Here is a 103163-nt window from a genome sequence, read left to right as displayed (position 1 = left end):
CCAGGCACTGAATGCCACTGGGCCAGCTGGCCCAGACCAAACATTCAAGCTCTGATGCTCAGAGCCCCCACCATCTGCAACCCAAGCATCTCTTTCCCACACAGGCCAGCCTTACCTCATGTAGCAGCCTGCTGCGGAGGCGAAACCAAGGGTGAGGAGGGTGAGGTTGGAGAGATAGGTTAGAAAATGGGGTTGGGCATCATTCTGAGCAAACTATCGCAAGGACAGAAAACCAAACACCGTATGTTCTCACTCATAGGTGGGAATTGAACAATGAGAATACTTGGACATGAGGTGGGGAACATCACACACCAGGGCCTGTCGTGAGGTGAGGGGAGGGGAGAGGGATAGCATTAGGAGAAATACCTAATGTAAATGATGAGTTAATGGGTGCAGCACACCAACATGGCACATGTATACATATGTAACAAACCTGCACGTTGTGCACATGTACCCTAGAACTTAAAGTATAATAATAATTTTAAAAAAAAGAAAATGGGGTTGGGGGGCAAGAGGTATGACTAAGTAAGGGGGTGACATGTTTAAATTTCCACGTTTGAGTGCCCAACACCTGGAACAGTGCCTGACACACAATAAATGTGAATGGCTCTGGTAGCTTCATGAAAAGGGGGCTGGAAACTGATGGCCCTGATGGCAGGAAGCTCAGTCAGGAGCATCCGATCACGTAAGAGTTGGGTGGGGGCTTGCTCTGGGGCTGAGGATGAGGTAGGAGTGAAAAGAGAAAGAAATGGAAGTGACTGTGGATGTGATAAGAGAGGCTGTTTAGGCCAGGCGGGTGGTTCACGCTTATAACCCCAGCACTTAGGGTGGCCGAGGCGGGTGGATCACATGAGGTCAGGAGTTCGAGACCAGCCTAGCCAACATGGTGAAACCCCATCTCTACTAATAATACAAAAATCAGCCGGGTGTGGTGGCAGGCGCTTGTAATCCCAACTACTCGGGAGGCTGAGGCAGGAGAATTGCTTGAACCTGGGAGGCAGAGGTTGCAGCAAACCAAGATCATGCCACTGCAGTCCAGCCTGGGCGATGGTGAATAAAAAAAGCTGATTAGAGCTGAGACCCTGGGCTCTGACTCATGCTAATTAAAACAGTACTAAGGCAGACATAGAAAGCCAGCTTGTTAATTTACTGTGAGAAATATACCTGTCATGAGGATGGGAAATACATGCATCAGCATAGGCGTTCCCATCAGCATACAAACATGATCTGGTCTCTCTCACTCTTAAAATTCTTCCTTGACCTATATCATTTCTCTTCATACTCCACCTCATTTCTTTGCTTTCCTTCATAGCCAAACTTCTAGAAAGAGTTGCCCCCAAAATGCTGTTTCTACTCCCTCAATCTATTCACGCCCACCCTATTCCAATCTGACTTTCATCTCTACTATTCCATGAGATCTTCTCATGTCAAAGTCACTGATGATTTTCCTGTTGCCAAATCCAAGAGGCTTACCTAGTTCTTCATCTAGAGGAAATGGAGACTCAGCAGGTTAAACAGAGTTTCACTTCTTGCAATTTGGTCCAGCCCCCTCATGAGGACAACTGGAAAATAAGAAACAAATCTGCTTATAGGCATAGAAGAGATAATAAATTGGTGTTTGGGACTACTTTTTACCTGGAGGGAATTTGTCCATGCTCGAATGAATGACCAGAGGAAGATGGCTTTTTTAAACAGGAGGACAGTTATTGAAGTTTAGGGCTAGCCAAAATAAGAAGCCCTGGGCTGGGCATGGTGGCTTACCCCTGTAATCCCAGCACTTTGGGAGGCTGAGGCGGGTGGATCACAAGGTCAGGAGATTGAGACCATCCTGGCTAACACGGTGAAACCCCGTCTCTACTAAAAATACAAAAAATTAGCCGGGCGTGGTGTGGGTGCCTGTAGTCCCAGCTACTCGGGAGGCTGAGGCAGGAGAATGGCATGAACCCAGGAGGCAGAGCTTGCAGTAAGCCAAGATCACGCCACTGCACTCCAGCCTGGGCTACAAAGTGAGACTCCATCTCAAAAAAATAAAAAACAAAAATTAGCCGGTGTCGTAGCAGGCACCTGTAATCCCAGCTACTCAGGAGGCTGAGGCAGGAGAATCACTTGAACCTGGGAGGTGGAGGTTGCAGTGAGCCGAGATTGCACTGTTGCACTCCAGGCTGGGCTATAAGAGCAAAACTCCGTCTCAAAAAAAAAAAAAAAAAAAAAGGGCTCCTGGTTCCTGGTTCCAAGATGGCCGAATAGGAACAGCTCCAGTCTACAGCTCCCAGCGTTAGTGACGCAGAAGATGGTGATTTCTGCATTTCCAAATGAGGTACCAGGTTCATCTCACTGGGGCTTGTTGGACAGTGGGTGCAGTCCACGGAGTGTGAGCCAAAGCAAGGTGGGGTGTTGTCTCACCCAGGAAGCACAAGGGGTCAGGGAATTCCCTTTCCTAGCCAAGGGAAGCCGTGACAGATGGTACCTGGAAAATCAGGACACTCCCACCCTAATACTATACTTTTCCAATGGCCTTAGTAAACGGCACACCAGGGGATTATATCCCGCGCCTGGCTCGGGGGGGTCCCAGGCCCACAGAGCCTCACTCACTGCTAGCACAGCAGTCTGAGATCAAACTGCAAGGCAGCAGTGAGGCTGGGGGAGGGGCATCTGCCATTGCTGAGGCTTGAATAGGTAAACAAAGCAGCTGGGAAGTTCGAACTGGGTGGAGCCCACTGCAGCTCAAGGAGGCCTGCCTGCCTCTGTAGACTCCACCTCTGGGAGCAGGGCATAGCTGAACAAAAGGCAGGAGAAACTTCTGCAGACTTAAACGTCCCTGTCTGACAGCTTTGAAGAGAGTAGTGGTTCTCCCAGCACGGAGTTTGAAATCTAAGAACGGACAGACTGCCTCCTCAAGTGGGTCTGTGACCCCCGAGTAGCCTAACTGGGAGATACCTCCAAGTAGGGGCAGACTGACACGTCGTACAGCCGGGTGCCCCTCTGAGACGAACCTTCCAAAGGAAGGATCAGGCAGCAACATTTGCCGTTCTGCAATATTTGCTGTTCTGCAGGCTCTGCTAGTGATACCCAGGCAAACAGGGTCTGGAGTGGACCTCCAGCAAACTCCAACAGACCTGCAGCTGAGGGTCCTGACTATTAGAAGGAAAACTAACAAACAGAAAGGACATTCACACCAAAACCCCATGTGTACATCACCACCATCAAAGACCAAAGGTAGATAAAACCACAAAGATGGGGAGAAACCAGAGCAGAAAAGCTGAAAATTCTAAAAATCAGAGCACATCTTCTCCTCCAAAGTAACACAGCTCCTCACCAGCAACAGAACAAAGCTGGACGGGGAATGACTTTGATGAGTTGAGAGAAGAAGGCTTCAGACAATCGGTAATAACAAACTTCTCTGAGCTAAAGGAGGAAGTTCAAACTCATCACAGAGGAGCTAAAAACCTTGAAGAAAGATTAGACGAATGGCTAACTAGAATAAACAGTGCAGAGAAGACCTTAAATGACCTGATGGACTGAAAACCATGGCACAAGAACTACGTGACGCATGCACAAGCTTCAGTAGCCGATTCGATCAACTGGAAGAAAGGGTATCAGTGATTGAAGATCAAATGAATGAAATGAAGCAAGAAGAGAAGTTAAGAGAAAAAAGAGTAAAAAGAAAGAAAGCCTCCAAGAAATATGGGACTATGTGAAAAGACCAGATCTATGTCTGATTGGTGTACCTGAAAGTGACGGGGAGAATGGAACCAAGTTGGAAAACACTCTGCAGGATATTATCCAGGAGAAATTCCCCAACCTAGCAAGGCAGGCCAACATTCAAATTCAGGAAATACAGAAAACGCCACAAAGATACTCCTCGAGAAGAGCAACTCCAAGACACCTAATTGTCAGATTCACCAAAGTTGAAATGAAGGAAAAAATATTAAGGGCAGCCGGAGAGAAAGGTCAGGTTACCCACAAAGGGAAGCCCATCAGACTAACAGTGGATCTCTTGGCAGATATTCTAAAAGCCAGAAGAGAGTGGGGGCCAATATTCAACATTCTTAAAGAGAAGAATTTTCAGCCCAGAATTTCATATCCAGCCAAACTAAGCTTCATAAATGAAGGAGAAATAAAATCCTTTACAGACAAGCAAATGCTGAGAGATTTTGTCACCACCAGGCCTGCCCTACAAGAGCTCCTGAAGGAAGCACTAAACATGCAAAGGAACAACCGGTACCAGCCACTGCAAAAACATGCCAAATTGTAAAGATCATCGATGCTAGGAAGAAACTGCATCAACTAACGGGCAAAACAACCAGCTAACATCATAATGGCAGGATCAAATTCACACATAACAATATTAACTTTTAATGTAAATGGACTAAATGTTCCAATTAAAAGACACAGACTGGCAAATTGGATAAAGAGTCAAGACCCATCAGTGTACTGTATTGAGGAGACCTATCTCACGTGCAGAGACACACATAGGCTCAAAATAAAGGGATGGAGGAAGATCTAGCAAGCAAATGGAAAACAAAAAAAAGCAGGGGTTGCAATCCTAGTCTCTGATAAAACGGACTTTAGACCAACAAAGATCAAAAGAGAAAAAGAAGGCCATTATATAATGGTAAGGGGATCAATTCAACAAGAAGAGCTAACTATCCTAAATATATATGCACCCAATACAGGAGCACCCAGATTCATAAAGCAAGTCCTTAGAGACCTACAAAGAGACTTAGACTCCCACACAATAATAATGGGAGACTTTAACACCCCACTGTCAACATTAGACAGATCAACGAGACAGAAAGTTAACAAGGATATCCAGGAATTGAATTCAGCTCTGCACCAAGCGGACCTAATAGACATCTACAGAACTCTCCACCCCAAATCAACAGAATATACATTCTTCTCAGCACCACATTGCACTTATTCCAAAAGTGACCACATAGTTGGAAGTAAAGCACTCCTCAGCAAATGTAAAAGGACAGAAATCACAACAAACTGTCTCTCAGACCACAGTGCAATCAAACCAGAACTCAGGATTAAGAAACTCACTCAAAACCACTCAACTACATGGAAACTGAACAACCTGCTCCTGAATGACTACTGGGTACATAACAAAATGAAGGCAGAAATAAAGATGTTCTTTGAAACCAATGAGAACAAAGACCCAACATACCAGAATCTCCGGGACACATTTAAAGCAGTGTGTAGAGGGAAATTTATAGCACTAAATGCCCACAAGAGAAAGCAGGAAAGATCTAAAATTGACACCCTAACATCACAATTCAAAGAACTAGAGAAGCAAGAGTAAACACATTCAAAAGCTAGCAGAAGGCAAGAAATAACTAAGATCAGAGCAGAACTGAAGGAGATAGAGACACAAAAAACCCTTCAAAAAATCAATGAACTTGAGCCTGGGAGGTGGAGGTTGCAGTGAGCTAAGATCGCGCCATTGCACTCCAGCCTGGGCGACAAGAGTGAAACTCCATCTCAAAAAAAAAAAACAAAACAAACAAAAAAAACAGGACTAAATCTACTATTAATTTATTATTTCACTACTTCCAGCACAGTTTGCAACAAAACAAATTTTGCTCAAGGGAACCGTTCAATGTTAATTAAAAAACAAAATTGTGAGTGCTCAATGGCGCCCAGGCTGGAGTGCAGTGGCGTGATCTCGGCTCGCTACAACCACCTCCCAGCCGCCTGCCTTGGCCTCCCTAAGTGCCGAGATTGCAGCCTCTGCCTGGCAGCCACCCCGTCTGGGAAGTGAGGAGCGTCTCCGCCTGACTGCCCATCGTCTGGGATGTGAGGAGCCCCTCTGCCTGGCTGCCCAGTCTGGAAAGTGAGGAGCGTCTCTGCCCGGCCGCCATCCCATCTAGGAAGTGAGGAGCACCTCTTCCCGGCCGCCATCACATCTGGGAAGTGAGGAGCGTCTCTGCCCGGCCGCCCATCGTCTGAGATGTGGGGAGCACCTCTGCCCTGCCGCCCCGTCCGGGATGTGAGGAGCGTCTCTGTCCGGCCGCCCCGTCTGAGAAGTGAGGAGACCCTCTGCCTGGCAACCGCCCCGTCTGAGAAGTGAGGAGCCCCTCCGCCCGGCAGCCACCCCGTCTGAGAAGTGAGGAGCGTCCTCCCTCTTCGTCTGGGAGGGAGGTGGGGGGGTCAGCCCCCCGCCCGGCCATCTGCCCTGTCTGGGAGGTGAGGGGCGCCTCTGCCCGGCCGCCCCTACTGGGAAGTGAGGAGCCCCTCTGCCTGGCCAGCCGCTCCATCTGGGAGGGAGGTGGGGGGGTCAGCCCCCCGCCCGGCCAGCCGCCCCGTCCGGGAGGTGAGGGGTGCCTCTGCCCGGCCGCCCCTACCGGGAAGTGAGGAACCCCTCTGCCCGGCCAGCCGCCCCGTCCGGGAGGGAGGTGGGGGGGTCAGCCCCCCGCCCGGCCAGCCGCCCTGTCCGGGAGGTGAGGGGCGCCTCTGCCCGGCCGCCCCTACTGGGAAGTGAGGAGCCCCTCTGCCCGGCCAGCCGCTCTGTCTGGGAGGGAGGTGGGGGGGTCAGCCCCCCGCCCAGCCAGCCGCCCCGTCCGGGAGGGAGGTGGGGGGGTCAGCCCCCTGCCTGGCCAGCCGCCCCATCCGGGAGGGAGGTGGGGGGATCAGCCCCCCGCCCGGCCAGCCGCCCTGTCCGGGAGGTGAGGGGCGCCTCTGCCCGGCCGCCCCTACTGGGAAGTGAGGAGCCCCTCTGCCCAGCCAGCCGCTCTGTCTGGGAGGGAGGTGGGGGGGTCAGCCCCCCGCCCGGCCAGCCGCCCCGTCCGGGAGGTGAGGGGCGCCTCTGCCCGGCCGCCCCTACTGGGAAGTGAGGGGCTCCTCTGCCCGGCCACCACCCCATCTGGGAGGTGTACTCAATAGCTCATTGAGAATGGGCCATGAAGACAATGGCGGTTTTGTGGAATAGAAAGGGGGGAAAGGTGGGGAAAAGATTGAGAAATCGGATGGTTGCCGTGTCTGTGTAGAAAGAGGTAGACATGGGAGACTTTTCATTTTGTTCTGTACTAAGAAAAATTCTTCTGCCTTGGGATCCTGTTGATCTGTGACCTTACCCCCAACCCTGTGCTCTCTGAAACATGTGCTGTATCCACTCAGGGTTGAATGGATTAAGGGCGGTGCAAGATGTGCTTTGTTAAACAGATGCTTGAAGGCAGCATGTTCGTTAAGAGTCATCACCACTCCCTAATCTCAAGTACCCAGGGACACAAACACTGCGGAAGGCCGCAGGGTCCTCTGCCTAGGAAAACCAGAGAACTTTGTTCACTTGTTTATCTGCTGACCTTCCCTCCACTATTGTCTTGTGACCCTGCCAAATCCCCCTCTGTGAGAAACACCCAAGAATGATCAATAAAAAAAAAAAAAAAAAAAAAAAAATCAATGAATAGAGGAGGTGGTTTTTTGAAAAGATCAACAAAATTTATAGATCGCTAGCAAGACTAATAAAGAAAAGAGAGAAGAATCAAATAGATGCAGTAAAAAATGATAAAGGGGATATCACCACCGATCCCACAGAAATACAAACTACCATCAGAGAATACTATAAACACCTCTATGCAAATAAACTAGAAAATCTAGAAGAAATGGATAAATTCCTGGACACATACACCCTCCCAAGACTAAACCAGGAAGAAGTTGAATCCCTGAATAGACCAATAACAGGCTCTGAAATTGAGGCAATAATTAATAGCTTACCAACCAAAAAAAGTCCAGGACCAGACAGACTCACAGCCGAATTCTACCAGAGGTACAAAGAGGAGCTGGTACCATTCCTTCTGAAACTATTCCGATCAACAGAAAAAGAGGGAATCCTCCCTAACTCATTTTATGAGGCCAGCATCATCCTGATACAAACGCCTTGCAGAGACACAACAAAAAAAGAGAATTTTAGACCAATATCTCTGATGAACATCAATGCGAAAATCCTCAATAAAATACTGGCAAACTGAATCCACCAGCACATCAAAATGTTATCCACTACGATCAAGTGGGCTTCATCCCTGGGATGCAAGGCTGGTTCAATATATGCAAATCAATAAACGTAATCCAGCATATAAACAGAACCGAAGACAAAAACCACATGATTATTTCCATAGATGCAGAAAAGGCCTTCAACAAAATTCAACAGCCCTTCATGCTAAAAACTCTCAATAAATTAGGTATTGATGGGACGTATCTCAAGTTAATAAGAGCTATTTATGACAAACCCACAGCCAATATCATACTGAATGGGCAAAAACTGGAAGCATTCCCTTTGAAAACTGGCACTAGACAGGGATGCCCTCTCTCACCACTCCTATTCAATATAGTGTTGGAAGTTCTGGCCAGGACAATCACGCAGGAGAAAGAAATAAAGGGTATTCGATTAGGAAAAGAGGAAGTCAAATTTTCCCTGTTTGCAGATGACATGATTGTATATTTAGAAAACCCCATTGTCTCAGCCCCAAATCTCCTTAAGCTGATAAGCAACTTCAGCAAAGTCTCAGGATACAAAATCAATGTGCAAAAACCACAAGCATTCCTATACACCAATAACAGACAAACAGAGAGCCAAATCATGAGTTAGCTCCCATTCACAATTGCTTCAAAGAGAATAAAAGACCTAGGAATCCAATTTATAAGGGATGTGAAGGACCTCTTCAAGGAGAACTACAAACCACTGCTCAACGAAATAAAAGAGGACACAAACAAATGGAAGAACATTCCATGCTCATCAATATCGTGAAAATGGCCATACTGCCCAAGGTAATTTACAGATTCAATGCCATCCCCATCAAGCTACCAATGACTTTCCACACAGAATTGGAAAAAACTACTTTAAAGTTCATGTGGAACCAAAAAAGAGCCTGCATTGCCAAGTCAAACCTAAGCCAAAAGAACAAAGCTGGAGACATCACGCTACCTGACTTCAAACTATCCTACAAGGCTACAGTAACCAAAACAGCATGGTACTGGTACCAAAACAGAGATATAGACCAATGGAACAGAACAGAGCCCTCAGAAATAATGCTGCGTATCTACAACTATCTGATCTTTGGCAAACCTGACAAAAACAAGAAATGAGGACAGGATTCCTGATTTAATAAATGGTGCTGGGAAAACTGGCTAGCCATATGTAGAAAGCTGAAACTGGATCCCTTCCTTACACCTTATACAAAAATTAATTCAAGATGGATTAAAGACTTAAATGTTAGACCTAAAACCATAAAAACCCTAGAAGAAAACCTAGGCAATACCATTCAGGCCATAGGCATGGACAAGGACTTAATGACTGAAGCACCAAAAGCAATGGCAACAAAAGCCAAAATTGACAAATGGGATCTAATTAAACTAAAGAGCTTCTGCACAGCGAAAGACACTACCATCAGAGTGAACAGGCAACATACAGAATGGGAGAAAATTTTTACAATCTACCTAGCTGACAAAGGGCTAATATCCAGAATCTACAAAGAACTTAAACAAATTTCAAGAAAATATCAAACAACCCCATCAAAAATTACACAAAGGATATGAACAGACACTTCTCAAAAGGAGACATTTATGCAGCCAACAGACACACGAAAAAATGCCCATCATCACTGGCCATCAAAGAAATGCAAATCAAAACCACAACGAGATGCCATCTCACACCAATTAGAATGGCGAACATTAAAAAGTCAGGAAACAACAGGTGCTGGAGAGGACGTGGAGAAACAGGAACTCTTTTACACTGTTGGTGGGACTGTAAACTAGTTCAACCATTGTGGAAGACAGTGTGGCGATTCCTCAAGGATCTAGAACTAGAAATACCATTTGACCTAGCCATCCCATTACTGGGTATATACCCAAAGGATTATAAATCGTGCTGCTATAAAGACACATGCACACGTATGTTTATTGCAGCACTATTCACAATAGCAAAGTCTTGGAACCAACCCAAATGTCCATCAATGGCAGGCTGGATTAAGAAAACGTGGCACATATGCACCATGGAATACTATGCAGCCATAGAAAAGGATGGGTCATGTCCTTTGTAGGGACATGGATGAAGCAGGAAACCATCATTCTGAGCAAACTGTCGCAAGGACAAAAAACCAAACACTGCATGTTCTCACTCAGGTGGGAATTGAACAATGAGAACACTTGGACACAGGGCGGGGAACATCACACACCAGGGCCTGTTGGGGGTAGGGGGAGGGGGGAGGGATAGCATTAGGAGAATTACCTAATGTGAATGATGAGTTAATGGGTGCAGCACACCAACATGGCACATGCATACATATGTAACAAGACTGCACGTTGTGCACATGTACCCTAGGGCTTAAAGTATTCAAAAAAAAAAAAAAAAAGGAGCCCTAATGAACCTCCCCAAGTTGAGATATGGAACAGCTGAACCTTGGAAGTAAGGGTGAATTACAAGTAGACAGACCCTAATTGGAATCAGCTTCAAATCATCTCCATCCCTGCAACTAGAATAAGGTAATTCTGGAATGCCATTGACTCTGAAGAGCCTGGCAGAAGCAAATTTAAAGCCTTTCTGGAGGAAGACATCACAGGCCTCAACTTATTGCTATAAGCAATTTTTTGCATTGTATTTTGCAAATACAATTTCTGGCTCATGAAGAGATAATATAGCATGAAAGAAAACCAGCAAAACCAGTAGACAATAGAAATAACTCCACAGGGGCTCCAAATGTTGGCATGATAACAAACCAACTTTAAAGTAACTATGTTTACCATGCTCAAAGGCATCGTTAAGAATTTCAGCAGAGGACTGGGAATAATAAAAAAGGACCTAAATGGAAATTCAAGAACCAAAAACACATGCATGTTTTGTTTTATTGTGCACCACTTTATTTTATTTTATTTATTTGGGGAATTGCACTTTTTACAAATTGAATGTTTGTGGCAACCCTTCCTGGACCATCTATCAAGGCCATTTTTCTGATAACATGTGCTCACTTTGTTTCTTTATCTCACAAAGTGAGAGCCTTTTTCAGCAATGTTTTTCTTCTTCTCCCCCTCCTCCTACTTCTCCTCCTTCTCCCTCTGTCCCTCTCCTCCTCCTCCTCCTTCTTCTTTTTAGAGACAGGGTCTCGCTCTATCACCCAGGCTGAAGTGCAGTGGCACAATCATAGCTCAATGCAGCCTCAAACTCCTGGGCTCAAACAGTCCTCCCACTTCAGCCTCCTGAGTAGCTGTGACTATAGGCATGAGCCACCTCGTGGCTGCAATACAATATTTAAAAATCAAGGCATGTGCATTGGTTTTTAGACATAATGCTATTGCACACTTAATGACTCTAGTGCAAACATAAACTATTATATACACTCAGAAACCAGAAAATTTGTTTGACTCACTTTATTGCAATATTCACTTTATTGTGGTGGTCTTGAACTGAACCCACAATCTCTCCAAGGTATACCTGTACAATCATCAATAATAAGTAATTATGGATAGGTTTACCAGTTGATCTGACAAACTAAAGAGAGAATGTATGAATTAGAAAATAAGTAAGAAAAAAACAGAAATAAGTGCAGAGAGACAAAAGTATGGAAAATACAGAAGAGAGGAAATGATTCATAAAGAGTGTGATGAGAAGTTCTAACACATGTATAATTCAAGTTCCAGTAAGACAGAAGAGAGAGATAACGGGGTAGAAGAAAAGCCTGAAGGATTAATGGCTGAAGACTTTCCAAAAACGAAGAAAGGTATCAAATCACAGATTCAAGAAATCCTAGAAACCCAGGCAGAATAAATAAAAAGAAGTCTGCACCCGGACACATCATAGTACATTGGACACATAGTCTACATGGGACACATCAAAACCAGTGACAAAGAGAAAATCTTAAAAGCAGTCAAAGGAATAAAGATGCATTATCTTCCAAAAAAAAAAAGCAACAATTTAATCAATGACTTCTGCTCAGAAATAATGAAAACTAGCAGACAATGGAATTACATATTTAAGGTACTGAAAGAAAATAACTGCCAAATTTGAATTCTATATTCAGCAAAAATACCCTTCAAGGAGAAAGGTAAGATTCTGATTCAAAAAAAAAAAAACTGTAAATAAAAGAATAAGAAAAAATCAGAGGAATTTGAATACTGACTGAATATTTGATATTAAGTAATTTAATTTATTTTAAATTGTCGTGGTTTTTTTTAAACGAGAACTTATCTTTTAGGGATAGACACTAAAGAATTTACAGATGATTTTTTTTTTTTTTTTTTTTTTTTGAGACAGAGTTTCACTCTTGTTGCCCAGGCTGGAGTGCAATGGCACAATCTTGGCTCACTGCAACCCATCTCCCAGGTTCAAGCGATTCTCCTGCCTCAGCCTCCCAAAGTGGCTGGGATTACAGGCACCCCCCACCATGCCCAACTAATTTTTTTGTATTTTTAGTTGAGACGGGGTTTCACCATGTTGGCCAGGCTGGTCTTGAACTCCTGACCTCAGGCGATCCGCCCGCTTCAGCCTCCCAAAGTGCTGGGATTACAGGCGTGAGCCACTGCTCCCGGCCTACGGTTGAAATATTATGATGCCAGGGACTTTCTTCAAAATAACCTGGAACTGGGTGGGGACTGTGTGGTGGGAAACAGATTGGATAGGTGCTGATAATTGTTGAAGTTAAATAATGGATATACAGGTTCATTATACTAGTCTCTCTACTTTTGCATATGTTTGAAGTTTTCCATTGTAAAAATTTCTCAAAAAGAATGAAAGTAAAATAAAGACATTTTCAGACAAATAAAAATGAGAAAATCTGTCACTGGTTGAGCCATACTAAAAAATGTTCTTTAGGTCAAAGGAAAATGATGCCACACAGAAGCTTGCAAATGGCCGGGCACGGTGGCTCACCCCTGTAATCCCAGCACTTTGGGAGGCCAAGGCGGGCGGATCACAAGGTCAGGAGATCGAGACCATCCTGGCTAACGCGGTGAAACCCCATCTCTACTAAAAATTCAAAAAATTAGCTGGCCATACTGGCGGGTGCCTGTAGTCCCAGCTACTCGGGAGGCTGAGGCAGGAGAATGGCGTGAACCCGGGAGGCGGAGCTTGCAGTGAGCCGAGATTGTGCCACTGCACTCTAGCCTGGGCGACAGAGAGAGACTCCATCTCAAAAAAAAAAAAAAAGCTTGCAAACGCAGAAAAGAATGAAAAACAATGAAGATGGTAAATATGTTTATAAACCTGAATTGATGCTGGCTGTATAAAGCAATAATAATAACATGAGGTTGAAAATGAAATTAAAATGTATAACAACAATGACGTAAAAGCCAAGACAGCAAATGGAGTAAAAGTGTTCCAAAGTTCTTGCACTATCCTGGAAGAAGATAAATTCGTATTAGACTTAAATAAGTCAAGGGTGGATATAGTAATCCCTGTAGTATTACTAAAAGAATAGTGAAAGGGTGCATAATTTCCAAGCCGGTAGAGAAAAAATGTAGAAAAGTTAAAAATATATTATCAATTCAAAAGAAGGCAAGAAAGGAGAGAAAAGGGAATATAGAGCACATAAAGAGTGCTCTTTCAGCATACAAACATGCTCTGGTATCTCTCACTCTTAAAATTCTTCCTTGGCCTATTATTTCTTTTCATACTCCACCTCATTTCTCTGCTTTCCTTCATAGCGAAACTTCTAGAAAGAGTTGCCCCCAAAATGCTATTTCTGCTCCCTCAATCTGTTCACTCCCACCCTATTCCAATATGACTTTCCTTTCTACCATTCCACAAAGTCTTCTCACGTCAAAGCCACTGATGATGACTGAGGATGACTGAGGAGACAAATAGCATTTAGGGCTGGGCGCGGTGGCTTACGCCTGTAATCCAGCACTTTGGAAGGCCGAGGCAGGTGGATCATGAGGTCAGGAGCTCAAGACCAGCCTAGCCAACATGGTGAAACTCCGTCTCTACTAAAAATACAAAAATTAGCCGGGCGTGGTGGCATGCGCCTGTAATCCCAGCTACCTTGGGAGGCTGAGGCCAGAGAATAGCTTGAACCTGGGAGGCAGAGGTTGCAGTGAGCCAAGATCACGCCACTGCACTCCAGCCTGGGCAACAGAGCAAGACTCCGTCTCAAAAAAAAAAAAAAAGACAGAAAGAAAGAACTTAATAAAATTATAGATTCAGACTGAAATATACCAATAGTTACAGTGAATATAAATGGAAAAGAAATTCTCCAGTTAAAATACAAGGATTAGTAGACAGGTTTAAAAAACAAACAACATGCTATTTACTAGAGACAGAGGTAAGGCATAAGGATACAGTAAGGCTTAAGGATACAGGTAAGGCATAAGGATATGGAAAAAAGGATACAGTAAAAGGACAGAGAAATATAAAATTGGAAGACTCTAAAAGAAAGCTGATCTCCCTCTCCCTCTCCCTCTCCCTCTCCGTCTCCCCACGGTCTCCCTCTCCCTCTCTTTCCACGGTCTCCCTCTGATGCCGAGCCGAAGCTGGACTGTACTGCTGCCATCTCGGCTCACTGCAACCTCCCTGCCTGATTCTCCTGCCTCAGCCTGCCGAGTGCCTGCGATTGCAGGTGCATGCCGCCACGCCTGAATAGCTTTCGTATTTTTTTGGTGGAGACGGGGTTTCGCTGTGTAGGCCAGGCTGGTCTCCAGCTCCTAACCGCGAGTGATCCGCCAGCCTCGGCCTCCCGAGGTGCCGGGAGTGCAGACGGAGTCTCGTTCACTCAGTGCTCAGTGGTGCCCAGGCTGGAGTGCAATGGCGTGATCTCGGCTCGCTACAACCTCCACCTCCCAGCCGCCTGCCTTGGCCTCCCAAAGTGCCAAGATTGCAGCCTCTGCCCGGCCGCCACCCCATCTGGGAAGTGAGTAGCGTCTCGGCCTGGCCGCCCATCGTCTGGGATGTGAGGAGCCCCTCTGCCTGGCTGCCCAGTCTGGAAAGTGAGGAGCATCTCTGCCCGGCCGCCATCCCATCTAGGAAGTGAGGAGCGCCTCTTCCCGGCCGCCATCCCATCTGGGAAGTGAGGAGCGTCTCTGCCCGGCGCCCATCGTCTGAGATGTGGGGAGTGCCTCTGCCCTGCCGCCCCGTCTGGGATGTGAGGAGCGCCTCTGCCGGGCCGCGACCCCGTCTGGGAGGTGAGGAGCGTCTCTGCCTGGCCGCCCCGTCTGAGAAGTGAGGAGACCCTCCGCCTGGCAACCGCCCCGTCTGAGAAGTGAGGAGCCCCTCCGCCCGGCAGCCGCCCCATCTGAGAAGTGAGGAGCCCCTCCGCCCGGCAGCCACCCCGTCTGGGAAGTAAGGAGCGTCTCCGCCCGGCAGCCACCCCGTCCGGGAGGGAGGCGGGGGTCAGCCCCCGCCAGGCCAGCCGCCCCGTCCGGGAGGGAGGCGGGGGGTCAGGCCCCCGCCCGGCCAGCCGCCCCGTCTGGGAGGGAGGCGGGGGGGTCAGCCCCACGCCCGGCCAGCCGCCCCGTCCGGGAGGTGCCCCTACTGGGAAGTGAGGAGCCCCTCTGCCCGGCCACCACCCCGTCTAGGAGGTGTACCCAACAGCTCATTGAGAACGGGCCAGGATGACAATGGCGGTTTTGTGGAATAGAAAAGGGGGAAAAGGTGGGGAAAAGATTGAGAAATCGGATGGTTGCCGTGTCTGTGTAGAAAGAAGTAGACATGGGAGACTTTTCATTTTGTTCTATACTACGAAAAATTCTTCTGCCTTGGGATTCTGTTGATCTGTGACCTTACCCCCAACCCTGTGCTCTCTGAAACATGTGCTGTGTCCACTCAGGGTTAAATGGATTAAGGGTGGTGCAAGATGTGCTTTGTTTTTTTTTTTTTTTTTTTTTTTTTTTTTTTGAGACGGAGTCTCGCTCTGTCGCCCAGGCTGGAGTGCAGTGGCGCGATCTCGGCTCACTGCAAGCTCCGCCTCCCGGGTTCACGCCATTCTCCTGCCTCAGCCTCCCGAGTAGCTGGGACTACAGGCGCCCGCTACCACGCCTGGCTAATTTTTTGTATTTTTAGTAGAGACGGGGTTTCACCGTGTTAGCCAGGATGGTCTCGATCTCCTGACCTCGTGATCCGCCCGCCTCGGCCTCCCAAAGTGCTGGGATTACAGGCGTGAGCCACCGCGCCCGGCAAGATGTGCTTTGTTAAACAGATGCTTGAAGGCAGCATACTCGTTAAGAGTCATCACCACTCCCTAATCTCAAGTACCCAGGGACACAAACACTGCGGAAGGCCGCAGGGTCCTCTGCCTAGGAAAACCAGAGACCTTTGTTCACTTGTTTATCTGCTGACCTTCCCTCCACTGTTGTCCTGTGACTCTGCCAAATGCCCCTCTGCGAGAAACACCCAAGAATGATCAATAAAAATAAATAAATTAATTAATTAATTAAAAAAAAGAAAGCTGACATAGCTGTATTTTATATATATATGTGTGTATATATACGTGTATATATATATGTATATATATAGTGTGTGTATATATATATATAAAATAAAAGGTTGGTTTCCTCCTTCCTTTTAAAGTATATAATTCAATTTTTTTTCAGTATGTTCACAATATTATGCAGCCATCACCACTATATAATTCCTAGATAAAATTTACTTTAAGGCAAAAATTCTTTTTTTTGAGACCCAGTCTCACTCTGTTGCCTAGGCTGGAGTGCAGTGTCACGATCTCGGCTCACTGCAACCTCTGCCTCCCAGGTTCAAGCAATTCCCCTGCCTCAGCCTCCCGAGTACCTGGGATTACAGGCGTGTACCACCATTGCCTGGCTAATTTTTGTAGTTTTAGTAGAGATGGGGTTTCCCCATGTTGGCCAGGCTAGTCTCAAACTCCTGACCTCAGGCGATCCGCCCACCTCTGCCTCCCAAAGGGCTGGCATTACAGCTGAGAGCCACTGCGCCCGGCCAAAAAGTCTTAAACCCAGAAGATACAACAATCCTAAATTGCTAAATCTCTAATAACATAGTCTCAAAGCACAAGACGTAAGAACTGATAGAACTACAAAGACAAATAGAAAAAGCTACAAGCCTAGTGGGAAATTTTCAACAAGCAAAGAGTATAGAAGATTTGATTTCAAAATTCATTAAGGTAGGGCCGGGCATGGTGGCTCACGCCTGTAATCCCAGCACTTTGGGAGGCTGAGACGGGCAGATCATGAGGTCAGGAATTCGAGACCATCCTGGCTAACACAGTGAAACACCGTCTCTACTAAAAATACAAAAAATTAGCCGGGCATGGTGGCAGGTGCCTGTAGTCCCAGCTACTCAGGAGGCTGAGGCAGGAGAATGGCGTGAACCCGGGAGACGGAGCTTGCAGTGAGCCGAGATTGCACCACTGCATTCCAGCCTGGGAAACAGAGTGAGACTCCATCTCAAAAAAAAAAAAAAAAAAAATTCATTAACGAAATAGAAGATTTGAACAATACAATGAACAACTTTGACCTAAGAGACATACACAGAACACTGTCCCCTAAAATTCTGACTACAGTAGTCCCCTCTTATCCACAGTCTCCTTTTCCATGGTTTCATTAACCCATGGTCAACTGCAATCTGAAAATAGGTAAGCATAGTACAGTAAGATCTTTTGAGAGAGACATTTTTAGTAGAAACAGAGTTTCACCATGTTGGCCAGGCTGGTCTAGAACTCCTGACCTCAAGTGATCTGCTCACCTTGGCCTCCCAAAGTGCTGGGATTACAGGCCTGAGCTACCATTGCTGGCCTTTCTGTTGTTGTTTTTAGACAGAGTCTTCTCATTCTATCACCCGGGCTGGAGTGCAGTGGTGTGATCATGGCTCATTGCAGCCTCAAACTCCTGGCTCAAATGATCCTCCTGCCTCGGCCTCCCAAAGTGCTGGGATTATAGAAATGAGCCAGTGTGCTTGGCCACAAAACTTTTTCCTTTGAACATAATTATGAGATTGAAATAAAAAGGAAAAAGACTTTTTCAGCGGTATGAAAATCTAAGGAGGATATTATGAGTAAGGAAAATTACCTACTAATTTTGGTCATGAACATAGATGTAAAAATCCTAAATAGTAGATCAGCCAACCAAATCTTGCCATAGATAAAAAGGTCACTACATAATGAGTAAATTGTTTCTATTCTAGGAATGCAAGTTTGGCTTAATGCTTGAAAACCAATCCAAGAAATCTACCCCATTAACAGAATAAGGGAGAAAAATCATGTGATCATTTTAATAGATGCCAAAAAGCATTTAATAAAATTCAACATCCATTCATGATTAAACCAAAACAATACAAAACAAAAAACTTAACTCTTACCAAACAACGAATAGAAGGGAATTTTCTTAGTATAATGAAAGTCTACATAAAACTATATCAAATATCTTTTTTTTTTTTTTTTGAGATGGAGTTTCACTCTTGTTGCCCAGTCTGGAGTGCAATGGTATGATCTTGGCTCACCACAACCTCTGCCTCCTGGGTTCAAGTGATTCTCCTGCCTCAGCCTCCCGAGTAGCTGGGATTACAGGCATGCACCACCACATCTGGCTGATTTTTTTGTATTTTTAGTAGAGACGGGTTTTCTCCATGTTGGTCAGGCTAGCCTCGAACTCCCGGCCTCAGGTGATCCACCTGCCTCGGCTTCCCAAAGTGCTGGGATTACAGGCGTGAGCCACCGTGCCCGGCCTTCAACCATCATTCTTAACTATATCAAATACCCTTCTTAATGGTGAAACTTTAGTTTTCCTTTAGAGATCTAGACTTAGAATAAATGAAAATACCTCTCTACTATCGCTATTCAACATTGTAATGAAAGTCCTAGACAGCACAGGAAGGTACGAAATAAAAGCTTTGAGATTGGGAAGGAAGAAACATCTTTTTTCTTTCTTTTTTTTTTTGAGACGGATTCTTGCTCTGTTGCCCAGGCTGGAGTGCAGTGGTGCGATCTCGGCCCGCCACAAATTCCGCCTCCCGGGTTCAAGTGATTGTCCTGCTTCAGCCTCCCAAGTAGCTGGGACTACAGGCGCGTGCCACCATCCGTGGCTAATTTTTGTATTTTTAGTAGAGATGGGGTTTCGCCATGTTGCCCAGACTGGTCTCAAACTCCTGAGCTCAAGCGATCTATTCACCTTGGCCTCCCAAAGTGCTGGGATTACAGGCGTGAGCCACCGCGCCCGGCCGGAAGAAACATTTAAAGATGACAGGAAATCTTCGTAGAAGATACTTAGAAAATTCAAATGAATGTGGAGAAAATTATTAGAATTAGTTATCAAGGTTACTGAATACAAAGTCAATATACGAAAATTGTGTTTACATATATGAGCAACAAAAGAAAAATATGTTTCAAAAGGCTATCATTTATTTAAAAATAGTGAAAATAGACTGGGCGCGATGGCTTACGGCTATAATCCTAGCACTTTGGGAAGCTAAGGCAGGTGGATCACTTGAGCCCAGGAGTTCGAGACCAGCCTGAGCAACATGGTGAAAGCCTGTCTCCACAGAAAATAGAAAAAAATAGCCAGGCATGGTTGCATGTGCCTGTAGTTCCAGGTACTCAGGAGGCTGAGGTGGGAGAATCACTTGGGCCTGGGAGGTGGAGGTTGCGGTGAGCCGAGATCATGCCACTGTACTCCCCGCTGGACGACAGAGCAAGACTCTGTCTCAAAAAATAAAAAAGAGTAAAAATATATACAATACCTGGGAAAAAATAATAAAAATGTATAAGATCCCTGTGAAGAAATGAAAGAAGACCTAAACCAAAAGAGGATTCTATCTTGTTTATACGTTGAAGGTTCGATGTTTTAAAGATATCAGGTCTCTTATAGTGATCCATAAACTTGCCAGCATTTCAATCAATATCTCAAAAAGTGGGGTGATTATGGTGGGATTTTTTGGTGGCTCTTGAGAGGCTGATTGTAAAGTTCTTATGGAAATGCAAGAGCCAAGACACTCAATAAAAAAAGAACAAGTTTCAGTAAAAAGGTACAGTATGGTAGTGGGACAACGATAGATAAATAAAGCCATGAACTAGAATAGAGTCCAGGGACAGACCCTCACAGGAAAGGACAGTTGCTTTATGACCAAGGTGGCATTGAAGTACAGTGGGGAAAGGACAACAGCTTTTCAATAAACAGTACTGGGATAATTGTGGATGTCCACAAAAAAGCAGTTTGCCTACAGTTCCCCAGTGACTATGTGGTGAAGCCAAGTCTTTATTATTTTTTTATTTGTCTTGAGATAGAGTCCACACCCGGCTAATTTTTGTATTTTTAGGACAGACAGGGTTTCAACAAGTTGGCCACGCTGGTCTTGAACTCCTGACCTCAGGTGATCTGCCTGCCTCGGCCTCCCAAAATGCTGGAATTACAGGCATGAGCCATCATGCCCAGCCTGAAGCCAAGTCTTTAAACCCAAACGTATCTGGCTCTAAAGTCCATAGTCTTTACATTTGGCCAACCACCATGTCACGTCCCAAAGCTGTGGTGAGCAACAGGCCTCCCAAGCTATGGAGGTGCTCTGTGACCCAGAAAATGTTGTGAATACCTGCGGAGGAGATAATTACTGCCTTCCAGGTTGGCAGGGTCTCCTTGGCCCATAGCCCTAAAGCTCCTACTGGGTTCCCCTCCTCTCTGGTAAAGTATAGCTGGCACCTGACCACCAAGTCCCTTTGAAAAAGAGTGGCCCTCTGGTTGACTCTGGCAAGGGGGACTTCAGCAGGGGGCTGGCCTTACAGCCAAGGTACTCAGGACTGAATACCCCCAGGGCGCTGTGAGAGGCTGATGCTCTGAGGTTCCCTTGGGGTCAGCCTCAGGCCAGAATTTGGTCACCAGAACTAGGTCACCAGAGACTCTTGGGACAAGTTTTGTGTTTTACTTTTTAAGCTGAACTTTGTGTTTTTGTGACTTTGGTTCAGGGGTAGAAGCCAGCTGAAGAAGGAAAAGCAGTAGAGCCTTCCAGGAAAACACGCAGCGGAGGCCTAGTTCCCTTTGGCCTCTTGGCCATGCCCTGGGGGATCCCTTGGAACTACCAGGGACTGCCCTTCCTCCATTCCTCCCTTCCCTACTTTCCTGGATTGACAAAGTAGACCTTTGTTTCTGGCTTTGAGACCTTGAGGGAGGATGAGATTCCTGTCTTTAGCACCCTAGCAGTAACTATAATCAGGCTGAAGAGTTTTCTTAGAAATACAAAATGGCAGCTTTGAAAGGCCCTCGTAGCCTCCTGACCCCGTTTCCAGATGGGGACTAGAGAGATGATCTTGTCCCATAGAGGAAAAGGATCCCAATCTAGACCCCAAGAAAGAGTTCTTGGATCTTGTGCAAGAAAGAACCTGGGGCAAGTCCATGGAGTAAAACGAAAGCAAGTTTATTAAGAAAGCAGAAGAATAAAAGAAGGCTATTCCACTGGCAGAACAGCGGTGTGGGCTGCTTGACTGAGTATACTTATAGTTATTTCTTGATTATATGCTAAACAAGAGGTGAATTATTCGTGAGTTTTCTGGGAAAGGGGTGGGGATTTCCCCCAGAACTGAGGGTTCCTCCCCTTTCTAGACCATATAGGGTAACTTCCAGACATTGCCATGGCATTTTTAAACTGTCGTGGCACTGATGGGAATGGGAGTGTCTTTTAGCATGCTAATGCATTATAATTAGCATATAGTGAGTGGTGAGGACACCAGAGGTCACTTTCATCACCATCTTGGTTTTGGTGGGTTTTGGTTGGCTTCTTTACAGCATCCTGTTTTATCAGCAGGGTCTTTGTGACCTGTGTCTTTTTTTTTTTTTTTTTTTTTTGAGATGGAGTTTCACTCTTGTTGCCCAGGCTGGAGTGCAATGGTGTGATCTCGGCTCACTGCAACCTCCACCTCCCAGGTTCAAGCGATTCTCCTGTCTCAGCCTCCTGAGTAGCTGGTATTACAGGCGCCTACCACCATGCCTAATTTTTGTATTTTTAGTAGAGATGGCGTTTCGCCATGTTGGCCAGACTGGTCTCAAACTCCTAACCTCCGGTGATCCGCCTGCCCCGGCCTCCCAGAGTGCTGGGATTACAGGTGTGAGCCACCACGCCTGGTCTGTGACCTGTATCCTATGCCAACCTTCAGTCTCATCCTGTAACTAAGAATGCCTAACCTTCTGGGAATGCAGCCCAGTAGGTTTCAGCCTTATTTCACCCAGCCCCAATTCAAGATGGAGTCGCTCTGGTTCAAACGCCTTTGACATTCTGGCCTTGGTCACCCAGGGGTCAACCCTAGACTCCCAGTACAGCACTTCCTCATTTCCCTCAACTAATTGCACTCCCTCAAATTGAGGCATTCCCAGCAGTATGCTAGGATGTGTACTGACATCAGGGTTGGAGAGGGGCCAGGGAAAGGCCTGGCAGGCCTTGTCTCCCACAAAGAAAACCCTTGGAACAGTCTCCTGGAGGTTGTGGGCAGTGAACCTGCACGACAGGGTAGACCCAAGACAGGAAGAGTGCCCATGGATCCTGGGAGCCAGCAGGGCCAAGATCTGCCAGCCAAATTCACAGAGGCCACCAAGCACAGCGCCCTTGAGACACACACAGCATCTGAGTCAGACACAGAGCATTCCAAGCTAGTAGGAATGGCCCAAGCTGACATATGAGATGTCATGCCCAACAGACAAATTGTTCATGGGGAAGATTTCTCCTGTCCTCAGCATGCAATTCTTCTCTCCCCGTTCCATAGTCTCATTGTCACTAGGTCAGTGTCTATCCAGAGCAAACCACATGGAACACAAATCATTGAGGCTTGGAGTTGATGAAGTTAAACCCAACAGCCTGCTTTTTAGCAGTCTTGATTCAGCTTGTCATCAAAACAAACCACAGCCCCTGGCTTCGCTTAGGAAAATGCCTTTGGCTGAGAACTTACAGGGGGTCTTGGAATAGTGTGGCAATTGCCCTCCTTTGGGAAGAGGGTGTACAGTCGGGGAGGAAAGGTGCCCAGAAGAGAAAGGGAGAACTAAGCAGGCATCTAGGCCTTATTGGGGAATCCTAGGTCTCCACCTGGACTTCTGGGTCCCCGCAGTCTTCAGACAGACATTGTGCTGAGCCCTCCTGAGCACCAGGTGTTGGCCCAGGCAGGGCAGGTCCAGGAGGATTAAGAAGCTGTGTTGTCCATGAAGCAGGAACTGGTTGTTGCTGCCCAGAGTGATGCTTCAGAGGCAGAAAACCCCATGTCTTCAGGTCCACTTGCATCCCCACGCCTCAGGAGTCTCCCTTCTTCCCTCTTCCCCACGCCTCAGGCCTCCTTGCATCCTCATGGATTGTTTCAGTGTTAACCATTCCTGTACATCTCCCAGACCGTGGTGACACCAATGCAATGCCCCTGGTATACGGAACTGTTGCTGTCAAGTTTACTAGGTTCCTAAGTCCTCTAAAACAGTAAAGGGAAAACAAAACAAAACACAAACAATCTCATCCCAAAGGTGCTCTTGGCTCCAGCCCTGGATCCAGGCTGTACTTCTCTCGGCAGTGCTGCTGAGGCCACAGCTTCCCTGGCTGGGGCAAGGCACCTCACAGCCTCCATCGCCCTGATCCCACACTGTGTGGATGAGGAGCTGGGCTATGGTCCAGTGGCCAGAGCCCTAGCCTGGGACTCAGGAGATCTGCGTCAGACCCAAACTCTGTGTGACCTTGTGCAAGTCATGTGAGCTCCCGGAGCCTAAGTTTCCCATGCTGGGATTATTGTAAGGAGCAACACACGGTACGTGGGAAAGCGCCGAGTGTGCTCATGGAGGGTGAACACGGGTGAGGGGTTCACGAGTCCACCTGCACCCTCCCTGCCCCACAGGTCCGCCTTGGAGGAAGGTGGGAACTAAGAGCTGGGCCACGGAGCTGGCCTTTCTCATGTGCTTCTGCCATCAGGGGAGACCAAAGTCACTGCGGCCACCACAACAGGACACAGGGAGCACTCCAAAGGCCCCGGCGACGTTTGATTGTCCAGCATTCCACATCTGTCCCAGAAATAAGTTTCCAACAGCTCCAGGCTCAGGTCTGTGTCAAAATCCAGATGTCAGGGCCTCCCTCTTCAACAGGGCTCCTAGATTCTGGAGTCAAAGATCTACTAGAAAAGGGGTCCCCCTTGTCGAGCTCTGATCAGGCACAAGAGGTGAATCTCGCCCCTCCAAAGCCAAGACAGTGTTCCTTTCCTACTGCATTCTTTCCATTCTTTAGTGTCTTGAGGCTTGACAGTTCAATTGCCCTCACAAAAGAGTGGCAAGAAATGTCGTAACTATTTTTCTAAACCTGAGAGAATTGCCAGAAGCCCCCCCAGCCTGTGTTGAGCTCCCGTTCTGCCTTCTCAGACCTTCCTACAGCCATGCCATTTCCCACCACCTGTGAACAGAGTTCAGGCCTCCACCATTCCCCCAGGGGAGGAACCCTGCATCGCCCTTCCAAGACTGGGGGACTTATGGGGAATGCAACTCCTCCCAGAAGACAACCCAGCATGTCCTCTCAACAGGGCCAACATTCTGAACAAAGGCCTCAGCCCAGGGTGGGGCGGGGACGCTTAGAACAGGGGCCTGGCCCCAGGCTATGTAGAGAAGGAAAATCATCTTCAATTTTTTGCTCATGCATCTGCATCTGCTCCCAGAAACACAGAGTAATTTCTGCACTAAATTATTCATACATTTCCCTGCCTCATATGGAAAGACCATTCTGTAGTTTCCTTTGTTTCCTTAGGCCTCTTTCCAATCGATAAATATAGATCCACTTCATCATTCTCAATGGTTGCATAGTACTTGATTGTTTGGATGTACTTCATTTTACTTAGCACAGTCCCCTGTTGATGGTGGCTTCTCATTTTCCAGGGCTACAAACAGCACTAGGGCAAACACTGACGCACATACATCTTGGGGTGTGACTTTGTTTTCTTAGGATGAATTCCTAGAAGTTGACTTGTGAGGTCAAAAGATAGGTCCACTTTTAAGATTTATTTCTCTATAGTCCACTCCCAGAATGGGTGTGGTAGTACCCTCGCCAGTACCAAGTCCTGTCTCTCCCAAGTGTCCTGCCCGCTCTCCAATCCAGGGTCTAACATGGAGTTCAGGCTCTCCTTCCTGACTCCAGGGGACCCTCCTCTCCTTCAAGACATAACCTATCTAGCTGACTCCATTTTCACCCCCAGGGATAATCCAGCCCCCAGCTTGTCATTTCTTCCTCTAAAAAGCCTCCAGCTCAGCCCCTAGTTTCCACCAACAGTCAGTGGGAACCAAGTGGGCACCCTAGGAGTAAGGGGCTCCTTGCTCTCAGTCCTGAGATCTTGACTGAGTCCAGGCTTCAACTTCTCCACCTGGCAAAAGGACGGTTGTACCTATGTCATAGCTTTGCCACAGCCTAGACTCCTTAGGGGAGGACAGCATTTGTCTTGAGAACAGGTAGCCGCTGAAAAGCCAGTCACTGGGGGCAAGGTCCCCAGCTGGATTCAGCAACCAGGCTGAGTCCTTATGACTGGCCAATCCTCCTCAGGTGGCACAGCCCACACAGCCAGCACGTCTCACGCTCAAATCCCCAGGAAGATGCTGGGACTAACCACCATGCGCTGCCACCTGCAGAGCAGAACAGACCAGGCAAAGCCTTCACCACAGGAGTCTTCTTATTTTTTCATACTGTGGTAAAATACACATAACAGAAAATGCATCATTTTACCCTTTTTTTTTTTTTTGAGACAGTCTCACTCTGTTGCTCAGGCTGGAGTGCAGTGACGTGCTAAGTAAATGAACTGCAACTTCCACCTCTTGGGTTCAAGCAATTCTCCTGCCTCAGCCTCCTGAGTGCCTGGGACTAAAGGCTTGTGCCACCATGCCCAGCTAATTTTTGTATTTTTAGTAGAGACGGGGTTTCACCGTGTTGGCCAGGCTGGTCTCAAACTCCTGACCTCAAGTTATCTGCCCACCTTGGCCTCCCAAAGTGCTGGGATTACTGGCGTGAGCCACTCACTGAGCCCGGCCTCTACATTTTAACCTTATTTATTTATTTATTTATTTTTTTGAGACGGAGTTTCACTCTTGTTGCCCTGGCTGGAATGCAATGGCCCAATCTCGGCTCACCACAACCTCCGCCTTCCAGGTTCAAGCGATTCTCCTGCCTCAGCCTCCCTAGTAGCTGGGATTACAGGCATGCACCACCACGCCTGACTAATTTTGTATTTTTAGTAGAGACAGGGTTTCTCCATGTTGGTCAGGCTGGTCTCGAACTCCCAACCTCAGGTGATCCTCCTGCCTCAGCCTCCCAAAGTGCTAGGATTACAGACATGAGCCACCAAGCCGGCCCATTTTAACCATTTTTAAATGGGAACAGGTAGCAACTGAAAAGTCAGTCATCGGGGGCAGAGTGCCAATGTAAAGTTCTGTGGCATAAAGTACATTCATATTGTTGCACCACCACCATCCATTTCCAGAACTTTTTCATCTTCCCCAACTAAAACTCTGTACTCATTAAACGATAACTCCCCATTCCCCTTCCCTTCCCCATGCCCCTGACAACCACCATTCTGCCTTCTGTCTCTGTGAGTTTGACTATTTTAGCTGACTCGTCTAAGTGCAATCATATGATATTTGTCCTTTTGTGACTGACTTATTTCGGTTAGCATAATATCTTCAAGGTTCATCCGAGTTGTAGTATATGTCAGAATTTCCTCCCCTTTTAAGTCTGACCGATATTCCATTGTATGTATATACTGCCTTTTGTTTATCCATCAATGGACTCGTGGGTTTTTTTTTTTTGGCTACTGTGAATAATTGTGCTAGGAACTAGTATCTGCTCAGGCTCCTGTTTTTATTTCTTTTGGGTATATAGCTAAAAATGGACTTGTTGCATTCTATGGTAATCCCATTTTAATTTTTGGAGGAATTTCCATACCATTTTCCATAGGGGTTCCACCATTTTGCATTCCTACCAGCAATGCACAAGTATTCCAATTTCTTCTTTTCTTTTACCCTGAATCAACAATGACTAACATCGGATCCAATTTCTGCATATCTTTGCCAACACTTATTTTGTGTTTCTGGTTTTTAAAATAATAACCATCCAAATTGGTGTATCTCTTTGTGGTTTTTATTTGCATTTCCACTGGGAGCCTTCTTAAGGTCAGGAAATCCTAGATCCCTTTGTCAAAGGACAGATGGCCCAGCTGAAAGAAGCCTGGGTAGGGAGTTGGCTCCCACACTCCTCTTAACCCTATTTCTTACTCCTGGGAGCTGAGCAGAGGCACAGCCGCCCTGTCCGCATCCCTGTGCTTCTCCCTCAGGCCCCTGGGTACTCTTGACCCTGCTGAGCTTGGTAGGGGATGATCAGGAAGCCTGAGTTTTGGAAGTTAAGGAAGAGCAGGTGAGAGGAAGGATGGAGACAAAGAAGCACTTCTGAGGGACAGCAATGGAGCGTGGATGGCATTGGGCACAAGAGGGAGATGTCTCCAACGCCATGCCAGCCCTCCCTCACCAGGTAGAACTTTAATAGCTTACCCCGTGATGCTCCAGGAAGCCCTGGGAGGGAGGCAGGGAGGGAGGAGAGCAGGAAGGGGTGATCCTGCTGCTTTTACAAATGATGACCCAGAAATAAATGGACTTCCCTCAAGAAGACAGAGAAGGTTAGTCGCAGGGCAAGAGGAAAAGTCAACAGCAGGGCACTTCCTACAGAAGACACAGAGACACAGAGAGGGGAACCAACTTGCCCAGCGTCACACAGCAAGTGGGGAGTCAGAGACAGCCACACGTAATGGTCATTGTATGGCTTCCTCCTGGCTTGTCTTTCCAGGCTCCCTGCCTGGTGACCTGGCACTTACTCTCCCCAAATACACCGTGACATCATTGTGCCCTGTCTCTACTCTTGGTGACCCTGGAACACATCTCGCTGCAGGGCAAATGTCCTTGGGGTGTCATGTTCCTCTGGTTTCCAGTCTATTGACCCTGTCACTCATAACAACCTCCTCTGCACCTGGGGTTCCTCTGCCTCACAGCCTGAGTACAGGTCCTGAAGCCCAGAAAAAGGCAGTAGCCACATTCCCTGCCTGGGGACACTGCCAAAGACGGAAATGAGGCTTGCCTGCCATGACCGGCTCAGCCAGACAAACCTCATTTCCTTTCTGGCATGGTAAGAAGTTCCAGTTCTAAGAAGAAACCAGCCCTTAGGAATGTCTGAAATCCCACCTCCTGGAAGAAACAAGAGGGAAGGAGCCTGGATATGTGGCAGAAACTTGGTAACCTTCAGAATGTGGTCAATGTGATCATCCTCATTTCCTCCCCTCTCCCCCCACCCCCACACAGCTGGCCTCAGTCGAGAGCAGCAAACATGTCTCGCCCAGGGAGGCGCCACTCATTCACCCCCAGGGGCAGCCGCCTCCTTGGGCCCCTTGGCCCTGCCTCCAAAGAACAGCTGTAGGCCAGTGATTTGGCACCTGGGCCACGTTCTCCCATGGAAAAGAGGTGGTATGTGGGGGATCTGGTGATTACTCTCATGATTAAGGGGCTCTGCTTGGCTCAGACTTGGTTGTTCTGGGTCCTGTGTGAGACTAGAAACAGAGCATTTCTCGAGGAAATGGCTGAGCCTAGGAGCCTGTCCTTGGCCCTCTTCCTCCTTCCTCCCTCCCTGGTCCCTTGGAGCCCATGGGGAGGGGGTTCAACCTCTCTCCCTCCCCAAGGCTGCCATCCTAAACACCTTCACTCAGGTGGGGAGTGGAAGGGTGGGGGAAACACTGTTGGTGAGGTCCTGGGTGTCTCCAGAATAGCAGCAGTCACTCGCCCTGAGGTTTACTCACCCAGCTGCCACATAGCAAAGTTCAAGACGTGTGCCCCAGAAGAGGAAAAGGGAAGATCCCCAGCACCTGAGTGTGTGCATATGTATATCTGTGCAATATGTACATGGCAGTCTGTATATGTCAACACATATGCCCACGTGAATTTCAAACAATTAAACAAGCATAACACTTGTCATGCTTATTATGAGCCAGGCATGTTCTAAGTGCTTCATAAGTATGGTATTAACTCACTTAATCTTCATAACAGCCCTATGAAATAGGTTCTGTTATAACTCCCATTACACAGAACCAGAAACTGAGGCAGGATTACTTAAGCCCAGGAGTTTGAATCCAGCCTGGGCAACATAGTGAGATCCCTGTCTCTAAAAAACAAACAAATAATAGAAAAACTAGGGGCCAGGTGCAGTGGCTCACACCTGCAATCCCAGCACTTTGGGAGACTGAGGCAAGAGGATTGCTTGAAGCCGGGAGTTTGAGACCAGCCTGGTCAACATATTGAAACTCTGTCTCTAAAAAAAAAAACAACAAAATTCTGAAAGGCATTTTGTGAGAAACTGAGGCACAGAGAGGCCAAGTCATTTGCTCATGGTCACAGAATAAGAGGCAGTGGCAGGATTTGAATCCAGGTATTCTGACCTCTCATAGGCATATGTCAGCTGTGTTATGCATGTTAGTGTGTAGGCATGTGTGGAGGTGTGTGGGTGGATGCGTGCGTCTGGGTGGATATGTGTCTCAGTGAAGTGGAGCACACCAGTGAAGGGGTGAACTTAACCTTTCACTGGTGTGCTCCATCTCACTCAGACCTGACAGCTTGCAAAGTCCTGTGTGGCACTGTGAGATAATAAAATATATATATTTGGCCTCTGCGCTGGGTTCCTGGTACAGAGCCCCTAAAACTCTTATAATTTCCTGAGCAATAGGAGAATTTTTTGTTCTAATATTTATGCTAGGAGAATCTTTTGTTCTAATATTTGGTGCTTGACCCTGGTTCCTGACAGAGCTTCTAATCCCTTGGAATTTCCCGGGTGATAGGAACATCTTTTGTTTTAATGAAATGATTCTCAGTGAACTCCTGGATGGGGACTGGTCACCAGAAAGACCAAGCCATGATGAGAAGGTTGGCACTTTCAGTCCCACTCCCATCCTTCAGGAAGGGGAAAAGGGCTGAAGGTTGAGCTGACTGGCAATGGCCGATGATGTAATCTATCAGGCCTATGTGATGAAGCTTCCATAAAAACCAGAAGGACAGGGTCAGATGAGCTTCCAGATAGCTGAACACGTGGAGGTGTCTGGAGGGTGGAGCCCCTGGAGAGGGCATGGAAGCTTCTCTCCCCCTCCCCCATGCCTTGCCCTATGCATCTCTCCATCCGGTTCTTCATCGGTATCCTTTCTAATATCACTTATAATAAGACCAGTAAATGTTAAGTGTTACACTGAGTTCTGTAAGCTGACCTAGCAAATTCAACCCAAGAAGAGGCTCATAGAAACCCCAATTTATAGCTGGTTGGTCAGAAGTATAGGTCACAACTATAGCTGGGTGAGTGGTATAAACCTGCAGCTCAGCTACTTCTAAGTTGTGGCGGGAGGATTGCGTGAGCCCAGGAGTTTGAGGCCAGCCTGGGTGACACAGCAAGGCCCTGTATCCAAAAAATATTTTTGTAAAGCATAGGTCACAACCAACTACTTGTGACTGGCATCTGCAGTGGAGGCAGTCTTGTGAGACTGAGCCCTCAACCTGTGGGATCCGTTGCTATCTCCAGGCAGACAGTGGCAGAATTGAGTTAAACTGTAGGACACCCAGCTAGTGTCCACTAGAAAACTGCTTGTTGGTGGGGAGAAATCCCTACATATCTGGGGGCAGAACTGAAGTGTTGTGAGTGGTGGTGTGTGAGAAGGAAAGAAACAGGTTTTTTTTGTTTGTTTTTAATTTTGTCAGACCCTCTAAGGCAGCATTTTGTCCAAAGGACCAGAGTTGTCCTGTTTGAAGGCCAGATCTGAATCCCAGGCCACCTTTGCACAGGCCTGAGGTCACCAGGGATCCCTCCAGCAGTGACATGCAGGCAGGGCCTGCAGCTCCCTGCCAAGGGTGGCTCTCCTGCTCACTGGTTTCCTGCGGCCCTTCTTCAGGAGTGCCAATTCAATCCAACCAGCCTGACCCAGGGCCACCAAGGAGGAGGCACCTGGGTAAAAACTAAGACCCTTTAGAGCTTATGGTTACGCTTCCTGAGACTGACAAGAAACCTCATTTTGGATAATTCCCTTCAAGTTACACTGTGAGCACCTGGTGCAAATGGCCCTGAGATCTACATCTGAATGATCCTGGTATCTGTTGAAAATAGCAGAATGTGGCCCGAGAACTGCTAGGGGAAAAAAATTCTACTTTGAAATGGCACTAGCTACTATGTAGTGAGTACTTGTGAGGCATTAGTCATTGTTTTACATATATCGTCACTTTTAAGCCTCAAAAAAGTCCCTATGTGTTATTATTCCCATTTTACAGATAAGAGAATGAAGTTCAGATGGGGAAATGTCTGATTCCAGGGAGGCATGTGTATTTGTATGGGTCACAGACCAGGGAATGACCCTGTCCCCACCCCATCCCACAGCCATGACAACCCTTACACCTGGCAAACAGAAACCACCTGCAGTTACAAAGATAGGGTCATTTATTCACGTTGTATTATTTAATTTTAAAGGCAAAAATACAGTTCTGTTTTGAACACCAAGATCAGACACAGCCCCCTACACAATGGTAAATACACACATTTGCATACACAGGAAATCAAAATACACAGCACAACAGGTTTCTGGGACATGAAAGCCGTCATCCTGGCTATGCAGAGCCCCCGCCCCTGGCAGTCAGCAGAGACCCTGTCCGGGCTGAAGGCCAGCACAGCATCTCCTTTACCGTCCTGTGCCACCTCTGCCCTCTCCGATCTTTCCCAAAGGCCAGTTCACACAGAGTCACCAGCAATAGGATACACAGAAACAGAAAAGGGCACGGCACATGACAACTTCACGGTCATTAACTCCCAGGAAAAGGAAATGCTCCCTGAACCCCCAGGCCTGAAATCCCCAATAAGGAAACAGGACCCGCGGCATCTCACGGACCAGGCAAACATCCAGGCCTAACTGTGCCCTGGCTGTGCCTTGGGCCCAGGTGAGCCCATGAGAGCACTACGTCAGCAAATGGGGGGAGCAGTATTTCCCTTGGTTCTAAGAATGAACCACATACTTGACATGAATGAGAAGGTAACCAAAAAAAAAAAAAAAAAACAAACAAGAAAAGGTAGAGTTTGGTTTTAAGAGTAAAATAACACAGAAGTTACTACTCAGGGCATTTGTCTGATTTCTTTTAAGGCACTTTGGAAAAGTCAGGATCTGCAGACAGAAAGAGAGGCTTTCATTCTTTTTATTTCCCAAAACTCCCTCTCAATGCAGTCATTTCTAGTTTTAATATTATCCTTGGTATAGAGTGGGGAACTGACAGAGAAATACTTTTTGCATAGTCCAGCTGCTTCTGCAATGGAAAATAATTTTTAACCAATACAAAGGCTTCTGGAAAAAGAACCAAGTTAGCATCTGAGATGCGCAAAGCAGTAAAGGCACAGATAAGACTGGGGCCAGGCACCAGCTCAGCTTCCACACTGAGGGCTGGTACCCAGGAGGGCAGTGGTTTGGGGTCCGCCACGAGCACAAGGCTCAACCCTGGGATTAGGCAGCTGAGTCTTGGAACCTGAGCCCAGGCTGGACCTGGCAAAGGCGCTCAGTGGTAGGAAGTGCCTTGTGCCATCTCATCCCAGGTGGCTCAATAGCTCCCAACAGAGGTGGGTTTGTGACAGACAGCCCTGTGGGTGGGAGCCTCAACTGGGGTGGGAGCACCTGTGAAAACCTGAGGTGGAACAGGAGGCTTTAGGCACCGAAGTTCTTGGGAGGGAGTTGGGGTGTGGGTTCGGCTGAACTTCTTTCTAGATCACTAATTAAAAGGCACATTCATGCTGGGGAATGGATAGTCTGTTTGACCCTGAGTGCCACAGTCAAGTTTTAGGGGACAGGCAAGAGGCAAAGGAACAAAAAGGGAGACGAAGGAAGGAATGAGAAAGGCAGGGGAAAAGAGGAAGGAGGAAGAACTGGTAACATAGGGTGGGCCAGGGAGTGTGGCTAGCAGAGCCTCTGAGGGAGGTGGCCCCCACCAGAACAGAGGCTCCCTCTGCCTGGGGAGGTGCAAAGGGCTGGTAAACAACCTGACTGCTGTTATTTACAACCCCCCAGCCTAGGGGCCTAAGGGGTCAGTCTAAGGAGGCTGAGGCTCCCTCCGCCCTGCCCACCTGGGAAGGGATGGGGAAGTGGAGAGTTCTGCACAGTAGGTGCAGAGGCTTCTGTCTCCCAGGTGTCCTCCCCGAGGTCTGGCAGGATAATGCTGACCGGGAGGCCTTACCTGCCAAGGGGCCAGAGGGTGATTTTGCTCTTGAGAAAACCTGGCCTGCCAGCTAAATCATAGGCCTATTTGTGGCCACTACAGCATATATTTATTTTTCTCCCTAAAAAATGCTCAATACCCCTCCCCATATTTAAAACACCACAATAAAAATACATAGGAAATTCAAGTTTACATAGCATGCCAAGAAAAATAAATTGTCATGACTTAACATTAAACAGCTATGCAAATTTGGATCAACACAAAATCAAGCTAGATCATAATTAGAACTCGATCTGTTCTTTCTTTAAAATACTACAAACTACTATTAAAAAAAAAAACACAACAACTTTACATTCAGCAATCAGACAATCTGGAGATAGGCCACTGAATGTGAGAACACCCAAGGCTTTTGCTCTGATGCTAGAGTTGCCCTGGAATCCACACACATAGGACAAAAGGTCCAGGGCTCAAGTTTTAAAATCCTTTTGCTAAGAAAAGACATATGCACAGTGGTTGCAGTGGTTGCATACCACTGAAGGAAGGGGGTGGGGGGAGGACGTGACATTAAGAATGGTTGAAATTTTGTGTTTTTCTGTTAAATTCCAACTACCAAAAAGATCACACCAATCCAATTTTAGCAGCACTCTCCACATTTTCACGAATAAGAAAACCATAATTTAAAGAAAAATTCTAACCTATTTCACAACAATTTAGCAATTCTATCACCGGGAATGTGTTCCACGGCCACCAAATTTTGGGATGTGTGCAGTTCTGACTCTGGGGTGACACTGCGAACACATCAAGAAACCCGCAAAGGCATAAACACCTTGCAGAGCTAAGAAGTCACATGCCGAGCCAAGTTGGGGGCAAAATATCCCACTCGTCCTGGTCATCTGGAAAGCCATCTGAATGATGAGCGAAGGTGACCTGTCACTCAGACTGGTAAAAATGAGAGGGACCAGCCCAGCAGATTGGCAGAGACACACAGCAGAGGTCCCTGGCTAATTTCAGGTCTCTTATCCGTGTACCAAAACGCTAGCTCGGTGTCCCGATGTCCACTGTGATTTGGGTATACAATGGGTATCTCTGTACATCCAGCACCTGGTAGGTGAGTGAGTTCAAACCATCAGAGAGCATTGTCTCCTTTGTGTGTGCAATTCGGTCAAACCTACAAGGAAAAGAGCACAAGGAGATTGTCTTAAAACAAAAATCTTAAGAAGAAATCATCACACGTCCTTCCTCCTCCCTCTCCACTGTAACCTGACCACCTCAATTTCCCTCTAGGCCCAGAGCCTCGGACCTGCAGCCTACCTCATCCTAAAGGGGGAAGGAGTATGAATAAACAAAGAATGCACCTCTGAGGATTGGGTTCATTTTTCTTGTCTCTTGAGTGGCGGATCATGCGACACCTCCCGACCACAGCATTTGGGCGAGATATAGACATGCCTCTAAAAACTAATCTGCAAAGAGTAAAGGGAAAGTCATTATCACAGAGCTGCCATACACTTGGCCTGAGAGCCCCGGCTGCAAGACTGTTGCTCCATCCACCATCATCCTTGCTGTTCTCACTCAGCCCACAACCCAGCATCATGCCAGAACCCAGCCCAGCATGACCCTGGTTAAAACTCACATTCCGACTCCATGTCCTTTTACAACTGGTTCTGCAGTTTGTGGTGTTGACTACCATGTGCCAGACACTGGGGGCGTGTGCCCCACAGAATATACAGTGTGAATGCTTCAAACATAGGGCCTTTAGGGCCAGGATGGAGGTGAGAAGAGGAAGATGAGGTTGGAGACACAGAGGAAGAAGCATAGAGTTTGTAACCTCTGCTGGAGCAAGCCTAAGCAGAGCCCAGTTGAGGATGAACAGGTATCTGCCATAGCATTTTGGGCAGCCAGGATGGCACAGGCAAAGGCATGGAAGCGAGAGCAAGCCTAGTGCCCTCAGGGAGCAACGTAAGCTCCTGGGGACTGGTGACAAGGGTCTGGGGTAGGACGTGGCAGATGATGGGCTGAAAAGGGCCAGGCTAAGTCACAGAGGCCTTCTCAGAGCATCCCACAAACGGTTGCCAGTATCTGAAAGGGGCCTAATATACAGTATTTCCAAAATGCTTTTAGCCATGGGGAAGTCTCTCTGGAAAGTAGTATACGAATGGAGGGCTTCAGAACATGTGGGAAAAGGCAGAAAAAAACAAATGGAGGGCTGAGAACAAGACTAGAGGCAGCCAGAACAGGGTGGAGGATTCTGTGTTGGTCCAAGGAAAAGGAATGAGGACCAAAATGAAAGCCTGGAGAGCAGGACAGCAAAGTTAGTTAAGAGGCAGAACTGGCTGATCCCAGACCACTTAAACATTCCTGGCCTTGCCTGGCACACAGTAAGTGGTGCATAGAAAGTGTTAGGTCCTTTATCTTTCAAGAAAGTTGCTCCACACACCACCCATCCTTCTAGTGCCACCGCCTTAGCATGGGACTAGATGCCTGCGGATGCTCCCTCCCTCCCCAGCTGTTCTGACCATTCAGACCTGTGGTATCCTGTCGGCCCTGCACACTGTCATATCGGTCCAGAGTGTCTGCCCAGGAGTGCCTCTGTGGAAGCAGGCTTGCTTCTGTCTGGACCCTATGTCCAGGTTTTCAGTGTCCTGGGCCTGCCTGGCACAGTGCTCTGTATGCAGCAGATGTTCAATATGCACACACTTGATACCCCATCTACATACTAAAACTGGAGTTTCCTTCAAGGCTTATATTGCAGACTTGGGTCTCTGTTAAGTTTGCACATAATGGTAACTTGAATGACTTGGGTGCTGCTCTGACAGACACCTTCTGTTAACTGGTACTGCAATTCAGAAAGGCTGCACCAGGGTGTATTCTGATATTAAACTCAGTAATGAGTTCAGACTGGCTCCTGGAGGGAGGTGCTCATCGGTGGCTGGTGGGGTTGAAGCCTCTACAGCCAGAGGACTGAGCAGAATGTTCTTTCAAATGCTACTGATAGATGTTTTTTACCACTGTAAATGACAACCCACATCATAATGATTTACCAGCTTAAAAAGAGCCCCAGGATGTGGATGGGACAGAACTGACCATGCCATAATGGTTGCTGGGGCTGGATAGGTCCTCAAAGGTTTATTATACTACAGTATCTCTTTTGTATATGTGAAAATACTCCAAAATAAAAATATAACACAAAGCTTCGGTGAAGACAGTTAGGATTCTGCTCAAGGAAACTTGTTTCACAGTGAAAGGGGACCATAATGAAATGAGGGATTTTTACAAAGGACATTGGTTTACTCCTTGAGTACAAAACGGCATGCAGCAAGTCAAAGTAAACTTGCCCCGTCACTTGGTTCCCATTTGACATTTTTCCAGGCCAATACAAAAATCTCAGAAACTCATTTTCCTACAGATCCCTTTTAGCACCTGCAGGACCTGTAGGAAGCCACACCTAAGAATGTAGGCTGACTAGGGGTGCATCCCATCTGAGGGTCAGTCCTTGGGGAACAACCAAGCATTGGTTAAAAAACTGGAAGTGAAGGTTGACAGAGGAGAAAGATATCTAAGTTATGACCATTACCTGTTAAAAATGTCATCATCTTCTCCTCCCCAGCCCCAATAATTATTAGGAAATCCATTGATGGTTAGAAACTGTTGTTTACTTAGAGCAGAGACACCTCCAAAATACTGAACATAAGGTAGGCTGGAGGAAAAACATACACACAGAAGGAGCAGTGGTTAGTTAAGTTCTGACATCCCCAAAATAAAGCTTGCTGAGAACATAAACACTTTTAAAGTTATTCTTTTTGCTTCTCTAGAGTTTTTATTTTTATTTTTTTGAGACGTAGTCTTGCTCTGTTGCCAGGCTGGAGTGCAGGGGCGCGATCTAGGCTCAATGCGACTTCCGCCTCCCGGGTTCAAGCGATTCTTCTGCCTCAGCCTCCTGAGGAGCTGGGACTACAGGCGCCTGCCACCACGCCCAGCTAATTTTTAGTAGAGACAGGGTTTCACCATGTTGGTCAGGATGGTCTTGATTTCTTAACCTCGTGATCCACCTGCCTCGGCCTCCCAAAGTGCTGGGATTACAGTTGTGAGACAACAAACCGGGTCTTTTTTTTTTGAAAGGGAGTCTCGCTCTGTAGCCCAGGCTGGAGTACAATGGCGTGATCTCGGCTCACTGCAACCTCCGCCTCCCAGGTTTTCAAGTAATTCTCCTGTCTCAGCCTCCCAAGTAGCTGGGACTACACGCGTGTGCCACCACGCCTGGCTAATTTTTGTATTTTTAGTACAGATGGGGTTTCACCATATTGGTCAGGCTGGTCTTGAACTCCTGACCTCAGGTGATCCACCCACCTTAGCCTCCCAAAGTGCTGGGATCACAGGCAAGAGCCACCATGTCCAGCCTCTCTAGAGCTTTTTTGATGGTGGGTGGGGTGGGAGGGAGCAGTTACAAGGGTTTTGTCTGTTTTGCTTTTGTATCAGGGCTCAGATGACCTTAAATTAGACACAGATATCAAAAAGTATGATCTTCCTCTTTCCACAACACAGCGCTGTTTCTGTGGTTATGTAGAAAGCCAGTCAGTGACAAGAGCAGGCCTAAGCCCAGTTCTTCCTGAGTGGCTCAGGAATCTGCTTCTCCTGTGCTCTGTTCCCGCACATGAAGTCCTTATCCAGGAACTCCTGGAATCTGAGATTGTTTCAGAGCCTCTCTGTACCCACCCAGTCACAGCCCCCCTTCCACACCCATCCTATCGACCAATCCAGCTTTCATGCTTCCAAAGGCATACTGACTAGAACACTGGCCCTAACAGTTGAGGCAGTGTTTCTGAAAATTTGCTAAAATAAAACTTCTTTGAAACTTCAGACTTTATTCTGATTTAGCAAAATGTATAATGATGAACTTATGTTTTAACATATTTTCAAGTAGTAGAGCATCTGGGCTCTCATCCTTCCAAAACTTTTTGTATTTTAATATTTCAGTGGTTATGAATTGTGAACTCCTAAGGGATACAAAGTCAGCACTGATGAGAAATGTCAAGAATCAGGACGTGCCCCAAAGCCTTCCTGTGGGTTCTCTAAAGGCTGTGGTTTTGTGTGACTCTGAGTGCAGCTCCAAACCACACCCAGCTCTTTCTGGAATCCAAAAAGACCAAACCCATCACATAAATTAAGGAAAACTCTAACTCAGACTTTGAGGGGGAAGTCAGCCAAACCATACAGAACATATGAAAATAAAGAAGCAATTATTATTTTCAAATATATTCAGGAATTCTAACTGTAAGGATCCTCAAGCAAAGGTCCCCAGGGGGTCTGCTTTAATGAACCTATTCGTAATTAGGTGTCACCACTTAGGTGCCGAGTCATCCACCTTTGGCACACCTCATACTACTGTCCACATTATTAATGTGAGGGTTTGAACCAAAGGTGGCCAGGCCAATAAGGTTTTTTGATAATCAGTGCTTTTACAGAAATGGATTCTTAGCTATTTCAGAGGGAAGTACATGCCAAGCTGACATGATTTGGTTTTGCTGTCTCTGCTGCTTTCTCTTCCCTATCTGCCCCAAGCCCAAACCTGCCAGGCTCCTTGTGAAACAAACATGGTGCTGTGGCAAAGAATTAGGGCATCACGGGCCCCTTCCTTGTTCACCACTGTGCTTCAAGGGAGGAATCAAGAGGGGTCAGGGTATAAACCTGTGTGTTTCAAGAGAAGAAGATACACACACGGAGAGGGTGGAAGGGTGAAAGCGGGGATGGAAGGGTATAGAAGGATTTCTGAAGAGTCTAAAAGTAAGGTTACATTCAAATTTTCCTCCCTTTAAGACAAGAAGTTAGGATTTTTGATCTGGGAGAAGGACTTCATACATTCCTATATTCCCATCACAGCTCTCATGCTCCCAGCAAGGGAGGACAGGAAGAAATGATGAGAATAAAATGAGTCTGACAGAAAGCTGTTGCATCTCAGCAGGTGCAGTAGTTCATGCCTGTCATCCAAGTACTTTGGGAGGTCAAAGCAGGAGGATTGCTTGAGCCCCCAGGAGTTCAAGACCAGCCTGGGTAACATAGTGAGACATCTCTAAAAAAAAAATTTTTTTTTTTAAAAATCAGCCAGGGGTGCTGGCCCACACCTGTGGTCCCAGCTACTAGGAAAGCTGAGGTGAGAGGATCACTTGAGCCAGGGAGTTTAAGGCTATAGTGAGCCATGATCATGCCACTGCACTCCAGGCTGGGTGACAAGCAAGACTCTGTCTCAAAAAAAATAAAAGAAAAAGAAAAAAAGTTGTATCTAAAATAAAGGGTCTGCTGTCTACATGAGCCAACCACACTGTACTAGTCAGCCTAAACCAGGGGTACCCAACATAGAGGGTACCTGCAGCACAGCTCCTGGATCTTCAGATTCACTTAAAGCAAGGAAGGAAAGGGTTTTGTTATTCAACTGATAGGTTTTTTTTTTCTTTCTCTGAGACAGAGTCTTGCTCCGTTGCCCAGGTTGAAGTTCAATGGCGCGATCTCAACTCACTGCAACCTCTGCCTCCCGGATTCAAGCAATTCTCCTGCCTCAGCTTCCTGAGTAGCTGGGATTACAGGCACCTGCCACCACACCTGGCTAATTTTTGTATTTTTAGTAGAGACAGGGTTTCACCATGCTGGTCAGGCTGGTCTCGAACTCCTGACCTCAGGTGATCTGCCTGCCTCGGCCTCCCAAAGTGCTGTGATTACAGGCACGAGCCACTGCACCTGGCCACTGACAGGTAATTTAAAACACTTTTATGTTAATATAAACACAGAATTAGGAAACAATATACAAGTTTATTTATATATTTATTTTTAAGACAAAACAATGGACTATAAGGCCATTTTCCACCAATGACAATATGCTTTGGATAATACCCTAGTCGGGCATCTGGGCTGGCCTCTTCACTAGGGGCATTTTGGTGGAAAAATTTGGGCTTTGTATTTAAGCAGAAGTTTGTGCCCTGCTGGAAAACAGAATCACATTCCTTCTTATAGGGCCAAGGGCGGGAGCAGTGGTTCACACCTGTAATCCCAATGCTTTGGAAGGCTGAGGTGAGAGGATCACTTGAGCCCAAGAGTTCAAGCCCAGCTTGGGCAACATAGCCAGACCTCATCTCCACTAAAAATAAAAAATTAGCTGGACATGCTGGCTCATGCCTGTAGTGCCAACTACTCAGGAGGCTGAGGCTGCAGGATGGATTGAGCCCAGGCAGTCAAGGCTGCAGTGAGCCATGATTATGTCACTGCACTCCAGCCTTGGTGACAGAGCAAGACCCTGTCTCAAAAACAAAACAAAACAGGCCAAGGAACATCTGCTGAGGTATATAAGCTAAATAATTCAGTGGGGGAAAACTATTCCAATTTACTTTCCAAAACTTGTGGGGCAAGAGAAAGAAAAAAGTAAGAAAATACAGTATCGTTTGGAGCTTAAAGATGAGAGCCCCTCCCAAATGCTAAAAACTGTTCTTAGGCCAGGCATGGTGCCACATGCCTATAATCCAGCACTTCGAGAGGCCAAGACAGATGGATTGCTTGAGCTCAGGAGTTCGAGACCAGACTGGGCAATACAGCAAAACCCCATCTCTACAAAATATACAAAAATTAGCTGCGCATGGTGGCAAGTGTTTGTAGTCCCAGCTACTCGGGAGGCTGAGGTGACAGGATGGCTTGAACCCGGGAGGCAGAGGTTGCGGTGAGCCAAGATCACGCCACTGCACTCCAGCCTGGGTGACAGAGCCAGACCCTGTCTCAAAAAACAAACAAAAAAAAAAAAAAGGGGAAAATTTGTTTTTGTCTGGATGTGCAGAGACTACAGGCATTTCTGGTCTCTTCTTTCCATCTCAACTAATACAAAGCACCCATTTCTCAGAGGAGGCATTCTGCTCCAGAGCTTAAAGAAGCACTCTTGGGCTGCCAGGACTGCATTTCCTAGTCAACACATGAGAGAGACATGTTTACCACAGATTCTGACTGAGTATCTCTTACCTGAATCCAAACTTATCCATTGCAACAGAAATGTGCCGTGGCTGTGAAAAACACCTGTACGCATTATGGTCATTCATTGGAATGAGGTCCACGTCACTAAACACAAAGCAGGTGTAGTCATAGTCCTTCAAGGCTTCTTGAAAGCCAACATTGAGGAGCTTAGCACGATTGAACATAGTGTCTCCCGCCTGGTGCAGAAACAAAAACAGGGATATCAAATGCCTTAAAGCCTTTGGGCCAAACACTCACAGGGACTGGTGACTTGTCCACTATACATGGTCACTAGGAAACTCTTGGGCCTCACTTTTCTGCCGTCACTCTACAATCAACACAGAGTACCAAAACCTCTGAGTCAGCAATTCCCCTCTAGAAATATATACTGCAGAAGGACTTGCATGTGTGTGAATGACTATGAACAACATTGTCACTGTGGAATGTTCATCATAACAAAAGACTGCAAAAAACAGAATCAGTAGGGAACTGGTTCAATAAATCATAGTACATCCATACAATGGAATGGAACTGTTAAAAAGAGGCAGCTCTAAAACGAAAGGTGAAAAAGGCATTTAAATACATACATCATTTATTTATACACACTATAAATAAACTCCAGGAAAGGTATCCAGGAAACTGGTGACATTAGTTGGGTACCTATGAGACTTTTCACTTCTACCTTCCTTATATGGTTGACTGAGGTTTGATGACCACATTGTGTGCCTTCCATCTACCTGTCAAGCACAAACCTAGGCACCTGAGAAATACAGGAAATCCAACTCAACCTCTGCCCTCACAGTGCTCACCATGGAGGGTAGAAGGCCATGCCATACACACCAGGACAGAAGCAAGGTGCGCAAGACAGAAGAGGGACACCTGCTTCAGGGTGCCAACCACGAGGTCCCCAGGCACCAAGTGTGCTGGTGCAAGGGGAATGCATATTTTTATTTTTATTTTTTATTTTTGAGATGGAGTCTTGCTTCGTCACTGAGGCTGGAGTATAATGGTATGATCTTGGCTCACTGCAACCTCTGCCTCCAGGATTCAAGTGATTCTCCTGCCTTAGCCTCGCGAGTAGCTGGGATTACAGGCATGTGCCACCATGCCCGGCTTTTTTTTTTTTTTTTTTTTTTAATTTTCAGTAGAGATGGGTTTCATGTTGGCCAGGCTGGTTTCAAATTCCTGACCTCCAGTGATCCGCCTGCCTCGGCCTCCCAAAGTGCTAGGATTACATGTATGTTTTATTTGTTTTCTTTCAGTAAGAATGTAAGCTCAATGAAAGTTAGGATGTTTTGTTTTTTTTATTCACCCAGTTCCTTGAAGACTGCTTCTCACACAATAAGAGCTCAACAAATAGTTGCTGGTTGGCTGAATGAATGAATGAATGAATGGGGTTCAACATACAATGGCAGATGATGATCCCTTCTGGGAAGCTCGACCGAAGAGCCCTGTGAGGGGTCACCACAGGGATCACATTGTGGGGTAGAGTTGGGAATCTGGTCTTATCAATTCCCATGGCCCCAGGTTAGTAAGGACAAACCTAGCACTGACATTGCCACGCCTCACTCTCAGCAGTTCACAAAGCCTCCTGCACACATGCTGTCATCCTAACCGGAATCTTCACAACACCAACATGAGGAAATGAACTAAGGCCCAATACTTTGGAATCCTCATTCAATGCTCTTTCCCATCTCTCTTGGGATCAACATAGTCAGAGCCCTCTACTTTGGGGAAAAAGTGTGTCATAGGGGATTGCGACTGGTACACAATCTCAAAAGTGGGATGCTCAAAGTCTTCTCTCCATGCCCTCAAAAGATGACCTGGGCTGGGCGTGGTGGCTCACACCTGTAATCCTAACACTTGGGAGGCCAAGGTGGGCAGATCACTTGAGTCTAGGAGCTTGAGACCAGCCTGCTGAGCAACATGGTGAGACTCTGCCTCTACAAAAAATTACAAAAATTAGCCAGGCATGGTGGTGCACACCTGTAGTCCCTAGTACTCTGGAGGCTGAGGTAGGAGGCTCAACTGATCCCAGGGAGGTTGAGGTTGCAGTGAGCCATGACGGCACCACTGCACTCCAGCCTGGGCGGCAGAGTGAGATCCCCATCTCAAAAAAAAATAAATAAATAAAACCAAGACCTGGAAACTGGCACTCCAAAAGGCTGCCTGTGTGCGTACAGAATGCACAGATGTGCCACAGCCACCCAGACTCAGGTGGGGAACTCGGGGAAGCAAACCACTTAAGAGAAAGAGAGGCACCAGAAAGAGAATCAAGGAAACATTTTACACACAAGAGCTCCTTTTTTAAAGCCCCTGACAAAGTTTTCTAACCCCGCGTGGTGAGTGAAGGAGCCCAAAGGCACACTGTGTTTTTTGGCTGTCCCACAGGCTGAGTTGATTTGGAATTCTGCGTTCAGCTAATTCTGTGTAAGTCATGGGTTCAAAGAAATTCAAAGTTTAGGCTGGGCGTGGTGGCTCACACCTGTAATCCCAGCACTTAGGGAGACCGAGGCGGGCAGATCACTTGAGGTCAGGAGTTCGAGACCAGCCTGGCCAACATGGTGAAACCCCATCTCTACTAAAAACACAAAAAATTGCCGGGCACAGTGGCTCACGTATGTAATCCCAGCACTTTGGAAGGCCAAGGCGGTGGATCACCTCAGGTCAGGAGTTTGAGACCAGCCTGGCCAACATGGCGAAAGCCCGTCTCTACTAAAAATACAAAAATTAGCTGGGTGTGGTGGCGGGCGCCTGGATTCTCAGCTATTCAGGAGGCTGAGGCAGGAGAATCACTTGAAGCCGGGAGGTGGAGGTTGCAGTGAGCCGAGATTGCGCCACTGCACTCCAGCCTGGGCAACAGAGCGAGACACTGTCTCAAAAAAAAAAAAAAAAAAAAAAGTTCAAAGTTTAGAAATTGCATATGAAAATTATGAAGTTGTTGGAATTATTATAATATAGTGTGAATATTCACTGGTAGGGATACCGTACACAAGGCATGGATAAGTGTTTCAAATGGCATTTCATTTAATCATCTTGACAATCTTGTAACAACCCTCACCCCAACCCAGACTTACACTGTCAAACACAATTCAGCCCCGTTGAGCACTTTCCAACAAGCAAAGGGAGGTATACCAACAGAGCCTTTCTACATCTGTGCACTAGACCCCCAGGGCTGCCCAGCCCAGGACAATGCTCCCTTCTCTTGGTACAATCCCCAACAACTGCGGCAGAGGGCTCTTTGAGGCCATGTCTCTACCATAGGACTGGGCCTACTGGCCTTGGCTGTTTGATCTAAGCAGAGGCCTAACTGAGACTGAACTAAGCATTTTTCCTCTCCCAGGAATTGGAATTTTGGAACCACAAATGAGCACCTCTACAGCCAAGGCCCATGAGCAATGGCACCCTGGAGGAGAAGCCCAAGAAGTAGACCTGGTTCCAGCCCCTTTCACTGTGCGGGGTGCCACGGCCCTTTCAACGTGGTGAGATGCCCCAGTGTCCGGCCCAGACTTAAAGTTGGTCAGGCAGTTTTCCAAAATAACCTGAACTACATATCCCTCCCTTTCTCCCTCATCCCAGCCTGGCCTCATCTGTGGGATGCAGTGAGACGGAAGGGCATGGTGCACTTTAGCAAGTGCTATCACCTATCAGGGGCCGTGGGTACACCAGGCCAGCAGAACGGTGGAGGAGGAAAGTGTCCTCCCCCGGAATGATGGAAAAGTCAAGCATTTTCTAGGCTGCTTTGGGTGAAATGCTGTAACACCGGGGCACACACCTTCTTTGATAAGAAAGACAGGCCCTGGCAAGCTCACCAAGCCCCACCACTCGCAAGAGGTGGGAAGACGCCCAGCTTCACTCCTGCCCTCCTCACTGAGCCCACTCATCCATACCTCTGCCACTCCATTTGCTCAAGTAAACATCGATCAAGCACCAAATACACCACAGTGACAGAAACATGCATTTTTAATCCCAGGAATGCTGGCTTCTTTATTTATTAGCTATGTGACTTGGGGTACATCACACCTCCAGGCCTCAGTTCCCTCTTTTGTGTTATGGGGAGAGCATGTGCATTGTATTAAATGAGACAACATTGTCTACCAACATAAGATTAGGTCCACCCTTAAAAAGCTGGGTTTTTCAGAATTAAGAAGACCCAGCCCGGGGAGGCTGAGGTTGCAGTGAGCCATGACAGCACCACCGCACTCCAACCTGGGTGACAGAGACCCCATCTCAAAAATGGGGCCCCACTGCCTGAAAACAAATGTTGGCTACTATCATTACAGGAAGAGGCTTTCCCATCCATCTTGAACAGTCAGACCATTCCAAATGTCTCTTAGATATCCTACCTGGAGACTGCCTTCTGTAGTGTTTGCTTCAAAATTCCTCCCAAATTCTGCTTCTCTGATGAATGGGAAATTACTCAAAACATTTAAGGCTCAAGGGAATTAGCCTGTGGCTTACATGATTGGAGTTTCTCACAGCAGAAGAGAGTCAGGGGGACCTCTGGAGGCCTGTGAAATGCGTAGGAAGTCACGCTTGGTGAAGAGAAGCCAGCATGCTGGGTGCAGGTGTCCCTTTCAAAGACGCAGCTTTTAAAGGGTGGGCCTAATCTTATGTTGGTAGACAAGAGTTACAGTTATCCCTTCCTTCTAGGTCAACTGGCTGCTTTTAGAAGGAGAAGACAGGCCCCCAAAAGAAAGGCCAGAAAACATATAAAATCCCCAAATGATTGAGCAGAGACTGCTACAAGATGGGGACTGGAGACAGCAGACAGAATCGACCAGACGTAGACTCTGGAGGCGGTGCTGGGAGAGAAGGCACCGCCTTCTCTGTAGGAGCAGAGAAAAGCATGCATGGTGAGAGCATTTGTAAAGGCGGTAAGGAAAAGAGAACAGCCAAGGAACTACAAGAAATTCCGAATGAGTGAAGCCAGAATGAAACATGAAGGCAGCGATGAGCCAAATCACAGAGGCTGGGGAGAAGGGTTAGGTGCTTGTTAAGATACTTAAGCTTTATCTTTATTTAGGCCACAAGGAGCCTTAAACCATGGTTTGTATGTCAAGGAGGGATTTGTGCCCCAATCCAACTGAAGGCAAGGAGACCAGTTAGGAAGCTGTTGTATGATTCCTATGAGGCAACAACCGTGGGTAAGCAGACAGTGCCTCCCCCAAGGGCTAAAGGCAGGGGCTCCACTTCCACTTCCATGCCTCACCTGCTCCCGGTGTATGTGCACTACACTTGCAAGCAGCCTTTGTAGGGGCGGGGCGAGAGGTTCAGGACAGGTGCTAGAATCTGGTCTAATCCCCAAGAAAATCCTAACTGTGGTTAAGGAAGGCAAGCGTGGCCTTCCCCTGATTGCAACAGGGGACAGATGACCAACTACAGAAAGCCACGGGCCACTCTTGTCCAAGTCCCAACAGTTTCTGGAAGAACTGTTCTGTCCAATCACCCTGCCTTCCCTGGATGTCAGGTCCATGTGTGTATATCAGCAGACACATCCCTTATCCATAATGGCTTAGGGACCAACTGTGCCCAGCCTCTCCTGCACCAAAAGACATAGCAGCAACATGGCTGGAACCATCAACCCAAAGCCAAGACTCGCAATGAGTCAGAACTTCTACGTGATAAGAGAGACACTGTTGCTCCTATACACATGCCCTGGCTCATCACAGAGCCACACCCCTCCCCACCATGCAAGAACGCAGCACTAAGCTCTCAACACGACAGATCCGGGGGCAGGTCTGCAGCCAGTGGCAATGTTTGCTGAAACACCCTCTGTATGCTTTTCTGTGCCCACTGAGACAGTAAGAGGAAGGAACTAGGCCGAGTGGGTTGCATGAAACAGTAACAGATCAGCGGCAGCAGAAGCTCTGACTGGGCATTCCTATAGGCCTAAGTGTGGATCCTGGAACAGTGGACAGGCTGGGAGATGATCCCCAGAGAATTACTGGAAAGAGCCTGGGATTATACAAATGCTGAGTTTGTGGAGGGCTAATAATATCTACTCAGCCATGAGTTCACAGCAGTTGGGCTCTAGTTTTGCTTTTGTTGTTGTTGTTTTTTTGCAGGCTCGCCATGTTGCCCAGGCTGGCCTTGAGCTCCTGGGCTCCAGCAATCTTCTCACCTCAGCCTCTTGAGAAGCTGGGACTGTCAGCACGTGCCACCACGCCCAGCTGGGCTCTAGTTGTTAAACATTGTTAACTATTGTTAACCATAGCAATATGGTAGCTCAGAGCTCTCAACAAAACTTGGATCTGAGATTTAAACTCTTCACCCCAGTGAGTGAGAGAGATGGGCCTTCAAGGGTTAGGGACCAGGCTATGGGAGTGGTTCTTGGTCAACCAAAGACACCACTCTCAAGAGTGAGCATACCCTTGACCCCTGCCACACAGGAACACAGAATGGACTGAGGCTATAAAGTTGGTTTCAGAGAGAACTGAGCTCCTTGAAGAGCCCAACAGGGATTCTGGGTGAAGTGAGCACAGAAGAGACAGTTTTTGTTTGTTTGTTTTGTTTGTTTGTTTTTTTAAAACGGAGTCTCACTCTGTCACCCAGGCTGGAGTGCAGTGGCGCGATCTCGGCTCACTGCAAGCTCCGCCTCCCGGGTTCATATCATTCTCCTGCCTCAGCCTCCCGAGTAGCTGGGATTACAGGCGCCCGCCACCACGCCCGGCTAATTTTTTTTGGTATTTTTAGTAGAGATGGGGTTTCACTGTGTTAGCCAGGATGGTCTCGATCTCCTGACCTAGTGATCCGCCCACCTCGGCCTCCCAAAGTACTGGGATTACAGGTGTGAGCCACCACGCCCAGCCAGAGGAGACAATTTTAAACCCAGCTCCAAGGAGCCAGCGCAGGATGCCTGCCTCTCCCAGGGCCCGACACACTGAAAAGTGGAGATGTGGCTTTCCGCAGATATATCAAGACAGTGGTGCTAAGCATGTTCAGGATGTTTAAGATACAAGTTGGAGAAAAATACTTAAGAAAAGCTTCTCTTTCAGAAAGCAATTTGGCCATCTGTATTAAGAACTATAAAAATGTGTAAACCATATCTGAACCCATAATCCCACATCTGAAAATCTAGCCTGGGAAAATGATCCTAAATGTGGAACAAACCAACACAGAATAAACTTCAGACTCCAAGATGTCCATTATGGTATTACTTACGGAAAATTGGACATTACCTAAAGGACTTCTAAGAGAGAAAAGACAAGTTAATTATGATGGAATTCTACGATCAACTACTATGAAGGTATGGAAAGTGACAATGATGAAGACTATGAAATAACATGGGAAGATGCTGATGATAAATAATTTAAGGAAAAAGCAGGATACAAAAGTTTATACACACACAGCATGAGCTCAACTGTGGTTTAATTTAAAAGAAGTTAAACTCTCAGACCCTGTATGACGGGCTGGCTTCCAGCAACCTCAGCATTTCCGAGAGAGCCCACAGAGGCCCTGGTCTTGCCTAGGAGACCCCAGGGCCTGAGGATGGCACACTCATGGGATTATTTACATAGCCTCCCCCTGACCAGCAGGGCCCTGGCTCTGGGTTGATTTGAGGACATGTGAACATTACCAGGGTGGTGGTGGCAGCGGTGGTGGCAGCAGCAGTGGCAGCGGTAGTTAGGTCGGCATTCCTCTCTCTCTCTCTCTCTAGGAGGCGGAAAGTACAGAAGAGAAGGTAGGTGGAGAATAAGAAGCAGATCAGAGAGGAACTCCTCCTTCCACTTGCTTTGCTACAAACAGGATTAACAAGTAAAGGCAAAAGGCCCCTGCTAGAAGGAAAACAAAAAAGAAGAAAAAGAGAAAAGGGTGGATGCAAGGGAGAGAGGTGAGGAAAAGAGAGGCAAATGTCAAAGCTGCAAGGGAAAAGGGGCCCATTCTGATGACCACTGTTCCAATGCAAAAACAAATTCCTAATAAGCTGTCATTCCTTGTCACAGAGTCATGGGTGAGCAGAAAAAATGGCGTTTCCCAGAACAATGTCCATGGAAGCAATTCACCAGCAAATTGAGTCCCCAGAGAACAGAGACACACACAGACTAGGTGGGGCACACAGCAAAGGGGCAACACTCAAACAGTGATGGCGCAGAGACACTCCCTGGCCTTCCCACTCCCACTCCCCACCTCGGCAAGCTCCAAAGGGTCCAAGTGCCCGAAGGAAGGGGAGGCTACAGGACAGGACCAGCCCTACCCCATTCCTCCCAAGCTCCGTTCCCACACACATCAATCTGTGCACTGTCAGCTGAGGTAGAAAATGGAAGGCCGGGATGGGGGGATGGTAGAGATGATCAAGATAGAAACCAAACCAATGGGGCCATAAGCCCAGGCAGCTGTCCTCACTAATGGGATAGACCCAGGAGTCTGCTTCTCCCCAGTTGATCTTGACCTTGTGTAGGAACCAGCTGCTTGGACCAGTGACAGAGACAACTGCTGAGGTAGGGTGACAGATACTCTTGCTCACTGAGGGTACAAAGGACTGTCTCCAAATCCATCCTCAACCAGCCTGGAACTGCCACCCCATCATCCTAAAACAGTGCACAGAAGAAAAGGAAACAGGAGAAAACTTCAAAGCCAGACAGAGTCCTCAGGGCAGCCCTCCCTCCATTTCTCCACAGCCTTTCAGGCAGGCTCCAGCTCTGCTTCCTGGCCATCGTGTGCTTACCCGTGGAGGCTTCCCTCCACAGGAACAATCAGAAAACCATTTGCCTTACTCTGGGGGATGGGGGGGAGGTGGGAGGTTCAAAATTCAAAGTGAGACCATAAAGGTGCTGAGTCCAAAGGACCCTAAAGGAGTTTTGTGACCATTAACAATCACAAGGCTAAGGTATTAATAGGTTTTCTGCATTTTTCCTGATAAGGGAGGTCACCCCAAGGACTGTCACAGGCAGCCTGTGCTCTGGGCAGCATTGAGCTGGAAGCTTCGGGGAGAGGCCTAAGGGAGGGATCCTGCAAGTTCCCAAGGGTCAGGACCTGGCCCCACTGGGAATGGAGGCTTCACTTCCAAGAGGCACAGATTTAGGCAGAAGACCAGGAGTAGGGAGTCCTGAGACTAGGGATAAACAAAGGGGCAGGAATCCCGGAGAGAAGCCCCGTGCTCCACTCACTGACTGCGTCTGTACTGACTATGTACCAGCTGTGTGGTCAGGGAGAAAGAAGGGAGGCAGACATGAGGGACTCAGAGTCCGGGGGCTGGGGTGAGGCTGGAACTCAGATAATCATCCCTTTCCAGAAAGTTCTGAGCAGCCTGGGAGCAGCAGGGAAGGAGAAGTCAGCTCTATTCCAGGGGCTCCACAGAACTAATGAGGTTGGGGAGGGAAGCTTAAAAGATAGCCAGAGACACACTAGGAACACAGGGGACAGCATAAGCAAAGGCACACAGAGGGGAGAACAGAGGTGTCTGGGTGGAGATGGGGAGTCCAGTGAAGTGGAGAGGAGGAGGAAGTGGCTGGAGGTAGGTCAGGGTCTCGGATGCTAAGCTTGGGCCTTCCGACCATTTAGACCGTTGCCTGTAGGCAGTCGTGAAATGCTAACAGGTTTAAAAGGGGAAGTAACATGGTCAGAACCAGAAAAATCCTGGGCAGCTGAGGGAGAGGAACAGAGGTGCCAGAAGATATGCAATCGGAATTGGAGAGACCAGTTCTGTGTACTGGCTGTGGGGCAAAGGGCTGCCATGGTTGTGACAAACCCACCTGGCCAGCTGTGCCTGCATTCCTTACTCATTTTATAATTTTTATGATGGGCAATCCCACAAACATTCTGCATTCCTTAATTTAGGGCTAGTGCTACCAGGTGGTGACCTGCCCTCCCTTCATCTTGAGTGAAGTCTCGTTTCCAGGTTTGAGTATTAGGAAATGCAGCATGCATCCCTGTTTGCTATGATGTCTTCTCCTTCTGTTGCTTCTTTTCTTGCTGCCGTTGAAGTTGGAATGCTATATCTTGAAATCCACGTCTCAGAGTACAAGGAGCCAAATAGTATTCTCCCATGCTGGTGAGCTAAGGTCAGGGGTGGGAGGAGAGACCTTAAGGAAAAAGAGCAACTCTTGTTCTTCTATATCTCAACCAGGAAAGCCTCTCCCGGCTCATTCCTTCAATATCCTTATTTTAAGATATAAGTTAGTACAATAATTACAGAGGCATAAGCCAAATGGGAGTGGTTAATAGCTTACTATAGACAGAGTATGAGTCATAACAACTTGTGAAAGTTCACTCCTGTGTGTAAAGCTTGATACGTGGCCCTATTTTGAAGAGGCTTATAGGCCCGGGATGGCCTCTGAGATTCTGCCACCTGGCTCACTCCACTATCCATTACCCTCTGACTCCAAGGAGTTCAAACCAATAGGAGGAAGGGTCCTGATGCGGGCCCTGAGTGGGGGTGCAGCAGGAGGCGGTGGGAGCCATGAAGAATTCACCACCACAGAAGCAGGCAGAGGAAGCAGGCAGAGGAAACAGGCAGGATGAATGGAGAGTGGAGAGGCAGGAGTGGACCCTCCTAGTAACGGCTGGTATTTACTGAAGGTTTACCATGAGAAGGATGCCTCATAGCCCTCCCCACCAAGGAGGAAACTGAGGCCTGCAGAGCTTAAGTAACCTGCCTGAGGTCACTGACTGTAAAGTGGCAGTGCCAGGACTGAACCCAGGCAGTCTGAGCACACAGCACACTCTCAGCCCTGGATACCAGACTGTGAGCAACATTGGCGGCACCCTGGCCATGAGGAGTGTCACTGATGCCCTGAGAAGGCACTAAACCTGGAGTCAGACGCTGGGGTTTGAGCCGCAGCCCTACTGTTGTCTATGTGACTTTCGGAGCCTGTCCCTCTCTGAGCCTGTTTCCTCACCTGTGACATGGAGCAGAAGTTTCTACATTGTCTGGCCTCAGGGGTCTAGGCAAATCCTAGCAGTGACTGAATGGGAAGCTAAGGAAGTGGAAATGGGACATGGCCCCTACTTCAAGTAGAATGAAACCCTTGTGACCTGCTGTAAGCGGAAGGTTGTGTAGCATTTCAATGGGGCAGAAAGAAATCTGATACTGAAAAGCCTGTTTGGGAACCCTTGGACTAAATGTCTCAGAAGCCACTCCATTTTGAGCATTACTTCTGTCTAATCTTAAATGGTATGTGTGTGTGTGTACGTGTGTGCATGTGTATGTGTGTGTGGGAATGAAAAGTCAAAATGACAGCTGGGTGTCTGGGCCAGGGACAAGCTGAGAGGCTATAAAGAGGGCTAACAGCCCATAAGGTTTATTTGCTCAACAAACAGTGCAGAAAGGTCAAAACCAGGTGCTACAAAATCCCTTTCTTCTTCTAGAATATAACCATAAAACAGATAACACAGGCAGTTCCTAATTTGTAGACAGGATGTGCTCCAAATGTTTCTCCTTCCACCTCTTTTTTTTCAGGGTTCAGGTTTCCCATTACCATTTTATTATTTATTAGGTAATATTCTTTACTGGAAAGGTATGGCAGAGTTTAAGCATTTCTCAACTTAGTTATCTGGACTCTGACCATATTTTCCCAAAATGATCAATTAGGGTGAGATTGGAGCAGATGATAAGAGAGTAGCTGGGGAAGTGGGAGAAAAAGCGGAAAAGATTCTCCTAAGGTGGAAAGTTAACCCTTGGAGAAGGAAAGGATGAAGAGAAAAAAAAGTATGAGGAAAAGCAAAGAAAAAAAAAGATGATATTGACAAGATAAGAAAAAAGGAGGTATATATGTTTGAAAAACCAAAACTAAAATATTCCTGATGCTAAGTTGTGAAGTGGGAAGAGGAGGGAGGGAGGGAGGATGGGCAGTTCCTAGTGTTCCAGGGAAAGCAGGGAGGCAGTTGGGAGGAGATGCTAACTTAGGCCCGCTTTCCCCAAAGTGTGACTCACAAAACACTCATCACTTGAGACGGTTCTTGGAAAAGTTCTCTCGTCAGGCAAGCTCAGGAAACACTTCTGGGGTTACAGTGTACACCGGGGTACCAAAGGCTCTGCGGGAATGAGACCTGCTTTACATGGTTCAACCCAACATTCCTCAAGCGTATTTGGCTCCATTTGGGGAAGCACACTTTTGGAGGAGCACTCCCTTAGGTGGTGCGCAGTGTTAGCCAGCACAGCTGTGCCACCGGTCTGAGCTGGCTTGGTTAGTTGTTCCATCTACTCGGATTGAGGTGGGCAGGAGCATGTAGCTGGCAGAGGACATTCAGAAATCTACTGTGTTGAGCCTGGGGAGTATGTAAATTGTATCATAGGAATTTAAGCTGATGGCTAGATTTTACTGGTCCAATATTTGACTTCAAAACAGGGAAGTCTCACATTCACCTAAACTGCAACATATCTAGACGTAGCATCCCACCCTCCAGTCTTCCTTGAAAACAGCCACCTCAGTTCAAAAATTCAGCATCATCGCTAACTCTTTTATCCTCTTTACCCAAGTATATATTTTATTTATTTATTTATTTTATTTTTTTGAGACAGAGTCTCACTCTGTTGCCCAGGCTGGAGTGCAGTGGCATGATCTCGGCTCACTGCAACCTCTGCCTCCTGGGTTCAAGAGATTCTCCTGCCTCAGCCTCCCGAGTAGCTGGGATTACAGCCGCCCACCACTATGTCCAGCTAATTTTTGTATTTTTAGTAGAGACGGGGTTTCGCCATGTTGGCCAGGCTGGTCTTGAACTCCTGACTTCAAGTGATCCGCCTGCCTTGGCCTCCCAAAGTGCTGGGATTACAGGCATGAGCCACTGCGCCTAGGCCCAAATATATATTTTAACCTACCTATATGGCACCCAGACCACAGCTGTGTGTCTTCTACTCAGGCAGATTTGTGGGATGCTATCAGATGCCCTGCTGAATAAGATATGACAGCATTGTATCCACAGTACATCCCTCATCTACTGGCATAGCAACTGTCAAGAGAGAAACGAGATGCAGCTGGCACGGCTTGTTATTAGTCATCCCTGCTGGCTCCTGGTGATGGTGGCCACCTCTTCCAGGTGCTCGCTGCCACTGCTTTAATAACAGGCTCCTGAATCTTGCCGTCATTGGTATGTGCTAACTGGCATCAGACAAATGTTTCTCGATCACAGAGCTTTTCTTAAATGAATATGTGTTGGGTTAAAGTGACCTGCACTTTGCAGGACATTTACCTGTTCTCTCTTGCATTCTCCAATATTCTTCCAAGGTGACCCACAACTGCGTGGCTGTCTTGCTTGCAGGTGTTCATAGGGCCCTGGTCTGTACCTCACTTGGCCAAAGAATTCAAACAGCCTCAAGGGGTTTGCCCACCACCTGCTCTCCTGCTTCAGTTTCCTTGTAACAGGGCTTGTTCTGCTCTCTCCTGCCTCACAGGCTTAACTCTGACACCTGGCCCCAGAGCTTCTGGTGCTTTCCTACCCCAGTGGGCATCTCAATTTCCAGGAACATGCAAGGCTCCTTTCTGCCTTGAGGTCCCTGCTCACTGGCCCCAGCTGAGAAGCCCATCTCCCTGCAGACTTTAGAACCTAGTTTATATCCTGGTTCTTCCAAGCCATTGCTCTCTCTCCTTCCTCTGAGCTTCCAAAGCATTTGGCAGCCACCATCCAATCACAGGATATTTGAGTCTGTTAACAAATTGTTCCCTGGGAAGGTCCCACTTGCCAGAAGTGGGTCGGAGGCTTCGGGACAGGGCAGGACTGAGACCTTACACTTCTTCAGAATCTCCCTGCAGCAAGTGATGCAGCACAATGCCACAGCAGTCCTCGAGTGCTTCCCCTGGGGTCATAGGGAAGGTGCACAGAGTTCCTTGACCTTGATGGAAGCCGTAAACTGCCAACAATCCTCCTACCTAAAGCAGAGTTTATCTCGAAATGAAATGGACATTGGGCCTTGTAGAAATGGGCGTACTCAGACTCTTCAAATGAATTTCAATGAAACTGGGCGCTTAGATAAGTTAGATGTGTCATTGCACCTAGGAGGTTATAGTCTAAAAACATGAATTTAAATGTTAGGGGTAATCTTGAAATATCAAAGTTATACTCTTGGGAAAATAATGCTCCTCAAATAAACTGAAAAATTTATTTCAATAAAGATGCCTCTTAGATCAATCTGATTCTCCATGCCATGGTGATGAAAGTTGACCTATCCTTAGCATTACTTTCCTAAGCAGGGCTAAAGCCCAACACATATGGATCAGACGAGCAGTGAGAAACTTTTTCTCAGACTCGGCCCAGTCCACATAACTCTCAGATGGCCCACGAATCAGACTTCTCCAGATATTTCACCAGGGACTGGCATGTAGGCATGTGGCCTGAACTAAGGGCACTGTCTCCAGGTGCCCCAGGAGACACACTCTGACTGACTGGATAAACTTTTAGTTACCTAAAAGTCTGACATCTAAATGGTGGTTTTATTTTTAAAAGGAAAATACACAGCTACACAAAGCCAGGGAATAATCAGTGTGTACTTTGGAATAATTAGGGTTGTCTTTTTTCCCAATCTTGCTGGAAGGCTACTTCCAGAAAACAAAAACAGAACAACGAAAACACTCCAGCATTTCCCTTGGCTATAGAGTTGACAGCAACAGGCAAGCACACTGTTTGGCGTTTACCTCATCTGCACTGGTGGTGGCTGGGGGGCTGGTTCCTCGCTGTAAGTGCCAGGTGTCTGTGAAATCACTCCCCTTCCCCTGCCCTCATTACACACACATCTGATACACATCTGCACGCACACACACCCTCTCTCATTCCACCTTCCCAGGCCTCACCTGGTTGATAACATAGATGCCATAGTCCAGCTGCTGGCGCTGCAGGACTGGGTGCAAATAATATAGCCAGTACTTGAGGTGCTCCTGCCGGTTGCGGAATGGAATGATGATGGCCACCTTGTGAGGAGAGACGCAGTCCCTGGGGGCGTAGCGGCCACCCATCTTCACATTTGGGTTCTGCTTTGCCACGAGCTCCAGGTCCACAGGCATGTTAAACTCAATCAGCATGGGGCCCACTAGAGAGGTGGAGGGAGGGAGAAGTTAGCAGGCCACAGGACTCGCCACTGCTCCACAGGCTGCATCAGATGGCCAGGCTGCAGCTGCAGAGGAAATGTCTCCTCCTGGGAGGCAACGTGGCCATGGAGAGGGCCCTCCTGCCCAGCATCAGGCACCACATCCAGCATTAGGGTGACCAACCATCCCCAGAAACCCCCTTCAGTGCGGGGCAAACCTAGATGGTTGGTCACTCTGTGAAGCACTCGCCTGCCCAGGACCCTCCCCGCTCTGACTCCACTGTAAAATGGAAGTAATTTCTACCCAGACTTCCTGACAGGCTGTTGTAGAAATCAGTGATCACGGATGAGAAGGCAATTTCTCAAAACCCCTGAGGTTGAGACTTAGCTCTGCCACCTCCCAGCTGCGTGGCCTTGGACAAATGGCTGACATCATCTCTCTGATTCTAGCGTAACTGGGGAAGGGTGTGTGTGTGTGTGTGTGTGTGTGTGTGTGTGTGTGTGTGTGTGTGTATATGCATGCATGTTGGGGACGTCAGTGTGGAGGGAGTTAGCTTCGAAGTGGAAGGTAGCAGGAGTGGCATGAGTGCCCATGTCCCAGGAAGGGACTCGACGGAAGGTGAACCAAGGTCTGGGAGAGATGGAGGCAAAGAAACCCCAAAGGAGACTGAGGGAAAATAAAAGAAATAGCTGGAAACACAGAAGAATGTTTAGTAACAGAGGGGATAAAGTAACAAAGAGGAAGAAGAAGTAACAAAGAGGGAGGGATGACTCCCAAGTTTCTGGCCTAGAAGAACATGGATGCAGATGAGAGAAGTAAGTTAGTAAGAGAGTGCTTGCCTCAGAAGAAAAATGGATGAGGTGCAGATTGTGGATTGTGAGGTAACGGCAGGTGGGAAGAGGGATGAGGAAAAGGTCACATACCGGGTATGTGGTACACGTGGTGCAGTCCAGGCAACACAGGGAATCAAGGCTCTGCTGAGAGTCAAGAGCCAAGACTTGAACCCAGGCTCCCCATACTCTCTGCAGACCAGACCGCCTCAAAATGGGTTCCAGAAAACATCAGACCCAACAAGATGCTTAATGGAAAAACATGTCTCGTGGTCAAATAAGAACGGGAATGCTGCGTATTAAATCCTGCTTCTGCAAAGTCACGACACACACCAAAGGCTCTGAGAAGTTGTGCAGTTGAAAAACCCCCTTCGTTATATTTAACCCACCATTTCCCAAGCTTATTTGGCTACAGAACCATTTTTCCAGGGAACACACTTTGGGAACTGTTACTCTAGTGTAACCAGCTTCACCTGTGAAGCAAATGAGCCACAAGAACAAAGGAAGGAACCTAGAGAACAGGTAGGAACACCAACCATAAGCACAGATCAAAACCTGAAACATGCTGGTGAGAACCCGCCCAGGGCCAGTGAGCAGGCTTCAGCCTGCCCTGTTTATCAATAACGCGTGGCTCTCCAAGCACCCCCTACTCCCGGAATCACTCGCCCTTCTGAATTGAACAGCTTGAGAAAAAAAGCTGTGGGCCTGGTTCTTCTCACCAGATAGCTGCCACTTCCATCCCCTTCCCCAGTACACATCTCACATCCTTCCTCCCTCCGTAGCTGACCCAGGTCCACCATCACAGGACCTGTTCCCATTAGTTTGTTTTCTTCTGAGATACAGCCCCGACCATATTACTTTCCCACTAAAACCTCCAGTGGCTCTAAGGCTGTGTGGCCCTGCACAAGGGAAGGCCAAGGCCCACAGCTGAGCAAAAGGCCCTTCACTCTCAGCTCTGTCCGTCTCCCTCCCCATCCCTTAAGCCATGCCTGTCCACACTTTTCTCTTTGCCAGAAATGCCCTTTCCACTCTCCTCTTAACTAGCAAACTTTTGCATTGAGAGATAGGCCTCAGTCAAGCTTGATCCTTTTACTCTCTGCGCTATCACAGAGCTCAGGCAGCAGACCCTCTGGGGCAGGGAAGAAGATCCTCAGGCCTCCCTCTCTGGTCATGCACCTCCCTCCTGGAGGGACAGAGGCCTTGAAGCTCAGTCCCTTATAAGACTGCCTGCTGAGCCAGCTCCCACCTCCCAAGGTGCCCTAAAGTGAGCAGGCACTGTGCTCTTCAGAGAAGACCAGGACTCAGTCAGTGGTCACCCTGGACAAGTTTTTCCCAAACCTATCACCAGAATTGCTTGAGGAAGTTAGTACAAGTACAGCATCTCGGGCCCTTCCCTTAGAGAGTCTGTGGATTTTGGGAAGGACCTAAATGGCTACCTAACAAGGAGCCCAGATGATTCTCACTGGGCAAGCTGGGTAGTAGGGCTCCGATGGACCATCTGATGGGCATCTGATGTCAAGGCTTAGGGCTTTCGGGCAAAGAGGGCCCTCGGGGATTCCCACCATTCACACCCTTCCCCACAAGGTCAGCCAGGCCTGGGCTGCCCAACACCCAACCCTGGGCAAAGCCTACTGGGGGGGCCCTGCTGCACAGTGAACTTGTGAAAAACATGAAGAAAAGATCTGTCACAGGGCTCTTTTCACTTCAGAGGGCCCCCACAACATCTGCAGCCCCCACCCCACCTTTGGTTCTGAGGATGCTGCTAAACATAACCGCATTTTGGGGAACCCAAGAAGCACCTGGGCTGTCACCCTGCCGACTTGCTCGTACCTTCTGAAACCCACCCAGAAAACAGGAATTCACACGTGGCCTGGCTCGCTTCCGCGGGACAGACACCTGCAGGCTGGAAAGTGTCCTGGTGTTGCCCCATCATGGGTTTCAGAAAGGTGGTCCTGAAGTCAAGAGCCCCGGACAGGAGAAGAGATGCCTGGGCCCCGGTCCAGCTCCACCAGTGACTTTCCAGATGATCTTTGGTATCCTGAGAGTGGATAGTACAGCCACTCTCAGGGTACTGGTTTCCTCATTTGTAAACTGCAGGGACTGGACTGGATGCTCTCTAAGGTCTCAGAACGCCCTGACGTGTCCAGTGACACTTGGTAAACCAGGAGGAGTGCAGGGATCCAAAGCAAGATCTTTAGACAAATCCTTGCTCCCACCTTCCCTGCCCTCAGCATGAATTTCCAAGCAGACAGGAGACGTGAGTGTCCCGCATAGGAGAGGTGGAAAGAAGCCTTGATCACCAAGCGTCACAGTTACCTATGTCTCCTCTTACCTCAAATTCCTAGGCTTTCTCAGCTTCTTTCTTGGATGTCCATCTTTGCCCCCTTCTCTTCTCACTCTCCCTATACCCAGGTCTTTGGTTTAAGCACATGACAGTTCCCAAACCTCTGTTTCCATCTCATGTCTCTCTCCTGACCTCACAGCCAACAGAACATGGCTAGCCATATGTCATGGGCACCTCAAACTCAACCTGCCCCAAATGGACTCTCATGCAACCCCACCACCATCATCACCTACAGCCAGACCTGCTTCTCAGGATTCCCTCAGCAACTGACACCACCATCTCCCCAGGGCAGAAGCTGATACCCGGGTGGTCCATCTTCTATTCCCCCTCCTCTCTCCCCAACACCAACACACACACTAACGCTCTCTCACCCTCACATACACACACACACGCCCACTCACTCCCATGCCGGGGCTGTCCACAGCATGCTGACAACCCACAGAAGCCGATCGAGCACCAAGCCAGAGAGTCTTTACTCTGAAATGTCTGTTAACTGCAAACTTGCCCTGTGATATGTATCAAGACCACTTTCAATTTGTTTCAATTGATACTTTCTGGGTACCTACTGTGTGCCAGCCCAAGGAGGAGTGGGTTGAGGTAGGGAGGGAGGATAGACAAGACAAATCCTGCCTTCCAGGAGCTCCCTGCTGAGCGTGTGGCAGAACCTAAATGAAAATTACCCTGGTTTAAGGATGGTCAAGGAGCTTGCTCCTCCAATGGCTCTGTACAGAGCTTTATCACTGAACAGCCTCTTCTCACTCTCCTGCTCCCTTCTGAACTCGCTGTGCCCCTTGCACAACCCCCATCATGCTTCCAACACACTGAGACACCTTGACCCCCAATCCTGCCCTTCTTGCCAATCTGGCAATTTTTTCTCCACAACTCTAAGGATCTTGCAGCTCACACCTTTGAGACAACAGACAGCAGCCCCAGACCTGGCGTTGAATGACTAATTGGGTCGAGTGCCAGCCAGGAGGCCTCCTGAATGCCCTGCACACCTCCTGCCATACTGCAGGGACCATGCTCTGCTACACACCTGGCTCTGTCCCAGTGAGAAACTCCAGAGAGCTCAGACTCCAGGAAGGCAACGACTACCTCTGTTCAGAATCATGCAGACCTGCGACCAGGTTTCAGAGCCACTGCCTGGGGTGGTGGGGAGAGGCTCTGGGAGGAGGCAGAGGGCTGAGGGCTTCATGACAGGCCTCAAGCCGAGCCAAGGCGCCCTTGCTGTGCGGCGCATGGCGTGTGCTACCACAGGCTCTCGGCCCCGCTGGGCTGGCTTGTGTGTTTTCTTGGCTCTGGAAGCTGGGAGGCAGGGTTACGTAAGCAGATGAGCAGATGTAAGCTGTCCTCGGCTCCCCCAGCTCAAGCCCCGCCACGTGGGCCTCTCGGCTGGGAGTCCAGGTCATGGCCTTGCATGTAAGTCGCTCAACAACTTCAATGTGTGAGCTCAATTCAGACAAATTCCACTGCTCCCCTGCCTGGCACAGCAAACCCAAACACATACATGTCCCTGCATCAAAGGCCCTGCTAATCTAAGCCAACACCAGCACGGACTCCTGACTGGTTTTCATGCTGGCTGAAGCACTAGTTCAATCCTTTAGCCTCAGCAAAATAGGCTGAAACATCTAGTCACTGTTTGTCAACTGATTGGCCAGTAGGTCGAAAGAAGCGTTGGCCTGATGCTTTATTGTGACAATGTTTCACTAGCCCAGGAATGAAATCACAGAAGTAAAGACCATGTAGGTGTTTTTTCATTAAACTAAAGGTAATCAAAGTATAGGAATGCCCTTTCTTCCAAGATTAAGTGCTTCTTACTCTTTGAATATTAAAATGTCCTTTCTCTTATGAAATCATCATAGATTTTCATGCTGGACTGATTTTTAAAATTTAATTTAAAAAAAAATCCTTCCTTGGCAGCCATGGGTCAGGCCTCTAAGTTTCTTTTGAAAATTCCCTGGACAGGAAATTCAAGTATTCAGGAAACATTTGGGAACACGTGGAACTAGGCAGTGCCTAGAACTCTGTGATTCTGAGAGTTGGGATATTGGAATTTCTTCCTGGGTCTCAGACCTGACAGTACACTGCACAGCCCCTCTTCACAAACCAGCTCCCCCACCCGTGCTGTTCCACAGGCTCATGTGGATGGGCCGCTTCTCTCTGTACCAATCTTCCAAAGGCCAGGTGCGCACCGCAAGCTGAGCCACGCATTACCACCAAATTCCCCAGCTTGAGAAAAGATTTGCTTGCAGCATTCTCGTGAAATCACGGTGCCCCTTGAGGCCCCTTGGGCTAGAAATGAGAAGCACCATTTACTGTACGTGGCTCACTCGTCATTCTGGGAAGAGCACAAGCTCTCTAAGTCTGCAAGGGCTTCAATCTAACAAATCTAACAGCTGCCTGGCCTTAGCTCAAACACCACCCCCCCAGGAAGCCTTCCCAGACCACTCAAGGTTGGTTCTTAAGCATTTCACCCACTTCCCCTAAGCATTCACAGCACCACATCCATTCATATTCAAACATGTACCCAGTTAGTATGTATCATGTGCCAGGTGGTATAGGGCATGCAGGGGTTGGTGGGGGAGTGGGCGGCAGGGTGAGCAAGTAAAGAAGAGGTCTTTCAGGCCGGGCGTGGTGGCTCACGTCTGTAATCCCAGCACTTTGGGAGGCTGAGACAGGCAGGTCACCTTGAGGTCAGGGGCTTGAGACTAGCCTGGCCAACATGGTGAAATCCCATCTCTACTAAACCCCATCTCTATTAAAAATACAAAAATTAACCGGTTGTGGTGTAGCTGTAATCCCAGCTACTTAGGAGGCTGAGGCAGGAGAATCTCTTGAACCTGGGAGGTGAAGGTTGCAGTGAGCCGAAATCACGCCATTGCACTCCAGCCTGGGCGACAGAGCAAGACTCTGTCTCAACAACAAAAAAAGGTCTTTGCCCCCAGTAGTCAAGGAGATCAGCAAAGCCAACAGTACTGCTGAGTGTGACAGGTAACAAACAACAAGCTAAAACTAGCACAGAAGGGGAATCAACTAGGGGACAGGAAGAGAGTCAAGGAAAGCTTTGCAAAGAAGCAGCTCCTCCATCAGGGCCCCTCAGTTCTCTTGGGAGGATTCATCATAGAGTTGTGTCCACTTGGCTGCCATGCACATGGGAGTACGCCAATAAATCCTAGCTGTGTGGGTGGCGTGCAGCTATCCTCTCTGCTTCTCTGCCACCTGCACAAGTAACAAAGGTTTCCATAAACCTACAAGAAAACCTGACAGAAGAGCAGGGGATGGAGAGCCACCAGAAGGGACTCTCGATTCTCACGTGAAGCATTTTGCACTGTTTCAAAATCTAACTCATGAAGGCTTCGAAGGTGTAGGAAATGATTTCTTTCTTTTTTTTTTCTTTTTGTGACGGAGTCTCACTCTGTCGCCAGGCTAGAATGCAGTGGCACAATCTTGGCTCACTACAACCTCCGCCTCCTGGGTTCAAGCGATTCTCCTGCCACAGCCTCCCGAGTAGCTGGGACTACAGGCACACACCACCATGACCAGTTAATTTTTGTATTTTCAGTAGAGACGGGGTTTCACCATGTTGGCCAGGATGGTCTTGATCTCTTGACCTCATGATCTGCCTGCCTCGGCCTCCCACAGTGCTGGGATTACAGGCACGAGCCACCGCGCTCGGCTGGTTTGTTTCTTAAATCAGATGTTTGTGGTATTTTTCTTTATACCTTTGGTTATATCTTTAAACTTGAACAATAAATATTTTAAAATATGACCCACAGATGGGAAAGGTGACCCCCTCCCTATCCCATTCCTAATAAGGAAGTATCTTCCAAAATAAGGATGTCAAAACATATAACTCAGTGACCAGAAAACAGGAATAGTCTATTCTTAATGCTGACATGATATGTCTTGGGTACACCACACACAAACACAAGTTCAACACCCCCAACACCCACTGTTCTTTCCACCAACTCACCATCCAAGCCACTATTTGTTTCTTTCCCTAGGACCTCTTTTTCTTTTTCTTTTTTTTAAGAGACAGTTTCTCGCTCTGTTACCCAGACCAGAGTGCAATGGCATGATTATCGAACTCCTGGGCTCAAGCAATCCTCTCGCCTCAGCCTCCCGTGGGACTGCAGTGCATGCTACCACACCCAGCTAAGTGAGAAACATTTTTTCAACAGGAAACAGAATACATCTGTGGTCTCAGTACCCTGCATTTGGGAACAGAGAGAAAAACAAAGAATTTGCTGAAAAAAAATAGGCCAGGTGCGGTGGCTCACACCTGTAATTCCAGCATTTTGGGAGGCTGAGATGGGTGGATCACCTGAGGTCAGGAGTTCGAGACCAGCCTGGCCAACATGGTAAAACCATGTCTCTATTAAAAATACAAAAATTAGCTGGGCGTGGTGGCACTTGCCTGTGATCCCAGCTACCTGGGAGGCTGAGGCAGGAGAATCGCTGGAACCTGGGAGGTGGAGGCTGCAGTGAGCCGAGATCATGCCACTGTACTCTAGCCTGGGCAACAAAGCAAGACTCCATCTCAAAAAGAAAAAAATAATAAAAAATAAATTAAAGGAGACTGCCAGACAAGGTCCACACAGCAGACCCTAGGTGGCCAAGTGGGAAGCTAGACCAGCTGGGCACAGTGGGGCCAGTTGTTCATCCATTCATCTGTGCTCAGAAACAGTCCTGCCACATGCCTGACCTGCCACACTTGGTAGTTCTTCCAAAACATGACTTAAAAGTGACTTCGTCAGCAATGAACCACTGACTGACCTCAGTGGAACTGCCATTTCTCATGCCTTGCTCTCTCCCTCATTAAAGTCCCACTCAACCTTCAAAGGCCAAGCACTCAAGCTTGCTTTCGCAATGCTGGTAGCTTTCTGTCTATTGCAGAGGCTTTCATGCTGTGCAGTGCAAGAAGAATCATCTGCAGAAGTATGTGAATTTACAGGTTCTTGAGTCCTACTCACCAGATTGATTTGATAAGCCTGGGGCAGGGGCCCGGGAATCTGCATTTTAACAAGCACTGTAGGTAACTGCAATTTTGATGCAATTCCCTGGACTACATTTTGAGAAACGCTGGTTTACAGGTTCACTTATTAACTACCACTTCCCTCCCACCCTCATGAAGCTATTTAAGAATGAGGTCAAGAAAAACAACTTACACTCAGGAACTACTGTGTATTTTCCTCTCGGAAAATGTGTAACATGTTTTGCTTTCAGCTTTTGCAAATGGTCAAATATAATAACTACGTTGGGACCCATGGTTTGAATATCTATTTTCTTTTTTTTAAACTGGGTCTTGCTCTGTAGCCCAGGCTGAATTGCAGTGGTGCCAGCTCACTGCAGACTCAAACTGCTGGGCCCAAGCGATCCTCCTGGGCTGTGGTCTCGGCCTCCTGAGTAGCTGGGATCACAGTCACGAGCCACACAGCTCAGCTAATTTTTAAATTTTTTGTAGAGATAAGGTCTCACCTGAGATGTTGCCAGGCAAGTCTCAAGCTCCTGGTCTCAAGAGATTTTCCTGTCTTGGCCTCCCAAAGTGTTGGGATTACAGGCATGAGCCACTGTGCCTGACTAAATATCTACCTTTTCACTCTTCCTCTTAATTTTCTAAGTTCCATTTTCTCTTTATTTATTTATTTTTGAGGAGGAGTCTCACTCTGTCGCCCAGGCTGGAGTGCAGTGGTGCGATCTCAGCTCACTGCAACCTCCGCCTCCCAGGTTTCAAGCGATTCTCCTGCCTCAGCCTCCCAAGTAGGTGGGACTACAGGCATATGCCACCACACCCAGCTAATTTTTTGTATTTTTAGTAGAGCCGGGGTTTCACCATGTTGGCCAGGCAGGATGGTCTCGACCTCCTGACCTCACGATCCACCCACCTTGGCCTCCCAAAGTGCTGGGATTACAGGCATGAGCCACCATGCCCAGCCCATTTTCTCTTTTTCTGATTTTAAATTTATATTGGTCCTTTTTATGGTATGTGTTCTTATAAGCCACCTCAAAAACTTCAGGAAACAGGTAAAGCAACAATTTTTTGGAGTTCAAACCAAATGTCATCCCCTCTTCAGAGCTTTCCCCAGTCCCCTCTCGGGATCAATCAGTCCCCACTCCATATGCCTGCAAAATCCTTCACAAACCTTGGCTGGAGCCCTGCAGAGATGAGGCACCAGTCGACCTGCCTGCTTTCTCCCTTAGAATCTTCATGGCAGGGATTGTGTCCCATTCCTTTCTATGCTGGGACAGTTCCTGGCAGCAAGAGCAGCAATCATGTGTTGACCCACACTGCACTTGTTCAACTAAGAGGTGAGAAGCTGAGCTCACAGAGCTGGGAGCCATCTTGCCTTTGATGTTTTAGAATCTAAGATTTTAGTCTTAAATTACAGTTAGGATCAAGGTGGGGCAAAAACACTCTCATTTCTGCCAGACGAGGTCTTCACAGCAAGCCTGGGTGGCCAAGTGGGAAGCTGGACCAACTGGGCAAAGTTGCGCCAGTTGCTCATCCATTCATCTGTGCTCAGAAACAGTCTGCCACGAGGCCTTTTGTTTCTAGGTTTAGCACCTGATTCATGAGCTACAGCCACCACCCCTCAACCCCTCCAGCACCCCATCAATTTTAAAATAAGTTTTCTCCAGGCTCTAGGCCTAGCATCTGACACTTTGTGGCAATGGATGTCCTAACCTCCTAATAAAAATGGTGCATTTTCTTGGCTAAGCCTCACATAGCCACACCAAACAGGCTCTTCACCAAATGTCACTATTTCCTTGAGAGAATAATCCCAAAGCTCAAAGTTTTACATGGGTCACAAAATCACCAGAAAAACCTCAGGTGGTCACTCAGCCCAGGATGCTCTCGCCAAGGGTATCAAGGCCTAAATCTAAGGAAACAGCACCATGATCAGATTCTGCCACCTCAAAGGGCCAGGATCCACCTCGAACCAGACCCTAGAGAATCCTGGCAGACAAGGGCCAATAGAGCTGTGGGAATTATGTGTTGGCCCCATGGTTACACAGGAAAGAAACTGAAGGCCATACAGGAAGACAGACTTCCTCAAGAACACCCTTGGATTGGCAAAAAAGCTGTCCTAACTTCCCCTTAAATAATCTTCCAGGGTTCTGATATTCCTGGATGCATCCACACAGTGGATAGCAAATCACAGCACACGTGCCTTTACTGTCCCTGCGCTGTACCCACGGGGATTCTGTCTCAGAATCTTTTCCAATTTAGGGGCCCGGGGGGCCTTCAACTGATGGAGGTGGCATAAAAGTGAATCTTATTTGACATCACTGATCTAAACCATTCTCAAGCATTAATTCTATACCATATGTGGTCACAGATCCCCAATTCTGTGGGGCAGTAGAAGCAAGGAGAGGACATGGGGAAACCTCTGGGAGACCCCAGAACAGGCAGCATGACAGTTCCACTTCTGTCCAGTGGGGAAGCCACAGAAATGCAAAGCCTTGGGGTCAAGAAAGAGTGACTGGGGGTCACAAGCTTTTAAAGCCCAGTAAATAAGCTCCCAAGTGTTTGGTCTCTGGAGGAAAAAGTCCCAAGAGGAATTTCTGCTTTCTTTGGTCCTCACTCAAGGGCAGATTCCTCCTTCTCACTCCTTCTGCTGGAATTTCTGGAAAGTGGGGAAACTGTGCCTGCCCACAGATATCACTACCAGGGAAAGGCTCTGAGGCCTACTTGCCTATAAACCCCATATTAGCCCCAGGAAGATCTTGCTGTATATCTGTCCTTTTAGAACTAGAGCGCTTCCAGAAGGGATGATTTCAGCTTCTCAGAAAGGATTAGAATGGTCTAGGCATCTGGCATTTTATTTTAAGACTTTCACCTCCAGGCTGGGGCAGCCACCTGTGTCCTCTGGGCTCTCCTCTCAATCTGGAGCCAGTCACTGACAAGTAGCCCAGGAAGAACTCCAGAGTCACACTTACCACTACTCCCTCCAGGGTCCCATGCCTCACTGCCAAGTCAGGATGCTGGTGAGGATGCTTCGCTTTGCACCTCCTTAGGCCATTTGTTAGAAGAGATTTAGACATTTGACACACAGTCTACAGGAACTAAATGCAATTTTCTTTCTTTTCTTTTCTTTTTTTTTTTTTTGAGACAGAGTCTCACTCTGTCACTCAGGCTGGAGTGCAGTGGTGCAATTTCAGCTCACTGCAGCCTCTACCTCCTGGGTTCAAGTGATTCTCTTGCCTCAGCCTACTGAGTACCTGGGAATATAGGTGCATGTCACCACACACCACATCCAGCTAATTTTTGTATTTTTAGTAAAGACGGGGTTTCGCCATGTTGGCCAGGCTGGTCTTGAACTCCTGACCTCAGGTGATCCACCCGCCTCAGCCTCCCAAAGTGCTGGGATTACAGGCGAGAGCCACCACACCTGGCCCCCAAATGCAATTTTCAAGGGAAGGCAACACAGTAGGAAGGAATCACAGGAGGAAGGAATTACAGCCTAGGTTTCAAATCACTCCTCCCCCTCTAAAAAGCTACAGGCAAGTTTTATAACCTCTCTAAACTTTGTTGGTGATAGCACAGTTCCTAACACACACTAGGCCTATGACATACATTTGCTGAATACAAGAATAATATTTGTATGTAGACCTCACACTCTAAGAGGAAGACAAGTCATTCTTTTTTTTTTTTTTTCCCCCTGAGATGGAGTCTCTCCATCACCCAGTCTGGAGTGCAATGTGCCATCCTGGCTTACTGCAACCTCCCCTTCAGGTTCAAGTGATTCTCCCGCCTCAGCCTCCCAAGTAGCTGGGATTACAGGCACCCGCCACCACGCCCAGCTGATTTTTGTATTTTCATAGAGACAGGGTTTCACCGTGTTGGCCGGGCTGGTCTTGAACTTCTGACCTCAGGTGATCTGCCCACCTCGGCCTCCCAGAATGCTGGGATTACAGGCATGAGCCCCCATGCCTGGCCAAGTCATTCTTGATAGAGAGAATTCAGTAGAGGATAAGGTGTCATAAAAAGAGACTGTTTGCTGAGGAGAGTCAGCAGAGTTCAACTATACCAGCATACCTAACATATGGAAGAACAAAGGGCATTAACACAGTTACAGAAAAAGAAGAGTGCTGGTGAGAGACTGCACAAAACAATGGGAAAAACAGTTTTATGTTCCAACAAAATACAGCATGAGCAAAGTGAACATATATATAATAGATGCAGGAGGCTGAGGTGGAAAGATTGCTTGAGGCCAGGAGTTCAAGATTGGCCTGAGCAACATATTAAGACTCCCATCTCTAAAAAATAAAATAAAATTAGCCAAGTCTGGTGGTGCATACCTGTAGTCCCAACTACTCAGGAGGCTGAGGTGGGAGGATCGCTTAAGCCCAGGATTGCGAGGCCACAATGAGTCATGATCATACCACTGCACTCCAGTCTGGGTGACAGAGCAAAACCCCAACTCTTAAAAAAAAAATTGTAAATAAATAAGTAAATAACAGATTCAGAAGATATCTGCAATGTCTGAGACCAGGAAGGGATTAATATCTAGGATGTATAAGGAATTCCTGCATATCTTCAGGAAAAATATAAGAACTCCAGTGAAAAACAGGCAAAGGATTATAATGAATAAGCAATTTACCTAAGAGGAATCCCAAAGACCATCAGGCATATGAAGAAATGCTCCAGCTCATTGGTAATCAGAGAAAAACAAGTTAAAACAAAGAGTTATCCTAGCACATCTATTAGTTTGGCAAAAAATAGGAAGCTGGTTAATGCTGATTATTCACGGAGACACAGAGCCTGTCATGCTCTGCTGGTGGAAATGTAAACTGAGGCAGCCATTCTGGAGCTGTGTCTGGCACCCCTGAATCAACATAAACATGCTCACACGTTGCCCATAAAGGAAACGTTTAAGGATTTTCCTCACAGCAATATTTGTGAAGGTAATGCTGGAGGCAGTCCAGGAGTCCCTCATTACAGAAGGGAAAAAGAAACACTGGGATGGATGACAATCATGAGGTATTATTCAGCAGTTAGAATCAACATGCTGGACATATACACGGCAACGTGGATGGACCTTAAAAACAAAGGTGCACCCTTGGCACTGATTCTTGTTTTCTAATTATGATTCTCTACTAAAAGGAACTAGAGCTCATTGGAGAAGTGACTGCCTCTAGGGCTGAGTTGGGGAAAGACCAAGAGGACCATGGAACTTCTTGCTGTGCCTAAAAGTAAAAAAAAAAAAAAAAAAAAAGCTCAAAGAGTAATAGGATATGTCAAAAGAAAACAGGAACCAGGAACCTCTAAAGAGGAATCCCAAAGACCATTCCCCTGAAGGGGATCTTATTGGCTAAATCTGGGATAGTCTGAACATCAGAATACATAATGATAGTAAAGGATTATGATTTAATGAAGTAAGAATGCATAGGTCTGCATTAATATATGAATTAATAGGGAAAAAGGGTAAGCTCTTCCTTATAGAAGAATGCCAAAATTAACAAACATAGAAGGAATAATGGAATTAGAAAACCATCAACTACCATAATAACTGATTCAGGCAAGAATCATTTGTAGATGCTAAAACCCAGTGGATATCAAGAAAACGATGAAAGGTAAGAAAAAAAATTAAAAAAAAAAGTGGATGAAAGTTTGAGGAGTAACAGGATAAGTATATGCCCATAAGATACTTAAAAATTTTTTTTTATGTATTTACTTTTTTTTTTTGAGACAGAGTCTCACTCTGTCACCCTGGCTAGAGTGCAGTGGCGTGATTTCGGCTCACTGCAACCTCCGCCTCCCAGGCTCAAGCAAGCCTTGTGCCTCAGCCTCCTGAGTAGCTGGAACTACAAATGTGCCACCACGCCAGGCTAATTTTTTGTATTTTTTATAGAGATGGCGTTTCACCATGTTAAGTTGGCTAGGATGGTTTCAAACTTCTGACCTCAAGCAATTTGCCCGCCTCAGCCTCCTAAAGTGCTAGGATTACAGACATGAGCTACTACGCCCGGCCAGATAGTTTTAATTTAAAATGGTAAAATAGTAACTATAATGGAGTAATGCCAAATGCCACTACAATGAAATCCTCAAGGTTCACACTGCCAATAAGGAACAAACTGACAGTGTGTGTCTCTAGATCTCGTTACACTGAGAAGAACTCAGCATCATTTCAGTGGTATTCCTGTCAAAAGTGAATAACCTGAATCTGATCTGGAGGAAACATCAGACAGACCTAAACTGAGAGACCTTCTACAAAATAACTGGCCTGTACTCTTCAACAATGTCACTGTCATGAAATCCAAACGGCTTGGGAATTATTTCAGATTACAAGACACTAAGAGACATGACAACTGAATACAACACATGGTTTTCTTCTACCATCAAGGCTATTATTGGGGCACCTGACAAAGTCTTCCTAAGGCCTGTAGATGACATAGCAGAAATGTTTCAATGTTGATTTCCTGATTGTTAATTATACTATGTTTATATATATATTTTTAAATCACCTTGTTGTTAGGAAATATACACTGAATATTTAAGGGTAAAAGGAGATATATATAGATATAGATATAGATATATACACACATACGCACACACACATATATATGAGAGAGAGATCTAGATACATCTATCTAAAATTATATTAATATCTATCTATCTACAGGTAGATACACACACACACACACACACACACACAGAGCGAGAGAGAGAGAGAGAGAGAAGGAAAAAGTAAATATAGTAAAATGTTAACATTTAGGGACTCCAAAGGATATCCAGGAATTCTTTGTATTAGTCTAACAACTTTTCTGTAAGTCTGAAGTTATGTCAAACTTTTTAAAAATAAAAAAAAAAACCAGAACTGGATGAAAAACATATAATCAAAATGAGCTATAAAATGCTATTTACATATGTTTAAAAAAATGTATATATACTGTGTGACTCCATTTATGTGACATCCTCAAAAAGACAAAACAATAGTAATGAAGAATAGATCAGTGGTTGCCTGGGATTAAGGGTGGGAGGAGAATGTGACTACAAGAGGGATTTTTTTGGGGTGATGGGACTGTTCTGTATCCTGATTGTGGTGGTAGATACACAAAAATATGTATGTGTTAAAATTTATAGACTATATGCCAAAAAGCCAATTTTATTGTAGGTTAATCTAAAAAAATTTTTTTTAAAGTTAAGAATACATCTATGTATAAAGCAGTGGCTTCCATTTTGGCAAGAGCAAAAACAGATACACAAACTATAAATACGTTAGAATAGTTGCCTATGATATACCTGGGAAATAGAAGTGGGAATGAGGACAAAATAAAACAAATACATGAGGCAAGAGAGTCCATGAGTAGACCCCAATGATGATTATTGGCCATGAAAGGAAGCTTGATGGCTGGATGGAAAGAAGGAAGGAAGGAAGGAAATAAGTAAGGGAGAGATGGCGGATGGAGCTGGATGTGTCCTCCCAGGGCTGTACAAAGGAGGGGGACCCCAACCCCTAGTCCAGACAAAGGTCCCTAAGGCAGGTGTACAGTATTGTGGGGATGAATTCATCAGCCACGAGAGACTGACCCATCTAATGTTAAATTCACTTCCCTGCTCTGACTGCTGACTCACCAGCAGTTAGCTTATCCTGCGGCTTCCCTTGCAGTGAATTCAGCCAGAGATTTCTAAGCTACTCAACAACAGTTCTAATCTTCCCAGTAAAGCTGCAACTTTGCATTCCAGTATGTAAGTAAGTCTCCTGGGAGTTTTATTACTGAGTCAGCTGCCCCTCTAATCAGTTTTGGAGCCCCAGCAGATTTTCTGGAGCTGCGGTGCTGACTACGAGCACATCCTTCTCTCTCCACCTAGAACCAGACCTTGGACTGTGGAGGGCCCACTACTCCTATGGGCCATCTGGGCCCTCAGCCAGCCATGTACTCCTGGCAATATCTCTCTGGTGTCAGGACTACTTTAAATGTAGCCAGCTCCAATTTCCTTCTCTAAGGAGTGGGGATAATTATGCCTTCCTTTCAGATGTAAGTGAAATAATACATATACATACTTATCGCATGTTCTTATTGAGCTAATAGATGTTCAATAAATGTTACTTTCCCTTCTCCCCTGACTCCTTAGAACTTCAAAGCTTACAAATTACTACAGCTCTATCAGCACACATGGCTAAATTTTCACATTTCTACTCTTAGCCACTAGAATCACTGATAGATTTGGAAGAAAACTCTGGGACCTTAAAGGGTCCCTGGAGTATTACATAAAGCTTCTTGCAGCATGAGAGTTGAACAGAAATTCTGTTCATCTTTTGCTGTCGAAGCCAAGTTGGTGGCTTCTAAAGAACCAACTTAGAAGAAAACTCAGGAGAAAAATTTTATCATTTTGGGATGGTGAAGACCTGCTTAAGTATGAAAGCAACCTGAAGTCATAAAGGAAAACATAGATTTAAACACATAAAAATTCAAAACTTCTGGCCGAGTGCAGTGGCTCACGCCTGTAACCCCAGCACTTTGGGAGGATCATTTGAGATCAGGAGTTTGAGATCAGCTTGACCTACATAGTGAAACCCCGTCTCTACTAAAACACAAAAATTAGCTGGGTGTGGTGGCGGGTGCCTGTAATCACAGCTTCTCGGGTAGCTGAGGCAGGAGAATCGCTTGAACCCAGGAGGCAGAGGTTGCAGTGAGCCGAGATTTCACCACTGCACTCCAGCCTGGGCGACAGAGCAAGACTCCCTCTCCAAAAAATAACATAACATAACATAACATAACATAACATAACATAACATAACATAACAACTTCTATATAGCTAAAGAAACCAGAGATAAAGAAGAGTGACAGATGGAGAGACCATATTTACAAATGATATGTAATAAACAAGAAAAATCCACAATATAAAAAGCTCCTGCAAACATATTTTTAAAACTAATAGAAAAATGGGTTAAAAGAAAAAGGCTAAAAAAAAAAAAAAGGAGTTAAAAAAAAGAAAAAAAAAGTCAGCTGGGCACAGTGGCTCACACCTGTAATCCCAGTACTTTGGGAGGCCGAGGCAGGTGAATCACTTGAGGCCAGTTTGAAACCAGCCTGGCCAACATGGTGAAACCCCATCTCTGCTAAAAATACAAATATTAGCCAGGTGTGGTGGCACACACCTATAGTCCCAGATACTTGGGAGGCTAAGGTGTGAGAATCACTCGAACCTGGGAGGCGGTGGTTGCAGTGAGCCAAGATCAGACAACTGCACTCCACTCTGGGGGATGGAGTGAGACTCCACTTCAAAAAATAAGAAAAAATACTCACATAAGAAATACAAATGGGCAAGCCAGCCATGGTGGCTCACGCCTGTAGTCCCAGCTACTCAGGAGGCTGAGGCAGGAAGATCATTTGAGCCCAGGAGTTCGAGTCCAGCCTGGGCAACATGGCAAAGACTCCCATCTTGAAAGAAAGAATGAAAAAAGAAAGACAGATGGCCAATAAACACGTGAAAATTTGCTTAACTTCATCAGTAATCAGAGAAACATATTAAAACAAGATACTATGTCTGAATATGATACTGGCAAATATATAAAGGTTAGTAACACCCAGGGCTGGTATGAGTGTGAGGAATAAGCACTCTTATACACTGTTAATGAGAGAAAGCCAGAGGGCAAACTGACAATATCTATCAAAACGTTTAAAGAGCATGATCTTTAAATCTCAAATCAGTAACCTAACCTTCTACCTTAAGACACCAGAAAAAGCAAACTTAACCAAAAGCAAGCAGAATGAAAGAATAAAGATTAGAGAAGTTAATGAAGCAGAAAAATAAGAACAAAGAGAACAAATAATGAACTCAAAGTTGGTCCTCTGAAAAGATCAATAAAAATGACAAGCTTTTGGCAAGACTAAGAAAAAAAGAAAATTCAAATTATTATAATCAGTAATGAAAGAGGGACTATCCCTACACCAACTTTAACGGAAATAAAAAGGATCATAAGGAATCACTATGAAATGTATGCCAACAAATTAGATGACTTAGATGAAGCAAACTCCTTGGAAGACACAAACTATCAAAACTGACTTAAGAAAAAATAGAAGGTCTGAATAGACCTATAACCAGAAACTGAATTAGGAATCAAAAAGTTTTCCACAAAGAAAACATCAGGCCCAGATGGCTTTACTGGTGAACTCTACCAGATATTTAAAGAAGAATTAATAAAAACCGACCACAAACTCTCTCAAAATACAGAAGAGGAAGGAACACTTCCCTACTCATTTTTTGAGGCAGTATTACCCTGATACCAAAACCAAACAAAGATCTCACAACGAAAGAAAACGAACAGACCTTTTCTGACAGTGGTAAACAACTATGAAAGAGAAGAAAGGGAAGGGGAGGGGAGAGGAGGGGAGAAGAAGGGAGGGGAGGGGAGGGGAGAGAGAGAGAGAGGAAGGAAGGGAGGGAGGGAGGGAGGGAAAGACTACAGACCACTATCTGTTATGAATACAAATCAACAAAATACTAGCAAACTCAATCCAGCAACAAATAAAAAGAATTATACACCATGACCAAGTGGGATTTATCCCAGGTATGCAAGATTAATATCTGAAAAATCAATGTATAATATACCATATCAATAGAATAAATGACAAAAAAAACATGATCATCTCAACAGACACAGAAAAGCATTTGACAAAACCCATCACCTTTTCATGATAAAAATACTCAACAAACCAGGAATAGAAAGGAACTTCCTCAACCTGATAAAGGGTACCTAGGAAAAACCCACTGCTAACACCATTCTTAATAGTCAAAGACTGGATATTTTCCCCCTAACAAGACACATATGTTGTCTCTTAGCATATCTATTTAACATTGTACTGGAGGTTCTAACGGGGCATTTGGGCAAGAAAAAGAGCTGCTGTGAGAGTTCATGAAAACAATGCATCTGAAGTATTTTTCCCATGGTTGGCATGTAATAAGTGCTGAACAAGCATTATCTTTTGTTCAGTGATGTAGGTGGTTGTTGATGGAGCCTAGAACCCTGCATCTACAGTGGCTCCCACCAATTACTTTTTCACACTGACCAACTTATCTATTCATCTTGACTTTTGATTTCCTGTTTAGAGACTAGAATTGCTCGGAGGTCTAAAGCAAGCATGTCCAACCGATGGCCCATGGGCCACATGCGGCCAGGATGGCTTTGAATGCAGCTCAACACAAATTCATGAACTCTCTTAAAATATTGAGTTTTTTTTTTTAACCTCATCGGCTATAATTAGTGTATTTTATATGCGGTCCAAGACAATTCTTCTTCCAGTGTGGCCTGGGGAAGCCAAAAGATTGGACACCCCTGGGTCTTAAGTTTAGGTGGATGTGGATTTCTCCAGTAAGACCAATCCTGGCTCTTAGGGCCCAGTGACAGCCACCCCAGCATTACATAGCTGGCCCTAATGGAGGCAGCACTCAATGGTCCTACCACAAAGCCATTTAGCGATGCTGAGCAGGAGTACATGGCTATGTCAGAACTCCAGGCAGGAAGAGACTCCAGAGAGCATCCAAGCCAATCCTTCATCTCATTTTATACATGGGCAAACTGAGGCCCAGAGAGAGAACATGATTTCTCTCGGATTATTCAGTAGGTTGGAAAGAGAGCTGGACTTTAGGGTCTGGCATCCTGGATTCCAACACCAGCCCCGAGGTAGAATAAAGCAGGTTATCTACAGGCTTGTGCTTTAGTTTTTCTACCAACACACCAGGCACACAAGACTGAGCCCGCCTACATCTATCTTTTTGTTTTAATGATATACTTTCTCACCTAAGACTCAATCAAACATCTAATGCTCCCTCTTCAGCTCCTCTTCCTAATCACTCAGCTGTCTGTGGTTTATGATGGCCTCTTGCCCAGGATACTGATGAACAACGTCCACCTGAAGGGACGAATGTGAGCAGCCATAAAATTCCAGTGTAACTGACACAGGGGAACACACACTCCAAGTTTCCAGTGCTGTGGATTCAACAAGATAGCGGCCTTCTCCTTGTGGCCTGGGGTACTCGCTTTGGGCTATATTCTGTCCCTAAGTTGTGGTCAGAGCCTCACGCCTCTTCCTCTTCTTTCTCTTGACTCTGCCCCAAGGCAGATGAAAACCTGCATTTGGAGGAATTTTATATGTGGCCTAAGGGTGCTGACTGTATGCCTTTTGTGCCCAAGAAGATGAGTTAGGCATTGATCAAAAGACATTCAGAGTACTGATATTACCATATAACTAATCTCATTCACTCCTCTTACCAACATCTTGAGGTAAGAAATTATCTCCCTCATTTTATGTAGTAAGAAAATCTTGCCCTAGGTCTCTAGGAACAATATACTACTAGCAGCTCTGACCTAATTCAGTGGGCCCAGAGTGCCATATTAAGTCACAACTGACTGCTGCAGAATGCAGTCAAAGGAGAAGACATATGACATAGCTATAAGGTGAAGGGAGTGGCTGTCACAAATTGAATATGCCCCATCTGCTGGATCTGTAAACTTTTTTTTTTTCAGGGGGCAGGGGAGGTGGAGACAGAGTCTCACTCTGTCACCCAGGCTGGAGTGCAGTGGCCTGATGTGGGCTCACTGCAACCTCCGCCTCCCAGGTTCAAGCCATTCTCCCACCTCAGCCTCCCAAGTAGCTGGGACAACAGGTGCATGCCACCACACCCGGCTAATTTTTGTATTTTTAGTAGAGACAAGGTTTCACCATGTTGGCCAGGCTGGTCTCAAACTCCTGACCTCAGGTGATCCACCCACCTCGGCCTCCCAAAGTGCTGGGAATACGGGTGTGAGCCACTGTGCCCGGCCAGGATCTGTAAACTTTTAGTCACTGAAATCACTAAGTCTAAAATCATTCCATCATTTATGCAATTCAGTGGGCTTCTGAATCTACAAGAGTCTACAAAAGATGCAGGCACATGGTGGATGACTACAAGGACAGAACTGGCAATTCATATTTGCAGACTTTGGGCTATTGTAACAACTTATTTTTATCCAACATAATTTAAAAGCCTTTCTTCATTAGGGCCCTGTTTCTGGATCCCATACACCAGGGCTATTACATAGAAGTTCATCCACATGAGTTAAATGATCAGGCGCCCAGGCTAGCCCAACAGAATATAAGTTTCTATGGATGGCTACATGCAGTGTTTCCAAAAGCCGATCCACAAACTTTTTGATCAACACCATTATTTTTAAGTCAGGTTTTTAAAGCCAGAGCCTGCCCCATGCTATAAGTTTAGCGCCACATATCAAGGAAGAAGGAAAGAATGTTCTTACTTTCTGTAAACCAACTTGGCAAAGGTAGGTGGATGTTGAAAGAGCCACAGTAAGGCTCCTTTTGTGGACACAGAGTGAATTCAACAGGAACTGCTCTGAGGCAATCACAGGAAAACCCTAATGTCCAGAAAGGCCACATGGTGTCCAGCATAGGGAACTACACACACACACACACACACACACACACACACACACACACACACACACACGGTGTCCAGCATAGGGAACTATACACACACACACACACACACGGTGTCCAGCATAGGGAACTACACACACACACACACACACACACACTGGCTGGAAGTGTCAGTGTGAGGCTCCAGCTAGATCCAACTCGCCCTTAGAATCCACATACTTCAAAAGCCAGGATTTTCCAATTTAGAACCTGTGAATGATTCCAAACCTCTTGGAAAGCAATGCAGCAATGTGAATCAGTATTGTCAAGATGACCATATCCTCTGGCCTAGAAATTCTTCCCCAGGAATTTATCCCAGGAAAGTAATTCAACTGACGCAAAGAGCTACACACTACAAAAATGTTCATATCTAGATTATCTACGATAGTGAAACCTAGAATAGTGTATGCTAATGGAATATCTATAAGGATACTAGACAGCAACAAAAGATAATTAGGATAATCATAAACAACATAACATTTTATAAGATAATGTTGGATAAAAATGGCTGCATGCAAACAGTTTCACTCTACAACTGCATTGGAATATATGCATTGGAATATGTATGCATTTGAAAAGTAATAGCAAGCTCTGTTACAGGAGTGGGAGCATGTTCTGTTACAATGGTAAGTAGAATTTTTTTTAACATTTAACATGGTAACATTGTATTTTCAACTAAAAAAAAAAAGGTCCTATAAAGCAAAAGCCAAAATCTTCACAAATAAGCATTATACTACCAATAATAAATAACATATATTCACAACTTATTCTGTGTTAGGCACTGTTTTAAGCCCTTTCGTGGCTACTACCTGTATTTCATAACATCTATGAGGTGGATACTGTTATTGCCATTTTACAAGTGAGAACACTGAGGCACAGAGAGGATAACAACTTTCTTAAATCAAATACCACAGTGTGACAGAAAGAAACATTCCTTGTGCCATTTCTACGGGTCATCCACCTGCTAAAATTTTTATGTCTGCTTAGACAGACATGATGAAATCCTTAGCAGAAGCCTCATGGGTAGTGAGCTTCAAAAGGAATTCCAGAGGCCTTTCATGTTGCATATACAACCAGGTTTTCCCCCCCACTCGCCAAACTGGAATCTAGGAGGTAGAGAAAGACAGAGGCTAAAGACCAGCAGGCCCAGCCCACTCAAATTTCAGAAAGACAACAGAGACCAAAGGAGTTAGGACTTGCCTAAAATGATGTAATGAATTAGAAAAAGAATAAAGACCAGAGCTCGGAATCCTCACTCCAGCAGCCTTCAAGGCTTGCTCCTACCCTCTGCAGACCAAGAAATCCCTCTCTGCAGCTCTCTTCCCTTTCAACTGCCTCCCTTTGATCCCTCAGTCCAGCTACCCTCAGACTTCCTCTGTCCATAACAGTCCAAACTGCACCACCTTCTCTTTCTTTTATCATCTTCAGCTCACTCTGCCTCCATTTCCTTTCCTCTCCTGCCCTGCTGGTAAAGGTGTGCAACTTTTGGAATTTCAGCTTTAGTATTCTTTCCACATGACAGCAAGTAGAGGAAATCGCAGGTTACTTTTAGCAGTAGACTCCTGCCCTTCCAATAAGGGAGACTGTTCAAACATACTGAGAGACAGAGATGCTAAAATCAACGTCTGGAAGAGAGGTCCTTCATTCTGACTCTGGCCCTGGCCCAGACCACCCATTTGGCTCCCTGCACCTCCTCAGTACCCTCAAAGCACCCAGGCTTCCTCTCCCTGACCACACCATATTGCCAGAGTCTATCTACTACTACTAAGGGACTGCCCAAGAGTGGGGGCCTCTCTTGTTCATGTCTATCTCTCACACTTCATATAGTGTAGTTACCAATAAAAGTTTGCTGAATGAGGAAATGAGTCCCGGTTCATTCTCTTCCTGGGGGGAGGGGGTCTCTCCTGACTTTGGTGTGAAGACTCAATTCTACCTATTCTTGGGCAGGCAGCGACTCTGCCCAGAGTACTCCTCTAAATGTCAGGCGCTACCCAACACCTTAATACCACATCCCCACAACGCATATACCCATAACATCCCATAACGCAAATACCCACATCCCATAACGCAAATACCAGCTTCCCTAGGCCGCACCCTGAACTCCACATCCTTTCCTGTTTCTTTTTTTGTTGTTGATTTTTTTCAAGCTGGCAGTGTCCTGCAACACCAATGACAGCTCTGCGGTTTCAGGATGTCAAAGGCAAAAGGCCATTATGCAAAACAGGAAGAAACTTTGAAAGAAAAAAACTTAAGGCAATTTTAGAATATACTCTGTCATGGGGCCAAGCAATGATTGAATCCCCTGCCAGGGACCCTCCCCACGACCTCTAGGCCCCCGTGGTGGGGCAGGAAGGAGCCTGACCTCACACCGTATCCGCCACACTGCTGACATAATCCTGCCCCTTCCCTCAGTGCAACCTCGCCCTAGCACTCCAGGCTTTGGGCCAAATGACCCCGGCAGACAAAACTGCTCCTCAGAGAGAATTTATCTCCACTGAGGACATTCTAAAGGGAGTAACTTCAAAGTATACTCCTTGGGAATAGCCTGGCACACTGGCCTGAGGCTTTATTGATCTAACCCACCTGAATCAGCCCCAACTGAGAACCAGGTTCTGCCTCTCCCTAAGAGAGCTTCTCCCTAAGAGAATTCCTAGAAACCTAAAGTTTCTCACTATGGCTCCTCCCTAGATCTCAGGACCACCTGGAGGTGGGAGAGCTGTGCTATATGTTTCAGAATCTGATTTGCAAGCTTGCTCCCACCTTCCTGTGCGTCACATCTCAATGATGTCAACAGCACTGGTTTAGCTAGCTGTTGTTCACCCACCACCACAGCCCCAGAGCCACAGTAGTCCACAGAAGTCCAGCACAGGGACTTAGCTGCTAAAGAAACAAATGGAGAAGTTACTGAGAAAGCATCACCCCCACCGATTCTGTTCACAGCAGATTTCTGCTCAGCCAGATCCTAAGAGCCTATCCTGCAGCCTGGCCCTTTGCCCCTGCCCCCAGGCACTTCCTGGACCTAGTTTCTTTTTTAATCAGAATTCTAGACACATTGTTCAGCAATAAGTGATACTCATCTGCCAGCACTAAGCAAATCTGGAATTTCCAATGAGTCTATCCTTTTGTAAGACTGGCTTGACAATCTAGCCCTTCTCAAAAAACACTCAACACTTTTTTTCCTTTTTTAGAAAGCTCTCCTACAGAAACCATCCAAAAAGTACATAAAGCTTTCTGCACAAGCATCACTACATCACTAAGAAAAAACAAAAACTATATATGTATATGTGTGTGTTCAGCAACAGTTGAATGATTTTTTTTAAGTTATGGCATATTCAGCTGACAGACTATGATACTGCCTTTGTGATTTTTAAAGGTATAGGGTCAAGTCTGTGACAGAATCTTAAATGAAAAATGCTGAACACCAGGCTACCTACATGAATCTATGTCAATCTATCTGTCCATCTATAAAGACAACAGCTATAACACTGGGTGTGGTGACTGACACCTATAATCCCAGCGCTTTGGGAGGCCAAGGCAGGTGAATCACTTGAGCTCTGGAGTTCGAGACCAGCCTAGGCAACATGGCAAAACCCCATCTCTACAAAAAATACAAAAATTAGTCAGGCACGGCGGTGTGCACCTGTGGTCCCAGCAACTCGGGAGACTGAAGTGGGAGAACCGCTTAGCCCGAGAGGTCGAGGCTGCAGTGAGCCGTGATCACTGCACTCCAGCCTGGGTGACAGAGCAAAAACCCTGTCTCAAAAAGAAAAAGAAAAAAAATATATCAGCTATATTCTTAAACATGAAAAAGACTAGTAGGAAATATGCCGGTATGTTTCTTTTGGGTGATAGGAATTTGGGTGTGCTTTTAAATCTCTTTCAACTTTTCAAATTATTTTCAATGAGCCTGCATTATTTTTTACTTTTAAAATGAAGGAAGAGATTATCCCCCCTCAAAAGGCAAAAGCAAAGACCCATACCCCTATCCCTATCCCCAACATCTCTGTGAGGCAAGTCATTCTCTCTCTCTCTCTCTCTCTGCCTGGGCTTTGTGAGGGGCTCTGGAGAAGCAGCGGGTGTGGGGAGTGGATAGAGAAGCAGCTACATAACACACCCAGACCAGACTTTAAAATCACTGCCAAAGAATTCAGCAACAGCCAATTATATAGCCCCTGGCCTTCATTTGTGCAGGGAAGGGGCGGGCTGAGGCCAAGCCGCAAAGTGGAACCTGAAACACTGAGTGTGTGACTCACCCCTCTGTCTTCTAAGGACAAATCCCTTTAGGCCACATTCACCCAGAACCAGCTCCCCACTAAACCCTGTCCCCCACCCCCAAGCCCCACTCTCCAACCTGGAGGTCTCTGACTTACAGAACAATATCCTGAGATCACTCCTTGAGCTAGTGACCGCCTCAGCTCACCCGGCAATGGCCCAGATCAACACAGAGGCCCCTACAACTCAGGTCTCAGGTCTCTACAATCTCAATCGCAGTCTGGCTCCCAGGAACCCCTACCAAGTTTAGGGACAGGAGGGACCCTGTGAGTCTAATCCCATGCCTTGTTAATTCCCCTAGGAGCCAGGGTCTGGCTAGCTGGCCTTACAGTGACCTCACTGCCCAGGGACCACACCAGTCTATACCAAAGCCAAATGTAAAACTGTCACCATGCCAGGCCCTCAAAGGATTTAAGCTTCAAGGGCAGACCATTTGTCCTAAGACAACTGGATTGCTGCTCCACTGGATAAGAAAAACTGGAATTTCCAGGTAGATGTGGGTTCAAGCAGAATTCCAGTCTCTGCTTCTTCACAGTAAGAGCAGAGAACAAAGAGTAAGAAACAAGGTACAGGAGGCACTGGGTAAACAGATAGCAGGGAAATCAGCAGGTATGACTACTGAATAAACCTCTTTCACAAACACACACCCATAGCCCAGCTGAGTGCAAAGGGGATGAGCCTGCCGGCCCTGTTCCTTAAGTCTGGATGGTCCCTAGGGTGGAATCTGTGGAAAGCTTGGACTGCCTTGCTATTAACTGCCCCATAATTCCCAACCCATAAATTAGCTTAGTCCCAGCCTGGAAATCCCTACCCTGCTGCTACCCAAAGACCATAATACCCAGTGATATCTCATTATAATCATTATAAAGCAGCAAGTTAAAGATTACTCAGCAGAACTAATGCATAGCTTCAGAAATTAGAGGAAAATTTTCACACAACCAAATAAAACCAGGGCTGGAGAATTTTGATATGAACTTGGAGTTTCTGAAAGAAGAAAGGAAGAAATGAAGGAGGGAGGGCAGTGATAGGGAAGGGGATAAATACACACTTTGGTTCCCCTAGATGACCTCAGCACTGTTCAATTATGCCTCCCCTGCCTAAATTAAGAGTTCCTGAAGAGGAGGCACTTTGTTTTCTTCTTTGTAGCTCTAGTGCCCAGCATAATACAGGAGCACTGCTGGAACTGAAGGAATGAAGTTATCAGATGCCTTAGCCATCACGGATATCCATACAAGATCACCATACAAGACCCTTCAGATGGACCAAAAGACACACCTTGCAGGGATCTTCTTCTGAAACGCTAGGGCATATCAGGTCACCCCTGAACCTGTGCACTAGCCAACTATTGAATAGTAACCTCCAGGAAGAGCACTAGACAATCCCATCGTGGAATGCTACAGTTCTAAGAAGCCGCAGTTTAAGTCCAATCCCACATTTGGCTCTTACTCCCCATTCCCCAAGGAGTTTCCATTTGGTTCATCAGAGGCTCCACTGCAGGTCGAGGAGGTGCCTTGTGTTTGCTCAAAGTCTGGAATGAATTACAGCAGCCAGGGATCACTCTTTTTGCCATAGGCTGTGTCTAAGAAAGCGACCAAGTTTCACCATGAAAGCAAACCAAATAGTCATGGAGGGTATTTCTCAATCTCAGACTGTTAGACAAAGAATGTCTGTGTATACGTCAATACATTATTTTCCACGAAAAAAACAACAGGACAAAACTGGCTTACAGGACTAGTTATCTGAGCCTAAAGCTTCAACCCCCAGGATGAAGCTCCACCCCAAGCCGGAAGGTGATGAGGTTCCAAGGCTCATCCCCAAAAGGGCGAGAGAGAGTTATTTCCCAAGCCTCAAAGTACACTCTGTCCTGGGCAGCCTGCTTGTGTCCACATGTGTGCATATGAGGGAGGGGGAAACGTGCTGGTAGAGAAACACCTGAGAGCTGAGAGCCCAGCAAAGACCAGCAAGCGCTAGGACACAAACCCTGGCAGACGCTCAGCAACAGCCCCCATAAAAACCAGGGAAACCGGCTCAGGAGCAAGTGCTCCTCGGGTGCCCTGGCTACCTGTAGCTGCTGTTTGCTGGTCCAAGTGCCCATCTCTAGATCAGAGTCTTCCCTTTGAACAAATGAAGAGGATCTCCTCAAAGCATAGGTGGGCAAGAGCGGCCTCTGAGGCTTAAGCAGTCTAACACTCACTCCCCTACCCCCCTGAGGGGACTGTACCAACCATCCCAGGCCCCAGCTGAGCCCCCAGGCCAGCCTGCCTCTCTCACCAGTTCAGCTTCAGGTACTGCCCACCTCCCCCCATCACCCTACTCATCTTCAGACTGGCAGTGCCACAGCTGGTCAAGTCCCATTGAGCTGCTGCCCAATCTGAGCAGAGATAAACATGACAGGGGGAAGAAGCCCAAGGCCACTGTTCCTCCCATCTCAGCAGGCAAACACCCAGGTAGCCAGAAAAGAGGGCCTCGCTGCAGGGTTATAAGTGGATGCTGCATGGCCCCGCTGAGGACCTGAGACAGGGTTAGGAAAGAAGGATAGCATAGCACCTGCAGGCCTAAACTACGTGGGAGGATTCCCTGGAGAAAGCTGTAGAATCCTCAGGAAAGGCCCCCCTTCCCACTGCATCACATTAGCCCACAGCAGGGTGCCCGGTGTGCGGGCGGGGGGTACTATGGCTCCAAACCTGCAGCCTGCCCCAGGTCACACTAACCCAAGTCTATCTGAAGACTATTCCAAGGCCCTGACAACTCCAACAGCAACCCATCAGCAGTGCCTTATGTCCTCCAGGGAAGGGTTTGCCCATAACCCACACCTGTCAGCTGAGAGGAATCTCAGCATCTGGCCCAGACCCCTGGACACCAGAAAGTAAAGCCAAGTCGGGGAAAGGAACTGCAAGTAGTGAAAAGGCCACAACTCTAAACCCCACGGATGCTTTCTCCCACCAACCTCAAAACCACCCGCAAGGGCTTTGGCTGACACCTGCCCATGAACAGATGGGCTCGACTCCCCCCACCCACACACTCCCAAGGAGACTTTCAGCTTTCTCAAGGCCTCATAGCCAGGAACCTCCACTCTGAGAACTGTACCTAACCACCCAAACCTACAGACCCTATTAAAATGAAGAAAAGACCTCTCGGCCCCCATTTCTGGGGCTGCCTCAGCAGCAGCCTAAACGTCATGGTCCCTTGCATGTCACATGAAAGCAGCCAAAATAGAGAAGGCACTCTCTCCTCGTCCTCCAAAATGTTCTTTCTCAGGAAGTCCTTTCAAGTAGCCAATTGTAGTCCATTTAGAAACACCAGTAACTGGTGACAAGCCGATCACTAGCAACACCATTACAAAACAAAACTAAGCAGAGATATGGTCACGACCTTGTCTCTTACGCTTCCGAGAGAAGATGTGATACTCAAATACCAATGTAATCAACTTTGCGGTACTTTTGTTTAACTTGCTAATTATTTTTTCTTTCTGTGCGATATCCAGGCAACAACTAAAAACAAAAGCAAAAAACCTGGCCTTTTTCTGGCCTGGAGACTCAGTCTCTCTCCCCCTTCACTCTGCTGTGCAGAGCCATTTCCGTGGGAGTCTGAAAAAATGAAACTTTTTAAAGATCCTAAGCAAATATTATTACTATATTATTATTATGCCGTGTATTGAGTGCCTGTATTTTTTTTTTTTTTTTTTTTTTTTTTTTTAGACAGTCTTGCTTTGTCGCCCAGGCTGGAGTGTACTGGCACAATCTTGACTCACTGCAACCTCTGCCTCCCAGGTTCAAGCAATTCTCCTGCCTCGGCCTCCTGAGTAGCTGGGATGCCACCACCCCTGGCTAACTTTTTTGTATTTTTGTAGAGATGGGATGGTGTTTCACCATATTGACCAGGCTGGTCTCAAACTCCTAACCTCAAGTGATCCACTCCCCTCAGCCTCCCAAAGTGCTAGGATTACAGGCGTGAGCCACCATGCCCAGCCTGAGTGCCTGTATTTAATGTACACGATCTCATTTAGTCTTAAAAAAACCCCTGTAAGGTAATCATCGACAACCACATTTTACACAAGGAAGAGATTTTGAGAAACTCGATAGCATGTCTCAAGTCAGACACTTAGCAGCAAGGCAGAGTCCATTTCATTTTATGGGACTAGTCTGCTTCCCAGAATAATCATCAAATGCAAAGGAATTTAATTATCTGCTTAAAAAAACAAGCCCCCATTATTACCACAGTTCATGTCTGACCAATTCCAAGATGTTCTTCCCAAACTTGATATGAACACATTGACGCAATTACTGGCGAAATTGAGCAAGAGTATGTAGTAGCCAGGGCTCTGTGGGAAAGTGACAGAAAACTCCTATCGGCAGGATGTCATCCTGCCTGCCAGGGCCCCTCACTCACAACAATTATCTAAAACCTAGCATTAGAAATGAGAGACCACCTGTGTGGTAACCCTGGAAGCAACCTGTGGTTGCCTTGGGCCTGTGGGCCTGTAGGTTACAGGTCAAAGAGAAGTCCAGACTAGGCTCAGCCTGCTGCTATGAGGAATGCAAACTCACCTACTCAAGCTCTCTGCCTATGCTGAAACAGGCTAGAGGTCAGAGTTCAGATCATCTGGGCAAGATAATTGAGACTCAGGCTGCTACCGGAAGTACCAGAAATGGGCAACGTGGTGTTGACTGGTTATATTTTAGCCCTCTAGCCCCCAGAGTACACAAGCTCTCTGCCCCTGGGAGAGATCCCTGCTCACCTAGGTTTTGGGTACCTATACCGGGAGGAGGCTAGGGGGAAGGGCCCTCGGTCACGATCCACACAGAGGAAGAAATGAACACACAGTGACAATTTACTGAGGGCTTACCCTCATTAATTAAGCCCTTATTTACATTGTTCACATAATCTTCCAAAACAACCCCTTGAAAGGGTGACCATTTATTATCCCAGAAGAGAAACCTGAGGTTCAGAGAGAAGTCACTTGGCCCAAACGATCAGGAGAAAAACCCACTCAGGAGAGTGGCTCTATGGCAAGACACGTGAACCGAGAGGTCAGTCTCCTTCCCCACCGGGAGCCTCACGTCAGTCCCCAAAAGGGAGTGGATTACTCGAGGTCCCTACCAGAGTTCTCAGTGCAAGGCTGCTCGAAGCCCTAAGCAGACCCAAACTCCAAAACTTCCTGAGCCTCGGGCCACAGCAGGGAAGTCTCCAAGGCCTTCTCTGGTTCTGGGGCTAGAGGGGCCTCGGGACTTCCCTGTGCGGTCCCGGCCCCACGACTCCAACAGGACTCCCCAGGGACCCACCTCGCAAACCTTCTCTCCCATCCAGTCCCAAGCCTCTGTCTGGGATTTAAAACTCTGATCCAGAAGAGGCAGGCTGGCTGTCGTAGAAGAGCCAGCCTGAGGGAATGTCTGGGGGACCCTGTCGGGGAAATCCGGGGGGGTCCCAATCCTCGGACTGGCGCCGACCCGAGTCCTTACCAAGCAGCGGGGACTCCTCAGGGCAGGCGGGCAGCGACAGTGCGGTGGTGTGGGGCACTGGGACCGAGGTCAAGTTGCTAGCGGGGCCAGGGCCAGAATCCACGACTGGGCTGGAGTCGCCACCCGGGCGCGGCTGGGAGGAGGCGCCTAGAGGAGGCGGCGGCCGGGCCCCTCCGGTCCGGAGCTCCCCGGAGGACTGCCCGTTGGCGGCGGCACCGTTCGAGCCGCCCTGCAGCGCTGTGGAGACTCCGACCAGCTGGGGCAGGCGGCTCAGGTCGCGGCCAGCCAGGTAGTAAACGAGGGTGACGCCAAGGTGCAGAGCGCAGACGGCCACGAGCAGGCGGCAGGCCCGCTGTAGGGACGCGCCGGGCATCGCGGCGCTGCCGCTCAGGAGCGGCTCCCGAAGCCTCATCTTCCCGCCGCCGCTTTAAGAAGGGTGTGGGCTACAGGAGGGGAGGCGACCCGCCCGCGGGCCGCCCGCCAGGCGCTGCCCCACAGCGGCGACTAGGGGAGGGCCCGGAGCGGGGGCGGGCGAGCGGCTGAGAGCTGAGACTCCTCCGGCCAGCCAGACCTGGGAGCGGCGAGAAGCCGCCCGAGGCGCCGGCGGAGAGGGGAGGGGCGGGGCCCCGGCGAAGGCGGGGGCGGGGCCGGGCGCGGGGTTTTCTGGACGAGGGCGGGAAGGCGGGGCAGCCCGTGGCGGGATGGGCGCGCTGGGCGGGGCCTCGGGAGGGTGGGCAGCGGGCGGGGCGCCCTCGTGGGGTCCCCGGAGTATGACTGGAGCTCCGACGCTTGGCCGCGCACCGCCCTCTTCCTCCCGAGCCTTTGCGGCGGAGCTTCGCTCGCGTTGAGCCGCGCCCCCTCTTCCTCCTCCACGCTGCCCTCGACAGGCCGCGCCACTTCCTGGGGTGCGAAGGGACTCGGGTGCGAGCCTGGGCCTGCAGCGCGGCGGCGGAGAGAACGGAGAGGACAGCTGGCGGGTGGTTATCTGGAGTGGTTTGGGGCCGCGGTGGCGTTCTGGCCAGTGGGCCTTAGTGGGCTAGGAAGAGAGGCAGAAAAAAGGTTACCCGAAACGGGCTTCGACGCCGGGCGAGGAGTGGCACGTTCGAAACCCCCTCCCTAACTCAGCCCGGCTGGACCCCGCTGCTTAACGGGGGGTCCTGCGGCAAATAAAGTGGACGGGTTGCCACTTCTGTGCCTCCCCATCAGGTAGCCTGGGCTATAAGGGGCTCTCAGACCAGCTTGGTTCCAGATGTGTGTGTGGCGGGAGCCCTGTATACTTTGAAGAGGAGAGCAGCAAGAAGCCTCTAACTCCCAGGCCAGCGTGCAGGAGATCAGCCGGCGTTACAGTCTACACTGGGCTACCCACTGTCCCATGAAGTAGCAGTTCTCCCCATGTCGTAGAGTGGGGCCCCGGCAAATTAAGAAACTTTCCTAAGAGCCCACAGCTGGCAAGAGGCAGAATTCTGGCTCCAAAACCCATGTTTTCCACAGGTTTACCCTTTGTTGATTTGCAAGTAAGGGCTGAAGGCTGTGTGGGTGAGAGACTTAGGCACTGAAGCCAGTTGACCTCGATTTGACCCAGAGGCCTCAGGCCCTGAGTGAGCAGAGACACCTCACCCCAGAGAAAGACTCATGGAGGTGCTGTCAGTAATGTGGATAGGGAAGCTGAGGGCTCTGGCAGCCAACCAGCAGGGAATAACAGTAGCTACCTTATTTTGAGAGTTTGCTGTGTGCCAGTACTATCTGCCATGAAGTAGGTGGTGTTATGGTGTCCATTTCACAGATGAGAAAATAAGGCTTATGAGTTGACACTTTGGTTGTGATCATACAGAATCAACTTTCCTCACTTGACTTCCTGGACACCAGGTCCTTCTGATCTTCCTCACTTCACTGGCCATTTCTGTCTCCTCTCTGGACTTCTTCCCCAGTTGCTGAAGGCCCCGGCCATAGTCCATGATGTTCTTTTGTGTCTGCACTTACTCCCTCGGAATGACTTATAATATCCAAATGCTGATCATTGATTTGTCTCCAGCCCAGATCTCTTCCCTGACCTCCAGATTCAACTGCTTATTTTACTGGCATCTCAAACACAATACATCTTGCCCTCAGCAACCTACTCCTTACACACCACTCCCGTTCTTACCTCCCTCAGAGAGTGATACTATTGTTTATTCAGTTCCCCAGAATCTAAAAGGTGTCCTTGATGTGCTTCTCTTGCTCTCAATGCCATTTGCAAGCCCTCAGCCAGCTTTGTCAGTGCTACCTTCAAAACATCAAAATTCACCACCAGCCAACTCTGATGTAACCATCCTCGATCAAGCCACCATCATCTTGCCCTGGGTTATATGGCAGCTACTAATTGGTCACCCTGCTTCCACCTCCTCCATTCCTCCTCCCTAGTCTGTTTTCCACAGAGCATCCAGGAAATCTTTGTAAGCATAAATCAGATCATGCCATTTTGTTCAGAACCAAATTCACAGAAGCCCTGTTCAATCTGATTCCTATTTCCCTCCCCACCCACATCTGTCACTCTACCATGCTGGACCTGCCTTAGCCACACTAGCCTGATAGCTATTCCTTGAACTTGCCATATTTCTTCCTGCCTCAGGGCCTTTGTACTTGCTGTTCATTTAGCCTGAAACACTTGTCCCCAATATTTCATTCAATTCAGGTCTCTTAAATGTCACCTTATGACAGAGACCTTTTCAGACTACCTTATGCAGAATGGCCTCCTGCCCAAATCTGCTTAAACTGCTTGAATTTTTTTTTTTTTTTTTTGAGACAAAGTCTTGCTTTTGTCCCCCAGGCTGGAGTGCAATGGTGCAATCTCAGCTCACTGCAACCTCTGCCTCCCGGGTTCAAGCGATTCTCCTGCCTCAGCCTCCTGAGTAGCTGGGATTACAGGTGCCTGCCATCACGCCGGGCTAATTTTTTGTATTTTTAGTAGAGACGGGTTTCACCATGTTGGCCAGGCTGGTTTCAAACTCCTGACCTCAGGCGATCCGCCCGCCTCGGCCTCCCAAAGTGCTGGGATTACAGGCGTGAGCCACTGCGCCCGGCCTTAACCTGCTTGATTTTTTTCAGAGTGGATATCAACTACCCAACATTATGCATTTATTTTCTGTTGTCTTGCCTCCCTCATTAGAAGATCAGCTTCATGAGAACAGGAAATTTCTCTCTTGTTCACTACTGTATCTTCAGCCCCTAGATTTTTTTTTTTTTTTTTTTTGAGACAGAGTCTCACTCTGTCACCCAGGCTGGAGTGCAGTGGCGTGATCTTGGCTCACTGCAAGCTCTGCCTCCTGGGTTCACGCCATTCTCCTGCCTCAGCCTCCCAAGTAGCTGGGACTACAGGTGCCTGCCACCACGCCCGGCTAATTTGTTTGTATTTTTAGTAGAGATGGGGTTTCACCGTGTTAGCCAGGATGGTCTCAATCTTTTGACCTCGTGATCTGCCTGCCTCGGCCTCCCAAGTGCTGAGATTACAGTTGTGAGCCACCGTGCCCGGCCGATATTTGTTAAAATACTTTTTAAATACTGTGATCATCTTAATGATGTGGGAAGGAGAGAAGGGAAAAATTATTGCTAACTTAGTTTAGAACGTAAAGTGGAGTTCTCCAAGGAGTTGGTAAAGGTGAAGCTGACCCCAGCATCCTGTGTCTAGGGGTAAAGTCGGCCTGGCCAATGAGTGAGGGTGGGTCAGATTAGTCCTGCAACTGAAAATTAAGTGGAGGGGGAAATGGGGATGTGTCTTCCATTGGTATAGATGATAGCCAGGAGACAGGACTGCGGGGGGTATTAAGAATCACAGACCTGTCCCAGGACACACTGTGGCCAGAAATCGAGGAAAAGGAACAACACTTGGTGATTGCCTATCCCTGAGGAACTTGCAGAGTCCACTGAGGCCTGAGCACTAGTCTCAGCTGCCCCTGATCCACAGGCACCTAGAAGCAGTCAATTACAAATAATACAGATGGCCCAGAAACCTTTGGGACAACATTGTCCAGCAGTCCAGACATGAACTGGTGCTAGTGAGACAGACCAGGCAAACTTTCTCCCCACTGTCTCCAGCTCTTTTCCACTCTCTACTTCGTCAGGTGAAAAATTAATCCCATCCGGCGAGACAAATGGAGGAGGAAGTTGCAGTGCAGATTGGCCAAAAGCTGGCATGGGGGCTTGGCTGTTGGCCCATCCATGTGCTCATCTGCCCAGAATCACCAGCTCCCTGCTTCTCCCTGCAGCTGGCTTTCCTCTGCCCTCCTATGGCGCCCTCTTCTGCACCTGTCAGGTTACATTTCTGTTTTTACCCTCATGGATCAGAAGGGCATCAAATAGTGCCCGGCACATGGTAGACAGTTATTTCAGTCATCTATTGCAGCGTAACACCTACCCCAAAACTTACTGTTTTGAAACAACAATTTCTCGCAGTTTTGCAGTTGGCTGGGCAGCTTTGCCTCACATGGTGTCAGCTGAGGCACTGGCACAGTTGGAAGTTCCAAAATGGCTTCACTCATGTGAATGGCAGTTGGGGCTGTCTGGGGGCTGGAAACTCAGAATGGGTTGGGTCATGGGGCCTTCATTCTCCACTTGGATCTCTCCACAAAGGACTCTCCATGTGGCTGCTTGGGTTTCCTCACAAACTAGAGGAAGCATTCCAAAAAGGAGCATTTCAAAAATACAGAAGATGGAGATCCCTGAAAGCCCAGCCTTAGCATCACTTCTAAAGCATTCTTTTGCTTAAAACAAGTTTATAGGGCAGTCCAGATTCAAGGGGAGTAAAACTGGCTCTGCCTCTTGTTTTTACTTTTTTTTTTAGACAGGATCTTCCTTTGTCAACCAGCCTGTAGTGCAGTGGTGTGATCATAGGTCACTATAACGTCAAACTCCTGGGCTCAAGTGATTCTCCTGCCTCAGCCTCCCGAGTAGCTGGGACTACCGGGATGCGCCTCCACGTCCAGCTAATTTTAAAATTTTTAGTAGAGATGAGATGTTGCGATATTGCTCAGGCTAGTCTTGAACTCCTGAGCTCACGAAGTCTTCCTGCTTTGGCCTCCCAAAGTGCTGAGATTACCGGCATGAGCCATTTCACCTGGCTGACTCCACCTCTTGATGGGAGGAGGGACAAAGAATTGTCAGGCACCTTTATTCCACAGTAGTTTGCCCAATGGCCACAAATTATTTAGATTCTTCTCACAGGTAAAATACATTAGTGTCTTCCTAAAATCCCCCAAAGGTTCAACTAATTAAGACTTCAGGTCCAAAGTATTGTCTAAATCAGATCCAGGTGTTACCGACCAAAGCGCAAAAGCACTCACTGCCCAATGTTCTAGAAACCAATACTGTGACACCAGGTTTTTGAGAAAAGAAAAGCTCTATACTGCAGGTAGGCCAACAAGGAGATAGAAGAGTCCAGCTGAAATCTCCCTGTGGTGACTTTAGGTCTCCCTGGGCTGGCTCAAGTCTCCCTGGGCTGACTTTAAGGTAGTGTTTTTATCAGAAAAATTTTGGGGGTGGATTCTGAGATTAGTAAGTAACTGGTGGAAGGAAAGGGGAGGTCTGGAAAGTCCTCAGTCATGCACAATTATTTCTTCATGCCTCTTCGCTGGTCACATGTGCAATTCAGGGGGATTTAGAATGAAACGTGGTGGAAATTTGGGTTGTGACACCAGAAAGCTCTTTCTGTGCAACAGCCCAGTTGCCCTATTTGTTCCAACTGATTTCAGCCAGTTCTTTTATCTCAAGCAGAGGGAGTTTTGGCATTTCAGCACATTGTTTCTTTTCTTATCTGCCATCCTGCAAACTCAGGAATTTCTGTTAGTCATTGGTTTCTTTAACTCTTTGGGACACAGTTTCACAGGTATATTCCTCAGGTTCAGGGACGGGAGATATGGATAGCCGGGTGCAGTGGCTCACGCCTGTAATCCCAGTGCTTTGGAAGGTTGAGGTGGGAGGACCGCTTGAGCCCAAGAGTTTGAGACCAGCCTGGGTAACATCTCTAAAAAATAAAGATAAAAGAGGGACCTGTGGATTATAGAGACAAATTACCTTATTCCTTTTTTTTTTCTCCCTTTTCCTGAGAAATTCAGTTAAAAAGTCACTAGGTAGGGTTGAGCAACATAAGAGTCCAAACAGCATAGACAGGGTGTCAAAGCCCAACCAGGACAGGGAGGGGTAAGGGTGGGGGTGGGGAGGATAGCAGCCCAGCAAAGAGGGTCAAAGCCCAGGAGAGCAAAAAGGGCCTCAGGACCTGAGCATGGTAGGAAGTCTCCTGTGAAGTAGGGCAACCGAGTACAGGGTGTTGAAGCCAAGATGTGATGAAGACAATGTTGAACACAGGAACGCTGATTAAAAAGTAACCATATGGCTGGGCATGGTGGCTCACACCTGTAAACCCAGCACTTTGGGAGTCCAAGGCGGGCAGATCACCTGAGGTCAGCAGTTAGAGACCAACCTGGCCAAGGTGGTGAAACCCCATCTCTACCAAAAATACAAAAAGTAGCTGGGCTTAGTGGCACGTGCCTGTAATCCACAGCTACTCGGGAGGCTGAGGCAGGAGAATCACTTGAACCTGGGAGGCAGAGGTTGCAGTGAGCCGAGATCGGGCCATTGCACCACTCCAGCCTGGTCTACAGAACGAGACTCCGTCTCAAAAAAAAAAAAAAAAAAAAAGCAACTATATATAGATGAGAGTTACCCAACTTTCTGACAGTCAGAGTAGTTACAAATATAGACAGGGAGAAAACTAAAATGAATCCTTTGATACATTATTTAAATTTGAGAAATTGGTGTGAATTCATGATTTTCAATATAGTGATAGATGAAATAAGAATGGTGTGTGTGTGTGTGTGTGTGTGTGTATTGTCTGGGAGCAGAAATTTCCCAAGGCCATGAGCACATCTAGCAGCCAAGTCTTGGTTTCTAAACACCATTCTCCAATAAAAGGACCTAGGTATTCTTGGAGAAAAGGCTGATTGCTGATTCCAGGGACTGGCTAGGAATATTACAAGATGAACCTGGAAACTCTTGTGTCAGAAAGTGAGGAAGAACTCAAAGAATGATAAGATTATGTCAAAAAGACACAGAAATCAGTTTGAAGGGGCTCCCATTGACCAAATATGGAAAAATTTGAGAATGAAAATAAATATTGATAGAAACAATTTATTACCAGTTGAACAAAATAAACTATGAGTCCATAGTGATATAAATAAATGGAATTTGATGAGTAGCAATATATTTACCTAATTTCAAATACTGCCTTAAGAAATGCTAATAATTTTAATGGGAAACATTAGAGAAATCCAAATTGTGAGACATTCTAGAAAATAACCATCCTGAAATCTTCCAGAATGTCAAGGTCATGATAGTCAAAGACTGAGAAAATGTTCTCATCACAATTGAAGGAAAATAAAGAGAAATAACTAACCATCCTTTTCTTGGGGTTGCACTACTGTCCAAAGAGCATGTAGTGAGGGCAGTACTGCTAACGTCTACACAACACACCCGCCTCAACTAGAGCTTTGCTTTAGCTTGGTGTAATTTTTGGAAAAATGAAAAACTGAAGGAAAAAAACAATGCAACATGTGATTCTAAAGTGGATCCTTCTATTATAAAGAATATTCTCTGGGCATGGTGGCTCACATCTGTAATCCTAGCACTTTGGGAGGCTGAGGCAGGCAGATCACCTGAGGTTAGGGGTTCAAGACCAGCCTGGCCAACATGGCCAAACCCCATCTCTACTGAAAATACAAAAATTAGCTGGGCATGGTGGCACATGCCTGTAATCCCGGCTACTCAGGAGGCTGAGGCAGGAGAATCGCTTAAACCTGGGAGGTGGAGGTTGCGGTGAGCCGAGATCGTGCCACTGCCCTCCAGCCTGGGTGACAGAGTAAGACTCCGTCTCAAAATTATATATATATCTTATTGGGGGCCAGAAGCAGTGGCTCATGCCTGTAATCCCAACACTTTGGGAGGCCAAGACAGGCAGATCACTTGAGGCCAGGAGTTCAAGACCAGCCTGGACAATATGGTGAAACCCCGTCTCTAGTAAAAATACAAAAATTAGCTGGGCATGGTGGTGTGCACCTGTAATCCCAGCTACTTGGGAAGCTGAAGCAGGAGAATCGCTTGAACCTGGGAGGTGGAGGTTGCAGTGAGCCAAGATCACACCACTGCACTCTAGCCTGGGCGACAGAGCAAGACTCTGTCTAAAAAAAAAAAAAAAAAAAAAAAAAAAAAAATATATATATATATATATATATATATATATATATATATAATTGGAGGCCTGGTGTGGTGGCTCATGCCTATAATCCCAGCACTTTGGGAGGCCAAGGCAGGAAGGTTGCTTGAGGCCAGAAGTTTGATACTAGCCTGGGTAACATAGCAAGACCCCTGTCTCTATGAAAAATTTTAAAAATTATCTGGACATGGTGGTGCATACCTGTAGTCCTAGCTACTCGGAAGGCTGAGGCAGGGGAATCATTTGAGCCCAGGAGTTTGAAGTTATAGTAAGCTATGATCAAGCCACTGTACTCCAGCCTGGATGACAGTAAGACCCTGTCACTAAAAAAATTAAAAATTAAAAAAAAGAATATTATTGGGATGACCAGTGAAACTTGGATGGGGACTAAGCATAAAATGATAATAATGTAGCCATGTTAACTTCCTGTTTTGATGATTATATTGTGGTTACACTGGAAATATACACAAAAGGGTTTTGGAGTAATAGGGCATCATATCGGAAATTTACTCTCAAATACCATCATGTGCCACGTAACAACATTTCATTCAACAATGGACAGCATATAGGATGATGGGTCCATAAGATTATAATAAAGCTGCCCTGTACATGTATACTATTTTTTATATTTTACAGTGTATTATTACTGTACCTTTTCTATGTTTAGATATATTTAGTTACACTTATCATTGTGTTATAATTGCCTACAGTATTCAGTACAGTAACATGTTGTGCAGGTTTGTAGCCTAGGAGCAATAGGCCATACCATATAACCTAGATGTATAGTGGGCTGTACCATCTGGATTTAGACTCACTCTTTGATGTTTGCACAATAACAAAATTGACTATCGACACATTTCTCAGAAAGAATCCCCATGATTAAGCAATGTATGACTGTAGTCTAAACAAATTATTTGTACTAAACTTGCAACTTCTACTTAAGTGACTTTTCCCCCACACATCTAACATATAATGGAAATACAAGGACAAGAAAACCACAATAGACACTCCCATTTAGAATAGGAGATTAATAAGAGGCACATAACAGCCATTAGCAAATGTGAGAACTAACCATGCACTTGTCACCAGTTCCCCCTGCTCCAGGGGCAGGGAATGTGATTCTCTGAGGCTCTTATCTCTACCCTTGGATGGAGCTCTTGGCTCCATCCTTTGAGTCATTCCTCCTCTTCCAAAAGAAATAGGCTTTGTTCACAGTCCGGTAACTTGTTCAAGATGCTTCACTGGGTACCTGGTGTGCTCTTTTCACGTTGAACTATCTTTGTCTGTTTTAGCTCAAGCCACTACTGCTTACACTGGTACAATTCTTGTAGGGGAAAAAACTGTGGACTTTCCATTAATTTTATTTTTACTCAAACCATACCCCCAAATCTCAAGATAAGCCCTTCCCTCCTTTAGGCTGTGAATTACAGTGCTGTGGACCAAAACTTTAAGACTCTTAGAAGCACTTTAGTCTACATGAGAGGTTTAGGAGGCACTGTTTTAAGTCTTTCTGAGATCTCAACAGTCTTACAACCATAGAAAAGAACAAAATTATGTCCTTTGCAGCAACATAGATGCAGCTGGAGGCCATTATCCTAAGCAAATTAATGCAGGAACAGAAAACCAAGTACCGCATGTTCTCACCGATAAGTGGGAGCTAAACATTGAGTACACACGGCACAAAGGTGGGAACAATAGACACTGGGGACTCCAGCAGAGGTGGAGGGACAAGAGTTGAAAAACTACCTATCAGGTACTACCTACTGGGTGATAGGATCATTAGAAGCCCAAACCTCAGCATCATGCAATATACTCATATAACAAACCTGTACATGTACCCCCAAATCTAAATTGTTTTTTTAAATTGCTACCCATATATTACTATATGCCAATAATATACTAATAGAGTACAAAAAATAACTAATATAACATTTGAGAAACGACAACAAAAAAGTCTTACAGCCACATCCGTGACCTTAAGGCCCCATTTTATGGGGAAGGTCTTAGAATTAATATTCCCTCTAGGTTTTAATTTACTTTGAGCATTTCTTTTTTCTGGCTGTAGATAATGCCCTGGGCCCTCTATGGTTTCTCAAAATTTTGCTTGAAACAAAATAGTTTCTTCTTCCTGTACTTTTTCACAGGCAGCTAAAGGGAGTAAGTTGGCATTTTGAACATTTTGCCTAGAAATCTCCATACCAAGGCGGCAAGTTCAATTATTTTCTCTTATCCATGTTACTACATGTTACTACTATGTCACTTAGGTCCTGAATAATTTCCCAACAACTTCCTCGCTGTGTTGTCATCCTCCTTCCTACCCTTCAGGACTCCGCAAGCTTCCTGATTCCAAAGTCAATGTTATATGTTTTAGATTTTTGTTATGGAAGCTCCCCACTTCTGGGTGTTAATTTGTTTTAATTATCTATTGCAGGGGTTGGGAAACTAGCTTCCATGGCCAAACCTAGCCCACCGTCTGTTTTGGTAAGTGAAAATGTATTAGAACTCAGCTATGTTCTTTTGTTTGTGTATTTTCTACGGTTGTTTTCATACTATGATGGCAAAGTTAAGTAGTAGCAACAGAGATCATCTGGCCTGCAAGACATAAAATATTGACTATCTGATCTTTTACAGAAAGTTTGCCAATGCCTGATTTATTGCTATGCAAAACAAAACAAAACAAAACTACCCAAAATGAATCTTTTAAAACAACAATTTATTATTTCTTACAGTTATGTGCATTAACCATTAACCCAGTGGTTTTCTGCTTCACAGAGTGTTGGGTGGGGTGGTAGAATGTCTGGAGGTACAAATGACCTTACTCACATGGCTGGAAGTTGGTGCTAGTTGCCAACTGGGAGCTCAGCTGGAACTGTTAGCCAGGTGTCTCACTTCTCCTCCTCCAGGTGGGCCCCCACAGAGTTGCTTGGGCCTCTTCATAGCATTGCAGCTGGGTTCTCAGAAGGAGCATTCTGAATGCATAGGAGGAAACAGAAGACTTTTTTTTTTTTTGAGACAGAGTCTGGTCTTGTTCTGTTACCCAGGCTGGAGTGTACTGGTGTGTGATCTTGGCTCACTGCAACCTCCACCTCTTGGGCTCAGGTGATCCTCCCAACTCAGCCTCCCGAGTAGTTGCAACTACAGGTGTGCGCCACCATTCCCAGCTAATTTTTGTATTTTTAGTAGATATGGGGTTTTGCCATGTTGCCCAGGCTGGTCTCAAACTCCTGGGGTCAAGCTTTCTACCCACCTCAGCCTCCCAAAGTGCTGGGATTGCAGGCGTGAGCCATTGTGCCTGGCCCAGAAGATCTCTTCAGGCCAAGGCTCAGAAGTTATACAGTGATACATACCTACATTCTGTTGATCCACATAAGTCACAGGACTAACCTAGATTCAAGGGGAGAGGAAATAGACTTCACATATTGATAAGAGATGTAGGAAAGAATTTGTGGCCATCTTTAATCCGTCACAACACAAATAAACTGCATATCAGGATGCTATTACCATCTATATTTTGTTCTGAGTGCTCAACTATACTCGTTCTCATGACCCGAAGTGGGTCTGCTTCCTCCTCTCACCCCTTTATCCCAACCTGTACACAGGTGCCATAGCACTGGGTCCAGGCCCTGCTCAGTGACTTTGGTCATCCATTTCCAGCAACATCTATACCCAAGACAGGATATGTCTACAGTCTGTTGGGATAGGTTATTTGCCTCAAGTGCTGCTTTCTCAGATCCTAGAAAGGCCAACAGAAGCCTGGCAACTGCCTTCAATTGCTGTATCTTAAAATTGTTGGAATATCCCATAACTAATTGCTAATTAGTTATTGCCATAATAATGCTGCTTAGCAAATAACGACCAAATTGAAGTGCCATACAATAATAAAGCATGTATTTCTCTCTCAGGTGTCCATGGATTGGCTGGGACAGCTCTGCTTAAGGATGTAGTAGCTCTGCAGGTCGGCTAGGTTAGTCTATGCCATGTGTCTCTATTTCTTCTGTGATGCCCACCAAGGGCATGTTTTTCACATGGCACACGATGGGTGAGCAAAAAGCCCCAATATCTCATAACGCCTGTGGTTGGAATGGTCACTTCCACCCACATTCTATCAGCCAAAACAAGTTGATTGGCCAACCCAACATTATCATATTCTGCCTCTAGTGGGAGAAACTTCAAAGTCACATGACAAAGGGACTGGATATAGGGAATGGTGAAGAATTGGGAATAATGCAACCCTCCATGAATTTTTCTTTTTCTGGAGCTAGAATGGTGGCTGGGAATTGTACTCCGAAACAGCTCACAATTTGTAATAAATCTGGTCTCTTTTCCTCCAGTTTCCTGTTCTTCCCAACCTGCGCTATGGACTTCATCAGATTTCAGCATCAGAGAGAATATGGAAGGACATCGACCCTAACTTCATCCAGTGAGGATTTCCACACACCATACACTCTCTGAGAGTTCTCTTGGCTTTGTGTGCACACCTCCAGTGGCAGGGAGCTCGCTATGTCATGAGGCAGCCTGCTCCCTTGTGGCTATCACTGAACCAACTATTAAGCCTTCTTTTATAAACAGTCCCTGACTTACTGTTAGACTTACAACTTTTTGATTTTACAGTGGTGCAAAAGCAATATGCATTCCATAGAAACTGTATTTCAAATTTTGAATTTTGATCTTTTCCAGGCTAGCAACATATGAAGACCAACCTTTTATTTTTAAAATTGGCTTCGTGTTAGATGCTTTTGCCCAACTATAGGTTAATGTAAATGTTCTCAGAATATTTAAGGAAGGCTAGGCTAAACTGTGATCTTTGGGAGCTTAGATATGTTAAGTGCATTTTCAACTTACAATATTTTCAACTTACGATGAGTTTATTGGGATGAAGCCCGTTGTAAGTAAAGGAGCATCTGCATTAAGCTAAAATCCATGTCTATATCTTCCTCAGTAATATCAAGTTTGTTCCTTGGAGCCAGAGAATAAACTGAATCCTTTTCCACGTGATGGTCTTTCTGTTGTTTAAAGAGATCAGCCATGTACCTTCTCCCAACCTGAAGACAACTCCTCACCAGGCTACCTATCAATTCTACCTCTTTTTTTAAGAGATGGGGTCTCACTATGTTGCCCAGCCTGGTCTTGAACTCTGGGCTCAAGTGATCCTCCCACCTCAGCCTTCCGAGTAGCCGGGATTACAGGCACACACCACCATGCCCAGCTCCATTTCCATTGTTCTTCATGCTTCCTTATTGAGTTCCTTCCCTGTCCCGATTATTCTTCTTTGATTGGGCTTTGACTACCTGGGCATTTAGTAGGGTCCATAACTGAATGCAGCATTCCAGCCAGGGTCTAAGCAACAGAATAGAGCAGGACCATCATCTCCGCAATTTCCAATATCATACTTTCATCAATGTCTTCTGAAACAACGTTCACTTTTTTATGTTCATGTTAAACTAAAAGACAGGGCTGAAGGCAGCATCCTGGAACAGTGGAAACATTCCTATAAGTTGACTTGAATCCTTTGAATAAAGTCAACGTACCAACCAGAGTTTTTGACTATTAAAACAGTCAATTATAACACTGCTCTGCCGTGGCCACAGCTGCCCATGATTATTTAACATCACTGCTACAGGACCGTTCATGCTGCTGCCTCCATGAATAATTTCGACACCACTCCTGCCTCTTAGCGTCACTCCTAAGAATTCAGAGTCTTCAGTGGGAATGACTGAGCCAATTCACATGCTTGAGCCCTAGCTGCTAGGTAGGGGAGGAACGAATCTTCCCCTTTCTGCCTCCATGGTGGGAGCTAGGGCATTGAGCCCTCCAGTACTATATACACTGGAAAATTTTCCAAAATAAGATGGGGGATTGCCTGTTGAGTGACAAGTATAATGGCAAAGGTTCATTCCAGTCATTTAAAAAAGTTCAATTTCCCTTTAATTGTACTATCATCCAACCCATATTTTCCTTTTTAGTCACAGGAATAACATGCCATAGATTGTTAAAGGCCGACCCAGTTTGCCAACAGACTATCAAATGCAGCACTGTGATCTGGCAGTTTAGGGACCTGTTAAAAAAAGAAATGTGATAGTCTTTGCTCTGGCTTGTTCTGAGAAATCTCCACTTCCTTTACATCTTTAAAAGTCTATCCTTGGCCAGGCACAATGGCTCATGCCTGTAATCTCAGGACTTCAAGAGGCTGAGGCAGGAGCATTGCTTGAGCCCAGGAGTTCAAGATTAGCCTGGGCAACATAGTGAGACCTTGTCTCTATTAAAAATAAAAAAAATTAGCCAGGCGTGGTGGTGGTATGTGTCTGTAGTCACAAATACTCATGAGGCTGAGGTGAGAGGATTGCCTAAGCCCAGGAGGTTGAGGTGGCAGTGAGATGTGATTGCACCACTGCATTCCAGCCTGGGCAACAGAGCAAGACCCTGTCTTACACACACACACACACACACACACACACACACACACACACACAAACTATTCTTAGATAAGAGTGTAGTTTGCAGAATCAACGTCTTCCTGTAATGGACAGGTATTGATTTTTTGTGCCTCCTCTTCAACATTACTCGTTCTGTTAGAGACTCCCACTCTTCCCTATGTGGTTGGGACAGGCTAACTATGGGGTCGCTATGGCCTGGGTGACTTATATCTGGCCAATCAGAGCACTGTACCCCTCTGGCCACAGTTGATTTGTTCAAGGATCAACATGTGGCCCAAGAAGGACTAATGAGCAATGTCCCTTCTTCTCCCAGGACTTCTGCTGCAAATGTTGAGTAAAAGGCTTTTCCTTTCCTCTGGAATGGCCAGTCTGGAGTTATCAAGGGTGTTATATTAGTTTAGTTTCCAAGGACTCCTCTAACAAATTATCCAGACTTGGTGGCTTCAAACAACAGAAATTGATTCTCTTACAGTTCTGGAGGCTAAAAGTCCAAAATATCAAGGTGTCAGCAGGGACAGGCTTCTTCTTCTTTTTCTTTTCTTTCTTTCTTTTTTTTTTTTTTTAGATAGGGTTTCACTCTGTCACCCTTCCTAGTAGCTGGGACCACAGGCATATGCCACCATGCCCAGCTAATTAAAAAAATTTTTTTTTTGTGGAGACAAGGTCTCACTCTGTTGCCCAGGCTGGATACGCTCCTTCTGAAAACTCTAAGAAATAATTCTTTCTTGCCTCTTCTAGCTTCTGTTGGTTCGCAGCCATCCTTGGCATTCCTTGGCTTGTAGCAGCATCATTCTAGTCTCTGCCCTCATCTTCACATGGACTTCTCTCTGCCTATGATTTTCTCCTGTTGATGTGTCCTCTCCTCTTATAAGGAAACCAGTCATTGGACTTGGGCTCACCCTAATCCAGTATGACCCCATCTTGACTTAACTAATTGCATCTGCAAAGACTATTTCCAAATAAGCTCAATTCTGAGGTTTCGGATAGAAATGAATTTTGGAGGTACGCTGTCCATCTCATTACAGCCATTATATGGAAAGAGCCTATCTGAGAAATAAGCCAAAAAGGAAGCTAGAGGGTTACACCCTGGTATGCTGTATC

General features: G+C 46.7%; 1 protein-coding gene, 1 long non-coding RNA gene and 1 other non-coding gene across 4 annotated transcripts; 2 read left to right on the top strand and 1 right to left on the bottom strand.

Moving 5' to 3' along the window:
* Positions 1 to 31348: 31348 nt before the first annotated feature.
* B4GALT1 (beta-1,4-galactosyltransferase 1) lies at positions 31349 to 88420 on the bottom strand. Of its 2 annotated transcripts, XM_003830118.4 has the most exons (6): positions 87390 to 88420; positions 55827 to 56062; positions 41110 to 41297; positions 36692 to 36814; positions 34476 to 34580; positions 31349 to 34288 (listed from the first exon to the last, which is right to left on the bottom strand). In XM_003830118.4, the coding sequence occupies exons 1-6, from the start codon at positions 87799 to 87801 to the stop codon at positions 34156 to 34158; spliced, it is 1197 nt and encodes a 398-aa protein (XP_003830166.2). In that variant the 5' UTR covers positions 87802 to 88420; the 3' UTR covers positions 31349 to 34155. The 2 variants fall into 2 exon arrangements, with proteins under 2 accessions (XP_003830166.2, XP_054973300.1); XM_055117325.1 differs by lacking the exon at positions 36692 to 36814 and having other exon boundaries at positions 87390 to 88007.
* On the top strand, positions 87541 to 100628 carry LOC100975086 (uncharacterized). The gene is made up of 4 exons (XR_004673267.4): positions 87541 to 87678; positions 98060 to 98109; positions 99531 to 99592; positions 99960 to 100628. It is a non-coding gene; the product is annotated as an uncharacterized LOC100975086 (long non-coding RNA).
* LOC112440907 (U4atac minor spliceosomal RNA) lies at positions 94811 to 94936 on the top strand. The gene has a single exon (XR_003028896.2). It is a non-coding gene; the product is annotated as a U4atac minor spliceosomal RNA (small nuclear RNA).
* Positions 100629 to 103163: the final 2535 nt, after the last annotated feature.

Source organism: Pan paniscus, chromosome 11, assembly GCF_029289425.2.
Source record: "Pan paniscus chromosome 11, NHGRI_mPanPan1-v2.0_pri, whole genome shotgun sequence".
Lineage (NCBI taxonomy): Eukaryota > Metazoa > Chordata > Mammalia > Primates > Hominidae > Pan > Pan paniscus.
Note: the sequence above shows the minus strand (reverse complement) of the source record. Positions and strands in the feature narration are given on the sequence as shown.

Coding starts and splice junctions, on each gene's coding strand:
- B4GALT1 (XM_003830118.4), bottom strand. CDS start 87,801: ATGAGGCTTCGGGAGCCGCTCCTGAGCGGCAGCGCCGCGATGCCCGGC. Junction 56,063..87,389: donor TGAGGAGTCCCCGCTGCTTG/GTAAGGACTCGG, acceptor CCACCTCTCTAG/TGGGCCCCATGCTGATTGAG. Junction 34,581..36,691: donor GATGATGACATTTTTAACAG/GTAATGGTCATA, acceptor TACTCTTTGCAG/ATTAGTTTTTAGAGGCATGT.